Source organism: Mobula hypostoma, chromosome 28, assembly GCF_963921235.1.
Source record: "Mobula hypostoma chromosome 28, sMobHyp1.1, whole genome shotgun sequence".
NCBI classification, from domain to species: Eukaryota; Metazoa; Chordata; class Chondrichthyes; order Myliobatiformes; family Myliobatidae; genus Mobula; species Mobula hypostoma.
Genome location: NC_086124.1, coordinates 1,390,398 through 1,534,576, shown reverse-complemented (window position 1 = coordinate 1,534,576; position 144,179 = coordinate 1,390,398). Strand labels below are relative to the sequence as shown.

Here is a 144,179-nt window from a genome sequence, read left to right as displayed (position 1 = left end):
GGAAGAGGAGAGGTAAGCTTTAGGATCGGTACACTTTTTGAAGGAATTGTCTTGATATATATACTTTTTGTATATAGTTTTTAACAAGTTTACTTTAATATATTGATTTTAACATGTTGCACTTTGTGTGTTTTAATAGTATATTTAATTTTTACTGGATTTTGATTATTTTTAAATGCTTGAAATTCATTTTGAATCGGGTTTATTATCATTGACACATATCATCGAATTTGTGGTGCAAGGTTGTTGTTGTGACACCACTCAACCAGCTGATCTATTTTACTTCCGTATGTCTCATCACCATCTGAAATTCTGCCAACAATAATTGTGTCATCAGCAAATTTATAGATGGCATTTGAGCTGTGTTGAGCCATACAGTCGTGGGTGTAGAGAGAGTAGAGCAGTGGGTTAAGCACACAGCTTTGAGGTGCACCAAGAAGGTGGAGATCTTATTTACGATCCGCATTGACTGCGGTCTTCTGGTGAGGAAATCAAGGATCCAGTTGCAGAGGGAGGAACAGAGACCCAGAAAATTGCATCCACCACGTGTAATGGCAGCTCGTTCCACACTCTCACCTCCCTCTGAATGAAGTTTCCCCTTGTCTTCCCTTCAAGAGTTTCACTTTTCACTGTTAATGTGTGACCTTAAATGGATAAGTACATGGATGGGAGGGGTGTGGAGGTCTATGGTCCAGGTGCATGTCGATGGAACTAGTCAGTTTAAATGGTTTGGCATGGGCTAGATGGGCCGTAGAGCCTCCTTCTGTGCTGTAGCTTTCTCTGACTCTAGTGAAATATAGCTGTTTAAATGTCTTGCTGACCCCTTTGCTTTGCCTTGCTCCTCCAGCGAGAGATGCAGTCACTGGACCAGCAGCTGGCGCGGAGGCTGATGAGTCTGCGGCGGGAGATTCACCGGCTGAAGGTGGAGCAGGTGTGCCACCAGCACAAGGAGATGCTGGACGACGTGACATATGGACTGGAGGAGTGCGAGGAGCAGTCCGACCTGCTCTGTGACATTCCCCTCAAAGCAGCCTTCAGCCTCTCCACACCCCTCAAACACATCGGGGTGACAAAGATGAATATCAACTCTCGAAGGTTCTCACTCTCCTGAGCCAGTTCGTCAGAGAGACTCTCAACCGAAAGACCCAACAAATAGACTGTGGCTGAAGCCCTCTTGGTGAGGGTATCAACTTCTGCCTTGGATCTGAGCTTCTCTACAATGTAGCTTCATGCTCCTGTGGTTCCAACCTCTCTTCGGTGTGCTTGAACAAGGTCACACACGGTGTGGGGCGAGTGTGTGTTCATGGTGGCTGCTGATGTGGGTGGGATGTACCATCAGGGTATTGTTAATGGCGTTTTATGCCTCAGCACTGAGAATCTGAGCAGGAAGGCAGTGATGTGTGGTGGTGGTAGTTAGAGTCATGGGGTGAGGGTATGGCAGCTAATTTTTTTTTAATGAAAGCAGCAGCGGTTAACAAAACACTCCACAGCACTGGCTGTAAGACCCGGGTTCAATTCCCACTGCTGTCTGTAAGGAGTTTGTACGTTCTCCCCGTGACCGCGTGGGTTTCCTCCGGGTGCTCCGGTTTCCTCCCACAGTCCAAAGACGTACCATTCGGTGGGTAATTGGTCATTGTAAATTGTCCCGTAATTGGGCTAGGGTTAAATTAGGGGTTGCTGGGCAGCACAGTTCAAAGGGCAGAAGGGCCTGTTCCACTCTGTATCTCTAAATCAGCAACAAAGGCCCCATCAGTCAGGGTCAAGCACAGATGTTGCACCCCAGCTGTCTAGGCACACAAGCCAGGGCAGTACGATACGGACAGCAAGCTCTCCCTCTCCACACAGCTGACGAACCCAAAGGAACGGCAGAGACTGATTACAGTTTGGCACCAGCAATGTTTCAGGAGTTGCCAGTTAGCATTGAGCTCAGTGTAGGACTGCCCGAGGGACTCCAACTCTGGATTTGTCCCTCGGTGGTGACTCCCAAAGCCTTCCCCATGAGTGGGTGCAGCAGCGGTTCGAGAACAGTTTTCCTTCTCCCAGGTGAGTTGCCAGCCACGGCTGATGAGCCCCATCTGCCCGATGCCACTGGTTCTGAGGCACCAGTAACCCTCCTTTGCCCCTTCTCCTGTCAGTAGAAACGGTTCCACTGGCCTTGGTAGCTAAGCCACAGGAGAAGGCCAGGAGCTAGACTTGGTTGTCAGAGGCTATTTGAGACCCACACCATTGGGAGCATTTATTAGGTAGTGGGAGCTTGTCCCCACTACCCTTGCCCGGCGAGAACAGCCTTAAGGATTCTTTAAATAAATAACAAATGTGGTAACATACGTGGGCTGGCCCGTACGATCCTTGCTGATTTGACTTGATGCAAACAATGCATTTCACTATCTTTTGATGTACCTGTGACAAATAAAGCTAATCTATAAAATCTAGTCTCTCTAACTGCCATTTCACACACAAAAGGCATCCTAACATAAACACAGGAAATTTGGAGAACATCTGGCAGGGCAGTCAGTACCTGTGGGACACAGTCAATGCTTCAGGGCAGTCAACTTAAGTCAGAGTTTCTGAAGCAGCCCACACAAAATGCTTGGAACTTCAGCATCCCTGGGTGGCAGCATCTAGGAAAAAGAGTAAACAGTCGATATTTCAGGCTGACACTCATCTTCAGGATCCAAGACTGAAAGAATACCCCAAGCTGAAACATCGACCCTCTGTCATTGGTGGAGATAGAAGGGCAAATGTCGAACCAGCCTGCAAGCCGGTGGAGCTGGGGAAACTTTTTAAAAACTCAACACCGATCTAATGTAAGAAGTCTGTGTGAATTCATCGTTATGTAACGGCTGGCCAGAATGACAAACAGCACAGTTTGGATTGTTCAACTCCAGTGGTGAAGCAGGACCTTCTGATAAAGTGGACGTGCAGAGGATGTGTCACGTGTTGGGAATGTAAACCGGGGAACATCAGTAAACACAGATCAGTACAGAACACAGTACAGGCCCTTCAGCCCACGATACTGTGCTGACCTTTTAACCAATACAGTACTGTGCAAAGGTCTTAGAGACATATATGTATATAGCTAGAGCGCCTCAGACTTTTCCACAGTACTGTGTTTGTCAATGTGGAGTGGAAGAACGGGTTTGTAAATCTGGCAGGAGCAAAGGATGTTGGGAGTGGCGAGGGTGGAGTGCTGCGGGAGGGGTGTGGGACAGGTGGCAGAGAAGTAGTGCTTGGGGTGGGGGTGAGGGTGGGGGTTAATGTGAGGGCAGACACACCAAGCCCTGAGACACCAGGTAAGATCATTTGATTCCAAACAATTGGTTTATTGATCATTACAGAATGTCTCTCTGGTGCTCCCCCTCCCTTCCCCTTTTCCCAACCATGATTCCCCTCTCCCTGCCCCCTTTCCCACTCTCAGTCCACTATAGAGACCCGTATCAGAATCAGGTTTATCATCACTCACATCTGTCATGAAACTTGTTTTTTGCAGCAGTACAGTGCAATACATAAAATTGTTCCAGTACTGTACAAAAGTCTCAGGCACCCTGGCTATATGTATGTGCCTAAGATTTTTGCACAGTGCTCTATTTCAAGTTGAATCTAACCCTCCCTTCCCACAGAGCCCTCCATTTTTCTATCCTCCATGTACCTATCTGAGAGTTTCTTAAATATCCCTAGTGTATCTGCCTCTACCAGCACCCCTCGCAGGGCGTTCCACACACCCACCACTCTCTGTGTATAAAAAAAGAACTTACTTCTGACAACCCCCTCTGTACTTTCCTGCAATCACCTTAAATGATTCCCCATGGTATCAGCCATCTCCTTTGGGAGAAAGTCTCTGGCTGTCCGTTTGACCCATGCCTTTTAACATCTTGATAGTTTTATCATTTCGAGATGACAAGGAATCAGGATTGGAGTGATGGTATATGTTTCGAAATATCTTGTTTTGAAACAGCAATGCATAATATAAATTACGGTAAAAATATATCTAAAAATTAAATTAAATAGTGTAAAAAGAGCAAAAAATGGGAGAAAATAGTGAGGTAGTGTACATGTCTTCATTGTCTTGTGGGCTGGTGGAGAATCTCTGGGATTCTGCATTCCAGCGAGTGGTGGGGGGGGGGGTGACAGAGTAAGTTCACGGACAGTGGATTTTAAAGAAGGGAGAACACCGGGGACTGGCCAAGGAAGCAGAACTGGTAATCAATCGGTAATTGGATCATTAGTCACATGCACCAAAGGCACAGCAAGAAACGTTTGTTTGCCTGCCTTCAGATAGATCATTCTGTAAATACACCGAGGTGGTAAACAGGAAAAGCAAGAACAGGAAGCAGAACAAGTGTTACATTACAGCAGGTAGACTGTCTAGTGAGAGCCATTTTCTCATTCCCCCCCCCCCCGATATTACTGAATGGTGGGGTAGGGGAGAGGGGTTCTGTGTGTCACACCTCCTCCTGTCTGGTGTCCCAACAGCGCTCGTATTGTGCATCATGTTTTTGATACTCACATTTCAGGTCAGGCTGACCCGGAACTCCGTGACACGTAACCCAGGTAAAAGACAGCTTCAAAGCTCGTTCAGGTGTGCTGGCACCGCCAGTGTTGCTGTGCTACTCCAAGGAATCGAGTCTAATGCCTCTATCTGCACCATCGCCCTCTCTTGTATCTGTCACTTTAGCTTCCTTTTGGCAGCAGTTCCTTTTGACACAGAGGGTAAATTTAAAGACTTAATCTCCCATCCCAGTGAAACTGAAAACCTGGGCTCTATTATGTCAGTGTGTATCTCCTTCCCCAAATCTCCCTGACTCGCCAACGAGTTCTTCTCCAGCAGGCGGACTGCCCAAATAAACCAGTTCAAAGTTCGAAGTAAATCTATTCCCGAAGTATACATTTGTCATCATATACAACTCTGAGATTTATTTTCTGGTGGGTATACTTAGTAAATCAAAGAAACACAATAGGATCAATGAAAGACCGCACGCAACGGGATGGAAAGACCAGTGTTCAAAAGACAGAAAATTGTGCAAATACACAAGAAGGAAAAAATAATAATAATAATAATAAGCCCGTCCCTCAGGTTTTACCAACTTGAGCAGAGAAAAAATAAGTAATAATAAAAAAGCAATAAATACCAAGGTTGTGGGAAGAGTTCAGTGATGGGGCAAGTGAAGTTATCCTCTCTGGTTCAACAGCCTGATGGCTCAGGGGTAACAACCGTTCCTGAACCTGGTGGTGTGGGGCCTGAGGCTCCTGTACCTTCTCCCTGATGACAGCAGTGAGAAGAGAGCATGGCCTGGGTGGTGGGGCTCCTTGACGATAGATGCTGCTTTCCTGTGACAGCATTTTATGTAGATGTGCTCAATGGTGGGGAGGGCTTTACCCGTGATAGACTGGGCCGTATCCACTACTTCAGTGATCCATTGATGATCCGATAATGCACCTTGGATCCTTTCCCAAGTTTTTATTTTAAATTATGAGAACGGTCAGTCCTCTTTTATTGTCATTTAGAAATGCATACATGCATTAAGAAATGATACAATGTTTCTCCGGAGTGATATCACAGAAAACAGGGCAAACCAAAGACTAACACTGACAGAACCACATAATTATAACATATAGTTACAGCAGTGCAAAGCAGTACCATAACTTGATAAAGAACAGACCATGGGCACAGTAAAAAAAAAGTCTCAAAGTCCCGAGTCGATCGACTCCCGAGTCCCCGACAGCAGGCGGCAAAAGGGAGAAACTCCCTGTCATAAACCTCCAGGCACCGTCAACTTGCCGATACCTTGCAAGCAGCCGACCACAGCCAACACTGAGTCCATCTGTCCGAAAACTCCGAGCTTCCGACCAGCCTCTCCGATACAGCCTCCCGAGCGCCATCCTCTGCCGAGCGCCTTCGACCTCACCCCGGCCGCTGAAACAAGCAAGGATTTTGGGGCCTTCAGCTCCGGAGATTCCGATTACCACATAGTGGCAGCGAAGCAGGCATTTCAGAAGTTTTCCAGATGTTCCTCCGCACTCTCACGTCTGTCTCCATCAAATCAGAATTGTGCACGGTCCCCTACTTGACAGATAACAGATATCATCACCGAAGTGGCCGCGCGCGCTGCTGTCACGCCACCATTCTCTCCCCCCTCCCGGGAGTTAATGTTGCTATCTGTATTCCTGAAGGGAGGGCTAAATCATGGGTTATATTCACGGTGAAATGAGGAACTCATGTTTGTTCCAAACTGATTTCAGAGTTGAAATTAGACGGGTAAGTTATCATCACCCAAGGGTTGAGAGAGAGGGGAGTATAGAAAGGACAGTTTAACTAAAAGTTAACATAACTGGTTTACATTTGAGCTGTGGAAAGGCATGAGGTGCTGCTTTCTGATTGCGTTCTGTTTTTGAGTGATTTGAATGAATACAGAATGGTTAGATTATCCTCTGATCCAGATGTTTACCCCTCAGCTGATGTTCTCAAGGCATTTTCCCACTTCAATTCATGGTAATTCACAGAGAGTCAAGTGGGAAAACTCTGGTAGAAATTCACCTGTTAATTATATAACTTTCAGATTGTCACTACTCATGGAGAAGGAGTGAGAAAACTCTGGTAGAAATTTGGTCGTTAACTGTATAACCTTCAGATTGTCACTATTATGTGCTGTTTCATTTCTTGTGATATCGAACACAATTTAAAAAGTTATTCAATTCCAAGCAAACTGCAGTTGCAATTAGCTCACAACTACGGCATGGAAGTTGTCTCAATGAAGCAGGATACATCAAGGAGTTTCCCAGGAGTTCAACAAATAAATGTGGCAGGAGACACACAAGACGCTTTGATGAAGGGTGACAAAAACCTGATCAACAGGGTGGGGTTGAAGGAGCTTCTCAGGAGACGGGGCAAATGTGAACCAGTTTTATTGCCACTGAAGTTAGTTATTTTGCAACAGCAGTACAGTGCAAGATGTAAAAATTACTGTAAGTTACAAAAAGCATAGTGCGAAAGGTGAATAATGTTCATGAGGTCATGGACTGTTCAAAAATCTGATGGTGGAGGAGAAGAAGCTGTTCCTAAATCATTGAGTGTGGGTCTTCAGGCTCCTGTAACTCCTCCTGTACCTGGCAGTAATGAGAAGAGGGCATGTCCTGGAATGGCAGCGCGGACTGAGCACGAAGACAGGATTGGTCTGGTTTGGGGATCTTGTGAGAATTGTGGGGCTAGAGGAGGTAACAGAGACGGAGAACAGTGAACTGTGTGATGCCTTGAAATAAAATAAATTCAGAATTGTTATCAGATTTACAATGAGAGCAACGAGGAAGGCTAGGAGAGATGGGATGCTGAGCACAGGGGCAACAATGGGAATGACGATAGTTTCACGGCCCGTAACCTAAGGCAGAGCCTGGTTTGAGCAAAGTTAAGGAGATAGAAATATGCCCGGCAAGCAGGAGGAAGTCTAACCTCAACCCCTCGCATGGACATCACCAACTCCATCCCGTTTGTCACAAGGAGTCTAACCTCAACCCCTCGCATGGACATTACCAACTCCGTCCCGTTTGTCACAAGGAGTCTAACCTCAACCCCTCGCATGGACATCACCAACTCCGTCCCGTTTGTCACAAGGAGTCTAACCTCAACCCCTCGCATGGACATCACCAACTCCGTCCCGTTTGTCACAAGGAGTCTAACCTCAACCCCTCGCATGGACATCACCAACTCCGTCCCGTTTGTCACAAGGAGTCTAACCTCAACCCCTCGCATGGACATCACCAACTCCGTCCCGTTTGTCACAAGGAGTCTAACCTCAGCCCCTCGCATGGACATCACCAACTCCGTCCCGTTTGTCACAAGGAGTCTAACCTCAGCCCCTCGCATGGACATCACCAACTCCGTCTGGTTTGTCACAGGGGCACAGGATCCATCATCCCATCATGGAAACTGTGGACTCCAGTGACAGCCTCATCACCGGACACCAACCTCACAAACTGAAAGTAAGTGGACAGAATGTAGATAACAAATAATATTAAAATGAAAGTGATTTCAGGCCTGAGAAGACAGCCCTTCAATTCTCTTGGTTCCTTTGGCCATTATGTGATCGAGCCCTGTGAGCATTTCATTGACCATGACGCCGTAACAAATAGGAGCAGAATTAGACCATTTGGCCCATCGAGTCTTCTCCACCATTCCATCATGGCTGATTTATTCTCCCTATCAACCCCTAAATTCCATCTGCTATTGTTCCCTTCACTGGACCACCTGCATTGTCAGGCCACCCTCCCTCACTGTTAACAGAAGGTCATCCGTGAACTTGCAAGTCAGACCTTATGCATTCATGTCTTCACCGTTGACCAGGTAACCGACAGTCAGAGTCCAACACCACTTGTCATGGGTCACCATTGCTCACCGGTCACAGGTGCAGTCCCAACATTACCCTCTGTCTCTAGTCACCAATCCACGGCTCTCCTGATCTGCATATTGACCCGGGGAAAGGACAGATCAGTAATTATGGTTTCACTTGAATCACCCCAGTGTCGTCGAGTCATGGGGTGATACAGCACAGAAACAAGCCATTCAGCCCAGCTGTTCCATACTGAACACAGCATCCTCCTTGGTAGTCTCTGGTGCCTGCACTCAATCCATAACTCTCCATAAGACCATAAAACCATAGGATATAGGAGCAGAATTACACCATCTGGCCTATCGAATCTGCTCCACCATTTCATTATGGCTGATCCAATTTTCCCCTCAGCCCCAATCTCCTGCCTTCTCCCTGTATCCCTTCATGCCCTGACCAATCAAGAATCTATCAACCTCTGCCTTAAATACACCCAATGATTCGGCCTCCTCAGCTGCCTGTGGCAACAAATTCCACAGATTCACCACCCTCATACCCACCTCAGTCACTTCTTCTGGCAGCTCATTCTGGGTCCTCATTCTTCTCTGAGTAAGAAGTTACCTCTCAGGTAATCTTTAAATCTCTCTCTTCTTACCTTGTATCTTGTGCCCTCTGGTCTTGGACTCCTCAGCAACGGGGAAAAGTCAATGACCAGCCACCTCAGCCACGATTGTATGAACTTCTGTCTGTTGTGTACATACATCTAACTGGTGCTTCTGGACGCATCTTCAGTGATGTTCCTGGAATATGAGATCACCTCTCATTCTCCTACGCTCCAGGGAATAAAGCTCCAAAGGCTTCCTACATTTTGGAAGAGCTTTGACATTTTTTGCTGTTGTATAATTATCCCGATTTTGTTTAATGGAAAAATGGGATTTAATGTTTCAGAATGAAAGGGATCTGGGAGGGTGGGCCTTCTAACCTTTGTCATTTGTAATCAAATTCATTTCCTACTTGGAACGAAATCTTTGTGAATCAGCCTTTCATATCCAAATCAGTCTTTGTTGATGTAAGGGAAGTTTATATCTTTAGTCTTTTTTTTTAAGAGTTACAGCATGTTAACAAGCCTCCTGACCAAGGACCCCACACTGCCCAATTAACCTCCCAGCCGGGAGAGAGAAAAATGAATGAGCAGTTCACTGAGTTTTATTTGCTTGCTTCATTCACTGGGGTGTTCCCTTCAGTTACCTGATGATGTGCCCACCCTTCACAGAGTATTTCAATCCCTAACCACTACACTCTCCAGCTGGTGGGTCAGCAGTGGTGGCCAAGTCACTATCCATCTGCTCCTGACTCCCAGCTCAACGCCTTTTGCCTGCTCCATGTCCAGCGAGAGCCTCTTTCTGCTTCCTCCCCCATCCCGCGAGCTGCTTGGATCTTGCTCTTAACATCAAAGCCCAGCACAGACAGCAAACTTCATGCTGATCCTGCCAGGATCCCTCTACAGTTGATCTCCACGGGGAATAGCCACGTCTGCCACCCTTTGACCCTGCACTCCTGGACTAAGGACTGGTATTGCAGGGTCGCCCTCTTGTGAGCCTCCTCACGTCCTTCCTCCCACTGTACTGTGAGCTCCACCAGGATGATTTCCTTGTCTTTGCTGGACCACAGTACGATGTCTGGTTGAAGTGCGGTTTGCACCACTTCCGGGAGCAGTAGCTTCCCCCCACATCGACCCTCACCTCCCATGATTTGGCAGTTTTCAGCAGATTGGATTTAGGCCTCTTTGATGTGACTGGCTTGGCCCTCTCCTTCATGAAAATGACTGCCCTGCTGTGCCTCTGTCAGCGGGTCGCTTTTTACACCTCGTCTGCTTCAGTGGGTCAACAAGGGAGAGCAGAACCTTGTTGTGGCGCCACCTATACCGTCCTTGTGTTAAAGCTGCTTTACGTGCTGACAGTTCACTGAGTTTTAATAAGACCTGTACAGAACAAAGGAACTTAATAAATGTTATGCCACCAGGGCTGCTAACTAGAACTCTCAAACTAAAAACTAACACTGTCACTGTGGCTCGAAAGCACTACCCTGGTACTAACTAGCACACACAAAATGCTAGAGGAACTCAGCAGGTCAGGCAGCACCTATAGAAAAGAGTTAACAGTTGACATTTCGGGCCGAGATCCTTCATCAGGTGTCAGATTACTAAATTAATGTCACTCTGTTAACAGCCTCTGTCTAAATCAATAATCTTCTTTCCCAGACATGGACTAGGTAGCAGGGAGGGTTGTCATCACTATGTTTCAATCAAGACTTGACAACACTGAAATGAAAGGAAGAGTGTTAAATACAATTGCACAGAAATCCCAATTGTCTGGAATGTGCATTCTCGCGAGCATCATTACCATCTTCCTTCAGCTGCCCACCCGCCAGATCACCCAGACTCTGTGGTAGAGTCCTTGGCTGTGTCAATAATAGATTCTCAGTTCTACTTTTGACAATCGTTTGAGTCTTCTTGCAATCAAAGCTTTGAAATGCAATCGCAACACAAGAAACGAGATTTCACAGAATGACAGCGAAGCCATGAGATATCAGTGATGTGGACGCCCTCGGAAAACTGAAGTCATTCTCCTCAAGGTAGAAAAATTCACAAGAAATTTAATAAAAGATGCTGAAAGTGGTAAGAGGCTTTAGTAAATGAGCCAAAATCGTTCCCAGGGACAGATGGCCAGAAAACGCAGAATTAAAGTGATTATCAATAGGAGGAGAGTGGCGATGGGAGAGTATTCTGCAGAGCAAGTTGAACTGAGCTGTGAAATGTAGATTTAGGTCAGGTCATTGGTGTATGCTTGGAAGGAAAATATTTGGAAGATAACGTATCTGTCCTTGAATATGGGTGGGCTAATGCTGGTGATGTGATGGCCAATTTTGACACCCACTGTAGATCCCTCTTAATGAAATCACGAATATTTTTCCAAAATGCTCTTCCAGGTGCAAAATCCTTCCCTAACGTTTTTAACCTTTGCTTTTTCATGAAATACATTTATTGTTTCATCTGTTGTATATATATGTACAGTCAGGTGACAATAAACTTGAACGTGAACTTGAGATGATAGAATGAGAGAGAGAGAGTCAAATTTAAGGGCGATTTCAAAGAGTAACACAAACGCAATGAGCTGAATGTCCTTTTGACTCTAATCAAACTTAGTTAAAGATGATTTCCCCCAGTAAGAAGCAGTGTTCACTGTTCAATGTTAAAGACATGTATTAACTTGCAGAAGAGCAAGGCAAAGCAAGAGGCAACGTCTAATCAGGGAAACAGATAAGAATGCACTGAATGAGACCATTCAAGGAAAGGCACTGTCATACCTTGTGTGGAAAATTTTAGATCATATCTCCTTAGAAAATCATTAGATCTCTGGCTAAAATTTAGTGGCTCCCCTGTTAAGCTGACTTCTTTAAAGGCAGTGCAGAACAATGGAACGAAATAGAAACCTCAGCTGAAAAGGCATTGTCCTGCCTTATTTCCGCTGGGCTGTGGTCTCCTCTGCATCTGATCTCATTTCAGCTCTTGTCTCTTTGCATCAGGCGCTGTCTTTTGTGGGCTAAAGTTCCCAGTTGACTGGTTGGACTCTTTGCTGCACCACACAGTAAGATCAAGTGTATCATATAAATCACAAATCTACCTTCCCAAGTCACTAGTCCTGGCTTAAGAAACATCTCCGCGGCATATACGTGTTAATTTCTCCTGCTCTGGATCTGTCAGCAAATCCTTAAAAGTGAGTTTATTTCAGAACCAAAATCAGAATCAGGTTTAATATCACTGGCATAAATCATGAAATTTGCTGCCTTTGCAGCAAGAATGCTCTGCAACACATAATAATAGAGAAAACAGTAATTTACAGTCAATATACATATATAATAGTTAAATTAAATAAATAGTGTAAAAACTAAAAAAGCAGTGAGGTAGTGTTCATGGGTTCAATGTCCATTTAGAAATCGGATGGCAGAGTGAAGAAGCTGTTCCTGAATTGTTGAGTGTGTGCCTTCAGGCTCCTGTACCTCCTCCCTGATGGTAACAATGAGAACAAGGCATGTCGTGGGTGATGGGAATCCTTAATGATGGATGTCGCCTTTTTGAGGCATCGCTCCTTGAAGATGTCCTGGATACTATGGAGGCTGGTGCCCCTGATGGAGCAGATTGAGTTTACAGCTCTCTGAGGCTTATTTATTTATTTATTATAATGAATCCTATTTATGTTTAGGAATGAAGGGGTTACTGTATGAGGAACGTCTGACAGCTCTTGGGCTGTATTCCCTGGAGTTCAGGAGAATGAGGAGGGATCTCATAGAAACATTCTGAATGTTAAAAGGCCTGAACAGACAAAGTTATTTCCCATGGTAGGGGGTTCTAGGACAAGAGGGCATGACTTCAGGATTGAAGGACGTCCTTTTAGAACTGAGATGCGGAGAAATTACCTCAGTAAGAGGGTGGTAAATCTGTGGAATTTGTTGCCACGAGCAGCTGTGGAGGCCAAGTCATTGGGTGTATTTAAGGCAGAGATAGATAGGTTCTTGATTAGCCAGGGCATCAAAGGGTATGGGGTGAAAGCAGGGGAGTGGGGATGACTGGAAGACTGGAAGAATTGGATCAGCCCATGATTGAATGGCGGAGCAGACTCGATGGGCTGCATGGCCTACTTCTGCTCCTATATCTTATGGTCTTCTGGTCTCATTTATTTATAGTGTGAAATAGGCCCTTCAGTAATCCCGCGATACAACCCTAGACTAATCACGGGACAATTTCCAATGACCAATTAACCTACTAACCAGTCAGTCTTTGGACTGTGGGAGGAAACCGGAGCACCCGGAGGAAACCCACGCGGTCACAGGGAGAACGTACAAACTCCTTACAGGCAGCGGCAGGTCGCAGATGGCCCAGCGTCATGAAACGCTTCACATTGATAAGCCTTTCATTCGCGGAATCACTTTCACGTACCTCCTGCGAACATAGATAAGGGGCCCAGATCTGCTCACAATCCTCCAAGTGAGGTGTCACCAGTGAGTTCAATTCCCGCTGCTCTCTGCAACGAGTTTGTCCGTCGCCACCTCCCCCTCCCATGACTGCGTAGGTTTCCTCCAGGTGCTCTGGTTTGCTCCCATGTTCCACAGTCAAACTGGTTGGTAAGTTAATTGGTCATTGTAAATTGTCCTGTGATTAGACTAGAGTTAAATGGGGGATTTGGATGTAACTGGTGACATAGGCTTGTTGGATCAAAAAGACCTGTTACTGTGCTGAATCTCTAATCATAACTAGCTTCTAACGTTGTCCCAGAAATGATGGGATAAGCAGCTGCCTTCATATCGGAAAGAAATATGGAGATCATACGGAAAATCTGATTGTTACTGTTTTTTCTTTTAAAACCATCGAGACTATATCACCCCGAAGGAAGACAGTGAGTGTATTAATCTTCACAATACTGAATAAAAGAAAGGAGACAGCAGCTAATCAGAGTAGAAGATCAGAACTTGTAGCAAATGAAATATTCACTGTCTAACTTGTGTGGAAAACATTCGATTGTCTGTGCTGATTGGAAGAGTTACCCAACCCACAGTCAATACAAGAGCCTGCAGATCACAGCTACATGATTATAGACAGTAAATATCCAAAACCGCAGATGGATATTAACTGCCAGCACATTGGAGTTCTACCTGCAATGGAATTTCTGCAGATGTAACGTAGAGAGAATTCTAACTGGCTGCGTCACTGTCTGGTATGGGGGTGGGGGTGCTCAAGGGAGAATCCTTACCTGGGCACTGACAACTGCTCAAGGGACAATAGACAATAGACAGTAGGTGCAGGAGTAGGCCATTCGGCCCTTCGAGCCAGCACCACCATTCACTGTGATCATGGCTGATCATCCACAATCAGTATCCAGTTCCTGCCTTATCCCCATAACCTTTGATTCCGCTATCTTTAAGAGCTCTATCCATCTCTTTCTTGAAAGCATCCAAAGACTTGGCCTCCACTGCCTTCTGGGGCAGAGCATTCCATATATCCACCACTCTCTGGGTGAAAAAGTTTTTCCTCAACTCCGTTCTAAATGGCCTACCCCTTATTCTTAAACTGTGGCCTCTGGTTCTGGACTCACCCATCAGCGGGAACATGCTTCCTGCCTCCAGCGTGCCCAATCTCTTAATAATCTTATATGTTTCAATCAGATCCCCTCTCAGCCTTCTAAATTCCAGTGTATACAAGCTCAGTCACCCCAATCTTTCGACATATGACAGTCCCGCCATCCTGGGAATTAACCTCGTGAACCTACGCCTCACTCCCTCAATAGCAAGAATGTCCTTCCTCAAATTTGGAGACCAAAACTGCACACAGTACTCCAGGTGTGGTCTCACCAGGGCCCTGTACAGCTGCAGAAGGACCTCTTTGCTCTTATACTCAATTCCCCTTGTTATGAAGGCCAGCATGCCATTAGCTTTCTTCACTGCCTGCTGTACTTGCATGCTTGCTTTCAGTGACTTTAGCTTTCAGGACTTCAGCACATTTTTCAGTAGCTTTCAGAATTTTCAGGGAGAATCCTTACCTGGGCACTGACCACTGCTCAAGGCAGAATGCTGACTGCGCAATGAAAGAATACTAAATCAAGGCATTTCATGTTAAACCTTTCAGAGATTTTTTTTACAAAAGATTCTGCAGATGCTTGATATCCAGAGCAACACGCCGGAGGAACTCAGCAGATCAGGAGGCATCTACGGAAATGAGTAGACAGTCGATGTTTCAAATGGAGACCCTTCTGATGACCTGATGAAGGGGCTCTGCCCGAGACATAGAAACATAGAAATCTACAGCACATTACAGGCCCTTCGGCCCACAATGTTGTGCTGACCATGTAACCTACTCTAGAGACTGCCTAGAGTTTCCCTACCGCATAGCCCTCTATTTTTCTAAGCGTCATCTGTTTATTCCCCCCACCCCCCATAGATCAGAATCAGAATCAGGTTTAATATTACCGGAATATGTCATGAAATTTGTTGTCTTCATGGCAGCAGTACAATGCAATACATAATAAAAAAGGGAAATGTGAATTGCAGTTGGTATAATTAAATAGTTAAATTAAATAGATAGTGCAAAAATACAAATAAAAATATAGTGAGGTAGTGTTCATGGGTTCAATGTCCATTCAGAAATCGGATGGCAGAGGGGAAGAAGCTGTTCCTGAATCGCTAAGTGTGTGTCTACAGGCTTCTGTACCTCCTCCCTGATGGTAACAGTGAGAACATAGCATGACCTGGGTGATGGGGGTCCTTAATGATGGACACTGTCTTTTTGAGGCATCGCTCCTTGAAGATGTCCTGGATACTATGGAGGCTGGTGCCAATGATGGTGCTGACTGAGTTTACAACTCTCTGCAGCTTATTTCGATCCTGTGCAGTAGCAACCCTGCCCCCGTACCAGACGGTGATGCAGCCAGTTAGAATGCTCTCCACAGTACATCAGTGGAAACTTGCAAGTGTCCTTGGTGACAAACCAAATCTCCTCAAGCTCCTGATGAAATCTAGCTGCTGTCGTGCCTTCTTTGTAGCTGCATCGAGCTGTCGGGTCCAGGATAGATCCTCAGAGACATTGACACCCGGGAAATTGAAATTGTTCGCCCTTTCCACCTGACCTGCTCAGTTCAGCTGCCAGACCCTCTGAGCTTCTCCACCATGTTGTGTGCGTTGGCCAGGGTTCCAGGTACAGTATTTTGGTTTTGATCCAGTGATGATGAAAGGTCATATCCCCGAAACTTGAAGTCTGGATCTGTCTCTCCATGTCCTTAGGCACTCACGATCAGCAGAAGTAAATTCTCTTCCTGACTATGAACCCTACACATCAAAAATCGGAATTGGAATCAGGTTTATTATCACCGGCATCCAGTATTTGTTGTTTTGTGGCAGCAGTACGGTGCAATATATAAACAAAAAAAAAATCACAAAACAGAACAGTGAAGTTGTGTTCGTGTGTTCACGGACTGTTCAGAACTCTGATGGCAGTGGGGAAGAAGCTGTTCCTAGTGTGTGCCCTCAGGCTCCTGTACCTCATTCCTGACAGTGGTAATGACAAGGGGGCATGCCCTGGATGGTTAGGGTCCTCAGTGATGGATGCCACCTTCTTGATACATGACCTTTTGAAGATGGTGGGGAGACTAGTGCCTGTGATGGGTTTACGACCCTCTGCAGCCTCCTGCAATCCTGTCCATTGGAACCTCCATACAAGACAGTGATGGAACCAGTTAGAAAGCCTTCCACGGTACATCTGTAGAAATTTGCTAGAGTCTTTGGTGACATACAAAATCTCTTCAAACTCCTAATGAAATATAGCTGCTGTTGTGCCTTCTTGAAACTGGATTGACATATTGGACCCAGGCTAAATCTTCAGAGATGCTGACACCCAGGAACTTGAAATTGCTTACCCTTGAAAGACCGTGAGTGCTGAGAAACCCACCACCCCCACTCCCAGTCACATGCCGCCGGGACCTGGAAATAAATCCCATTCTTCCATCCCCACTGGGCTTAATTTCTGGAACCCCAACCCAACTGCTCCGTGAGAGCAGGGGAACAACACACTAGCATATTGTCAAGGGCAGCAATAGCTGTGCGATAAACATTGGCCTTGTTCACATCTCAAACAATGAGTAAAATAATGTGAGTATTTCCAGCAATATTGTTTATATTAGTGGTGTTGCAATAATCATTTAAAAATGAGCACGGAGTTAAACAAGCAGAAAGTCTTTGCATACTTTTGGAAAGTGCCACAACCACGGGCTCAGCTGTGGGGGTCTACGCGCCCACGCAAATGGGCTGCAGAACAGGTTTGGCAATTGCACTCGTGACTATGCACGTTCCAGATGATTACTGTTCCGTTGTGGTGGTATTTAGCTCTCTTCTAGTCTTGTCGACACTTGACCAAAAGCACCGAAACATTTACACTCCCTGCACACTTTCGTCCTTGTCCGGGAATGAAGATGGCCTTTTCGACTGACACTGGAAAGCAGCAATATTCATCTAGTACTTAGTTTCCAGCCACAGTGTTGGTGTTTAACTTTCAGTCTGAGAGTTTTAGTTGACAGCCCTGTTGGCCTAGTGTTTATTGTTTCTCTTTTCCTTTCTACAACTGTTCTCATCAAAGTGGGTGAAATGTTGGCCTGCTTCAGTCTCCCTCTCTTTCTCTCTGCACTTGGACCATATCTGAACGTTCTAAGGGTAAGATCTTATTCTTCAGAATGCTCGGTACTTCCTGTCATATTAGCTAAGAATATCTGATGCCATTTTGGACCTGCACTGCACTTTCTCTGTAACTGTAACACTCTGTTCTTCTTCCGTTTTCCTTCTTCCTACCTCAATGTACTTTCCGGTGGAAGAATCTGCCTGGATGGAATGCAGGAAGGGTGACACGGTAGCATAGTGGCTCGTGTAACGTGATACGGTGACAGCGATTGGAGTCCCATTCCTGCCACTGTCCGTGAAGAGTTGGCACGTTCTTCCCGTGCTCCAGTTTCCTCCCACATTCCAATGACGTAAGAGTTAGAGTTCATAAGTTAAAAGCATGCAATGTTGGGGCCGGAAGCGTGGTGACACTTGCAGACTGCCCTCAGCACATCCTCAGATGTTGTTGGTCATCAGCACATTTCACTGTATGTTTTGATGTTTCAATGTTCATGTAACAAATACAGCTTATCTTTCTTCTATTTTTCGTAAGAAATACTTTTCACCATGCTCGGTAAATGTGACAATAATATACCAATAACACTGGACAACAAAGATTTTTCTTCCTGAATACCTTATAGATTGTGGGCTGCTGATCATGAAAATCACCATGAAATTTCCCTATCACACAACATTTTTTAAAATCACCTATATTTGTTATTTCAATTGATAATTCAAGTCAGAATAACTGATGCCATGATTAAGGAAGACACTTTAGTTGGTCTGCAAATCAAACAGGTCATCAGTGACAGGCAAATTCAAAGAACTTCTGGTGGGACCGCATTCAAATGGACGGTATTCAAGGACGTTGTTGAAAATTTTCTTGCCAACTACAGAGCCCCAAACTACGTACAGCTGGTTGACAACATGCTTCAAGCATACAAAAGCATGAAGTGCAACATGTCACTAAAGATTCATTTTCTGCACTCCCATTTAGAGTTCTTCCCTGCAAATCTTGGTGTTCTCAGTGATGAGCATGGTGAAAGGTTTCACCAGGACATTGCGGTCATGGAGAAACGGTATCAGGGCAACTGGAATCCATCAATGCTGGCTGATTATTGTTGGACACTTAAGCAAGAAGCCTCAGACACTGAGTACAAATGAAAATCATCAGCAAAATGTTTTTAGTTTAGTTGAACTATTGCAAAGCATCAGCACTGTTATGCAACTGAACACGTTATATTCTCCAAGTTCCTAATGATACAAGTGGTCTGAATTATATTTGTGTTCAGTTTCAAGCAGTCCATCATAAACAAAAAAATCAGAAGTGTAACTTTTGAAAAAATGCATTGCCCAGTGTAATAAATTCTGTCTTTTGCTGCTCAGCCCATTAGAGTGAGTACCTTTCAGTCTACATGACTATGTGAACTGAAAGCTGATGGTGCAGGGGGTGATTCTTCCTCCAAAGAGAGTTTGATGTGGGAAGTTGGCTCTTTACAATTTTTTAAATTAAAGCAGCTCAGGTTTAGTGGCTAATGAGAGGTGTGGTTTGGCAGCACATAGAGGGACAGGAAGGCACCATGGTGAAGAAAACACAACAAGGTGAAGCCGAACATGGAGATGAAGAAATAAGATGAAGTTCTGAAAGGGTATTTCTGAATCTTCCCGTTTTGGGGTGGGGTGGGGGTGGGGGGGAAGAGTCCTGAAGAAACTAACTGTCTGAACAGTGAAAGATTGACGAGCACCGAGTCACAGGGGGATCTGGGTGACCTTAGATTCCCGATTATTTCATGTCATTTTCTGTACAGAAGTGCAAAGGAGAATGAAATAATTGTTTCTCCAGATGTGATGCAAGTACAGACAAAACCACAATTAGATAAAGAACAAAATAACAATAAAAAACAATAAATATAAAGACTTTATATTCATAGATTGATTGTATGTCTGTAAACTGACTCAAGGCTACGCATAAAGTGACTGACAGGAAATAATAAAGTAGTGGTGGAGTTAGTGGGTGGAGACGTTGATCTGCCTCGCTGATTGGGGATACAACTGCCTTTGTGTTCGGTGGTCCTGGTGTGGATGCTACGGAGCCTCTTCCCTGATGGGAGTGGGACAAACAGTCCGGGAGCAAGGGGTGGGGTGGGATCCTTACGATGTTACTGACCCTTTTCCGGCACCTTTCTGTGTATATGCCCTTGATGTTGGGAGACTGGTGCCAGTGATGCGTTGGGCAGTTGTGACCTCCCATTGTAGGGCCTTCCTAGCCGCCCCAGTGCAGTTTCCGTACTAAGCAGCAACGCAGCCTGTAGGGATGCTCTCTACCACACATCTGTAGAATGACGTGAGTGTGGATGTGCCGAATCCAGCTCTCTTCACCCCCTCAGAAAGTAGAGGTGTTGGTGAGCTTTCCTGACTGTGTAGGATGTGTTTTGGCACCGTGAGAGGTTGAGTGTGACGTGCACTCCCAGGAGTTTGAAACTGCTGGCAGTTTCCACTGCTACACGGTGATGTGAGCTCTCCTGAAGTCGATAACCATCTCTCCTGTCTTGTTGACATTGAGAAAGAGGTTACGTATGCACCCACTGTGAGTAATCAGGAAAGCTGACAGAATATTGTTGCTTATTGCGAAAGGTTGAATAACATCGCTGCCTCCTCTGCAGAAGAGAGTTTGAAGGTTTGCAGCATGTTGAGAGAAAACATTTTCCCTCCTCTCTGTTTTAAGTGGTTTTTAAACAGCTGCTGTCTTATTTTTAAGGAATAAGAATCTATAGCCTGTCTCATGAGGAACCATCCTCATTCCATCCCTCCTCAGGACCTGATGTTCCAGTCATCTGAATTCCAGCAGATACATCCTAGCCTGAAGAGTCGACCCTCACGACAGCCTGCCTGTCCTGGGCAGCACACAAAGAGCGTCGGAGAACCGCAATGGGTCAGGCAGCACCGGCAGAGAGGAGTGGAGGGTCATTACTTTGGTCAAGACTTTTCATTGGGGCCTGAAAGATGGAATGGAGATGGAAGCTATTAACGCGTGAGGGAAAGGCGTGGAGCGAGACTGGGGGGGGGAGGGGCAATCGGTGGATCCATCTGAAGGGGTGGGGAGGAGGGTAGTGTGAGGACAGAGTCAAAAGCTGGGAAATGATTGATGAAAGAGGCAAAGGATTGAAGATGATGGAATCTGATAGAAGAGGAGGTAGGACCATGGGATCGAGGGAGGGGTCTGAGAAAGAGGAGAGAGTGAGGGTGATGGAATGGGGGCTTCAAAATGGTTGAAAAAAGGAGACCTGTTCTGTGCCATGCTGGTTGGTCTTTATATTCAACGTTGATCCCAACAGCAGCTGTAATCTGTGAAAGTACCTGCCCTCCAAAACATTTCAGAACTGCCGAAATGGCAATCTATAAACAGGGAGAAAATATCATCCTCCTCACATCCTGCATGAAGTAAACCTCAAACATGCAAGTGCACAGTTGTCTAACTGCAACAGAACTCAGACAGAAAGCACAAGAATAGAAGTGTGGTGCAGCAGACTCTGTCTAGCTGGAAGGGCAACAATTAGAACAGGCAATGAAGTGGGGGCATATGTTTCAGTGCAGAACAGAATCTCGTGGTGGCATGTAAGGAACGTCTGAACTTCTTGTGTGCAGTTTTTGTCACCTACACACAGGAAAGATGTCATTAACTTTGAAAAGGTACAGAGAAAATTAACAAGGATGTTGCCAGGTCTGGAGGACCTGAGTTATAAGGAAAGATTGAATAGGTTAGGACTTTATTCCTTAGAAAGTAGAACATTGAGGGGAGATTTGATAGATGTATACAAAATTATGAGGGTTATAGATAGGGTAAATGCAAGCAGGCTTTTTCCACTGAGGTTGGGTGGGACTACATCTGGAGGTCATGGGCTAAGGGTGAAAGGTGAAAAGTTTAAGGGGAATATCAGGGGAAACCTTTTCACTCAGAGGGCGGCGAGAGTGTGGAACAAGCTGCCAGCACAAATGGTGCATGCAAGCTCAATTTCAATGTTTAAGAGAGGTTTAGATAAGGACATGGATGGTAGGGGTATGGAGGGCTATGGTCTTGGTGCAGGTTGATGTGAATAGGCAGTTTGCATGGTTCAGTATGGACTAGATGGGCCAAATGGCCTGTTTCTGTGCTGTACCTTTCTATGACTCTATGATGCTAAATGTTTATTCTGAATTCTGTGCAGGTTATTGTCAGGGATCAGTCCGGGCCCTGAACACAGATGTCTTGTAGATAAATAATCCAGATATATGCGACACAAAATAATTAATACTGTACTGAATAATCATAGACTCAAGTAGTACTGCACACCCTGGAAATCTAGAGTGATACATACAGTGTGGCTGCTGGAGCTCAGAAGGCCAGGCAGCATCTGTGGAAAAGAGTAAACAGTCGACATTTCAGGCTGAGACCTTTCACCATGACTGGAGAGGAAGGGGAGGAAGAATTACGAAGGTGGGGGGGAGGGGAGGAGTCAGTACGAAGGTGGGGGAGGGGGAGGAAGAATACGAAGGTGGGGGAGGGGAGGAAGAAATACGAAGGTGGGGGAAGGGGAAAAAGAAGTATAAGGTAGTAGGTGATCGGTGGAATTGGGAGGGGGAGAGGCTCAAGTAAAGAGCTGGGAAGTTGATTGGTGACAGAGATAAAGGGCTGGAGAAGGGGAAATCCGATGGGAGAGGACAGAAAGCCATGGAAGAAAGGAAAGGGGGGGAGCACCAGATGGAGGTGATAAGAAGGTAAGAGAGGGAAACAAGAATGGGTGATGGGGGTGGGGCGGTCGGCAATTACCGAAAGTTTGAAAAATTGATCTTCATGCCATCAGGTTGAGGGCTACCCAGAATATATGGTGTTGCTCTTCCATCCTAGTAGTAGAGGAGACCATGGATTGATATGTTGGAATGGGAATGGGTGGAAGTAGAATTGAAATGGGTGACCAGTGGAAATTCCTCCTTATTCTGGCAGACGGAACGTAGATGCTCGGCAAAACGGTCTCCCAACCTGCATCAGGTCTCACCGATATACAGGAGGCCACACCAGGAGCTCCGGATACATCAGATGACCCCAACAGGCTTACAGGTGAAGTGTCATCTCACCTGGAAGGAGTGCTGGGGGCCCTGAATGGTAGTGAGGGAGGAGGTGTAGGGGCAGGTGTAGCACCTGTTCCGCTTTCAAGGATAAGTGCCAGGAGGGAGATCAGTGGGGAGGGACGAGTGGACAAGGGGGTCGGGTAGGGAGCAATCCCTGCGGAAAGCAGAAAGTGAGGTTAGGGAAAGACGTGCATGATGATGGGATCCCGTTGGAGATTACGCATGTTAGGAAGAATTACGTGTTGGACGTGGAGGCTGGCGGTGTGGTAGGCAAGGACAAGAGGAACCCTATCCCTGGTGTGGCAGTGGGAAGAATGATCAGGAAAAGCTACGTCTCGTCAGCTCCTTAGTTCTTGAAACAACCTGCACAACCCTAATCACTATCTCAGAGTAGCACGTTCCTCACCGCCCTTGGTAGTATCTACAGAAGGCACTGCCTCAGGAGGGCACATCGATCCCCAAACACCCCAACCCTCTGGGCCTGCCTTCTTCTTGACGCTACCACTGGGCAGGAGGTACAGGCGCTCACACACCACCAGCTTCAAGAACGGCTCCCTCTCTTCAACCATTCAGAAACTGATTGTGACGCAATGCAGGAAAGGCTCTTCAGGCCACAGTGCCCAGCAATCACCCAATTTAACCCCTGCCTAATGACGGGACAATTTACAATGACCAATTAACCTGCCCACCTGAATGTGGGAGAAAACCAGAGCACCCAGAGGAAACCACGTGGTCATAGTCTGCTCACAGGCAGTGGTGGGAAATGAACCGGGGTCGCTGGTACTGTAAAGTGTTGTGCAGCTCCTGGACCAACTGGCAGATCCCCAATCACTACTGTTTAGCACGACGATGACCAGCTTAATACTTCTGCATTGAAATGGAGTTTGTTTATTTTCATATTAATTGTGTTCTTTCCTGTTCAAATCATTTTTGATTTATTTTTGTCGTGTGATATTTGATGCTACTGAAAGTAACGATTTCCATTGCACCTGTGCACACAAACACTTGTGCATATAGTAAACTCCTCTTTGACTTTGATTTAATATTTTACAGAGCGACATATCGTCAACTTGCCTATTTTTATCCAAATACTTCTGGATAACGGAGTTAATTTAGGAAAGGAAGTAGGTTTCTGTATCAACGCAAAGCATTTGTTAACCCGTTGAAGACTGGAATCTTTGTTTTCCAAGAACCAAAAGCATATTAGAATTGCTGTTTTTCTGGTAAAACACACGTAGGAGTCATTGTCATTATTCATCTGTAGATGTTCCCACTCTGTACTTTCGGCAACTTTGAAAGACTTGCCTCTCTGTACTTGAGAAAATTATCAGAATCAGGTCTATTATCAATGACGGATGTCATGAAATTTCATCTTGCAGCAGCAAAGGTCAAAATAAATTTAATATCAAAGTACATCTATGTCACCATATCAACCTGAGATTCATTTTCTTGCAGGCATACTCAATGGTTCCATAATAGAATCAATGAAAAAAAACCCAACAGCTTGGGAATTCACCCAGACTATGAAAGACAACAAACTGCGCAAATACAAAAAGAAAGGAATAATAATAATAATAATAAATAAATAAGCAATAAGTATTGAGAGCATGAGATGAAGAGTCCTTGAAAGTGAGTCCATAGGTTGTAGGAACATTTCATCGATGGGATAAGTGAAGTTGAGTGAAGTTCTCCCCTTTGGTTCAAGAGCCTGATGGTTGAGGGGTAGTAACTATTTCTGAAACAGTGAGAAGAAAGCATCTGCTGGTGATGGATGCTGCTTTCCTGCAACTGCATTCCATGTAGATGTGCTCAGCGGTGGGGAGGTCTTTACCGTGATGAACTGGGCTGTATTCACTACTCTTTGCAGGAATTTCCAATCTAGGGCATTGGTGTTTCCACACCAGGACACGATGCAGCCAGTCCATACACTCCACACTACACATCTATAGGAGCTCATATCATGCAAAGTGTCTACTACCACTTTCCTTGGTAAAATTAATCATTCCAGCAGCAATATTAGATGTGAGTTTCTGCAATTTCCTTCACTCACCACACTTAAAATGGAATTGCAAGATGCTGATTTGATTGTATATGTTGATCATTTGAAGCAACTGCACACTGATATGGAATTTCTGTTCAGAGACCTACTGGAGAGGCATATTCCAGATTGGGTGGTGGATCCATTTGGGGTGAACTTGAATGATGTTAACACCACATTGCAAGAATGTCTTATTGAGCTGCAGAGTTGACATAACAGCTCAAGCAAAATTCAAACGCAGCAAGCAACATTTCAGGATAACTAGTGATATTTGCAGTAAGTTTTCACAGCTCTGGGAGAAAGCAAAGTTGTTTCTAATTGGATTTCCCAACTAACTTATCCAGTTGAATGTGGTTTTACTCAAGCTCGTCACCTGTTATCAAAAACTCACAACTGTCTTGAGGCTGTGAAAAGAGGTGACTTTTGATTATCTTTAACCAAGTGGCAACCAGATGTTTCCATCCAGGGGGTCAGTGTGGACATGGTGGAGGATTACAAATACCTGGGGATACGAATTGACAATAAACTGGACTGGTCAAAGAACACTGAGGCTGTCTACAAGAAGGGTCAGAGCCGTCTCCATTTCCTGAGGAGACTGAGGTCCTTTAACATCTGCCGGACGATGCTGAGGATATTCTATGAGTCTGTGGTGGTCAGTGCTATCATGTTTGCTGTTGTGTGCTGGGGCAGCAGGCTGAGGGTAGCAAACACCAACAGAATCAACAAGCACATTCGTAAGGCCAGTGATGTTGTGGGGATGGAACTGGACTCTCTCACGGTGGTGTCTGAAAAGAGGATGCTGTCCAAGTTGCATGCCATCTTGGTCAATGTCTCCCATCCACTACATAATGTACTGGTTGGGCACAGGAGTACATTCAGCCAGAGATTCATTCCATCGAGATACAACACAGAGCGTCATAGGAAGTCATTCCTGCCTGTGGCCATCAAACTTTACAACTCCTCCCTTGGAGGGTCAGACACCCTGAGCCAATAGGCTGGTCCTGGATTTATTTCATAATTTACTGGCATAATTTACATATTACTATTTAACTATTTATGGTTTTATTACTATTTATTATTTATGGTGCAACTGTAATGAAAACCAATTTCCCCCGGGATCAATAAAGTATGACTATGACTATGACTATGACTATTCAAAATCATTTGCTAGTTTGCATCAGTCGCAAGGATTTTACTGAATACCCAAAGTAACAGTACTAAGCACTTTGTTATTGCTGTTTGGATGAATAGCATATGTTTTATAAATAAAGTTCCTTATTCAGAGCATTGAAATCATTTTATATTTCACATACATCTCTAACATTACATTTAAAATATAATAAAGTTCAAAGCTCAAAATGCATTTATTATCAAAGCATGCTTAGGTTATGCAACCTTGAGATTCATCTTCTTACAGGGAGCCACAAAACAAAGAAACACAAAATAATCCATCAAAAAAAGAACATCAAACACCCAATGCACAGAAAAAAGGAACAAATCATGCAATCAGTAAAAGCAAGCAAATAGCGTTCAGAACTGAGGCCCTCGAGAGTGTCCACCAAGAGTGACGTGAGGCCACAGCTCCAGCTCAGTGCAGAGGCGTGTAGACGTCACAGGGCAGCGAGCCTATAGCCTGGTAAAGCGTAGATATTGACTGTATATTAGAATGATTAGTATAGTTGAGCAACTAGCAGAGATAATGGAGAATGGGGGGGCCGCAGAGGTACAGTAAATGAAGGTCACAAGTGGGTCAAGAGCAGAAAAAGATTGAGAAGCATTGTTCTACCAGGAACTCACTGGTGCTCCTGAATGTAAGTGAAGCTTTTTTTTTGGCGCATTGCTACCTTTTGGATGGATCTCCTGTAGTTTTCTGGGGCCCTTTGTTGCGGAGTTGAGAAACACATGCACCTGCAAGAGAGAGAGAGAGAGAGAGAGAGAGAGACCCCAAATATCAGGCTTCACACAGCCTTCTCTAGCTCTCTGGTATTGTTCACTTCAACAGGATGTGGTTGGTCGCCACATGCTACTTGTACAGATCGGTTGAACTGTACCAGAAGACAAAGCATCTGAGGTAAATGCGATGCTCGGTGAGATCGTGGCGTGAGGTGAGGTGGCAGCAACTTGTGGGGAATTCAATGGAGTTCCTGCACTGAGACCGTAGTTGCTTAATTCAGAGCCCTTAAGGGAAAAGACAACCCAGCGTTTCACCACCTTGTGTGAACAATACCATGTAGAGGAGATATCGTTCACAAGAAAATAAAAGGTATGTTGAACGTTCTTGTGGAAACTGGGTTGTATCTTACACTGGGCTTAGTGAACACTGCTGTATGTTACAACCAAAGTCAGCTTATTTAGCTGGTAATCCACACAAAATGCTGGAGGAACTCGGCAGCTCGGGCAACTTCTATGGAAATGAGTAAACAGCCGACACTTTGGGCCAAGACCCTTCTCTTTAACTTCCAGCATCAGCTGATTTTCTCGTTTGTCATTTAGGTAGTGTTCTTTGTGTTTCTGAACGAAGTGCAGTTAATACTATCATTGCAGTTACCTGATTTTTCCTGGGCTTTAGAATAATGATTCTATTCGTATCAATTCATTGAAGGTGTCACAACCATTAGACAATTTTTTAAAAATTGAGTTTTTTGATGTCAGCCAGTATGTGAACTGCATTTTCTCTTTTTCTTGGTGTCACCTCCTGGGTCTGCGTTGTCCTCGAATTAATTACCTTTTCCGTCTAATTGTTTGACTTTGCACCAGCTCTGGTTCTCCATTTAGTTTTGCAAGGATCACAGGGATTCTTAAACTCTTTGTATTTATCACTTTTATTCGATTTGGGATAATTTAATTAGCACGGGATTGTCAATGTCCAGAATTCTTATGCACCCCGGGGTGTATTTCAGGGGGGGAATGCCAACCCCTGTTTGTTGGGTTGTCGTGGTTTCTTCTTGGGTAAAACTCGGACTTAGTTGGTGATTTCAGTCCGTCAAGATCCAGTCTTGTTTGCCTGAGCTCTTGATGATTTCTGTAATAAACCTTCAGTTTTATTTGAATTGCAAAAGTCTCTATGGTTCCTGCTTGAGTTCGTTACTGATCCTCACAGAAGGGATCTACTGTCATTTATCATGGTGTTAACTCCGTGTGTGTCTCAGTGAAACTGGCAAATGTAGCCTCAAGCTGCTCACTGTCAGTGCGTTCAATTTGAACTCCTTTAACTCTGTCCTGTCTCGCCACTGTGTTACCGAAAGCACCCCCATCAATGGCAATGACACCCATATGTATTCTGAAAGCCAAATTGTTGTCTTTTATTTCACTTAATCTCATCCTGTTTTTATCTAACATTACCCTCCTGCTGGAATCCAGAGGTTTAGACTCACTGAATTGGCCTTCACACTAACAGAGATCAGGGCAATTGTTACACATTTTGAAGAAAGTGGTGATCAGGGAGAATGGTAACATATTCACTGATAATGTTATAACCACAGATGAAATTATACTACGATTTTTAATATTTCTTCCTTTAATACAAGTTTGTAAAATGATAAAAACGTTGACATTTGAAAGACTGCCGATAACTTCTAAACATTAAAATCGAAAAGTTATTCGTGTCATTCAAACAATCACCAAACAAAATGGTTCCCCAGAGAGACGGACATGGCGATTAATCTGAAGAGTAAAGGAAATGAAAATGGTATCGACTTTTAATCCACACTGATAATATTGAAGTTGCAATGTGGAGGACCATAAAAATATATAATCAATATTCTAATGCTGGTGTCCAACTCTTACTATAATCAAGCAGTTACATGTAACACAGTCCACAGATGTACTGTAAAATATAATGCATAGTTCTGATCTATGAAAACAAGAGGAAGCTATTCTCGTAGAGCAATAGGTGTTATTGACAAAATTCTTTTTGTTTGCCAAGACTTCAAATCTGATATCTGTTTGAGATTCCACTTTGCACAGCAGATCCAGACGTCTCTTGTCTTTGCTGGTTGAAAGGTGAAATGTTTAAGGGGAATGTGAGGGGAACCTTCTTCATTCAGAGGGTGGTGAGAGTGTGGAACGAGCTGCCAGCACAAGTGGTGCATGCGAGCTCGATTTCAAAGTTTAGGAGAAGTTTGGATGGTACATGGATGGTAGGGGTATGGAGGGCTATGGTCCCAGTGCAGGTTAAGGGGAATTTAAATGGTTCGCTGTGGGCTAGATGGGCTGAAAGGCCTGTTTCTGTGCTGTACCTTTCAATCACTCTAAACTGTCTAGAGGGTTTCTGGTGCAATCTTAAACTGCCTTAGTGACCTTGACCTCTTAGACACTTGTCCATTCCATTTATTCACAGAGTTCATGGAAGACTATACTTTGTATTAAAAATTGACAAATACCTTTCATTATAGATTCTACAAGCGTACTTGATTTTAGAAACTCTATCAGAGTTCCCATCTGGGGTAAAAAACTGAGAGATTTTAAATTCCCAGTCTGGAGAGTTTTTTTAGAAATGGATTTTACCGTGAACTATTTTAACAATATTTCTTTACATAATGGCAGTCATGTTGATTGGTATTTCGTGGCCCTTCACAAAATCAATAAAAGAGTTGATCCAGGACAAATCTAAAAACAGGAGGGAATACAAGAGATTCTGCAAATGCCGGAAATCTAGAGTTACACACACATAACATGCTGGAGAAACTCGGCAGGTCAGGCAGTACTTATTGTGCGTTATGTGCCATGCCGTATGACATGGGCGATCATGGTCTTTCCATGAACATGATTGTTCTTGGCAAATTTTTCTACAGAAGTGGTTTGCCATTGCCTTCTTCTGGGCAGTGTCTTTACAAGACGGGTGACCCCAGCCATTATCAATACTCTTCAGAGATTGTCTGCCTGGTGTCAGTGGTCGCATAACCAGGACTTGTGATGTGCACCGGCTGCTCGTACGACCATCCGCCACCTGCTCCCATGGCTTCATGTGACGCTGATGGGACGGGGGGGGGGTGGCTAAGCAGGTGCTACATCTTGCCCAAGGGTGACATGCAGGCTAGCAGAGGGAAGGAGCACCTTACACCTCCTTTGGTAGAGACATACCTCCACCCCGCCACCCAGCATCTATGGAGAGGAATAAACATAAGACACAGGAGCAGAACCAGGCCACTCGGTCCATCAAGTTGGTGCTGGACACCATCTATTCCAGCAGACTCAGGAGGAAAGCAATCAGCATAACCAGAGACACCACACACCCCGGCCACTCCCTGTTTGACCCGCTGCCGTCCAGCAAAAGGTTCAGGACACTAAAAGCCAGAACAAATAGACTGAGGAACAACTTCTATCCCAGAGCTGTGGCCTCCATCACACCACTCCCACAGAACAATGACTGAAATGGTGACCACACACAAGGACTCAAATACTTGCACTAACGGCACTTTGTGCATTACTGTGATATTCTGGTGCTGCTACAAATTATTGTCTGCTACTTATCTATTTAATACTGTTTTTCTATTACTGTCTTGTTTTTATCTACTGCTTTATTTCATTGCCTGAGAGGACGCCAAACAAAGATTCATTGTAACTATGTATAATGACAATAAAGATCATTCAAATTCGAATCCAAAATTCAAATTCAAAGTTCATCCTGCCATTCAACAACAGCTGATCTATTATCCCTCTCAACCCCATTTTCCTGCCTCCTCACTGCATCCTTTGACACCCTGACTAATCAAAAACCCATCAACCTCTGCTTTAAAAGACCCAATGACTTGGCCTCCACAGCCGCCTGTGGCAGTGAATGCCAAAGATTCACCACCCTCTGGCTAAAGAAATTCCTCCTCATCTTTGTTCTAAAGGGTTGTCCTTCTTTTCAAAGCTGTTCCCTCTGGTCCTAGACTTCCTCACTATAGAAAAATCCTCTCCATGTCCGCAGTATCTAGACCTCTTGAATATTTGGTAGGATTCAATGAGATCCCCCTCCCCTCATCCTTTTAAACTCCAGTGAGTACAGGCCCAGAGCCATCAAATGCTCTTCAGAAGTTAACCCTTCCATTCCTGGATTCGTTTCTCCTCTGGAGCCTCTCCAATGTCAGTGCTTCATTTCTTAGACTCACAAAGTTCTCAGGATTCAGTCTGGATGAAGGGTCTCGGCTAGAAATGCTGACTGCTTAATCCTCTTCATAGATGCTACCTGACCTGCTGAGCTTCTCCAGCACTTTGTGTGTAAAGTAGGAGGAAAATTGACTGAAGGCATTGGTTTGGGGAAGAGAGGAGAAGATGGAGAAATGGACAGAGGGAATTAGAATTAGGTCTAATATCACTGGCATATGCCATGAAATTAGTTAACTTTGCGACAGCAGTACAATGCAATACATAATGATAGAGAAAAAACTGTGAATTAGAGTAAATATATACTGTATATTACAATAGTTAAATTAAATAAGTGCAAAAATAAAAATATAAAAATGTAGTGAGGTAGTGTTCATGGGTTCAATGTCCATTCAGAAATCTGATGGCAGAGTGAAGAAGCTGTTCCTGAATCGTTGAGTGTGTGTCTTCAGGCTCCTGTACCTCCTCCCTGATGGTAGCAATGAGAACAGGGCATGAATGACAGGACTCCTTAATGATGGATGCTGCCTTTTTGAGACATTGCTCCTTGACGATGTCCTGGATACTACGGAGGCCGGTGCCCATGATGGTGCTGACTGAGTTCACAACTCTCTGCAGCTTATTTCGATCCTGTGCAATGCCTTCCCCCAACCCATACCAGACAGTGATGCAGCCAGTCAGAATCCTCTCCATGGTACTTATGTAGAAATTTACAAGTGTGTTTGGTGACATAACAAACTTCCTCAAACTCCAAATGAAATACAGCTACTGTTGTGCCTTCTTTGTAGCTGCATTGATATGTTGGGCCCAGGTTAGATCCTCAGAGATGCTGACACCCAGGAAGTTGAAATTGCTCACTCTCTCCACTTCTGATCCCTCTATGAGGACTGGTGTGTGTTTCCTCGTCTTACCCTTTCTGAAGTCCACAGTCATTTCTTTGTTCTTGCTGACGTTAAGTGCGAGGCTGCTGTTGTGACACCACTCAGCCAGCTGGTATATCTTGCTCCTGTACGCCCTCTTGTCACCATCAGAAATCACCGGGTTTGGAACCCAGCCAACGGACAGTATGCTTACCAAATGTTGGCTGATGGAATAGTGTGAGGAGGAAGTACTCAGACTTGAAAGAAAATGGTGTTACTGGTTAGAAAGGGAATGGACGGTTCCCTAGATGGATTACAACAGGTGAGTGAGATGTTAGTGGACCAGGGCGAAACATAGGTGAGGGAACACAGTGGTGATTTGTGAGAGGGACTCAGTGCTGTGAGAAAGTAGATGGCTATAAACTTAGGAAATTAACACAGTAGTTTGGAATATGACAAGGAAACCCGTGGGACTGTAGGACCTGGAGGTAGTCGAGCCTGGATGAGGATTAAATGTGACTGGTGTAGAGAAAGCAAAGTTCTGATAAGTTGTGTACGGTGAGGTCTGTGAGGAGGGACATGATGAGCAGGTAGACCCAGGTGTGGTGTGTTGGGGAGGGGGGAGGTAGGGGCAGAGGGCGAAAGGTGATGTCAAGACAACACGAGGGCTGTGTTTTATATCTGAATATTTAGAAATCTAGGGTGGGCGGGGTGGAGATACCTACTCCTTCCCTCCACAAGCCTGCAGGTCGCCCTTGGGCAAGGTGTAGCACCTGCTTCGCCCCTCTATCAGTGTCGCATAAAGCCATGGGAGGAGGTGATGGATGGTCGTATGAGCAGTTGGTGCATATCACAAGTCCTGGTTATGCGACCACTGACACCAGGCAGACAATCTCTGAACAGTATTGATAATGGCTGGGGTCACCCATCTTGTAAAGGCACTGCCCAGGAGAAGGCAATGGCAAACCACTTCTGTAGAAAAATTTGCCAAGAACGATCATGGCCAAGGAGACCACGATCGCCCACATCATACGGCACGGCACAAAATGAAGGAATGAGTGACATCTAACAGTAGCACTGAACCCTTGAGTGCATTGCCCAGGTCTTTTTAAATAATCATGACATTTTTTTATTTGTGTAATGTCAAGATTACTTAACCCAAGTTATATAAAATGATGCAATTGAAATGATTGCTCAACTTGACATTTTCAGAAGACAGGAAGATAGTTCCCCACAGTTACGCATATAGTAAAGTGCAATGATAATTTGGTGTAAATATTTGTGGGGCTTTTCTGAGAGCTTGATTTTCAGGGCCAGAGAGGGGACCATGTAACCAGGGGTCACTGTCACAAGGGAAGGGGCCGGGGGCTGCGACAACGCGTGAAGGCATTTCTGTACACGGAGGATAAGTCTCTAGAGTTCCAGGACACAGGAGGGTACATCATAGGTACAGGCCTTTTGGCCTACAGTGTTGTGCTGAACCAATTAAATTAGTAATCAAATGGCCAACTAAACTAATCCAATATTCTTCTGCCTTAGGGGTGGTGGAGGCTCGGTGCTGAGCATGTTTAAGTCAGGAGCTGATTTTTAAACAGTAAGGAGGTTGACGCATGTGCAGGTTCTCTCTGAAGGACAGAACAAGCTCGGTGGGCCAATTGCCTTACACCTACTCCAGACTTTCTAAGCTGTAATTTAAATAGTCAACATTATTTTCACTTATAAAAGCAAAGTTGAACGAGGAATTTACCCATCTGTGCAGTAAATTCAGGCAACTAATTATACTTAAGCTGTGCAACAATAGGCTGCGTTAACCACGTAATTTCAACAACATGCGATTGATGCGATTTTGAGAATACGTACCAGACCATGACTGGCAAGTTATTCACCTTTATTTAAATTCCTTCCTAAGCTACTTTAGAAAGTGTAACCACCAACTATTCTGTGCAATCTCACATATCATGCTGTACTTAAAAAGCATAAGACATCGGAGCGGAATTAGGCCATTCGGCCCTTCGAGCCTGCACCGCCATTTATTATGATCATGGCTGATCATCCAACTCAGAACCCAGCCTTCCCTCCATACCCCCTGACCCCTGTAGCCACAAGGGCCATATCTAACTTCCTAAGCCTGCTTGCATTTACCTTATCTAATTTTGTACACCTTTACCAAGCTCTACCTTAAATACATGGAATGACTAAGCCTCCATCCATCGCAATGATTTACTACCCTCTGGCTAAAGAAATTCCTCCTCATCTCTGTTCTAAAAGGCTTCCCCTCTATCCTCAAACTGTGACCCCTCGTTCTAGACCTCCCCAACATCGGGAACAATCTTCCTGCATCTAGCCTGTCCAATCCCTTTAGGATCTTATACGTTTCAATCAGATCCCCCCTCAATCTTCTAAATTCCAACGAGTACAAGCCCAGTTCATCCAGTCTTTCTTCATATGAAAGACCTGCCATCCCAGAATCGGTCTTGTGAATCTCCTTTGGACCCAAGTGGCCACTGGTGCGGCCATTCATTTGGAGCGTGCTGGTGTCTAGGGTGGCTTTGGCTCACCAGGCTGGGTATGGGTGAAGTACATTGTCTTGTAAGTTACCTTCTCTCTATCTTTATTTGTCCAGTCCTCACCTATTAGTGAAAATGGCTCCAGGGGCAGAGTCTGTACCGTGTGTGGGACGTCCCACCTCCCAGATAAACAACTCTGAACCAGGTGCACCGAGTCGCAGCTCCTGAGAGAACGTATCAAGGAGCTGTAGCTACAGCTCCATGACCTTTGACACATCCGGGAGAATGAGGAGGTGATAGACAGGTGCTGTAGGGAGGTAGTCATCCCTAGGATGCAGGAGACAGGAGGCCAAATACGCAACCTGTGGCTGTTCCCCTCAATAATAAGTATTCAACCTTAGACACTATTGAGGGGGATGACCTACCGGGGGTGAGCCACCGTGACCAGGTCAGAAGAGCAGAGAGGGGAACAGTGTTGATAGAAGATACCTTTGTCAGAGAGACAGAGGTGAAGCTCTGTGGGCCTGTTAGAGACATCCGGATGGTATGTTACCTCCCTGGTGCCAGGATCAGGGATTGGGTCCAAGGCACTCTAAAGAGCAAGGGTGAGCGGTCAGACATCCTGGTGCATGTTGGCACCAATGACATAGGTAGACAGGGTGAGGAGCTTCTGAAGAGAGATTTTAGGGCACTAGGTAGAAAGATGAGAAACAGGACCTCCAGGGAAGTAACCTCTGGGTTGCTGCCTGTGCCTCATGCCAGTGAGGGCAAGGATAGAATGATTTGGCAGGTGAATGAGTGGCTGAGGATCTGATGCAGGGGACAGAGGTTCAGATTTCTGGATCATTGGGATCTCTTCTGGGGAAGGTATGACCTGTACAAAAGGGATGGGTTACACCTGAACCGGAGGGGTCCAATATCCTTGTGGGCAAGTTGGCTAGAATTGTTTGGGTGGGTTTAAACCAATTTGGCAAGGGAGTGGGAACTGGAATGATACTGCAGAAGCTGAGGCAGCTGGTTTACAAACAGAAGCAATGTGCAGTGAGACTCCAAACAAAGAGATTCTGATGACAGAGCAAAATTGCAGTCAACAGGATGAGTTGCAATGTAAGACATAGAGACATAGAAAACCTACAGCACAATACAAACCCTTCAGCCCACAAAGCTGTGCTGAACATATCCTTACCTTAGAAATTACCTAGGGTTACCCATAGCCCTTTATTTTTCTCAGCTCCATGTACCTGTCCAGGAGTCTCTTAAAAGACCCTATCGTATCCACCTCCACCACCGTCGCCGGCAGCCCATTCCACGCACTCACCACTCTCTGCGTAAAAAACTTACCCAGAGAAAAGGCCAACAAGATCAAAAAGGGTGAATACTGGACTGAAAGTATTGTATTTGAATCTGCACAGTATACGGAATAAGGGAGATGAAGTTGTAGCACAGTTACAGATTGGCAGGTATGATGTTGTAGGTATCACAGAGTCGTGGCTGAAAGAAGATTATAGCTGGGAGCTGAATGTCCAAGGATACACATTGTATCGAAAGGACGGACAGGAAGGCAGAGGGGGTGGTGTTGCTCTGTTGGTAAAAAATGAAATTAAATCATTAGAAAGAGGTGACATAGGGTTAGAAGATGTTGAATCATTGTGGATGGAGCTAAGGAACTACAAGGATGGAGAAGACCCTGACTGAAATTATATATAGATCCCCAAACAGTAGTAAGGATGTGGTCTGCAAATTACAACAGGAGATAGAAATTGCATGCCAAAAGAGCAATGTTACAACAGTTGTGAAGGATTTTTACATGCAGATAGATTAGGAAAATCAGGTTAGTGCTGGATTCCAACAGGGGGATTTTTGAGAATACGTACAAGATGGCTTTTTAGACCAGCTCATGGTTAAGCCCTCTAGAGGATCAGCTATTCCGGACTGGGTGTTATGCATGAACCAGAATTGATTAGAGTGCTTAAGGTAAAAGAAGCCTTCAGGGCAACTGATCACAATTGACCGAATTCACCCTGACATTTGAGGAGAAGCTAAATCAGATGTATCAGTATTACAGTAGAGTAAAAGGAATTACAGAGGTAGGACAGAGGAGTTGGCCCGAAATAATTGGAAAAGAACACTGGCAGGGATGACGGCAGAGCAGCAATAGCTGAAATTTCTGGAAGCAATTTGGAAGGCACAGGATTTATACATCCCAAAGAGGAAGACATATTCTAAAGGCAAGATGACACAACCATGGCTAACAAGAGAAGTCAAAGCCAACATAAAAGCCAAAGAGAGGGCATATAATAGAGCAAAAATTAGTGGGAATTTAGAGGATTAGGAAACTTTGAAATATCAACAAAAGACAACTAAAAAAGTCATTAACAAGGTAAAGATGGAATATGAAAGTAAGCTAGCTAATAATATTAAAGAGGATACCAAAAGTTTCTTCAGATGCACAAAGTGTAAAAGAGAGGTGAGAGTGGATATCAGACTGCTAGAAAACAATGCTGAGGAAGTAGTAATGGTGGACAAACTGAATAAGTATTTTGCATCAATCTTCTCTGTGGGAGACACTAGTAGTATGGTGGAAGTTCCAGGTGTCAGGGGGCATGAAGTGTGTGAAGTTACCATAACTAGAGAGAAGGTGCTTGGGAAACTGAAGTTAGATAAATCACGTGGATCAGATAGTCGACACCCCAAGGTTCTAAAAGAGGTGGCTGAAGAGATTGTGGAGGCTTTAGTAATGATCTTTCAAGAATCACTAGATTCTGGAATGGTTCCGGAAGAATGGAAAATTGCGAATGTCACTCTACTCATCAAGAAGGGAGGGAGGCAGAAGAAGGAAAATTATAGGCCAGTTAGTCTGACCTCACTGGTTGGGAAGATGTTGGAGCTGATTGTTAAGGATGTGATTTTGGGGTACTTGGAGGCCCATGATAAAATAGGCCCTAGTCAGCACCGTTCCCTGACAAATCTGTTGGAATTCTTTGAAGAAATAACAAGCAGGAGAATTGGTTGATGTTGTATATTTGGATTTTCAGAAGGCCTTTGACAAGGTGCCACACCTGAGGCTGCTTAACAAGCTATGAGCCCATGGTATTACAGGGAAGATTCTAGCATGGATATAGCAGTGCACGCAACGAGTGGGAATAAAGGGAGGCTTTTCTGTATGGCCGCTGGTGACAAGTGTTCCACAAGGGTCTGTGTTGGGACTGATTCTTTTTATGTTATATATTAATGATTTGGATGATGGTATTGATGGGTTTATTGCAAAGTTTGCAGATGATACAAAGATAGGTGGAGGGGCAGATAGTTTTGAGGAAGTAGAAAGGCTAAGTGGAGAGAAAACACAAAAAAACTGAGGCATAGAGGGACTTGAATCCTTGTGCAGGATTCCCTAAAGGTTAATTTGCAGGTTGAATCTGTGGTGAGGAAGGCAAATACAATGTTTGCATGTTTGCAAATACAATGTGCGTGGAATGAGCTGCCAGTGGCGGTGGTGGAGGTGGGAACGATAGGGTCTTTTAAAAGACTCCTGGATGGCTACATGGAGCTTAGAAAAATAGAGGGCTATGTGTAAAGGCTAGGTAGTTCTGAGGTAGGGACATCTTTGGCACAGCTTTGTGGACCGAAGGGCCTGGATTGTGCTGCAGGTTTTTTTTATGTTTCTATGATGTTAGAAGGCTCCCAACATATCGATGTAGTTATAAAGAAGACAAGGCAGCGGCTATACTTCATTAGGAGTTTGAAGAGATTTGGCATTTCACCAAATAAACTCAAAAACTTCTATAGATGTACTGTGGAGAACATTCTGGCAGGCTGCATCACTGTCTAGTGTTGGGGGTGGGTGGCTACTGCACAGGAACAAAAGAAGTTGCAGAGGGTTGTAAATTCAGTTGGTTCCTTCTTGGGTACTAGCCTTCAAAGTACCCAGGACATCTCTCAGGAAGGCAGTGTCCATTATTAAGGACCTCCAGCACCCAGGGCATGCCCTTTTCTCACTGTTACCATCAGGAAGGAGATACAGAAGCCTGAAGGCACACACTCAGCGATTCAGGAACAGCTTCTTCCCCTCTGCCATCCGATTCCTAATGGACGTTGAACCCTTGGACACTACCTCACATTTTTAATATACAGTATTTCTGTTTTTGCACGATTTTTAATCTATTCAATATATGTGCACTATAATTGATTTATTTATTTATTTATTATTATTATTTTTATTTTATTTTTTTCTTCTATATTATGTATTGCACTGAACTGCTGCTGCTAAGTTGACAAATTTCATGTCACATGCCAGTGATAATAAACCTGATTCTGATTCTGATAGAATATAAAAGCAAGGATCTTTTTACCAGCCACCAGCTGTATATTCATTAAATATTTGTCTCTTTTCAACCATTCTTGAGGTATATACCCAAAAAATATGGTCTTACTCTCTAAGGGTATTTCACATTTAAAGATGTCTCATAGGACATTATGTATCCCACTCCAATAGTCTTTGATAACCGGGCATTCCCAGAAAATATGATAATGGTTTGCATTTTGATTTCCACAATTTCTCCAGCAAACAGTGGGGTTACTATCATAATGGGATTTCTGAGAGGGTGTAATAAAACATCTTATCAAGTTTTTCCACCCAAACTCCCTCCATTTCTGTGACCCTTACCAAGAAATGGTTATCACAGGAGACTTTAAATGTATGGATAGAAATTACAATGGACATTTACAAAATGGAGAAGATAATAGCATCTGTTAATCATAAGTTGGAACGATTTGATTCATACTGGGAGAAAAGGTTTAACTACATAACACCTTATAGGCCTGATTTTATTCTCACAAGTCAATGAATATGTTGTAAAAAAAATCACTCCCTACTTTGTACATAATTTTCTTCTTTCGATTGTTCTTTCTTTCCTCTCCTTTCTATAAGTGTATACCTCAGATAAATATTACGTGGGGATTTGTGACAAATATGATTATATGATATATATGTACAGTATCTGAAATACATTTATGGAAATGTTTGTTTGATGATGAACAATAAAAATAAATTACAAAAAAAAAGGATATAAAAGCAAGGATGTAATGTTAGGACTTTATAAAGCCCTGGTGAGGTCTGACTTGGAATATTGTGAGCAGTTTAGGGCCCCTTTTCATAGAAAGGATGTGCTGACACTGGAGAGGGTTTAAAGGTGGTTCACAAAAATGATTTCAGGTTTGAACAGCTTATCATATGAAGAGCGTTCGAGGATCTGGGCCTTTATTCACTGGAATTCAGAAGAATGAGTGGTGACCTCATAGAGATCTATCGAGTAGTGAAAGGCCTTGACAGGATGGATGTGGAGAGGATGTTTCCTGTGGTGGGAGAGTCTAAGACCAGAGGACACAGCCTCAGAGTAGAGGAGTGTCCTTTTAGAAGGGAAATGAGGAGGAACTTCTTTAGGTAGAGATTTGTTAATCTGTGGAATTTGTTGCCACAGGCAGCTGTGGAAGCCAAGTCTTTATATATATTTAAGGCAGAAGTTGATAGATAGTTGATTGATCAGAGCATGAAGGGATATGGGGAGAAGGCAGGAGATTGGGGGCTGAGAAGAAAAATGGATCAGCCGTGATGAAGTAGCAGAGCAGACACGATGGGCCGAATGGCCTCATTCCGCTCCTATATCTTATGGTGTTATGCATCCTTTCCAATGCCAGCAGGGTTTTAGACCATAACACCAGAAGACATGAGAGCAGAATTAGGCAACAGTCAACGTTCAGGCCAAGACCCCTCAGCAGAAGGAAACCGCTGGGGTTGTGTGTCAGGAGGTAGCCATGCCCGGACACGGCACATAATGAATGAATGAGTGCAAAGAATGTCCAGCTGATAGAAATCAAAGCATTTATAGGCACCAAGATGTGGACACAGATCGTTTTTCAAATCCAAATGGAGCAGGGGTGGAATTCTTCAGTTATGAAAGAGATTGGAATTGTTCTAGTGTCATCTCCTGTATCAAGGCTCCAGGAAAAGTGTGTCTTGAGTACTATTCATACAGATCAGATCCTTATACAGTGTGTTGTGGTAGTACAATGCAGAACACAGAGCATAAATAAATACTTCACACTACAGGCCCTTCAGCCCACACTGCTCTGCCAGCGTTATTTATTTATTGAGATACAGCACAGAATAGGCCCTCCCGGCCCTGCGAGTGCATTGCCTAGCAACCCTCCAATTTAACCCTAGCCTAATCACAGGACTATTTACAATAACCAATTAACTACCATCTTTGGACTGTGGGAGGAAACCGGAGCACCCGGAGGAAAGCCACGTGGTCACGGGGAGAACGTACAAACTCCCTACGGGCAATGTCGGCAATTGAACTCAGGTCACTGGAACTGTAAAGCGTTATGTTAACCACTACGCTACTTTGCTGCCAATATCAATCTAATCCTTCCTTTTCACATAGCCCTCCATTTTTCTTTCATCCATCTGCCTGAGTTTCTTAATGTCCCTAGTGTATCTGCCACTACCACCTCTGGCAGGCTGTTCCACACACCCACCACTCTCTGTGTGAAACACCTGTCTCTGACATGCCCCCTATACTTTCCTCCATGGCCTAATTCTGCTCCCTATGTTTTATGATCTTAAAATTGTGACCTGTCATATTGGCCATTTCTGCTCTACTCTGCTCTGTCTGTCCACTCTGTCTCTGCCTTCATCATCTTGTACACCTCTGTCAAGTCACCTCTCATGCTCCTCCACGCCAAAGAGAAAAGCCCTAGCTCGTTCAACCTATCCTCATAAGACAGTCCCTCCAACCGAGGCAGAATCCTGGTAAATCTCTGCACCCTCTCTAAAGCTTCCACGTCCTTCCTATAATGAAGTGACCAGAACTGGACACAGTACTCCAAGTGTGATCTGACCAGGGTTTCATAGAGCTGCAACATCACTCTGTGGCTCTTGAACTCAATACCCGAACTAATGAAGGCCAACGCACCCTACACTTTAAGGTCAACACACCCTATACCTTAAGAGGAAGTGAAGTTCAGGTCAACAATAAGCTGCAAGGTCATTATTAATCCTTATGTTAATTGGAAAATGTTCCACAACAGTTGAAACATTCTAAAGATAGAATTTTTGCTTAATCACTGAAAACTGTAGACTGCATCTATGGTATCTCAGCTCGTAGTTTTTATTTAGACTGAGCAAGGTTGCCCACATTATGGAAATCAAATTAGACCATAAGATAGGAGCAGTATTAGCCCATTCAAACCATCAAGTCTGCTCCACCATTCCATCATGGCAGATTTATTATCTCTCTCAAACCCTTTCTCCCCATAACCTTTGACACCCTTACTAATCAAGATCCTAGCAACCTCCACGTTAAATATTTGAATAAAACGATAGTGTCGTGGTTAGCACAAGCCTTCACAGTACCAACAACCAGGGTTCAATCCCCAGCGCTGCCTGTAAGGAGTTTGTACGTTCTCCCCTTGACTGCGTGAGTTTCCTCCGGGTGCTCTGGTTTCCTCCCACAGCCCTAAGATGTACCGGTTGGTCATTGTAAATTGTCCCATGATTAGGCGAGTGTTAAATCGGGGGATTGCTGAGTGGCACGGCTCAGACAGCTGTGCTGTATCTAGATAGTTTAGAAAGAAAAGGTTAGTTTGATTTAGAAAGAAGTTGGGCAGTTTTGAAACATATCTTTGCACATTCTATAGATTCCGGACATTTGTTAACCACGCTGAATGCCAGGGGCAATTTTATTGCACGGCAGCGGTGATCGGAATATCAGAAATTGATTTAGCATTGGTTCTAGAATATGTCATGTCCAGTCATTCTGATACTGAAACCAAAGGGTTTCCTCAGTGGATAGTGAGATCAGAAGCTCTCCTGGCTTTGCTTAAAGTGAGTAATGATTTCTCAAAATGTCCTCTGACAAGTTTTAAATGCTCAATCCTTCTCAGCCCACAGTATTTCCAAATGTAGACTTGTTGAATTTATCTCGTTTTGAGTTAAAGATCAAAGCAGAAAGTGGTTTGAGATCATCCATACTTGCTTCTACATTAGACATTATCTTGGAATGTTATACTTTTATTAACATTTGATTTAATCACATTGGCTTCTTTTTGTCAATTTCTTACCAAAGTGCCATATTTAACCAACAGCAAAAATTCAGCTGTCAGCTTTTGTTTTGACTCACTCATTTCAAGTCGGCAGCAAAGAATTTCTTTCATGAGAGCCAGAAGGATCCCAGGTAACACACTCAAAATGCTGGAGGAACTCAGCAGGCCAGGCAGCATCTATGGAAATAAACAGTCAACGTTTCAGGCCAGATCCTCGAATGAAGCCTAACACACACCCAGACAATGTTCAGAAACATAACACATTTAAAGTTCTAATGAATGGACTAAACACAAAATGTCAAGATTCAGGATTCAAGTTTATCTGTCATGTGTACAGAGTTTGCATTCACAAGCACCACATCTGTCGACTGTTTATTCCGCTCTCAGACGCTGCCTCACTTGCTGGCAACCTGGATGTTACACATTTAAAGCCTGTTCCAGTCAACCAGGGTTAGGTACAAGTAACATCGACGCAAATGGTGTCCTTGTGCCTCAGTGCTTCACAAACACAACTATCGTATCTGCATCCACTGCTACCCCGGTGACCTGTTCCAAGCACCACAACCATGTATGAGAAAACTTCTTAGTGAATCTCCTTTAAATGTTCCTCTAGTATTTGACATATCCACGCTAGAAAAAAGACACTGACTATCAGTTTTATCTAGGCCTCTCAATATCTTATAAACCACAAACAGATCTCTGCTCAGTCTCTCACGCTCCAGAGAAAACAATCCAGGCTTCTCCATCCTCTCCTTAAAGCTAATACTCTCTAATCCAGGCAACATCCTGGTAATTCTCTTCTGCACCCTCTCCTAAGCCTCCATGTCCTTCCTGTAATGAAATGACAACAGCTGCACACAATACTCTACGTGTGGCCTAAACAAAGTTTTCACTAACTCTTCTATTCAATGCCCTGATCAACAAAGGCAAGCAATCTGTACATCTTCTTTACCACCATATCCACTCATATCTTCCCTTCCAGAGAACTAATGCATTAGACCCCAAGGTCCTCCTAGCTGCTGGAGCAGATGTGAAGGACCGAGGACACTAGAAACTAGACACTAGACACTAGAATACTACAGCACAGTACAGGTCCTTCAGCCCTCAATGTTGTGCCGACCCATATATTCCTTTAAAAAAAAGTACTAAACCCACACTAACCCGTAACCCTCTATTTTTCATCTGATGCTAGCTTTTATGTCGATATTTTCTCCGTATTGTTGACAAATGGGACTGTACCCATCTCTGCAATTTGAAGAGCCTAGATTGCTCCTCAAAATGCAGCCTGGTATTTTTTAAGATTGAGATATTTTACTGACTGGAGTTGGACCATATTAACATTGGCATTCTCTAGAACTGGTCACATTAGCTTGGTTCAACCTCTTTATGTGAGCTACAGGGGTATCAACAATACAAAACACAAGAGGTTGCTACATGTACAAATGATAGACCTCTCCCCTCCTCACCTCACCCCGTTCCAAAACTGTAATTATAATGATATGACTGAGCCAGTCTAACAAGATGGGCACTGGGCAGAGATTGGTCTCTATCATAGGAGGTGTAAGGCGCACCTTCCCTCCACTAGCCTGCAGGTCACCCTTGGGCAAGGTGTAGCACCTGCTTAGCACCTCCCCCCCCACCAAATCAGGGTCATGTGAAGCCATGGGAGCAGCTGGTGGATGGTCGTACGAGCAGCTGGTGCATGTCACAAGTGCTGGTTATGTGACTCCTGACACCAGGCAGACAATCTCTGAACAGTATTGATAATGGCTGGGGTCACCCATCTTGTAAAGACACTGCCCAGAAGAAGGCAATGGCAAACCACTTCTGCAGAAAAATTTGCCGAGAACAATCATGGTTATGGAAAGACCGCAATCATCGACACCTTTTGATAAAGCACCTAACAAATGAGTCGAATAAGATTTTAAAAACTCGATCACCTTAATCAATGGACACAACATCTTACAAGTTGAAAGAATGAGAGTCGACTTGTTAGAGGTGTAGATGATGATAGGAGTCGATAAAGTGGTCAGCCAGAAACTTTTTTCCAGGGTTGCAATGGACAAAACATGTGGACAACTTTTTAAGGTGATGGGGGAACGTCGGAGTACGTTTTTTACATAGAGAATGGTGGATGCATGCAACGCACTGCTAGGGGTGACAGTTCAGCCAGATGCATTCGGGGCATTTACGAGACTCTTCAATAGACACATGGATGGAGGACAAGTGGAGAGCTATGTTGGAGGGAGGGGTTAGACTGATCCTGGATTTGGTTGTAAGGCCGGTATAACATTGTGGGACAAAGGACCTGTGCTCTGTTGTAATGTTTTACAACATCCTTCATATGTTCTTTCCATCGGATGTACACATAAAAAGTCAGCAATTACCCCAGCTAGAATCAACTACTGATTGAATTTAACATTCTATTGGTTGTAACTGAGTTCTCTTCAAGACAATAGACGTTGTTCCACAAAGTAAAGATTAACACTGAAGTAATTAGCTTCAAAGATGAGCTATAACATGTAATGATTAGCAGATATTAAATGGAAACTTGTTGAAATGTCATACTGGTGGTACCGGCTCAGCCCCCGAATGATACATATAAATCAAAGGGATTCTCATCTACCACTGAATTTAATTTCTATTTCTAGCTCTGTTTTAAGCAATGATATTTACATAGAAACACAGAAAACCTACAGCACATACAGGCCTTTCAGCCCCAAAGCTGTGCTGAATATGTCCTTACCTTAGAAATTACCAGGGTTACCCATAGCCCTCTAATTTTTGAAGGTCCATGTATTATTACTGTAGAACCAGAATCAGGCTTATTGTCACTGATGTATGTCGTGAAATTTGTTTTACGTTAACCGTACAGTGTAATACATTAAAAATGCTGTAAGCAACAATAAAAAACAAGTAATGCAAAAAAAGAGCAAAATATGAGGCAGTGTTCATGGGTTTATGAACTGTTCAGAAATCTGATGGCAGAGGGGAAGACGTTGTTCCTAATACGTTGAGTGTGTGTCTCAGTAATCCAGACTTAAATTCTGTGGTTTTTCATAATAATAGCTGATAGTAAATCTGTAATACAAAGTTGTTAAATCTCTGTAGATTTTACTGAACTGAGGATGATTCAGATCCTAGGCACAAGGAGGATGATGGTACACTACAGAAACAGGCCCTTCAGTCCATCTAGTCTGTGCTGAAGTAAAACATATACACTTTGTGATAAAGTTATCAACTCCTCAGTAGCTCACATTTAATTGAAATTGACAGGGCCTCTGATCTTGAGTGTCCCTCTCACAAGTCCCTCTTCACAAACAGTGTTGAATCTCTCATTCAGTACAGCCACAACAAGTGATCACTGCATACGCACAAGAGGTTCTACAGATGCTGGAAATCCATGGCAACACACACAAAATGCTGGAGGAACACTGCAGGTCAGGCAGCACCTATAGAAGAGAATAAATAGTCGATGTTTCAGTCTGAGATCTTTCATCAGGACTGCAAATGTTTTAACGACATAAGGATACTGTTGGTAAGCTGTAAGATTGGAAATAATTTTATTAAGTGGCAGGGCTTGTGCAAAGGGCTTGTTCCTGCTTCTGTCTCCTGTGTCCTTCGGGTTGGGTAACATCCTGCGTTGAGATGTTTTTGACTTGGGTGACTCATCCACAACTAGAACCATCTTTCTTCATGCAGGCTCTGACTCTAACCACTAAAGTGTTTGATACCCCATGACCCCAGTTTGACCAGATGCCAACTTAGTCAAACGCTGCCTCGATAATCAGGCTATCACTCTCACCTCTCCTCTGGAACAGCTCTTTGGGCAACGATCAGCTCTGGAAGTTAACAGTCCTGGTGAAGCCCAAACTGAGCTTTGGTGAGCAGATTAGATTTGAGTTATTGTCACTCAGCAACAACGTGTGGATATTAACTTCTGATCTGCTCCTTATCCTCATTAACTTTACTCTTAAGAGAATAAATTGTGTTGTTTTGTACCAGTTTATTTGTCGGCTCCCATCACATTTTGTTGAACAGCAGAGCAACGTGTCCTTGTGATTATTTGTGGGGTGGCTCAGTAGGTAAAAAAATAAAATCTGTTTCTGACAAAGAGCTCACATGGGATCAGAAGATGTAGAATCCTTGTGGGCAGAGTTAAGGAACTGCAATAAGACCCTGATGGGAGTTATATACAGGCTTTTGAACAGTAAACAGGATGTGGGCTACAAATTACAATGGGAGAGAGAAAAGGGAATGTTATGATAGTCATGGGGATTTCAATATGCAAGTAGATTGGAAAAATCAGGTTGGTGCTGGATCCCAAGAGGGGGAATTTGTAGAATATTAAATTACTATTTAGAGAAGCTCGTGGTCGAGCCCACTCGGTGAAAGGCAATCATGGATTGGGTGTTATGTGATCATAACACCCATAGGGAGCTTAAGGTCAAGGAATCTTTAGGAGACACAATATGATAGATATCAGCCTGCAGTTTGAGAGGTAGAAGCTAAAGTCAGATTTATCAGTGTTATGGTGGAGTAAAGGGAATTACAGAGGCTTGAGAGGGGAGCTGGTCAATGTTGATTAGAAGGTGGTACTGTCAGGGATAATGACAGAACAGCAATGGCTGAAGTTTCTGGGGGAAATTCAGAAGGCGCAGGATAGGTACATCCCAAAGATGAAGAAGTATTCTAAAGGGAGCAGGAAGCAACCTTGGCTGACAGGGGAAGTCAAAGACTGACTAAAAGGAAACAAGCGGGCATATAATAGGACAGATATTAATGGAAAGTTGGAGGATTGGGGAGGCTTTTAAAGACAATCAAAAGGCAACTAAAAAGCCATCAGGAAAGAAAAGATGAAAAATGGAGGTAAGCTATCCAATAACATCAAAGAGGATACCAGAAGTTTTTTCAGATATATAAAAGGGAAAGAGGAGGCAAAATTGGATATTGAACTGTTGGAAAATGATGTTGAAGAGTTAGTAATGGAGTCAAGTAAATGGCGGACAAAATTAGTAAGCATTTTGAACTAGCAGTATGCCAGAAATTCAAGAGGACTAGGGGCAGAAGTGAGTGTCATTGCTATTACTAAGGAGAAGGTGCTTGGAAAACTGAAAGGTCTGAGGGTAGGTAATCAGCTGGACCAGATGGACTACACACTAGGATTCTCAAAGAGGGAGCTGAAGTGATTGTTGAGGCATTAGTTACGATCTTTCAAGAATCACTAGATTCTGGAATGATTCCAGAGGACTGGAAAATTGCAAATGTCACTCCACTGTATAAGAAGGGAGGGAGGCAGAAGAAAGGAAATTATAGGCCATTTGGCTTGACTTCAATGGTTAGGAAGATGTTGAAGAACATTATTAACAATAATGTTTCAGGATACTTGGAGGCACATGATAAAGTAGGCCAAAATTAGCATGGTTTCCATCAGGGAAAATTTTGCTTGACAATTGGCAGATGGAGTTCAACCCAGATAAGTGTGAGGTGGTTCATTTTGGTAGGTCAAATATGATGACAGAATATAGTATTAATGGTTAGATTCTTGGCAGTGTGGAGGATCAGAGGGATCTTGGCGTCGGAGTCCATAGGACACTCAGAGCTGCTACGCAGGTTGACTCTGTGGTTAAGAAGGCATATGGTGCATTGGCCTTCATCAATCGTGGGATTGAGTTTAGGAGCTGAGAGGTAATGTTGCAGCTATACAGGACCCTGGTCAGACCAACATTGTGCTCAGTTCTCACTACAGGAAGGATGTGGAAACCATAGAAAGGGTGCAGAGGAGATTTACAAGGATGTTGCCTGGATTGGGGAGTGTACCTTATGAGAATAGGTTGAGTGAACTCGGCCTTTTTTCCTTGGAGCGGAGGAGGATGAGAGATGACCTGATAGAGGTGTACAAGATGATGAGAGGCATTGATTTTGTGCATAGTCAGAGGCTTTTTCCCAGGGCTGAAATGGCTAACACAAGAGGGCACAGTTTTAAGGTGCTTGGAAGTAGGTACAGAGATGTCAGGGCTAAGTTTTTCACACAGTGTGGTGAGTGCGTGGAATGGGCTGCCAGCGATGGTGGTGGAGGCTGATACGATAGGGTCTTTTAAGTGACTCCTGGACAGGTACATGGAGCTCAGAATAATAGAGGGCTATGGGTAACTCTAGGTAATTTCTAAGGTAAGGACACGTTTGGCACAGCTTTGTGGGTCGAAGGGCCCGTATTGTGCTGTAGGTTTTCCATATTTCTATGTTTTCTAATTATATTGTAATTCTTTGAAGAAATAACATGCAGGATAGACAAAGGAGAGTCGGTGGATGTTGTTTTCTTGGATTTTCAAAAGGCCTTTGACAAAGTGCCACACATGAGGCTGCTTAACAAGATAAGAGTCCATGGTATTATGGGAAAGATTCTGGCATAGATAGAAGATTGGCTGACTGACAGAAGGCAAAGGCTGGGAACAAATGGGGCCTATTCTGGTCGGCTGCCAGTGACTAGAGTTCTGCAGGGTTCACTTCTGGCACCATCAACAATTCAGATAATGGAATTGATGGCTTTGGGACCAAGTTTGAAGATGATACAAAGGTCGGTGGAGGGGCAGGCAGTGTTGAGGATCCGGAGAGTGTGCAGAAGGGCTTGGACAATTTGGGAGAAGCGGCAGATGGAATATAGTGCAGTGAAGAGTATGGTCTTGCACTTTAGTAGAGGAATAAAGGAGCAGATTATTTTCTAAATGAAGAGGTAATTCAAAAATCAGAGGTAGAAAGGGACTTGGGAGTCCTCATGTAGGATTCCCTAAAGGTTAATTTGCAGGCTGAGTCAGTGGTGAGGAAGGCAAATGCAATGTTAGCATTCATTTCGAAAGGACTAGAATATAAAAGCCAGGGTGTAATGCTGAGGCTTGATAAGGCACTGGTCAGACCGCACGTAGAGTATTGTGAGCGGTTTTGGGCCCCTTGTCTGAAAAAAGATGTGCTGGCATTGGAGAGGGTTTGGAGGACGTTCATGAGAATGATTCTCAGAATGAAAGAGTTAACATATCAGGAGCATTTCTCTAGGGTTGTACTCGCTACAGTTAGAAGAATAGGAGGGGGGAATCTCATTGAAACCTATCGAATATCGAAAGGCTTAGATAGAGTGGATGTGGAGAGGATGTTTCCTATAGTGCTTGAGTCCAGAACCAGAGGGTGCACCCTCAGAATTTGACTGTTGGATTTGCAGAACTGTGGCTCCTGTGGTGAATTCCAGCTTCCCAGGATATTTATTTATTTATAAATACTGTGTAGAGTAGGCCCTTCCGGACCAGCGAGCCACAGCACCCAGTATCCCATCGATCTAACCCTAGCCCAATCAGGGGACAATTTACAATGTCCATTTGACCTACTAACCAGTACGTACATTTTTGGAATGTGGGAGGAAACTGGAGCACCTGGAAAAAACACATGCACACATGAGAAGGGACATAGAAACCTTCTTACAGAAGACACCGGAATTGAAATTGAAACTCAAATGCCCTGAGCTATAATAGCATCGTGCTAACTACTGTGCTACCGAGGCATAAAGCTGTTTTCACGATTCTGCAGTTTTTTAAAAGTTCAAAGCAAATTCATTATCAAAGTATGTATCATTCTTTCGTTATGTGCAGTCTTTCCATGACCATGACTGTTCTTGGCAAATATTTCTACAGAAGTGGTTTGCCATTGCCTTCTTCTGGGCAGTGTCTTTACAAGACGGGTGACCCCAGCCATTATCAATACTCTTCAGAGATTGTCTGCCTGGAGTCAGTGGTCGCATAACCAGGACTTGTGATGTGCACCAGCTGCTCGTACGACCATCCACCACCTGCCCCCATGGCTTCACGTGACCCTGGTCGGAGGGCTAAGCAGGTGCTACACCGTGCCCAAGGGTGACCCACAGGCTAGTGGAGGGAAGGAGTGTCTTACACCTCCTTTGATTGGAGACTTATAAGGCAGGATATCCTTTCAAAATCCCTAGATTCTGGAAAGATCCTGTACACTTGGAAAAGACCTGTAAGATGTAGCTCTCTGAGAACAGAGGGCAGGACAAAGCTGGGAATTAGGGCCCACAGTTCCGACCCTGACCTGCCACTAACAATGACCCTGAACGACCTAAACTAGACTCGTACGACCATCCATCACCTGCCCCCATGGCTTCACGTGACCCTTAAACCAGGGGGAGGGTGGGTCTAAGCAGATGTCACACCTTGCCCAAGGATAAAAGGAGCACCTTACACCTCCTTTGGTAGAGAATCATCTCCACCCTGCCACCTGAAAGTACAAGTATGTTAGCATATACTTCTTTGAGATTTGAAGCCCCGCGTCCCAGGATAGTTGAAGTCAGTGCCTCTGTTATCTCTGTGTGGGAGAGAAACAGTGACAGTCCCTGCTGTAAAGTGCCATGGACAGCCTGTGTTCTGGTCCACCCTGACTCAGATCTGGTCACCTGATCACTGGCGTCTATTAACACACGTACAGAGTTATAGCGGAAAGTTTTGTTTCAGTGCCGTCCAGACACATCATTCCATACCTGAGTGCCAAAAGGTCATGAAGAGGGAAAACAAAGACTGATCATACTGAAAATGGATCAGCCATGATGAAATGATGGAGCAGACTCGATGGGCCAAATGGCCTAATTCTGCTCCTATATCTTATGGTCTTATGGAATTATAGTTACAGTTATAGAGAAAGTGCAGCATCGGTGGATAAATAAAGTGCAAAGGACCATGACAATGTAGATTGGGAATTAATGATTCATCTTTTAGCATGTGAGAATTCATTTCAGAATTTGGACAGAAGCTGTCCCTGAACCTGATGGTTCGTGCACTGAAGCTTTTGCACCTTCCGCCAATGTTCGAAGGTTCAAAGGCTCATTTTAATATCAGAGAATGTGTGCATCGTACAACCTGCAATTCATACTCTTCACAGACATCCACCAAACAAGAACCCCACAGAACGAGTGATAGAAACATCGAAGCCCCAAAGCTCCCCCCCACACATAAGCAGTAGCTAAAGCTTCCACTCCCCTATCTATGCCAGCAGAAGCTGCCCCCCACCATGCAACAGCAGAAGCCCCAAAGCTACCCACCACACTACCACCCCCCCAGTCCCAAAGAGTCCTTGATCCAGACTCCATCAGAACTACAGTCCGCAAACCAGCATGTCAGTATCTCAAATCAGGTTTAATGCCACCGGCATGTCATGAAATATGTTATTATGCACCAGCAGTACAGTGCAATACATACTAATAAAATCTGTGAATTACTTTAAGAAGTATATATCTATACAAATTTAAAAGGTTAAATTAAATAAGCACTGCAAAAAAAAAAGAAGTGAGGTAGGGTTCATGGGTTCAATGTCCATTCAGAAATTGGATGGCAGAGGGGAAGAAGCTGTTCCTGAATCGTTGAGAAGAGGAGCAACTGCCTAGGGCTGGAGGTATCTTCAGTTATTCTGTCTGCTTTACTGAGGTGATGAGAAGAGTAGACAGAGTCCACAGAGCAGAGGTAGGTTCTGCTGAGGTGCAAGACTGTGTTCACAACACTCTTCAATTTCTTAAAAGTTCAAAGTAAATTTGTGATCAAAGTACGTATATGTTGCAACATATTTCCTTGAGATTCATTTTCTTGCATTCACAAAGAAAAACAGAAGTGCAAAAGAATTTGTGCAATTTTATGGGAGGGAGGGTTTGATGTTTGATATTCTCCTTTGAACAGGTTGGCTCAATGGTTCTTCATTGTTTCAGGGCTGTCTGTGAAGAAGATGAATCTCAGGGTTGTATACTGCGTACAGACTTTGATAATAAATATACTTTAAATCTTGAACAGACAGAGGCTCACAAACACCAACGTGCATTCGGAGACAACCTACGCAAGTAGACGATACCGGGAGCAGGAGTTGTCGAGCCCACAGGTTATGGAGTCTGTTCAGTGTCGGGCTGATTGACATTATCCACACTGGTTCAGGAGTCTGATCGAGGGGTAATAACTGTTCTGGAACTTGGTGGTGTGGGACCTAAGGCTCCTGTACCTCCTGCCCGATGGTAGTAACGAAGAGAGGGTATGGTCTGGATGCCGTGGGTCTTGTGGTCCCAGACAGAGCAGTTGTCACACCGAGCCGTGATGCATCCAGATAAATGAAGGAAAGGGGTGTGAAAGGGGTCAGCAGTGGAAAGGCTGAGCAGTTTCAAGTTCCTGGATGTCAGCGTCTCTGAGGATCTATCTGCGATCCAACATACTGATACAATTACAAAGAAAGCACGGCAGAAGCTATATTTCATTAGGGACGTGAGGAGATTTGATGTTTCACCAAAGAGCCTCGCAAATTTCTACAGATGTACCGTGGAGAGCATTGTAACCAGTTGTGTAACTGTCTGGTATGGAAGGGCCACTGCACAGGATCAGAAAAAGCTGCCGTCTCAGCCACCTCCATCGTGGGCATTAGGACATCTTCAAAAGGTGATGCCTCAGAAAGGCAGCATCCACCACGAAGGACACCCATCACCCAGGACATGTCATCTTCTCGTTGCTGCCAACGGGGAGGAGGTACAGGAGGCTGAAGGTCAGGAACAGCTTCTTCCCCTCCACCATCAGACTGGACAATGAACCCATGTACAATACCTCACTATCTTTTTTCTATTTTTGCTCTCCTTTGCTCTACTTATTTAATTTAATTTTTATATACATCTCTTACTGCAATTTGTAGTTTTTTAAATGATGCATTGCAATGTACTGCTGCCGTAACACAATAAATTTCACGACATGCAGTATGCCAGAGATATCAAATGCGATTCTGATTCTGGGAATGCCATATTTCCTTGGGTTTCTCGGCCAGCTCACAAAGACCAGGACGAATTGTTGATGACGTTTATGCCCAGAACCTTGAAGCTGTCAACCAGCTCCAGTTCAGCAGCCCTGGATACAGACAAGGGCATGAATTGCACTCTGTTTCCAGAAGTCCGTGATGAACTCATTTGTTTACTGACATTGAGGAAAAGGTTGCTGTCATGATAACATGCCACTAGGCTCTCCACCTCCTTCCTGCAGGAAGGAGATAGATGCTGTTTGAGTGTTCAATGTAGTCTAAGATCCAACCCATCACGCTGGAGTTATCTGCAAACACGTGGCTGCAGTTTGGCCACACAGGGAGTGAATTGTCCCATCAAGTCCATGATAGCTGTACATACTCTCTGGCCTCTGTCCATTACATTGAAAAACTTTTTTTCTGTTCCAGGCTTAATCCAGCTCCCTTTCTGAATGCCACAACTGATGCTGCCCATTGCTGGAATTAACTCCAGATCCCACCCTCTCATCCTCAGGTCACGTGTGAACCTTTCTGAACCATTTCTTCCAATGGGAACAGGCTCCCTCCTGCTCTGGCGATATCATTCCCCATTTTAAATCCTGTTCTGGACTGCACCTCCTGATCCAGGCGGCAGTTTGCCAGCCACTCCACACAGGCCAAGTTCCTCATCCCGGGAGTCTGCCGAGTAAATCCCTGCTACGCTCCATATCTTTCTGGAAACAAAATGCCCGGAATGGGACTCTTCAAATTACAGCTGTTGCCAAACCAATGCTTTGGGTATCCCCATTATAATTTCCTTGTTCACGGAGTTTCTGCCTCCGTTTATGAATCCTGGGACCCCATGTGGCTTTTTATTGGTCTGTGTGTACCAGGGCAACATTTCTTTTACTATTTGCACAGCTTGTTGTTTTTTGCGCACTGGTTGTTTATCTGAATTGTGTGTGGCTTTTCATTGATTCTGTTCTGTTTCCTTGTGTTTACTGTGAATGTCTGCAGGACATAGAAGATCTGATAGAGGTATTCAAAAGTATGAGGGTATAGGTAGGGTAAGTGCAAACAGGCTTTTTCCACAGAGGCTGGGTAGGACTACAGGTCATGGGTTAAGGGTGAAAGGTGAAAAGTTTAAGGGGAACATGAGGGGAAACTTCTTCACTCAGAGGGTGGTGAGGGTGTGGAACGAACAGCCAGCACGAGTGAGCCTGAAGAGGTTTGTATAGATACATGGATGGTAGGGATATGGAGGTGCAGGTCAGTGGGACGAGGCAGTTTAAATGGTTCATCACAGACTAGATGGGCCAAAGGGCCTGTTTCTGTGCTGTACTTTTCTGTGACTCAATGACTCTAATTTGTTTTCTGTTCTTATAACCACTGTCTTTCAACAATCCACTGTTGCCCAATGATACAAAGCCCAGAGAAGTATTGTCACCTTCACAAAAAAATTTCAGCAAAGAATTCTGATTTTAACTCATTGTCAAGGGTTATTGAGATATAGAGGGCTACAGCACAAAACCCCACCCTTCAGCCCATCGAGTCCTTACTTGCCTACTCTTCTGCTTAGTCCCATCTACCATCACCAGGACTATAGCCTTCTAAGCCTCTCCCGTCCATGCACAGGACTGTGCAAAAGTCTCAGGTACATATATTATATAGCGAGGGTGCCTTAGACGTTTGCACAGTACTGTAGTAATTTTATGTATTACACTGTACTGCTGCCACAAAAAAAAACAAATTTCATGACACATGTGAGTGATGATAAACCTGATTCTGATATGGGTCTGTATCGTGGACTGAGAGTAGGAAGCGGTGTAGGATGAGGGAATCATTGTTGGGAAAGGGGAAGGGAGAGGGGAGGAGCAGGAAGCACCAGAGAGACTTTCTGTAATGATCAATAAACCAATTGTTTGGAATCAAATGACCTTGCCTGGAGTCTCAGGACTGGGTGTGTCTGCACCCACACCACCCCACCCCGCGCACCACTGGCACACCTTCTCTGCCACCTGTCCCACAGCACTTCACCCTCGCCATCGCCAATATCCATCGCTCCTGCCAGATTTTCAAACTCCCTCTCCGCCCCACGGTGACAAATACAGTACTGCGCAAAAGTCTTAGGCACCCTTGCTATACATATGTGCCTAGAATTTTTGCTCAGTGCTTTATCTAACCGACTACTCTTAAATGTTGCAATTGAACTTGCCTCTACCACGCCTGCTGGTAGCTCACTCCACACACACCACCCTCAGATGAAGATGTTCTTCCTCAGATTCCTCTTAAATATTTCTCCCTAACCCTATGGCCTGTAGTTCTAGGCTCACCCGACCCCTGAGGGGACGAAGCCTGTCTGCATTCAATTTATCTATTTTCAGTACCTCTGTGGATCTTGACTCATTCTCCTCTGGTCCAGGGAATAAAATCCTAAACTATACCTCAGGTCCTGAACACCCAGCAACATCCTTGCAAGTTGTGTCCGTACTCTTTCAAGCGAAATGTTCGAATTTTTGAGAGACTGTTTGTGAATTCCAACTGAGAAGAAAAAGAATTTTAGGATGTATATTGTATACATTTCTCTGACGTTAAGTGTATCCTTGAAACCTTTGAACAAACTAGTGTCAGAGCAACACACACAAAACGCTGGAGGAGATCACAGGTCAGGCAGCATCTGTGGAGGGGAACAAACAGTCAAGTTTTCCGGTCGAGACCCTTCAGCAGGACTGGAAAGGAAGGGGGCAGAAGGCAGAATAAGAAAGTGGGGGAGGGGAAGGAGTACAAGCTGGCAGGTGATAGGTGAGACCAGGTGGGGAGGGAAGAGGGTCGATGTGGGAAGGGTAGGTGAAGTAAGAAGCTGGGAAGTGATAGGTTGAAGAGATAAAGGACTGAGGAAAAAGGAATTTGACAGCAGAGGACAGTGAGCCATGGAAAAACATAAAAGCATAGAAAATAGGTGCAGGAGTAGGCCATTCAGCCCTTCGAGCCTGAACCACCATTCAGTATGATCATGGCTGATCATCCAACTCAGAACCCTGTACCTGCCTTCCCTCCATAACCCCTGATCCCTTTAGCCACAAAGGCCATATCTAACTCCCTCTTAAATATAGCCAATGAACTGGCCTCAACTGTTTCCTGTGGCAGAGAATTCCACAGATTCACCACTCTCTATGTGAAGAAGGTTTTCCTCATCTCGGTCCTAAAAGGCTTCCCCTTTATCCTTAAACTGTGACCCTTCATTTTATCCTTAAACTGTGACCCTTGTAGGAAGAAAGGGAAGGAGGAGGGGGAGAAAGAGGAAGGTACAACTTGGGCCCCGAACGTCAGTGGTTGAATCTGTTCCATAGATGCTGCCCGAATGCTGAGTTCCTCCAGCATTTTGTGTGTGTTGAATTTGATTTCCAGCCTCTAGATTTGTGACTACTGCAACGAGAGACCTCTCTGTGGAAGGCAACTGCCAACACCAGCAGTCTCTGTACTGAAACAAACTTTTCTGAGTTCAGGGTGAGTCTGAGATTGGCTCTACCTTCTTACCGTTAAAGTGTTCAGCAGCCTTTGTGTCTCACTGAGCGGTGGACTTCATAAATCTTCACCATAGGCTATGTGTAGTGACACCAGCAACGTTAAACCGATTCTCCCTTTGCTAAGTTTGCACAGCCGTCAACACTGCGGTGAACCATTGCCATGAACAGTTTATGCAACACCTTCTGGGGCTTTTAAAAGATCGGCAAAAGGGCAAGCATGGAAAATATTACAACATGCGCTGACCACACCACCCGGACATAAGCTTCTGATGAAATCAGACTGATTGCATTGCTCTTCGCTGTGGAAGGCACCAGAGGTTCGAGAGTATCAGCGGGCAGAAGCAAGTGAAGTTGCCATTACTAGGGAGAAGGAGCTTGGAAACTGAAAGGTCTGAAGGTAGATAAGTCACCTGGACCAGATGGTCTATAGCCCATGTTTCTGAAGAGATTGTGGAGGCATTAGTATCAATCTTCCAAGAATCAATAGATTCTGGCATGGTTCTGGGGGACTGGAAAATTTCAAATGTTACGTCACTTTTCCAGAAGGGAGGAAGGCAGAAGAAATGAAATTATAGGTCAGTTAGCCTGACTTCAGTGGTTGGGAAGATGTTGGAACTGATTTTTAAGGATGTGGTTCCGACGTACTTGGACGCAAATCATAAAATAGGCCAAAGTCAGCATGGTTCCCTTGAAAGGAAATCTCTTCCGACAAATCTGTTGGACATTTTTTGAGGAAATAGCAAGCAGGATTGATAAAGGAGAATCAGTAGATGTTGTGTACTTGGTTTTTCAGAAGGTTTTTGACAAGGTGCTGCACATGAGGCTGCTGAACAAGTTATGAACCCATTGTAATACAGGACAGATTCTAGCATGGATGGAGCTTTGGCTAATTGGCGGGAGAAAGAGTGGGAATAATGGGAGCCTTTTCTGATTGGCTGCCGGAGACTGATGGCGTTCTGCAGTAGTCAGTGTTGAGACTGCTTCTTTTTACGTTGTATGTCAGTGATTTGAATGGCAGAATTGATGGATTTATGGCCAGTTTTGAGGGAGGTACAAGATAGGCGGAGGTGCAAGTAACACTGAGGAAGCAAAGAGTCTGCAGAAGGACTTGGACAGATTAGGAGAATGGGCAAAGAAGTGACAGATGGAATGCTGTGTTGGAAAGTGTATAATCATGCATTTTGGTAGAGGAAATAAAAGCATATTCTATCTGATAAATGGAGAGAAAATTCATAAATCAGAGGTGCAAAGGGATTTGGGAGTCCTTGTGCAGGATTCTGTAAAGATTAATTTGCAGGTTGAATCGGTGAGGAAGGCAAATGCAATGCTCACATTCATTTCAAGAGGACTATAATATTAAAGCAAGGATGTAATGTTGAGGCGTTATAAAGCATTGGTGAGGCCTTACTTGCAGTATTGTGAGCAGTTTAGGACCCCTTGTATTAATGAAAACAGCAGACAGAGATCCAATTAAGTTGCAGTCAGGAACGGAAGTGAGCATCGACAAAATTGCAATGTCTAAACAGAAAATGTGTTACTGTCGTAACAGGGGCTCGCTTATATCAGACCAATGCAGGTTTAATGAAACTTGCAGAAAATGCAACAAAGTAGGACAGATACAAAGAGCATGTTTGACAGACAAAAATAAATGGACTCACAGGGAAGAGAAAAAGATAAAAAGTCAAGTTGTAGTTTCAAAAAGAGCACTAAACTGCACGCTGTTGATGGAAAATCTAATAATGATGAGGGTGACACAGGACTGAGCAGCCTAAAGATTAACAATGTGAAAACTAACAATAGACAAGCAATTTACACCAGAAGTGAACAGCAAATTAATTAAAATGGAATTCGATATGGGCTTGGCTGTTTCAGTCCTTCCACAAAAAGAGTTTGATTAACATTTCAAAGATACTGAACTGAAGCCTGCTGATAACCAACTATGAACTTATACTGGAGAAAAGATAACTCCTGTGGGAATGACATTCATAACAGTGCAATACAACAACCAACAAACTACATTGGGCGTGTATGTGGTAAAAGTGGGAAGGCCAGAGTTGTGGGGCCAAGATTGTCTGAAACAACTACAACTTGATTGGAGATCCATCCGCCATTTGCATGTCACATCCCCAGCAACAGAGTCAACTGAAAGCAAATTAAGAAAGATACTGGGTGATGCCACAGCAGTTCAAGGATGGCATCAGAAAACTTAAACATATCAAGGGTAAAATATTGTTAAATGAAAATGCCACTCTCAAGTTTTACAAAACCTGTCCATTTCCTTATACCATCCATGATAAAGTAACCAGTGAGCTCAATCACCCGGAGGCTGAAGGAATTCCTTTCAAGGTTGAGTGCAGCCCATGGGTAATGCCAGTGTTTCCAGTAGCCACAAAGAATGGATCTGTCAGGATCTGAGATAATTTTAAGGTCACTGTCAACCCAGTACTGAAAGCAGAGCAGTGATCTCTGCCCAAAAAAGAGGACATCCTTGCAAACCTTTCTGAAGGAAAACATTCCAGCAAAGTGGACTTAGCAGAGGCCTATCTACAGATGGAGATGGAAGAAGAGTCCAAAGTGTTTCTCACCATAAATGCTCATGAAGGGCTTTATCACTATAATAGGCTTATTTTGGAGTAGTATCTGCACCTGCACTGGACCAGATGCTTCAACGCTCCCCAGGTACTCAGTGTTACCTGGATGACTAAGTGTTCTGCAAGACCAGTCCTTGAGAAGGGGCTTTTCAACACCACATCGGTGTGTGTGGCATTAGGAACACTTCAGGACACTTGGTAGATGCATCCACAATTACAAAGAAATTCCTGACGAGAGCAGAGTCAATTGTTGGAGAAGAAAGGTGCCCAGAGGAGTCAGAGCCACTTCCTGCAGTCCCAGAGTCAACTCCTACAATCACCACCAAGGAGGTCCCAGAACCTTCCATCACCATGATAGTTCTTGACAAATTTTTCTACAGAAGTGGCTTTCCATTGCCTTCTTCTGGGCAGTGTCTTTACAAGACATGTGACAGAGAGGAGTGTTTTGTATTTAATATTTCAGTAATATTTGAGTAATCTTGTAAATATATTGTTTGATTAAATATTCATTGTTGTTTACATAATTCATTATGGGTTATATGTAAAAGTACGTGAATGGCATACGTTATTACATCACCACATCATGTGTGAGTGCCTAACTGAAAGAAAAACTAAATACACGAGTATCTCCCACTCCCATGTTTTTCTTTCGATTAGTTTATGGGGTTACAAAATGTAACAACCATTTAATTACCAACGATATCCTGGGGACGTGGAGGAAAACTGGGGATGTAGCCGGAGAAATTTGAGCAATCACAGGAAGACTGTGCAGCAGCAGAAGTCAGTACTGAGCACAGGTCACTGGAGCTCTGAGTCAGTAGTTCCATTTTAGCTTCCAGCGACACTCCTTTCTGAGCATAGCTCAAATCAATCTGTGTTGTAGAACAGTACAGCACAGGAACAGGCCCTTCAGCCCAAAATATTGTGCTGAGCCAATAAATACCAAAGAAAATTGCCAAGGTGATTGTGCAGCCATGACACCCATGACACCCACCCAAACATCACCTGGGCATGGGCATGCTCCACCTGGGTTTACAGTAAACTTGGGGAGTTTCGAGAGTTAATATCACATGGGGAGAGGTACGTCCCTACCAAAGGAGGAGTAACGCGCTCTGTTCGATTTCTGGTCACCCTCGGGCAAGGTGTAGCACCTGCTTAGAGCCTCCCCCCCCCCCCGGGGCATTCAGGGTCATGTGACCATGGGAGCAGGTGGTGAATGGTCGTATGAGCAGCCGGTGCACATCACAAGTCCTGGTTATGCAACCACTGACACCAGGCAGACAATCTCTAAAAAGTATTGATAATGCCTGGGGTTATCCATCTTGTAAAGACACTGCCCAGAAGAAGGCGATGGTAAACCACTTCTATAGGAAAATTTGCCAAGAACAATCACGGTCATGGAACGACCACGATCGACCACATCACACAACATGGCGCATATTGATGATGTCATACGACACGGCACATCATGATGATGATGAACGTCAGACAGCTTAACTGAGCACATTCCAGACACCAGACATCCAAAATGGAGACTGTTCCGAGTTCTGTGGTGGGAGATTTCCAGGCAGACAGTAAAATGGAATCACGAGGTTCTGAAAGCTTCCTTGAAAGGTGGCATCCTCACCAAGTCCTGGGAACCCCTCGGCACAAATGGACCAAGTGAAGAAGGGTCAGGTTGATGCATCAGAAGCACACAGAAGGTCAGTGGTTGTGGTGAGAGGATTTCACAGGACCAGCACGGAGATGCCATGAGAGCCATATCCTGTCCTGTCTGTGGAGGAGGCTCTGTTTCCATAAAAGTCTCAAGAGCCACAGACCCAGAGTGGAAGGAAGTCACCTTTCATCCTGAAGGAATGGCTAATGGGAAGTAAATACCAATGCCATCACATAGCGTTATTGTAGACTGCGCTAAAAGCATTCATCGTAGGGTAGTGGTAAGTGCAATGCTTTACAACTCCTGTGATCCAGGTTCAATTCCCACCACCATCTGCAAGGAGTTTGTACGTTCTCTCTGTGACCACATGGGTTTCCTCCAGGTGCTCCGGTTTCCTCCCACAGTCCAAAGGCATATGAGTGAGGGTTTGTGAGTAATTCCAGTGCTGGAATTGAACTCTGAACTCTGACACCCCGGGCGTTATGCTAACCACTACACTACCCTGGCGCCCCACCACTTCGTGTAGGCTACGACTTTGGAGGTTAAGACAAGGACATTTTTTTTTGTTCTAATTATATTCTTTCTTGTAAAAATTAAGTAAGATCATAACATTGTAGGTACGAGGCCAAGAGACCAGGGAACCATTCAATAGCCTTATATCTGCGGGGTAGACGTTGTCCTTGAGCCTGGTGGGACGTGCTTTCAGGCTTTTGTATCTTCCGGAAGAGAGAATGTCTGGGATGGGTGGGGTGTTTGATTATGCTGTCTACTTATCGAGGCAGTGAGAAGCGTAGACAGAGTCCACAGAGGGGAGAAGAGAGATTGTCTGTGGTGGGTGGGCTCCTTGATTAGGCTGGCAGTGCTGGTGAGTTTTCATGCCTTGACATCTTTGTGGTAGGACCAGGACAGGATACTGACAATGTTGACTCTCAGGAACTCGGGGCTCTCCTCCATCTCACCCTCCACACCAATGATGTAGGCAGGAGCGTGTGACCTCCCTCCTCTCTGAAGTCAATGATCAGCTCTTTAGTTTTGCTGACATTAACGGAAATGCTGCTGCCATGACACCACGTCACCAGGCTCTCTAACCCCTTCCTGTACTCCAACTCATCGCTATGTGAGAGACAGCCCACTACACTTTGTAGACAGAGTTCTCATGGCTCAGAGCATTCGGAGTTTAAGCTGCATCATGAAACCTTGAGCCCTACATCCAGAGAGGAATTTGTACTCAGTGACGAGGGAGTGCTGCACTGTACGAGATACGGCATTTCAGACATTGCACTAAACACCTGCCTACCCTCCTGGGTGACGTACCCAACTGTTACTCCCTGACTGAATGAGACTGAGTACCGGACAAGTGTGTAACGGTGCCAAGTGACCAAGTTGGACTTCTCCTGGTCTCCCCCTTCACTGCTGGAAAGAGAACTTTCCTTTGGTAACTAGGAACACTAGTTGGCTCTCTGACAGAGTGTAACGCCATTTCTTTGTTACAGATATTTGTCAGTGTTTCCAAATCCCGAGGAAAGCAGTAAAGGCATTCCATTCCCAAGTGGATCAGCAGGAAATAGTGGAAACGGTAACTGCTGGCAGTAACTTAGCTCTGAAATAAACGTATTTCTGAGAAGCTGAGGTTAAAAATATTAGAGGAGGATTTTGCACCCAGAAGAGCATTTTGAAAAAAATATTTGGGATTTCATTAGGAGGGCTCGAGAACAGGTCGTCATAACTGGCCGACACTTCGCCAGCATTAGCCTACCTACCACCGTCAGGGACGTAGTTACAGAAAAGGTGCTGGAAAAGGGCCAGTAACATCATGAAGGATCCCACCCACCCTGCTCATGGACTGTCTGTCCCACTCCCATCAGGGAGGGAGGCTATGTAGCATCCACACCAGGACCAGCAGACCCAAAAACAGTTACTCTCCTCAAGCAGTAAGGCTGATCAACACCCCCGGCCACTAATCCTCTGGACCACAGTGCATCCACAAAACGAATATCAAAATAATATACACTGCACATAAAGCAAAATATTACTTACCATCAATATGTTAATAAATTATAATTCAAAGGGCATGTCGTGCACAGCACAGGTAAACAGTAAACAGCTTGCTGTCCTAGTGACGAGGCCTCGGTGGTGGCAGGGTATTCATTAGTCTCACAGTCTGAGGGAAGAAGCTGTTACCCAGTCTGACAGTCCTAGTCCTGATGCTCCTGTACCTCCTTCCTGATTGTAGTGGGTCAAAGAGATTGCAGGATGGGTGGTAGGGATTCTCAGCAATAATTCAGGTCCTTGGTATACAAACCTCCTGGTTAATGTTGCGAGAACAAAATAGCTGGAAAAAACCTCCTGCCTTTGTGTTGTTGAGTTCATCGCACGTCACTAAGTTGGTTTTGTGTTGCGAAAGTTATCTCAGGTTGCCTGTGCACCTTCTGAAAAGCTTCTTTCTCTGCTGAACCTTTTTATGATTCGGTTTTTAAAATGGTGAAATAAAAGGCCGAGATGTGGAGAGGATGTGTCCAACGTTGGGGGAGTCTGGGACCAGAGGTCACAGCCTCAGAGCAGAGCAGGAGTTCTCAGCCGAGGATCCGTGGTTAGTGGTAAGGGTCCATGGCATGAAACAAGGTTGGGAATCCCTCAGATAGAAGGATGTCCACTTAGAACAAAGATAAGGCAGAATTTCGTTAGCCAGAGAGTGGCGAAAAACCACGCTTCCAGGGGGTAGGACAGACAGAATTCTTACAGAGGACGTCAGAATTGAACTCTGAACTCTGACCCCCCCCCCAAATTGTAATAGCGCAGCGCTAACCCATATGCTACCATGGCAACCCTTCTTCCCTCTCAATGCGGCTTGGAACTCCAACTGTCCTTTACTGAGAAGTTTAGTCACAGTTTTAAACTATCGGATCAAAGGAGATCAAAGAACTTAAGTTTAAAACTTTCTGGAAATGCCTGCACCAATGGAAAAGTGTATGCATAACAGTGAGCCTTAATTTTCTCTAAATAATACCAGCCTTACGGATGCTCATCTTGTCTCAATGATGTAACAATATAAATATTTCAATAAAATTCATCAAGTGGCATTGCATACCTGGAAAGATTCTGGGTTGGACTGTGGACAGGATAAATGGCACTGTTGGTATAAACAGGGGAACTGTTCTGACTCATGAAAGGTGATTGTGAATGAAACTTTTATTCTCCAAATTATTGATCCTTTAAAATGTATTAAAATTCATATTGTCCTCCACTCAAATCATGAATTCCCTGACTGGTTAAACAGGAAAGTGAAGGAGAAGTGAGACTGAGAGGAGAAGGGAGTGCAGACGGATCACAACTGAGAAGTTTGGGAATCAGGGGTTGGGGGTGGAAGTTCGACACTGCACCAACATCACAGATCTACACTCTGCAAGTTACGGGCAAGTTGAACCCCATGTCAGTCTCATTATTCTTAAATGTTTCAGCTTTAATTGACCAAAAGTGTAATGTCAAATGAATAAAATAGCTATTTTTTTTATCAACAAAATTGTTTTCACTCTTCTACGTTGAACGTAGAACAGTACAGCACAGGAACAGATCCTTGGGCCCAAAATATTGTGCTAAGTCAGCTAAAAAGTAAATCATACCCCCTCCCAAAGAAACTCAATCCTCCTACCCATACAATATCCATATCCCACCATCTCACCATCTTCCTCACATTCATGTGTCTATCTAAACGTTTCTTACAAGCTTCTAATGCCTTTGCCTCTACCACCAGACCAGGCAGCACAATCCAGACATCCACTACTCCCTGAGTGAAAAACTTACCCCTCACATCCCCTTTGAACCCAACCCCTCTCACTTTCAATGCATGCCCTCTGGTATTAGACATTTCAACCCTGGGAAACAGTCTCTCTCTACTCTATCTCTGCCTCTCATAACCCTGTAAACCTCTATCAGATCTCCCCTCAGCCTCTGGCGCTCCACAGAAAACAACCCAAGTTTATCCAGCCTCTCACGATAGCACATGCCCACTAGACCAGGCAGCATCCTGGTGACCCTCTTCTGCACCCTCTCCAAAGCCTCAACGTCCCTCCTATAATGAGGTGACCAGAACTCTAGGCACTGTATGGCTTGCTTGTCCTGATTGTGAGTTGATGGACGGGCCACACAGTGTGTGTTATTTGCTTATTCAACTATGTCAGCACGCAGGGCGCCCTAGCACGCTCCTGTAACAATCCTTAAAATAAAAAATATTCAGCCTCAGGAGTAAATGGCACCTGTTGTGAATGATGAACCACAGGTAATGACTGGAACCTTGGCGTCTTCAGTTCCAGGTGAGGTGGAACTCCGAGCCTGGGGAAAGGAAGGAAACAAATAACAACCGTGAATGGGTGTTTGGAGCAAGTCCTTTACGGCACCAGTCATCACTGATAGGGTTCAATTCCCACTGTTAGGAGTCTGTACATTATTTTTATTTTGAGGTATAAAAATTCTGAGGGTTACAGATATGTGACAAGAGACCTGGCGAGGGTGGTAAGGACCCAGCTGCTGGAGTGTCCGAGACTAGAATCGAGACACGGTGCAAAGACGGGGTTCTAAACTAGATGCTCGATGAGAATCTGAAGTTGAACTGACGATAGAGCACTGAACCGCGAACCACAGTTCAGGAGCACTTCAAGTATTAAAATCCTGGTGCCGAAACATGGCTGCCAATCAGCAGGGCAGGCCTGAATCTTTGAAAGGGCCGTGCCAGCGAGCCTCGTTCCAGAGAGTCAGAGTGTCTGAACCCCGGAAGCTGGCACAGTTGGGCACGTGCCACAGCGATACAGGGTAAATGCAAGCAGGCTTTGCCCACTGAGGTTGGGTCACGGGTTAAGGGTGAAAGTTGAAGCATTTAAGGGGAACCTGAGGGAGATCTTCTTCACTGAGTGGGTGGTGCAAGTGTGGAACGAGCTGCCAGTGGAGGTGGTGGATTTAGGTTCGATTTCAACATCTAAGATAAATTTGCAGAGGTACGTGGATGGGAGGGGTATGGAGGTCTATAGTTCATCTGCAGGTCAATGGGAGGGGGAGATTAATTGTTTGGCACAGACTAGATGGGCCAAAGGGCCTGTTTCTGTGCTGTAGTGTTCAATTTACTCTCTGTGTTTAGATGCACCGAGAGGTGGATGAAAAGAACACTCGGTGTGCACCTGCAGAGCGAGGCATCTATCTGCATAACCCCAAGGCAAACGTTGGTCTCTGTGGTTTAAGGTGAATGCTCTTTGTTTTCCAGTGACAATGGGCTGTAACTGCAGCACAGACTACGATGACGACAACTGGATCGAGGACATGTGTGAGCAGTGCCGAATGGAATATGAACGAGAGCAGAAACAGTACCTGCAACAAGTGAGTCGCTTTGTCAGTGAACGCAGGTTTAAGTAGAATAAATTATTATTTTCAGTTAAATACGTGGTTGACAAAGTAGTTAAAGTAACTTTCATAGTAATTCTAATTATCAAAGTACAGATATGTCACCATATACAACCCTGAGATTCATTTTCCTGTGGCATACTCAATAAATCTATAGAACAGTAACCATAACAGAATCAATGGAAGATCATCCAACAGGGTGCAGAAGGTAGCAGACTATGCAAACACAAATATCAATAAATAACAAGAACATGAGATGAAGAGCCTGTGAAAATGAGGCCATAGGTTGTGGGAATGGTTCAGTGATGGGGCGAGTGAGGTCGAGTGAAGTTATCCCCTCTGATTCAAGAGTCTGATGGTTGAGGCGTAGTAACTGTTCCTGAACCTGGTGCTGTGGGTCCTGAGGCTCCTGTACCTTCACCCTGAGAAGATGGCATGTTCTGGGTGGTGGGGTGTCCCTGACGATGGACGATGCTTTCCTGCGACAGGGTTTCATGTAGATGCACTCAGTGGTTGGGAGGGCTTTACCTGTAATGGACTGGGCTGTATCCTCTACTTTTTGTAGGAATTTCCGTTCAAAGGTGTTGCTGTTTCCATACATCAGTAACGGGAGGAAAAAACAATGTTCCAATCCAGCATCAAATGACACCTCTCAGTAGCCAGGTCTCCGCCCAAGACTTGCCCTCTTCTCATCACTACCATCAGGGAGGAGGGACAGGAGCCTGAAGACACATGACTCAATGTTTTACAAACAACTTCTTCCCCTTCACCACCTGATTTCTGAATGGACAGTGAACCATGAGCACCCCCTCACTGTTTATGTGATGTTGTAACTCATAGTGATTTTTATGCCTCACGCTGTACTGCTACCATAAAAAACAACAAATTTCACAACATATATCAGTGAACACAAATCTAACTCTCATTCTGAAGTTGGTCTTGGTGAGGGGTCTGAGACTAGTCAATGGTCTATCGTAGCAATACAATCTGAACAGTTACTGACGTTTACATTCCTTTCGTTAATCAATGTACTTTGAGCTATAGACTCACAAGTGAGCTCCACCCTCTCCGCTTCCCGCCCCAGTTCAGTTACATAGCTGGGTTTAGCATCTTGTGCATGTGGAAAGTTAAACAGAATTCGAGAGACACACTTCAGCTTCCTGAAGCAGCCTGGGTGAGTCATTTTCTGGAAATGGATCGATTTGGAACTCTTGTCTTCACAGCTTGCTGAGATGCTCAGAGCTGAGAATGAGGACCTAGTTTCCAGACACAAAACACGTTCTTCTCAGACCCCAGGTGACTGGGTCCTGGAACCCAGGGCATCAGCAGCAGCCCATCGAGGTTCTATGTGCTGCTGAACGCATGGAGCAAGGATCAGAAAGCACTCTACAGCAAAGCGACCCAGTGAGGGCGGAGCGCAATCAAAGGGGAAAGAGATGTCAAAATAAGAAACCGAAAACAAAATGTGTTGGGGAGTCAGTAGGTGGAAGCAGTTTGTCAGAGTCAGAATCAGAATAAGAGTCAGAATCAGAATAAGAGTCAGAATCAGAATCAGAATCAGAATCAGAATCAGATTCAGAGTCAGAATCAGAATCAGAATTAGAGTCAGAGTCAGAATGGGAATCGGAATCGGAATCGAAATCAGAATAAGGTTTATTATCACTGACATATGCTGTGATATTTGTTATTTTGTGGCAGCAGTACAGAGGAAAAGCATACAATTATTATAATTTATAAAATAAATAAATAGTACCGAAAGAAAAGGAACAATGAGTTAGTGTTCAAGGACTGTTCAGAAATCTGATGGCGGAGGGGAAAAAGCTGTTCCTGAAACATTGAGTGTGTGTCTTCGGGCTCCTGTGCCTCCTCCCTGATGGTAGTGATGAGAAGAGGGGTCTTCAGGCTCCTGTACCTCCTCCCTGATGGTAGTGATGAGAAGAGGGGTCTTCAGGCTCCTGTACCTCCTCCCTGATGGTAGTAATGAGAAGAGGGGTCTGCAGGCTCCTGTACCTCCTCCCTGATGGTAGTAATGAGAAGAGGGGTCTGCAGGCTCCTGTACCTCCTCCCTGATGGTAGGAATGAGAAGAGGGCATGTCCCAAATGATGAGGGTTCTTAAAGATAAATGTCAGCTTCTTGAAGCACCACCTCGTGAAGGTACCCTCGATGGTGGGTGAGTTGTACCTCTGATGGATTTGGCTGAGATTACAGCCCTCTGCAGCTTCTTGCAGTCTTATGTTTTGGAGCCTCCACACCAGACGGTGATGCAACCGGTCAGAATGCATCTGTAGAAGTTTGCACAAGTCTTTGGTGACATGCCAAGTCTCCACAAACTCCTAACGAAGTTGATTGAATCAAAGCATTAGGCTTATGACAGATCCTCTGAGATGCTGACATCCAGGAACTTGAAGCTTTCCCTTTGATGAAGACTGATGTGTGTTTTCCTGACTTCCCCTTTTGAAGTCCACAATCAATTCCTTGGTCTTGCCGACTGGAGAAAATGGGCAACAATTGACTCCTGTTTGGGGTGGGGGAGAAGTTACCCACATGAGTCTCCAATTACTGCATTCAGTTCAGTAATAATTGAACAAAATTTCCAGTCTGGGGACGCACGATGTTGTTGCTGCATCTGACAGAGGTGGGCTTTTCCAATTGTTCATGAGCCTCCACAAAGAGTGTAATTCTGAAATAGGAAAATTGATGTCTTAATGTGCATCAAGAAGTCATCAGCTCCTTCTCAATCTAGAAGGCCAAATGCTCCCACTGTTCAAATGGTCCCCATTGTACCAACGAATCTGTGACTAATACCAGTAAATGATTACATTATTGATCAACATCTGCTTTAAATATTCATCAAGACTTGGCCTCCACAGCTGTCTGTGGCAACAAATTCCACAGATTCACCACTCTCTGGTTAAAGAAATTCATCCTCATCTCCGTTCAAAAAGGATGCCCCTCTACCCTGAGGCTGTGTCCTCCGCTCCTAGACTCCCCCACCATCGGGAACATCCTCTCCACATCCACTCTATCAAGGCCTCTCACCATTCGATAGGTTTCAATGAGGTCATCCTTCATTTTTCTGAATTCGAGTGAATACAGGCTCAGAACCTCAAACACTCTTCATATGACAAGCCATTCAATCCCGGAATCATTTCCGTGAACTCCTTTGAACCCTCTCCAGTGTCAGCACATCCCTTCGTAGATAAGGGGCCTAAAACTGCTCACAATTTTCCAAAATACCTGATACTGAGAATGAAAATCTAATATTGCCTTTGATAACATTCAATGGAACTAAATAATAATCCCATATGCGGTGATATGCGATAATCAACTGCATCTGATCTTTATGTCTATTGGACCTGTGCTGTCTTCAGTTAACCTTTAACTTTCTTTTCACCAGAACCAAAAGCACAATACTTACTCAAGCTAAACCTCTGTTTACCAAAGACACACTCTTTACCAGTGTTACTCAAGTGTTTGACTGTGTACGTGGAGAGTGGTGACCTGCAGAGCTGTGTTATTGATGCTCAGAGCTGGGATAAAAATTGGCCTGCCCTCTTGTAGGCAGTAAAAGAGATACTAAGATACATCCCAGGATGCACTGGGACATATCATCAGTGATGTAATCTGGGGTCATCGGGTGTTTCAGATCTTTCAAACATCAGCCACTCTCACCCATGTGGCTGGTGTCCCAGCAGCACTGGTCCATGGGTCACACCTCTTGATCCATAGCCATCTGGAGGATCGCTCAGCAGCCTCTGTAACAGTCCACATGGCTCTTTTCTTTGCAGCCCCTGTAATGCCAAGGAGCGAGTAGGGTCTGCATAGTGAGCAGCCTCTACATCCCACTTCTGTTGGCTCACATTCTGTCTTCTACCCCTGACTTTGGCACTGTTCTACCAGGTCCTGATATTTGGCTTTCTTATGCTCAAACACCTCCACAATCCGGTCTTCCCAAGGCACTGTCAGTTCTACCATGGCCACCTGCTTGGAGGTTTCTGACAAAATGACCATGTCAGGCCTCAGGGATGGAGATGCGATGAAATCAGTACCAGAGACAGCACGCGGTTGAAGATAAGACCCTTAACAGTGTTGATGCACAGAGGGATCTTGGAACCCAACTTCATATCTCATTGAAAGTAACTACATGGGTTGATAGAGTGGTTAAGAAGGCATATGGCTTACTTGGCTTTATTAGTCAAGATATTAAGTTCAAAAGTCAGGAAATTATATTGCAGTGTTATAAAACACCAGTTAGGCCACATCTGGAGTATTGCATACAGTTCTAGTTGCCTCATTATAGGAAGGAGGTTGAGCTTTGGAGAGGGTGCAGAGGAGATTTACCAGGATGCTCCCTGGACTAGAGGGCATGTACTATAATGAGAGGCTGGATAAACTTGGGTTGTTTTCTCTGGAGTGGCAGAAGCTGAGGGAAGATCTGATAGACGTTTATAAGATTATGAGGAACGTTGATAGAGTAGACAGACAATATCATTTTCCCGACATTGAAATGTCTAATACCAGTGGGAATGCATTTAAGGTGAGAGGGGATCATTCCAAAGGAGGTGTGAGGGGCAAGTGTTTTACATATAGAGTGGCGGGTGCCTGGGGTGGTGGTAGAGGTAAGAGACATTACAGACTTTTGAGGGATATTTAGGTAGGAACATGGATGTGAAGAAAATGGAAGGATTGTGTAGGCAGAGGGAAGAGCCTGTTCCTGTGCTGTACTGTTCTATGATACCTGCTCTAGAAGATTATACCTTCATGAAACAGCAGGAATGGCAGATCTGAGGGCGGGGGGGGGTGCTCAGCAGAAGGGCTGGAAAGCGAGGAGATTGAAAAGATGTTTCTTCTCACCGGGAGAAATCGAACCTGGAGGGTGGAACATCACATCTTGTTTATGGTTGAAGACAACTTAACCAGACTGACATTGCCATTGTTTTCCATTCATCCTATAGAATTTCCCAGAAATACGAGATCCTTTGGTGTCCTATATTCCGCAATCTCCACCAACGTCACCCTTTCTGGGTAAGTTCTCACCAATACAAGGCTAGTTATTGTTCTTAGTCATGGGAGATCTGGATGTGAACGATTAACCTTATGTATGATGTCAGAAATTTCCTCCCACTCAAACTCCGAAATATTTAGACCATAAGATGTAGGAGCTGAATTAGGCCATTTGGCCCATCAAGTCTTCTCCACCATTTCATCATGCTGATCCATTTCCCTCTCAGCCCCAATCTCCTTCCTTTTCTCCATAACCCTTCATGCCTTGACCAATCAAGAATCTATCAACCTCTGCCTTACATATCTGCCCATTGCACCTTAGAAATAAAGATTTAACTCCAATTATCCTCAGTTCCAGAAGGTACAGAAACTTCTGTATTTTAATTTACAGAATATGTAGTAGACATGGCCTGACTTCAAATCTGTAAAGACATGTTTCAATATAAGTAAATTAAAACAATAAGACTACAAATTATCTGGGAGAACAAATTTGTCCGTCTTCCTTCGCCTTCCTTGAAAAGACCTAAAGTCTTCACATCACCATAACTGGTCTTTCCTTAAACCTCTCTGTGATTGAGAGGGATCCAGGATCAGCCATGATGGAACAGCAGAGCAGACTCAATGGGCTGAAAGGTCTAATTCTTCTCCTGTGTCTTGTGGTCTTATGGATTTCACCCTCATCTCTCTAGCAAGAAGCTCATCCTAAACTCCTTAGGAAGAAGAATGTTTCGCCACTAAGTTATTTTATTTAAGTTTGATCATCGAAGCACACATTATTCAACATAGTACTCTGGATGAAACCTGTTCTGTACCATCTTGAATATAGTAAGGGGTCTCCCACGCAAATGTCTCTTTTCCCAGTTGAACAGTTCCATACTCTGGTCCTTGATACACGAGCTGAGCCTTACCCATCACTGGCTTCTCAGTGACCAGAGCTGGTTGGTCACTGTACAGCTTACTCACTTCTTCCAGGGCATCCTCCTTGGTGAAGATGTCCAGCATTCTACTGGCTTCACTGGTTGTTGCTGGTGCAAAGATTGAATTTCCCTATACTGAGTTTCCTCACTAATCCCCCCTTTTTATCAACCCCCTTCTGATGCTTCTCAGAGAGCGTGAAATATTTGGTGTTCCTTTCAGAAACTGCCGAGATGCATCAGAGTGTTGAATTGCTGAGTCAGGCCACTCACTATACAACGGGAAGGCATAGGAGCAGAATTAAGTCATTCACCTCATTGAGTCAACTCCATGGCTGACTTATCATCCCTCTCAACCCCATCCTCCTGCCTTCTCCCTATAACCTTTGACACCCTGACTAATCAACCTCCACGTTAAATACACCCAGTGACCTGGCCTCCACCACCGTCTGTGGCAATGAGTTCCACAGATTCACCATCATCTGGGTAAAGAAATTCCTCCTCACCTCTGTTCTAAAGAGTCATCCTTATATTCCTAGTCTGTACCCTCGGGTTCTAGACTCCCCACTGGAGGAGACATCCTCTCCATGTCCACGTTACTCCAGACCAGTCCACCAGGCTCCTAGTAGGACAATTCCATCATCTTCTCCATGTCCACATTACTCCAGGCCAGTCCGCCAGGCTCCTAGTAGGATAATTCTATCAGCCCCATTGCTTCACCGCCTTCCCACCACCTGCAAAATACTCTTCCTAAAGTCCATCTCCAGCTCCCTTTGGAGGCCAGGTTAATCCTGATTAAAGCAACACACATCAACGTTCTGGTTCCATCATCATCAAAGTTGATGTGTGTTGCTTGAATTTCCAGCATCTGCAGAATTCCTCGTGTTTACATTTTTAATCCTGATTGGCTGAGTTTTATGTGTCTCTCGTACCTTGAGAGATCAGAGCATCCAGTGAAGGGTGCTGTGTACGTCAGTGACCAATGCAGTCCGCAAATGTCACCGTGCTTCCAGCACCCACACGGCTTACTAACCCTCAGCTGTACGCCTTTGGAATGCGAGAGGAAATCGGAGCCCCCGGAGGAAACTCGCGCGGTCACGGGGGAGTGTACAAACTCCTTACAGACAGCGGTGGGAATCGAACCTGGGTTGCTGGTGCTGTAAAGTGTCAGACCGACTGTTACGCGATTGTGCTGTCTAGCTACATAGACCGGCAGAGAATGGCGAACATTTGCCTGGATGGTACATTGCAATAAATGAACATCCTTGTTCATCCTCCAAACTGATTGTTAAAATCCAATGGTCTGATTCTTTTCAGGTGATGATATATTTGTCGCCTTGTACAATTATGAGAAAACTCATCACGATGACCTGGAATTCAAGAAAGGAGACCAGATGAAGGTGATTCAACGGTGAGTGGTGGGAGAGACTGGGGAGAGAGCAGCTAGCAGACCAGGTACAAAGGGTGCAGACAGAGTATTTCAATAAAGTAGGAGAAATATAACAGAAAATTGTAAACACTTCTACAGTTTGTGTAAACAGGAAAAGAGGAGTGAAAGTAACAGATCTATGTACACAAACACACACACACACACACACACAAACACACACACACCACACACACACACATACACACACACCACACACACACACACACACACACTCACACACACACATACTCACACACACACACAGGCACACACACATACTCACACACACACACACACACACACACATACACACACACACACACATACTCACACACACAAACACACACACACACTCACATACACACAAACACATACTCACACACACACACTCACACACACACACAAACACACACACACATACTCACACACACACACACAGACTCTCACACACTCACACACTCACACACACACACACACACTCACACACACACTCAGACACACACACTCTCACACACTCACACTCACACACACTCACACACACACACACACACACACACACACACACACACACGGCTAATTCTGTTCCTCTGTCTTATGGTCTGAATCTGCCGCTCCCACTGCCCCGGTAGCACATTCCACATGCTTACCTCTGACATGTGTCTGATCTGAGGCAGAGTAACTAACATCGCTCTCACCATTTTGCAGGGAGGGCGAGTGGTGGAAAGCCCAGTTGCTGGAAACTGGAGAAGAAGGATATATCCCGTACAACTTTGTGGCGCAAGCACACACGCTGGAGATTGAATCGTAAGGCTTCTCTCTCTTTTCCTCTTTATTTAACAAGGTGATCTCTCTCCATATCTATTTCCCTGGTGAGGATTGATTGCTGAGTTCCTCCAACATTTTGTGTGTTTTGCTCAAGATTTCAGATATCTGCAGAATCTCTTGTGTTTATGATAAACTGGATCAGATAGCCATCCACGATATGCTGCCTTGCCCACGGACCTCAGTACCCGCGAGGCATCTGTCTGGAAAACCAATCTGTCTGCCCAGGCCATTGGCTCACTTTCTGGTGCTCTACCATCTGTCTATCACAGGTTCATCTGTCTATCACGAGTTCATCTGTCTATCACAGGTTCATCTGTCTATCAAGGGTTCATCTGTCTATCACAAGTTCATCCCCTTTGTATCAGTTTCAACATAGTGTCACAGAGCCTTCATCTCCCAATGCTTGACTCTCACACCTCTGTCTTCACGACCCGTATCCTTCTCGCCCAACCCACTAGTTAGCTGTTTCTTATTATTTCAAAGTTCAAAAGTCAAAGTAAATTTATTATCAAAGTACTTATATGTCACCATATTCAACTCTGAGATTCATTTTCCTGTGGGCATACTCTGCAAATCCATCAAATCACCTCTCAGGCAGGAGCTGATACGTTTCACTTCCAGCCTCTCGAAACACTTCATCACTGTGCAACTGGGCGATAGTCATTTAGACACATTACCAAGCTCTTCTTGGGCACCAGTATAATTGAAGTAGAAGGGGGTCGCACACTGCGGAGGCAAGAGGTTAAAGATTTCAGTGGTCACTCCGGTCAGTTGGCCAGCACAAGAACCCCGAGGTGGGGATTGAAGCTGTGCCACAGGAGCTGAGGGAATCTGTGGCAGGTTCCACACCAAGGGCAACACAACGTGCTTGGAGTCTCTGGGTCTTTGTTAACTAGTACTCTACTGAAAGTTCCTCAGCATTTTAAACTGCTTGATTGTCCATTTTATCCAACAATGACAGCACAAAAGGACCTGTGCAGACACGAGGAAATCTGCAGGTGCTGGAAGTTCAAGCAACATACATAAAAATTGCTGGTGCCTGCTGCGTTCACCAGCAATTTTTATGTGTGGGACCTGTGTGGGAGAGTTTTTAAAGTGGAAAAACTGTTGCACTGGACAGTTCCACTCTCTTGACCTCAGCAGTTTGTGCCCAGTAATACGAGTGATCGTCACAACTGGGGTCTTCCCCAGTTGCAGTGGACGACCATGATGTCTCTGTGCTTTGACCCGCCCTTCGCTCTCCACAGAGTGTTGCAGAACCGCCTTCCTGGCCGTTGGATCTCACTGTAGATCTCATCCACCCGGTCTGCTGGAGCTGACTTTTAACACTAGGGCAGCCATCGCCCTATCCCACCAGGAAATGAGGCCTGCCAGCTCCCCTCGCCTGGTCCAGCCCGCCTGTCGGAGCGGAGTACCGGGGTGTGGCAACCCTCGCACGCGGAGGCAAGAGCTGAGTGTCCGGTGGGGACCAAAGATGAGTGACCTGCCCGGGAATGGAGATGGCCAGCCCCCTCAGCAGGGGTACTGCCCCTCCCTGGACACCCCATACACTCCATACCGCTTGTGTTTCTGCAGTTTAAAAAATATTGGGCTGTACTTGAAACTACACAAACACGAGATATTCTGCAGCTGCTGGAAAATCAGATCAACACACAAAATGCTGGAGGTTCTCAGCAGGTCAGGCAACATCTGTGGTGAAGAATAAAGAGCTGACGTTTCGAGCCGACACTCTTCATCAGGAGCAAACACTTAAATCCAATGAATGGACATCGCTGCTCAGGGACCTGGGTTTTCAGGATGCAGTCATTTTTATACTGGGGACACAAGGGGAAATAAGAGGGCTTCAAGCCGAAATGTTGACAGCTCCTTCTCCCCCACGGATGCCGCCTGAACCCGCTGAGATTCTCCACTAGATTCCTTGCTCTTACGTTGCACTGCGTGGGCTCCCCCGATGGGTGATGGCATGATTTACAATCAGAACAAAACTGTGTAAAACCTGTGCAAAGCCAGTCGCCTCCCCTGGACAATTCTGACTTCTGGTGGAGTCTAGCTGAGTCCCTATGTTGTAATGTGCTCTCTTGCGGTGTGTGTGTTCCCATGTGCTGAATCAGATTCCCTGCCCGTTCCTTCTGCTTCTACACCCCTTCCCACCAGGAATTCAGTGCATCGGGAATTGGTCCTTCCGCTCCCACACCTCACGTCCCACTCCTGGAAATGTGAGCTGACCACCCTGCTCCCCACGGGGATTCAGTGTATCCGGGCTCGCCCGACCTCACCCACACCTCACCTCTGACCCTCAGCATTCTCCTCTTTCCAGGTGGTTTTTCCAGGGTCTGAGCCGGAAGGAAGCTGAGCGCCAGCTCCTGGCCGCTGGCAACACGCAGGGCTCGTACCTGATCAGAGAGAGCGAGACCACGAAGGGTAGGTCACACGCCGGCTGAGATCTGCGCGACTCCTTCGGCAGCCCGACCAAAGGGTGCGGCCAAGGACCCACTGTAACTAGAGTGACATGAGTGAGCTCGGCTGTGCTACCTCGGTCACAGATTAACGCTGATGTCTCAGTGATTAACCACAGGTTGCCCCAGCAGCGACAGTTGACTAGTAAGTAGGTTTATTTAGAAACACAGCCAGGGAACAGGATCTTTCGACTGAACTAGCCCACATCACTCAATTACACAAATGTGACCAACTAGTCTACTAACCCTTACATCTTTGGAGTGTGGGAGAAAACCAGAGCACCCGGAGGAAACCCACGCGGTCACGCGGAGAATGTACAAACTCCTTACAGACAGCAGCGGGGTTTGAACCCGGGTCGCTGCCACTGCAATAATCTTACGCGAGCCGTGTCACCTCGTCTATTTCAATAGACTGGATAGGTCAACGGAGGGGAAGTGTTTAGATGGTTATGGGACAACGGAGACTAGCTGGATGGGCACTGGGGTTAGCATGGACTAGTTGGGCTGAAGGGCCTGTTTCTGTGCTGTCGTACTCTATGACGATGATAGAGAGACAAGCCTCTTTACCCACCAACCTTGTTGGTCAAAACTCAGTGATCGATTCCAATCCCACTAGATATAACACACCGGTGATGAGGCACAACTGACCAGAAGGAATAACTCCGTCCTCACTTGTTTTAAACACTGATGTGACATACTCTCCACTGACCCTTTACCCTGTGTTGTATCTGATTTACCAGGCAAATGCCTGGATCAGAGAGCATGTCTTATGAGGACTGGTTTTGTCACTTCAAAATATTAAATTAATTCAAAGGAGTCTGAACGGATGTAACTCCATCTTTACTTTAAACGAGGTGCGCAAGTATCATGTAGTAGTGTAATCATGTATGCACTTTGTTTTACCTATAACCTGTATATATAGGTTGATTAAGCATTCTTGTTTGCTTAAATAATTAATTACAGGTTATATGTAAAAATAAGTTAATTGCATACATGATTACACTAGCACCTCACACATATATAAGATCACTCAACTATTATTGAAATATTAAACACACAACACTAGGGCTTTTCTCTTTGGAGCGAAGGAGGGTGAGAGGTGACTGATAGAGGTGTACAAGATGATAAGAGACATAGACAGAGTGAACAGCCAGAGACTTTTCCCCAGGACAGAGATAGTTAATACAAGGAGATATAATTTTAAGATGATTGGGGAAAGTATAGGAGTGGAAGTGAAAGGCAGGTTTTTCAGGTAGAGAGTGGTGTGGAACACTCTGCCAAGGGTGGTGGTAGAGGTGGATACACGAGGGACATTGAAGCAACCTTTAGGTAGGCACATACTGGAGATGATAGAAAAATGGAAGGTTATGCGGGAGGGAAGGGGTAGATTGATCTTAGAGTAGGTTAATAAGTCAACACAACATGGTGGACCAAAGGACCAAAGGGCCTGTACTGTGCTGGACTGTTCTATGTTCTACGTATGTTATCAGATACGTGCCAACATCCATTCTTAAGGAGCCTTGAAGACAATTCAAGCAGAGTCAACATGGAAGGAAAATTATGTTTAAGAAATTTACTGGAGTTCCTTGACTTTGTGACAAACATGAGCAACAAAGGGGAACTGGAGCACCCAAGGGAAACACACAGGCTCACAGGGTGAGCATGCAAACTCCACACAGACATCCCCTGAGGTCAGAACCGAACCTGGCTCACTGGAGCTACAGGAACCAGTGTGGCAGGTTCAACACCGAGGGGAACACAACAGTATTCGGGGTCCGTGGCAGTCTCTGATAACTAGTATTCTGCTGACAATTAAACTACGTTAAGCCAGTGAATAGACATAAACTGGTCAGGCACCTGGGGTTACCCAGATGAAGATGACATTATGAAACATTAGCTCCTCTGATGGGTAGTCACACAACTTACAATGAGAACAACTTTGCACCCATGTCTACCAACTGACTTCTATATCTGGACTTGAAGAAACAGCCAGTATCGTGGCACATAAAGGGTTACAGCAGTTTATTATATGAAGGGAACAAACTGACCGGAAACAGTGCACTGGGTAAATGGATTACCTTGAGATCGGCAGCTAGTGAGAAGAGCCGGTGATCAGTGATGGGGTCCTTGCTGCTAATGACCTGTCTCAGAGCGCTGGGTGAAGGGACTGACTGCACTGCCGGCAACCTTGCTGCTGATACTAGGACAGGAGGACAGGATATGCAAGGGAACATAATTTTAGGGTGATCAGAGGGAAGTATAGGGGGGAATGTCAAAGATAACATTTTTACACAGAGTGGTGGGACCTGGAATGCCCTGCCAGGGGTGATGGTGGACACAGATACAGCAGGGACATTTAAGAAACACTTAGATGGGTACGTGGATGATAGAAAAATGGAGGGTTATGTAGGAGGGGAGGATTGGGTTGACCTTGGAGCAGGTTATAAGTTCAGTATAACATTATGGGTCAAAGGGCCTGTGTGTGCTGCACTATTCTTTGTTCTATGTTCTAAATTAGATTTGTCTTGGCGCAGGCTCTTATTCGTTGTCTGTGAGGGACTTCGACTCACAACAAGGCGACGTGGTGAAACACTATAAGATCCGCTCTTTGGATAAAGGAGGATATTATATTTCCCCACGAATAACCTTTAATACTCTGCATGAGCTGGTCGATCATTACTCCTGTAAGTCTGTGCTCACAATAACAATATACCATTGCTCTTCTAAACACCTCTGAAAGTTTTGCCCTTGATGCGCCAAGTCCTGTTTTTGGTAATGGAGTCACCGATGGTCTCAAATCCATGGGAAAAGTGCTCCCGGGTTATTCCCCACCCCCCTGGAGAGATGGAAAAGTTGATGAGGTTTATCAACCTTGAGAAAGCCCAGGAATAACAAGGTGCTAATCTGGGTCAACACAACATCCATCCCACCCCCTTATTGGCGAGTGGCAGCAATTGTCCAAGGGTGATGTTCAGTATGGTTAATCTTCATCAGCCAGGCACTGGACGGGGCAATGTCGCACCCACACTGGCAACACTGTGTAAAGGCTGTGGGCGTGTACATAGAGAGCGTGAGGGGAACAAGAAGCAAGTTCCGTCTCTCACCGTACAGAGCAGCAGTGAGGATGCTTCTCTGTGGAGCTAAACTGGCGGACGTTGCAGATCGGGTGGCACAAGGGAGCCCAATCTGAATCTAAAATTCACGTCCCAGGCCCCTCTCTGGGAGCGTGACACTGGCAGATCTGGGAGGCTCACGGGAGTCAACCCCCACTGCCCCAGGAAGAACCTCTGCTGATTTTTTGATCTGGAATCCTTGCCAACATGTCCTGAGGTGGCCTCTTGTGACTATTTACTGCTCTTACCCCTCCCCACCCCTCCAACACAGTGCAGCCCAGCCAAACCCTGTTCACTTGGTTTATCCTGATGTCCAGTGCAGGGCTGACTCACTCTCTGCATCAGGACTCAGCTGGAGATGGACGTAAAACTGTAAGACCATAGACATGGAAGCAGAATTAGTCTATTCTATCCATCGAGTCTGCCTCCGCCATTCCATCATGGCTGATTTATTATCCCTCTCAACCCCATTCCCCTGCCTTTCCCCATAACCCTCGATGCTCTGACTAATCAAGAACTTATCAACCTCTGCTTTAAATATCTAAATATGTAAATATAAACATGAGGGACTGAGGTCAGAGGGGATATTAGGGTTGTTCGATGCCACCCCATCGTCCCTGACACCAGACACCGTGCCCAGAAGCAGTGTGAGAGTGGAATGTCGGTGCCTTGCTCTCCACTTACTGAGTTCACTCTGTCTGCAGATAACATCGATGGGTTATGTCAGCTCCTGAAGAAACCCTGTCAGACTCACAAGCCACAGAAGCCGTGGTGGCACGATGAGTGGGAGGTGTCTCGAGAGTCCCTGAAGCTGGTGCAGAAGCTGGGAGCCGGGCAGTTCGGGGAGGTGTGGATGGGTAAGTGAAGACCCCAGAGGATGATTGCTCCCCTTACTGATCGCTCTTGCCCCTCCGGTGGCAATCAAACATACCGGAGTGTGTCGCTAGCATGGAATCAACTCTAGTAACTCAGGTACAGGATGTAGCTGTGCTACTGCAGTCCTGAGTGGAGTTAGGATGTGAACAACTATGCAATGTATGCATTAGTGCTCTCCAGGCAGCAGTTGGTGCCCCCATCACCCACTCACCCACCTTCCCAAAGGCAAACTGTATGGAAATAAATGCCAGCTTTGTCATTGATATACACACCCCTACAGAGGCATTGGAACCATTAGACAAGTTCTGTAGGTGGTGTCCACACCCCTATAGTGGAATTAGAACCATTGGACAAGTTCTGTAGACGGTGTCCACACCCTTTTAGAGGCATTGGAACTATTAGACAAGTTCTGTAGGTAGTGTACACACATCTACAGAGGTATTGGAACCATTGGACAAGTTCTGTAGATGGTGTCCACACCCCTATAGTGGAATTAGAACCATTGGACAAGTTCTGTAGATGGTGTCCACACCCCTATAGTGGAATTAGAACCATTGGACAAGTTCTGTAGGGTGCTGGTGACTACTGAGTGTCGCCTGTGCGAAGGGACTCTTTGTCAGACTGCTTCTGTCTCCGATCAGCTTCTACTGTTGACTAACATTGACTTCTCTAACTTCCGCTAAGGCTCCACCTCCCCCTCGTACCCCATCTGTTACTCATTTTTATGCACACATTCTTTCTCTCACTCTCCTTTTTCTCCGTCTGTCCCTCTGAATATACCTCTTGCCCATCCTCTGGGTCACCCCCCCCCATCTTTCTTCCCGGACCTCCTGTCCCATGATCCTCTCGTATCCCCTTTTGCCTATCACCTGTCCAGCTCTCGGCTCTATCCCTCCCCCTCCTGTCTTCTCCTATCATTTTGCATCTCCCCCTCCCCCTCCAGCTTTCAAATCCCTTACTCACTCTTCCTTCAGTTAGTCCTGACGAAGGGTCTCGGCCTGAAACGTCGACTGCGCCTCTTCCTATAGATGCTGCTTGGCCTGCTGCGTTCACCAGCAACTTTGATGTGTGCAGCTTCTACTGTTCTTTGTTCTGGTGTGAAATTCCTTTAAGTACAGAACAAAGCTGAGATTCCATGAAGTGCAAACACCAGATAACACCCTGTATCACAGGAGTCTGGCTTCTGTTTGAACTGCTGGTCCTAGGGTCATGATGAGTACAGAAACAGGCCCTTCAGCCCATCACATCCATACTATCAAAAGTGTTTACCTGAGCCAGCATTTGGCCATGTCTTTCTAAACGTTTCTTATCCATGTACCTGTCCGAATGTCTTTTAAATGTTGTAACCATAGCTGCCTCTCCAACCTCATCTTGTTCCATATACCCACCACCCTCTGGGTGAAAAAGTAGCCCCTCGGGGAACATTTAATGCCCCTTTAAATCATTCCCTTCTCACCTGAAACCTATGCCCTCCAGTTTTAGACTCCCCTACCCTGGGGGAAAGACTTTGATCATCAACCCTAACTCCACCCCTCATGATTTTATTCACCTCCATAAGCCCAACCCTTGGTCTCCTTCAATCCAGGGAAAGCAATCCCAGCCCGTCCAGTCTCTCCTCATAGCTCAAGCTCTGCTGTCCCTGCAACATCCTTGTGAAACGTTTCTACACCCTCTCTCACCCTGATCACATCCTTCCTGGAGCATAGTGACCAGAACTGCCCACAGTGTTCCAGTATTCTTGTACTCAGTGTCCTGACAAATGACGACGGGCATGTCGGATGTCTTCTTCACCACATGTCTACCTGTGTCTCCACTATCAGGAAACAATGTATTCATACCTGCAGCACTCACCAGAGCCCTGTCATTCACTGAGTTAGCCCTGCCCTGCCCTGCCCTGCCCTGGTTTAACTTCCCGAACTGCATCATTTTGCACTTTTTGAAGTTAAACTCCATCTGCCATTCCTTGGCCTGCTTTTTGAATTGATCTAGATTCTGTTGGAACCTTGGACAACCTTCTTCACTGCCCACTAACATGCACCTAATTCCCTCCCATGTCACTGGTGTAGGTGACAAACACACATGGTAAATTAGGTTACTGTGGTGAAGCATGACGGCCTAGAAGAGAACCACCTGGCTGCAGAGCAGATGTGCGTTTCGTCATGGTAACGGATGCCTGATTGTTATCTCATACATCCTGCTTCACTCTTCACAACCCGAAGGTGGTGAGAAATCAAGGTGATCCTCCTCTCTTCTGCTATTTCCTCTATGGATGTTGGCCAGGATTCACTCACTTCCAGTCTTCTCATGGACACAATCATCAATTGACTCGAACTGGAAGATGCTGTGTGAGGACAACCCTCACGCAAAGTAATCTCAAAGCTCTGCTCTCTTTCTGTGCCTGTCTTCATAAGACCATAAGTCATAGGAGAAGAATTAGGACATTCAGCTCAGCCATTTAATCATGGCTGATTTACTTTCCCTCTCAACCCTCCTCTCCTGCCTTCTTAAACCTTTGATGTCCTTACTAATAATGAATCTATCAACCTCTGATTTGACCCAGTGACTTGGCCTCCACAGCCATCTGTGGCAACAAGTTCCACAGATTTACCACCCTCTGGCTAAAGAAATTCCTCCTCACCTAAACGGATGCCCCTCTATCCTGAGGCTGTGCGCTCTGATCCTAGACTCCCCCATTATAGGAAACTTCCTCTCCACAGCCACTTTCTTGAGACCTTTAAATATTCAATAGGTTTCAATGCAGCCCCTCCTTTCTTCTAAACTCCAGCGAGTGCAGACCCAGAGCCATCAAACACTCCTCAGGCGTCATTCCCAGTATCATTGTCATAATCCTTCTCTGAACCCTCTCCAATGCCTGCACGCCTAAAACTGCTCCAACTGCGGTCTGACCGATGCCTTAGAAAGCCTCAGCATTACATCCTTGCTTTGATATTCTAGTCCTTTTGAAATGAATGCTAACGTTGTATTTGCTTTGCTTATTACTGACTCAATCTCAAGTTAAAATTTAGGATTTCCAATTCCTTTCCACCTCTACTTTCTAAATTCACTCCCCATTTAGAAAGTAGACTATGCCTTAATTCCTTCTGTTAAAGTGCATGACTTCCCTACGTCATATTCCATCTGCCATTTCTTTGCCCTTTCTTCTAACCTGCAGACTCTCTGCTTTCACAGCACTAGTGGCCCCACCACCTTTCTTCGTAACATCCAAAATTTGGCCACAAAGCCATCAATTCCGACATTCAAAATCATTGATATAACCATATAACAATTGCAGCATGAAAACAGGCCATCTCGGCCCTTCTAGTCCGTGCCGAACTCTTACTCTCACCTAGTCCCACCGACCTGCACTCAGCCCATAACCCTCCATTCCGTTCCTGTCCATATAGATGTCCAATTTAACTTTAAACGACACCATCGATCCTGCTCAACCACTTCTGCTGGAAACTCATTCCACACAGCTACTACTCTCTGAGTAAAGAAGTTCTCCCTTATGTTACCCCTAAACTTTTGCCCTTTAACTCTCAACTCATGTCCTCTTGTTTGATATATAAAGTGAACAGAATAGGTCCCAACTCTGACCCCTACAGAATTCCACTGGTCACCGGCAGCCAACCAGAAAAGGCCCCTCTATTCCCACTCACTGCCTCCTGCCAGTCAGCTTGTCTTCTATCCACGTTAGTAGCTTTCCTGTAATTCCAGGGACTCTTATCTTGTTAAATAGCCTCATGTGCAGCACCTTGATGAAGGCCACTTTAAGATCCAAGTAAAACACTGATTCTCCTTCGTCTATCTGCCTGTTACTTCCTCAGAGGCTTTGCAGATGCTCTGTGCTTCTCACCCCAAGAGAAGAAAACATGTTGAAGACAGTTCTCAGGATTAGATATCCCGACATTCATAACAGAAATAAAAGGTGTTTTATTTAAATAAAAGGTAATCCCCCCCGCTGTCCGCAGGGGTCGTTCCCTCTGCGACTCCCTTGTCCATTCACCCCTCCCTACTAATCTCCCTCCTGGCACTTATCCTTGCAAGTGGTCTAAGAGATACACCTCAATTATGAGCCCCAGGCTGTCCCTCCAGGTGAGGCAACACTTCACCTGTGAATCTGCTGGGGTGGCTTATTGTGTCTGGTGCTGCTGATGCAGCCTCATCTACCTTGGTGAGACCCGTCGTAAATTAGGGCACTGCTTCATCAAGCACCTCCACTCCATCTGCCAAAAGCGGAACTTGCCGGCGGCCAAACATTTTAATGTTTAGATGACTTCACTGCAGAATGGCATTGTTGAACTCACTTTCTGTTGCACCTAAGAATAGCTGAGGTGCTAAAGGCCAGATCTGTGGTTGATACCGTAAGGCAGAAAATCGACTGCTGCTATATTTTATTTTCAAGGTGTTAGAAAGATGTGTCTGTCTGGCCTGACGTGGACCAATGAGGTGTGAGGTAGGGAAGTTGGTCAAAACATGGTGGGATTCCAAAGCTGTGCATGGTTGAAATTTAAAACAGACCTGGTAAATTGATAATGGTGTCAATAATTAACTTGTCACTGAGAAATGTTTGCTCGTATGTGCCGGGCCATATGACACGGGCAATCATGGTCTTGACCATGATTATTCTTGGCATTTTTTTCTACAGAAGTGGTTTGCCATTGCCTCCTTCTGGGCAGTGTCTTTACAAGAATCAGAGTCAGAATCAGGTTTATTACCACCGGCATGGGATGTCAAATTTGTTAACTTAGCAGCAACAGTTCAATGCAGTCTATAATATAGAAGAAAAAAACAAAATAAAAAAAAATAATAATAATAATAACAAATAAAGAAATAAGTAAATCAATTACGGTATATATATATATATTGAATAGATTAAAAATCATGCAAAAAACAGAAATAATATATATTAGAAAAGTGAGGTAGTGTCCAAGGGTTCAATGTCTATTTAGGAATCGGATGGCAGAGGGGAAGAAGCTGTTCCTGAATCGCTGAGTGTGTGTTTTCAGGCTTCTGTACCTTCTACCTGACGGTAACATTGAGAAAAGGGCATGTCTTGAGTGCTGGAGGTCCTTAATAATGGACACTGCCTTTCTGAGATGCTGCTCCCTAAAGATGTCCCGGGTACTTTGTAGGCTAGTGCCCAAGATGCAGCTGACTAAATTTACAAACATCTGCAGCTTCTTTCAATCCTGTGCAGTAGCCCCTCCATACCAGACAGTGATGCGGCCTGTCAGAATGCTCTCCACCGTACAGCTATAGAAGTTTTTGAGTGTATTTGTTGACATACCAAATCTCTTCAAACTCCTAATAAAGTATAGCCGCTGTCTTGCCTTCTTCATAACTACATCAATTTGTTGGGACCAGGTTAGATTCTCAGAGATTTTGACACCCAGGGATTTGAAACTGCTCATTCTCTCTACTTCTGATCCCTCTATGAGGATTGGTATGTGTTCCTTCATCTTACCCTTCCTGAAGTCCACAATCAGCTCTTTCGTCTTACTGATATTGAGTGCCAGGTTGTTGCTGTGACACCACTCCACTAGTTAGTATATCTCACTCCTGTACGCCCTCTTGTCACCCCCTGAGATTCTACCAACAATGGTTGTATCGTCAGCAAATTTATAGATGGTATTTGAGTTATGCCTAGCCACACAGTCATGGGTATATAGCAAGTAGAGCAGTGGGCTAAGCACACACCCCTGAGGTGCATCACTGTTGATCGTCAACGAGGAGGAGATGTTATCACCAATCCACACAGACTGTGGTCTTCCGGTTAGGAAGTCAAGGATCCAATGCAGAGGGAGGTACAGAGGCCCAGGTTCTGCAACTTCTTAATCAATTTTGTGGGAATGATGGTATTAATTGCTGAGCTATAGTCAATTAACAGAATTCTGACGTAGGTGTCTGTGTTGTCCAGGTGGTCTAAAGCCGTGTGAAGAGCCATTGAGATTGCATCTGCCATTGATCTATTGTGGTGATAAGCAAATTGCAGTGGGTGACCCCGGCCATTATCAACACCCTGGGTCCCCTGCTCCTTCCCTTTCTCCTATGGTCCACTCTCCTCTCCTATCAGATTCCTTCCTCTCAAGCCCTTGACTTTTCCCACCTACCTGGCTTCACAGATTGCCTTCCAGCAATCCTCTTTTCCCTCCTCCCACCTTTTTATTCTGGCATCTTCACCCTTCCTTCTCGATCCTGAAGAAATGTCTCAGCCCAAAACATCGACTGTTTACTCCTTTCCATAGATGCTGCCTGAGCTCCTCCAGCATTTTGTGGGTTACTTGGATTTCCAGCATCTGCAGATTTGCCCGTGCTTGTGATTATCAATACTCTTCAGACATTCTCTGCCTGACGTCAGTGGTGGCATAACCAGGTCTTGTGATGTACACCAGCTGCTCGTACGACCATCCACCTGCTCCCATGGCTTCATGTGACCCTGATCGGGGGGCCAAGCAGGTGCAACACCTTGCCCAAGGGTGACCTGCAGGCTAGCGTTGGGGAGGAGTGCCTTAAACCTCCTTTGGTAGAGACGTATCTCCACCCCACCACTCAGCTACTGACAATGACGTTGTTTATTTTCATTCCTAATCGCTCCTACAGAGGTAATTAAGAGTGAAACACTTTTCAGACCTGGAGTCACAGACTGGACAAATTTTAAGAGTAGGTTAAAAGGTTGGCACTTCATCATGGACAGAAGGGCCCGTACTGTGCTGTACTGTTCTATGTTCTATGAACCTCATCTGTCCAACACAAGAATGTGAGATCGAGTGAACATTCTGCAAATGGAATATTTATTGCTCCCTATGTCTCTATTTGCAGGTTACTATAATGACTACACCAAAGTCGCAATTAAATGTCTGAAGACTGGCAGCATGTCAGCTGACTCATTCCTTGCTGAAGCCAATTTGATGAAGACTTTACAACATTACAGACTGGTGAAGCTCAACGCCGTGGTCACTGAGGAGCCAATCTACATCATCACAGAGTACATGGCGAATGGTAAAGTGGCCTAACCCTCCTGCTTGATTATTATTGTCCACATATTAAAGAAGGCAAAACTGTGACCGTATTTCATTAAAAGTTTGAAGATGTCACCAAAAACACTCACAAGTTTCTACAGGTGTACCATGGAGAGCATTCTAGCTGTCTGGTACGGGGGTGGGAGGGGTGCCACAGTACAGGATTGTTGTAAACTTAGTCAGCTCCATCATTGCCACTAGCCTCTCCAGCATTCAGGAAAAAAGGTGGCATCCATTATTAAGGATGCCCATCACCCAGGAAATAGGTTGCAATAGGTACATTAAATGTCAGAGAAATGTATACAATACACATCCTGAAATTCTTCTTCTTCGCAAACATCCACAAAAACAGAGGAGTGCCCCAAAGAATGAATGACAGTCAAATGTTAGATCCCCAAAGCCCCCCCCAGCTCCCCCCATAAGCAGCAGTAAAGTGATGACCCCCTCCCCCGACCAGCAAAAAAACATCGGCTCCCCCCACCGAGCACTCAAGCGTGCAGCAAAGCATCAATAAAGACACAGACTTGCAGTACCCCAAAGACTACTCATTCACCTGGTATTCAACATACCACAGGCTCTCTCTCTCTCCCTAATAAGGGAAAAAGAGGTGTCCCCATTTCACAGTGAGAGGGGAGACATAACAAAACAACTCACTGATTTACAATGTTAAAAGTCTGTTGTGTCTCTTCTTCTGAGCTTTGTGCCCAAAGAACTCGGGTCTCTGGGCACACAGCCAGCAGCCAGCTCATTGCTTTCAATTATCCGTCTCCCACAACGCATCAGACGACACCAACACTGGCCTTGAATCTACCCGCCTCCAGAGCCATGAAAATCCGGCACACGGAAGGCGCATTAGTCTTCCAGGCCGCATCGAAAAACGGCCGATCGTGAGGCCCTGAGGGCAGATCCCATCTTCTTCTCACGCCCTCTTCTCATTACTACCATCAGGGAGGAGGTACAGGAGCCTGAAGACACACACTCAATGATTCAGGAACAGCTTCTTCCCCTCTGCCATTCGATTTCTAAATGGACATTGAACCGATGAACACTACTTCATTATTTTTTCTCTCTCTTTTTGCACTAATTATTTAATTTAACATTTTAAATATATACTGTGTAATTCACAGTTTCTATTACTATACATTGCAATGTACTGCTGATGCAGGTGAACAAATTTCACGGCATATGCCGGTGATATTAAACTTGATTCTGATTACATCATGGGATTTCTTTTATGTACACTGTACGGAACCATCTAAGCAGTACCTTGGGTCCATTTTCCTTTGTTTTGTTAATACCTCTGTAATATTTTCTTCCCTCTTCTTTGCCCCTCGTCCCCACCCCCATTTCTCTCCCATGTTCGTGGATTACACTATTATTGCAAAGATTCATGGAGAATCTGCCTCCAGGTCTGGATTAGCTTTGGCAAGATGCCCAAAGGCCTTTGTGCATTTTCTCACCTCCCGTTTAAGACTAGTAAATTATTTTATTAGATTTTTTGAAAGTTTCCAGCTCCCAGCACCACTACCGCCTGCCATTATCCGAGGGGTCCGTGGACCCCTGCTCCATCGTGTCACGGTGAGGTCAGCATATATCCCTGAGAAAATCGGAGAATGGGGCCTTGAGATAAAGACGGGCTGCAGTCCACGGCCTGAAGAAGCAGGTTCACTCTGCAGGCTTGCTGTTAATACTGTGGCCACTGCTGATAACAGCAGCCCCTCTCACGGGTTTCAGCATCAAATGTACTTCATAGCGCTTGCAATTTTGTATGTGCTGTGTGTGCTTTGTGCTGTGTGTGACTGTTGGTACTGCGTTTTGTACCTTGACCCTGTAGTAATGCTGTCACGTTTGGATGTATTCATGTATGGTTAAATGACAATGAAACTCAAACTGAAATGCCTGCATTCCACTGGGTTCCAGTAGAAGAACCTCTGAGGCTGCTTTCAGCAGAATCAAAATCAGAATCAGGTTTACCATGTTTGACGTACTCTATGTTGTGGAATTAGATGCTTTGCAGCAACAGCACAGTTCAATACACAATATATACAAAAAAAGTCTAGAGTATAGAGTCAGAGAAAACCACAGCTCAAAAACAGGCCGTTCCGGCCATCTAGTCTGTGCTGATCCATTTAAACTGCAAAGAAAAGATAGATTCGTAGGTCAAAGGGAGAAGAAAAATAGTGAGGTAGTGTTCACGGGTTCATTTGCAAACACTAGAGAAAATCTGCAGTTGCTGGGAATCTGAGTAATGCACACAAAATGCTGGAGGAACTCAGCAGGCCAGGCAGCGTCGATGGAAAAGAGTAAACAGGTTCTGCTGAAGGATCTTGGCACGAAACATTGACTGTTTGCTCTTTTCCATAGATGCTGCCCAACCTGTTGAGCTCCTCCAGCATTTTTTGTGTGTTCACGGGTTCATTGCCCATTTATAAATCTGACGTCGGTGAGGAAGAAGCTGTTCCTGAACCGCTGGGTATAACACCTGCATTGTTGCAGCTTCATTAACAAGGGTAATGGACCATTTCAACCTTCGATAGGTTTCAATGCAATCCACCCTCATTCTCTTAAACTCCCGCAGAGCCATCAAATACTTCTCATGCATTAACCCTTCCATTGCCCTGATCATCTCATTAACCTCATCAGGGACTTCTCCGACGCCAGTACATCCTTCCCTGGATATGAGGGCCCAAAATGGATTACGATATTCCAAAAGTAGTCTGTCCAATGTCTGAGAAAGCCACGGCGTTGCATCCTTGATTTTAGATCTAACTGCTACTCATACGTTAACCCTTTCATTCCTGGGAGCATTCTTGTGAACCTCCTCAGGAGCCTCTCCAATGCCAGCATGGTCTTTCTTAGATAAGGAGCCCAAAATTGCTCACAATACTCAAAGTGTGGTCTGACCAGTGCCTCATAAAGCCTCAGCATTACATCTTTGCTTTTATATTCTAGTCCTCTCGAAATGAATGCTAATATTGCATTTTCCTTCCTTACCACCAACTCAACCTACAAGATAACATTTAGGGAATCCTGCACAAGTGCTCCCAAGTCCTTTTGGTCTTGGATTTTTTGAATTTTCTCCCTGTCAGGAAAATAGTCTACACCTTTATTCCTTTTACCAAAGTGCAATGACCATACACTTCCCGACACTGTATTCCATTGGCCACTTCTGTGCCCGTTCTCCTAATCTGTCCAAGTCCTTCTGCAGCCTCTCTGATTCCTGCCCCTCTTTTTGGATCACCTGCAAACCAATTTACCAGCGTCTCACTGATCTCATCTGAAGCGTTTGTGATACAGTTTCTGCAGAATGAAAACCAATGAGAAAACAATCCCACGTTGCAGGGAAACAATGACATTATGAGGTGCGAGCAGTTCTGCCTGTGTCTGCAGTAAATTAGGTCATTTTGTTGCTGGAGCTCTCGTTTCCGACTTCACTAGGCGAAGCTGTACTTGAACGCACTAAACCAAGAGCAGCTCTATAATGTCAGAGTCGATAACTCTGCATACAAAGGCTTTGAGTGATTGGGCACTAAGTGTTTGTTCATGTTGCATAATCGCCAGATTAGTTTATGGCTCTGCACGCCGATTTTCTTTGAGAAACATGACTGACATTTCTTTTCCATGGGAAACAGAAATCCCTGGAGAAGTGTGTTTGTGTTCAAACTCGCTTTTGGCAGAAACTATAAATATTGCAGCAATACAATTGCCAAAAGGGAAACATAAATTTTCCTCAGAGTTAATTAATGATTTTATCAACAATCAGGTAGATGACGGCTCTCAGACTGCGGACAAGGTCCTAGTAGCAAAAATTCCATTCTGTAAAAGCAGTCCAGTGAGATTATAGGACCATAAGATACAGGAGCAGAATTAGGCCATTTGGCCCATCACATCTGCTCTGCTCTGCCATTTCATCATGGCTGATCCATTTTCCCTCTCAGTCCCAATCTCCTGCCTTGTCCCTGTATCCCTTCATGCCCTGACTGATCAATAATCGATCAGCCTCTGCCTTATGGATGGCATGGTAGCGTAGTGGTTAGCACAATGCCTTACGGTACGGGCGACCCGGGTTCAATTCTCACCCTCAAAGAGCTGAAAGACCTATTCCACACTGCCCCTACAGCCACCTCTCGCAATGAATTCAACCAGTTCACCACTACAGCTGCCTCTCGCAATGAATTCAACCAGTTCACCACTACAGCCGCCTCTCGCAATGAATTCAACCAGTTCACCACTCCCTGGCTAAAGAAATTTCTCATCATTTCTGTTTTGAAAGGACGTCCCTCTATTCTGAGGCTGTGCCCTCTGGTCCAGACTCTCCCACCTTGGGAAACATCCTTTCCACATCCACTCTGTCAAGGCCTTTCAACCTTCGATAGGTTTCAGTGAGGTCACCCCTCACTGAATTCATACAATGTTACATAGAACATATGATAGTACATACAACATAGAACAGGAAAAGACTCTTTGGCCCATCATGTCTGCACTGACCAGGATGCCCATCTAACTAATCCACTCTGCCTACACATGGTCTACAGTACTGTGTAAAGGTCCTAGGCCCATATCTATAGCCTAGGGTGCCTAAGACTTTTCCACGGTACTGTGTTTGTCAACGTGGAGCGGAGAGCGAGTATGTAAATCTGGCGGGAGCAAAGGATGTTGGAAATGACGAGGGTGGAGCGCCACAGGAGGGGTGTGGGACAAGGAGGTGGCAAAGAAGGAGTGCTGGGGGTGCCAGGGGTGGGGTGGGGGGGTAGAAGGGTGGATGGAGGTTGGCGTGGGTGCAGACACACCCAGCCCTGAGACACCAGGCAAGGGCATTTGATTCCAAACAACTGGTTTATTGATCATTACAGAATGTCTCTTTGGTGCTTCCTGCTCCCTCCCCTCTCCCTTCCCCCTTTCTCTAACCATGATTCCCTTTTACCTGACCCCTTCCCACTCTCAGTCCACAATAGAGACCCATATAAGAATTAGGTTTATCATCACTCTCGTGTCATGAATTTTTTTTTGTGGCCGCAGTACAGTGCAATACATAAAATTACTACAGTACTGAGCAAAAGTCTTATGCACCATAGCTATACATATGTACCTGAGATCTTTGCCCTGTACTGTGTCTCTCTGTAATTCCTGTCTGTGTATGCATCTGTCTAAACGTCTTTTTAGCATTTCTATTGTATTTGTTTATACTACTTCTCTGTTCCAGGCACCTACCAAACGCTGTGTGAAAGAAAACTTGATCTGCAATCTCCCTCAAACATTTTCCCCTCTTGACTGCATTCTCTATTATTTATCATTTCTATCCTGAAAACAAAAACACCGACTATCTGCTCTATCCTTACCTCTCATAATTTTATGAATCTCTCTCAGCTCACCCCTCAGACTCCAAAGTTTCAGAGAAAATCCAATCTTTCCTTATTGCTAATACTGTCTATTCCAGACCACATCTTGATGAACCTTTTTCACAGCCCTGCAAAGCTTCCACGTTGTTCCTGCACACAATATATACCAAATGTGACCTAACCAAAGCTTGATGCATCTGTAACTTGACTTCCTGACTTTTGAACTCAATACTGCAACCAACGACAGCAAGCGTATCAAATGCAGCTCTTTGAGGCCTCAAAGTAGTCTGTGCAGGTTTGCGAAGAGAATACGTGCAACAATACAGTTCTAACTCAGTGTTTCCCTCCCTGGGTCCATGGATTCCTTGCTTCATGGCATAAGGAAGGTTGGGAAACCCATACTCTAATTGATTTGCCTGTCACATGTCAGGAAATGTAGGGAAAGCCTGACCCAAAAACGGAGAAGCGGAGATAATTTAGCAATAAACAATGGGAGGGTGGAGAGGGAAGGGATGGCTTCGGGGCTCTGATGTTCCTATCATTCATTCTATAGGGTTTCTTGTTTTATGGATGTCTGCGAAGAGTAAGAATTTCAGGTTGTATACTGTATACATTCTCTGATATTAAATTGAACAATTTGATTTGAAATGATAACTTTATTAATAGACAGCAGAATTACAAGCCAGGAGGGGCCACAAAACTAGAGAGAACAGAAGCCAAACACAACAGACCACAAGGTCAGCTTCAGGCAGGAAGAGTGAAAGAGGAGCAACTGGTTGAGCCCAACTGGCTCAATGAATGAACAAGGACCGTGGCTGATGACTGGGTTTAAATAGGCTGCAGGTGGTGAGTCTGGAATGAGCAGCAGGTGAATCCCATTAACTGGGTGGAGACTGGGAAGTTCCTGCACGTGTAGGCTGAGAGGTGTTAGTAGGAGCAGGCCTGACAGTCATGTACTTTGGTGAATGTGACTCTCAGAAAGTTTCAAGATACAAGGCTCTAATGAAGGCATTCTGCCTACTGTATGTGGCTTACAGAGAAGATTTACTAAGATGTTGCCAGGTCTTCAGGAGTTGAGTTACAGGGAAAGATTGAGCAGGTTAGGACTTTATTCCTTGGAGCATAGAAGAATGAGGGGGGATTTGATAGAGGTTTACAAAGTTATGAGGGGTATAGACAGAGTAATTGCGAGTAGGCTCTTTCTACTTAGATTAGGAGAGATAAATACGAGAGGACATGGCTTTAGGGTGAAAGGGGAAAGGTTTAAGGGGAATTTCTTCACTCAGAGAGTGGTGGGAGTGTGGAATGAGCTGCCACCTGGCATGGTAAATGTGGGCTCACTCTTAAGTTTTAAGAATAAATTGGATAGCTACATGGATGGGAGAGGTCTGGAGGGTTATGGACTGGGTGCAGGTCAATCGGACTAGCGGAATAAAGTTTCGGCACAGACTAAAAGGGCCGAATGGCCTGTTTTCTGTGCTGTAGTGTTCTATGGTTCTACAGTACATACCCCACCACACTGAGAAAACAATGAACAAATGCTTACAGTGTACATTCAGAACGTTTCTGCTGTTTCTACTGGGATTAATTTATGAGAAACACTCCTTCTGAATTTGCACTTGAAATATTTAGAGGAGCTATTTTCGGACACACCATATATAAATATCTGATTCAGTACCCAGTGCTGCCTTGCGTTAATGAGAACCAGGGGATATTGGTATAACACTACCATTTCCTGTGTAAGGGCTGATGTTGTTAGGCAATTCGCTGGCTGTGTGAGAAGATTTTCATCTCCCTTCTTTGGTCTGAGTGTTGAACTCAGCCCTGGAGTTAAAAGATAGAGTGCAGTAGACTGTGCTGGCGCTGATGGCTTGGGGAAGCAAATACTTAAGATTCAAAATTGCTTAATGCTACTTCCAGTACACAAGCGTAAAGGAGAACAAAATAATTGTTACTCTGGATCCAATGCTACAGAATAAAAACACAATAAGATAAAGAACATAATAATTAAAAAAACAATAAATCTGTGAATATAAGCTAATCTTGTGTATGTTGATAAAATGTTGTTGGGGGTGTGGAGGGGTGGGTTAGCGGGTGGAGGTGTCGATCAGCCTCATTGTTTGGAGAAAGTATCCGTTTTTGAGTCCGGTGGTCCTGGTGTGGATGCTACACCATGATGGGAGTGGGACAAACAGTCCATGAACAGGATGAGTGGGATCCTTCTCGATGTTACTGGCCCTTTTCCGGCACATTTCTGTATCTACGTCCTCGGCAGCGGGTAGCTGGTGCTGGTGATGCGTTGGGCAGTTTTCACTCCCGGTTGTCGAGCCGTCATGTCCGCCCCAGTGTGGTGATACAGCTTGTTGGGATGCTCCATACCACTCGTCTGTAGAATGAGGTGAGAGTGGATGAGCCAAGTCCCGCTCTCTCCAGCCTCCTCAGAAGGTCGAGGTGCTGGCGAGCTTTCCTGACGGTGTAGGATGTGTTCTGGGACCGTGACAGGTTGTGTGAGATGTGCACTCCCAGGAGTTTCAAACTGCTCGCCGTTTCCACTGCTGTGCCAAAGCAAGTGTCAGGAAAAGCTGCCAGGTTTCAGTTCCCATCGATGAATAATAGAACATAGAACAGGCCCTTCGGGCTACGATGCTGTGCCAACATTTTAATCTCCTCTAACATCAACCTAACCCTTCCCGCTAACATAGCCCTTCATTTTTCTATCATCCATGTGTCTAAGAGTTTCGTAAATGTCCCTAATGTATCTGCCTCTACCACCATCTCTGGCAGTACATTCCATGCACCCGCCCCTCTGTGTAAAAAACCTGCCTCTGACGTCCCCCACTATACTTTCCTCCAATCACCTTAAAAGTATGCCCCCTCGTATTAGCCATTTCCACCCTGGGGAAAAGTCTCTGGCTGTCCACTCGATCTATGCCTCTTATCATCTTGTTTACAGCTATCGAGTCACCTCTCATCCTCCTTCATTCCAAAGAGAAAGTTCCAGAATAATTTCAAAGTTCAAAGCGTGTCTGTTATCAGAGTTTGTATACTTTATACAACTTGAGATTCATCTCCTTACAGGCAGCCACAAAACAAAGAACCCCAACAGAGCCCATTAAAAACAAAAGAAGGCCATCAAGCACCCAGTGTGCAGAAAAAAAAATCAAATTGTGCAAAGAGTAAAAACAAGCAAGCAGCATCCTGAAGTGAAGTTGGCAATGCCAGGCGTCACCGCAGCCGATGCAGAAGTCCGCTAGTCGCAGACTACAGCCTCGATCCTATCTCGTTCAGTCCTCATACAACAGAGTTTATTATCATCACCTCTCCACCTTCAATTAATTTTTGGTGTTCTCAAGATGAAAGACTGCCTGGAAATTCAGTTATTGAATTCTATTTATAAAAGAAAGACACAGCCAACCCGACAAAGGAATGAGAAGGGAGCCAAGTTAGCTCAGGAAGCTCCACCCCACAGTCAGTGGTTGTTTTTCAAGCAAGAACCTTTGTCCATATCCAGCATGTGTCACAGATGATCAAATGTATCTTCAGTAACAATTCTTATTTGTTCTAAGGCTGCAAACATTACAATTCATCCCAAAATATTTTTTTAATAGGAGTGTATGAACAATAGCATTATCCAGTGAACTCAGAGCAGAAAAGGTGGTTCGAGGTCCAGACAATAGTCAGATTCACACATTAAAGTTGCTGGTGAACGCAGCAGGCCAGGCAGCATCTAAAGGAAGAGGAACAGTCGACGTTTCGAGCCGAGACCCATCATCTTTCAGTTAGTCCTGACGAAGGGTCTCGGCCCAAAACGTCGACTGTACCTCTTCCTATAGATGCTGCCTGGCCTGCTGTGTTCACCAGCAATTTTTATGTGTGTTGCTTGAAATTACAGCATCAGCAGATTTCCTCGTGGATAGTCAGATACAGATGGATTTTTATAAATCTCTCACTGCTCCTCCTCTGTGATCTCTGCTGCCCTCCGACCCTTCCAGTAAACAAATTCCATCCCCCCCCCCATTCCCCACTTTTATCTCTTCTCACCTCCTATCGCCTCCCCTGGGTCCCCTCCTCCTTCCCTTTCTCCAATGGCTCACTCTCCTCTCCTATCAGATTCCTTCCTCTCCAGCCTTTGACCTTTCCCACCCACCTGGCTTCACCTCTCACCTTCCAGCTAACCTCCTTCTCCCCCCCCCCCACCGCCACCTTTTTATTTTGGCGTCTTTCCACATCCTTCTCAGTCCTGAAGAAGGGTCTCATTTATTCGTTCCCACAGACGCTGCCTGACCAGCCAAGTATCTCCAGCATTCTGTGCGTGTTGCTTTTTATAAATCGTGTTGTTCAGTGTTTGATTTGAGGATTGAATTGAGCCTCATGGTTTCTGGTTTCACTGTGGGGAGACATGACCATGTGATCCAACCCCACCCATTGCAAATCATCTGAACTGAGAACCCTCTGCAAGTCCAAACGTCTCTCAAAACACCTGAGGAATTTGGGTTTACTAAATCTAGAATGAAGAGCTAGTGCAGAGTGGAAGCCTGCTGGGCCCAGAACCCAGAGGCTGCTGGATCGAAACCACCCTCTGCAATATTTAGTACGGTAGTGTGGTGGTTAATATAACACTTTATAGGGCCAGCTGTAAGATCAGGGTATAATTCCTGGCGCTGTGTGTAAGGAGTTTGTACGTTCTCCCGATGACCATGTACTTTCCTCCGGGTATTCTGGTTTCCTCCCACATTGCAAAGACGGACCGGTTAGGGTTAGTAAGTTGAGGGCATTTTACATTGGTACCATAAGCGTGGTGACATTTGTGGGCTACACCGCCCCCCCAGCACAATCCTCTCTGATTTAATTTGACACAAACAATGCATTTCATTGTATGTTTCAATGTACACATGACAGATAAAGCTAAGCTTTTTTTCTTTGAAAAAATCTTTTTTTAGCATCAGTAACAGCGACCATGAAACCACCAGCCTGTCACAGTAACCCATCCAGTTCACTAACACCCCTCAGGAAATGGCACCTGCTGCTGTTACCTGGCCTGGTCTCTTTGTGCTCACAGACCCACCAGGATGTGGCTTCTGTCCACGCAGTGCTTCCTCAGAGGAAATATTCACTTCAGGTACATGTGGCATAGGGAACGAATGCTTCTTTTCAAGCGCACACACCCTGTGAGTGTGTACAATAACCACGCTTCTACCGCAGATCAGTTCATTCCCTGAGCTACTACTGGTCAGTTACAAGTCATTGTACCCCACTTCCTGGTTGTGTAGATCACTGTCTTTTCTCTACATTGACCGAATGACCCTCTGGCTAATTTGTAGGATGAATCTCCACCAAGGGTCAGTTAGAGTCTGTCAGGAGAAAGGCACAGAATAATACCATTCGGCCCATCTAGTCTGCTCCACCTTTCCATTATGGCTGATTTATTTTCCCTCTCAACCCCTGCCTTTGCCCCATAAACTTCGACACCAATCAAGAAACTATCAACCTCCACTTTAACTGTACCCAATGACTTAGCCTCCACAGGCATTTGTGGCGATGAATTCCACAGACTTGTCACTCCCCAGCTGAAGAAATCCCTCCTCATCTCTGATCTAAAGGGACGCTCTTCTATTCTGAGGCTGTGTCCTCTGGTCCTAGACTCCACCTCTATCAATAAACTGATTAGAAAGACTGGCTCTGGTATAGGAGTCAAACTGGACACACTGGGGCTGTGGTAGAACAGAGGACCCTACAGAAAATCCTGGCAATTCTCACCCTCTGCATGCCACCTTGGCTGAACAGAGGAGCATGTTTAGTATAGACTAAGAGAACTGCGCTGCTCCAAAGAGCGCTACATAAGGTCATTCTTACCCTCGGCCTTTAGGCTCTATAGTGAGTCAACCTATAGCCAGGGAAGTGATGACTCCCCCCTCCTGTTAGACTGTTTGAGGTAACTTATTTTTTATTTTTTCTTATTGCTCTTCTATTATTTGTATATCTGTGCACCTGCAATGCTACTGTGACACTGTGATTTCCTTTGGGATCTGTAAAGTATTTGTCTATCTATAGGAAACTGCTTGGTATGAAACTGTAGACAGGAAGGCTCTACAAAGGGTGGTCAAAACTGCCCAGCACAACACTGGCACCAGCCTACCAGCCGTCGAGGACATACATACAGAAAGGTGCCGGGAAAAGGCCGGTAACATCGTAGTCAGGCTTAATATCGCAGGCATATGTCATGATATTATGTACGTTGCAGTAGACAACAATAAAAACTATAAACTACAATAAATATATACAAAGAAAGAAAATTAAATTAAATAAATAGTGCAAAGAGGGAGGAAGATAGTGAGGTAGTGTTTGTGGGTTTATTGCCCATTCAGAAATCTGAAGGTGGAGGGGAAGAAGCTTCCTGAATCGTTGAGTGTGTGCCTTCAGGCTTCTGTACCTCCTCTCTGATGGCCTTGACCCAACAGACGGTGGTCCTTAATGATGGATGTTGCCTTTTTGAGCCATTGCCTTCTGAATGTGTCCGTGAGGCTAGTACCCATGAGGCTAGTGCCCATGGTGGAGCTGGTTGAGATTACAACTTTCTGCAGCTTTTCCTGATCCTGTGCAGTGCCCCTCCACACTGGATGGAATATGACCAGTTGGAATGGTCTCCACAAAACGTCTGTAGAAATTTGCCAGTGTCTTTGGTGACAAACCAAATCTCCTCAAACTCCGAATGAAATATAGCCACTGTCATGCCTTCTTTGTAATTACATCAATATACTGGGCTCAGGGTAGATCTTCAGAGATGTTGACACCCAGGAAGTTGAAACTGCTCACACTTTTCACGTCTGATCCCTCGATGATGACTGGTGAGTGCTCCCTTTGTTTTCCCCTTCCTGAAGTCCACAACCAATTCCTTGGTCTTACTGCTGTTGAACGCAAGGATGTTGCTGTGACACCACTCAACCAGCTGATCTGTACGCCTCTCCATCACCATCTGAAATTCTGCCAACAATAATTGTGGCATCAGCAAATTTATGGATGGCGTTTGAGCTGTGCCCAGTCACACTGTTGTGGGTGTAGAGAGAGTAGAGCAGTGGGCTAAGCACACATCCCTGAGGTGTGCCAGTGTTGATTGTCAGTGAGGAGGAGATGTTATTTCCAACCTGTACAGACAGTGGTCTTCCGGTGAGGATCCAGTTGCAGAGGGAGGTACAGAGGCCCAGGTTTTGGAACTTGTTGATTAGAAATGAGGGTATGATGGTGGTATGAACGCTGAGCTGTAATCAATAAACAGCAGCCTGACTTGGGTATGCTGTTGTCCAGGTGATCGAAGGCCGAGTGGAGAGCCGGTGAGATCGCATCCACTGTAGATCTATTGTGGTGTCAGGCAAATTGCAGCAGGTCCAGGTCCTTGCGTAGGTAGGAATTGATTCTGGCCATGACCAACCTCTCTAAACACTTCATCACAGTAGATGTGAGTGACACTGGACGATACTGAGGCAGCTCACCCTGCTCTTCTTGGGCACTGGTATGATTGTGAAGTAAGTGGGAACCTCCAACTGCAGAAGTGTAAGATTGAAAATATCCTCAAACACTGGTTAGCCAAGGTGTTCAGAGCCCGACCAGGTACCCCACTGGGGCCTGATGCCTTGCGAGGGTTCGCCCTTTTGAAAGATGTAAGAGTGTTCTGTGGGGATTAGGTTGTATTTCTTCTCCTTCTTTATCTTCCTGGGCCCTCAGCTCCCAGCGGAGCACAATCTATCGGTGACCTTCCATCTCCATCATCCTCTGTTCTGAGCCGGTTTCTCGAGGGTGGGCCAGGAGTGCCCCCATCGTCTAATGTCAGTATCGACGTCTCTCCTCCATGTGTTTTTTGGACATCCCTTTTCCCTCTTTCCTTGGGGATTCCATTGCAATGCCTGCCCAGTGATGTTGTTGGTTGGATTTCTCGAGGTGTGGCCAACCCACCTCCATTTCCAATTGTGTATTTGTATCTCTGTGGACTCCTGGTTGGTGTTTTCCCACAGTGTCTGGTCGGTTACTTTGTCAGTCCATTTGATGATTAGAATTCTTCTCAGGCAATGGTTGATGAAAGCCTGCAGCTTTTGTAATGTCTTCTTTGTTGTTCTCCAGGTCTCAGGGTCGTTTAGGAACATAGTCATAGTCATAGTCATAGTCATAGTCATACTTTATTGATCTCGGGGGAAATTGGTTTTCATTACAGTTGCACCATAAATAATTAAATAGCAATATGTAAATTATGCCAGGAAATAAGTCCAGGACCAGCCTATTGGCTCAGGGTGTCTGACCCTCCAAGGGAGGAGTTGTAAAGTTTGATGGCCACAGGCAGGAATGACTTCCTATGACGCTCTGTGTTGTATCTCGGTGGAATGAGTCTCTGGCTGAATGTACTCCTGTGCCCAACCAGTACATTATGTAGTGGATGGGAGGCATTGACCAAGATGGCATGCAACTTGGACAGCATCCTCTTTTCAGACACCACCGTCAGAGAGTCCAGTTCCATCCCCACAACATCACTGGCCTTACGAATGAGTTTGTTGATTCTTTTGGTGTCTGCTACCCTCAGCCTGCTGCCCCAGCACACAACAGCAAACATGATAACACTGGCCACCACAGACTCATAGAACATCCTCAGCATCATCCGGCAGATGTTAAAGGACCTCAGTCTCCTCAGGGAATAGCACTGTTTTGACATTTGAGATGAAGATTCTGATGTTGGTTTTGCTTGATATGACTCTGGTTGTCCACACTTTCTTCAAGATGTTGAAAACAACTTTGGCCTTGTTGATCCTGGCTTTGGCATCCCCCTCCTTTCAACAATATCTCTCTGATGGTGGACTTTCCTGCCTGGTACATGGTTCTCACGTTCAGGTACCCAAGGTAGATAGTGACTTTAGCGACAAAAAACTCGTTGGCTGCACAGGAACCTGATGACTTACCCTGCGCTGTCTCATCCGCTCACTCCATTATGAGCCTCTTCTCACAAAGTCGATGGACTGGTGGGAGTTCATCACTGTTTCTGCAATCCATTATATCCCCTGTACTGCCTCACCAGAGCCCTGTTGACCAGCCGTACCCCCTTCCATCTCTCATGACGGGGACGTAGGGTCAGATTTTAAGAGGTGGGCTGTACAGGGGCTTTGAACTACCAGTTCATCTTTGGAACTTTTCCTCTTTTCCTGAGAAACAAGAGATCAAAGAACTCTCCACTAATTGCTAAAATCCTAACTGGGTCTAAGTTGGCCTGTCTCACCAGTTGCTGCTGCGTTCTGAATACACAGCAAGGAAGTGTCACATTTTGACGTTAATTTGTGTTAATTGGTAAGCTCATGTGAAGAAGCCATATTGCTGATTGAGGTGTTTTTGGAGCAGATTAGGTGCACTCTGATTCTAGCCCACGATGGTGTCTAAAGCCAAGTTTAAACGGTGAAGGATTCGACACTGAGTTTGGGGAGAGGTCGTGATGCAATACGCTCTCTCTGGGTGAGAATCAATCTAAATTGAATGTACTTCAGCTGGATAAATTCAGACCCCTGTGGGCATGTGTTTGAGTGAAGAAAACTGACCTTGAATCTGTTAAACAACTGCATTTTGGCTCTGTCACCGGCTGGGAGTGTTGTGGAGGAAGGCTGCATGGTTAATGAAGGAAGGCTGAATCCGTGGGTTGGAACTGAAAACATTGTCAGTACCGGACTGTGAGCACACTGCCAGAGCACACACTGATGTCGTTAGGTGGAGTTCAGCTTGTAAGGTGAACCATTCCCCACTATATCTCTTAAGCAGCAAAGCAATAATGATAAAAAAAAAGTCACCACTTCTATTTAATTGAACAGGACTGCAGTAAATTTGAAATAATAAATGCCCCGGCTATGCATAGAGTGTGGAGGCCAGCAGGAACAGCTGGCAAACCTTGGGTTCAGGAGCCTGATGTCTGAGGGGTAATCCCACTAAAGTAGTGTACTTGGCCCAGTCTGTCACGGGTAAAGCCCTCCCCTCCATTGAGCACATCTACATGAACTGCTGTCGCAGGAAAGCAGCGTCCAACGTCAGGGACCCCCACCACCCAGGCCATGCGCTCTTCTCGCTGCTGCCTTCAGGAAGGAGGTACAGGAGCCTCAAGGCTGACATCACCAGGTTCAGGAACAGTTATTAACCCTCAACCATCAGACTTTTGAACCAAAAGGGATAACTTCTCTCAACTTCACTTACCCCATCTTAGAAATGTTCCCACATCTATGGTTTCACTTTCAAGGACTCTTCATCTCATGTTTTTGATATTTATTGCTTATTTATTTATTTTTTATTATTATATCTTTCTTTTTATATTTGCGTAGTTTGTCATCTTTTGCGCTCCGGTTCAACTCCCAGATTAGTGTGGTCTTTCATTGATTCAGTTATGGTTATGGTTCTATAGGTTTATTGAGTATGCCCACAAGGAAATGAAGCTCAGGGGTGTATATGGTGACACTTATGTACTTTGATCATATTGAACTTTGAACTTTGAACCTGGGGGTGGGAGTCCTGAGGCTCCTGCACCCTCTCCAAAGCCTCAACGTTCTCTCTGTAATGGGGCGACCAGAACTGAAAGCAATACTGTACTCCAGATGCGACCCAACTAGAGTCTTCTAAAGCTGCAGCATAACTTCCCGGTTCTTGAACTCAAGCCTCAACTAATAAAAGCAAGCAGGCATATGCCTTCTTTTCCATTCTATCAATCTGTGTAGTCATTTTCGGGGAGCTAGAGGTTTAGACCCCAAGATCCCTCAGTACATCAATGCTGTTAAGGGTGTTGCTATTCAGAATGTATTTCCTCTTTACATTGGAATCATGGATCTCAAGATAATGCAGTGAACACGCTCCCCCCCCCCACCCATTTCAACCAATCACAACCTTTGACAAAGTGACCACACTATCCTCCCCTTCAGAGTAACTGACTGGTGTTTCCTTCAGTTGCTTCTGATCTGACCAGAGAGTGAGTGACAGTGAAGTCCCTGGCCCTCCCCATTCCCTTTGGTGACCCAGGGACCTCTCACACCACAAGATTGCTCTCAGCTGAGGGCAGGCTGACCAGACCCATCTCTGACTCAGCACCTCTCCAGATCCACCCTCCCCTAATTGTTTTCTTCGGAGTGTCGGAAGCTTTGGGGAGATCTGATGGAGGTTTACAAGATTATGAGAGGCACAGACAGAGTATCTGTTTAGACAGGGAGTATCAGAGTAGACAGGGAGTATCTGTTTCCCAGGGTTGAAATGTCTAGTACCAGAGGGCTTGCGTTGAAGGTGAGAGGGGTTGGGTTCAAAGGGGATGTGAGGGATAAGTTTTTTACTCAGAGACTGGTGGATGTCTGGAATGTGCTGCCTGGTGTGGTGGTAGAGACAAATACATTAGAGGCTTTTAAGACACATGAATGTGAGGAAGATGAAGTGATATGGGCATTGCGTAGGTAGGGGGGATTAGTTTTGGGGGATTTTTCATTTCCTTTTTAGCTGGACAGCATAACATTGTGGGCCGAAGGGCCCGTTCCTGTGTGGTACTGTTTTATGTTCTATGTTATGGTGTGCAGGACTGGATGGACAAAATGTAACTTCAGAAAAACTTTGGGAACTTTCTTGGATTAGAACAGAAGTGGGTGGGAGTGGGTCACTTCACCCGACAGGCTACCAAACCAGTCGGTAACCTCACAGCAGATCCGACCTTGGTCCCCCTCTCTCCCCCACACCCCTTGACTCTGGTGCAGTTGCGATATCCACATATCCTTACCTTCAATGGCTGCCTCTGTTACTCTCGAGGGCAGAGAGCTCCACCTTCATCATTCCTGTTTACAGTTTCTGTTCTATACACTTGCTGAGCAAACCCACAGAAATGAATCTCAGGGTTGTACGTGGTGACATGTATGTACTCCGATAATAAATCTTACTTTGAACTTTGAACTTCTGAGAGAAGAAGGTCCTCTTCACGCCCCTGTGATTCCTGACTTGGTCACTGGAGCACCACGGTCGTGTAGTGGTTAGCACGACTCTATTACAGCTCAGAGTGTCGGAATCAGTAGGGACAGCATGGTAGTGTAGTGGTTAGTACAACACATTCTCCCAAATCCCCTCATGCCCTGGCTAATCAAAAATCTGTCAACCTCTGCCTTAAGAATATCCAATGACTTGGCCTCCACAGCCGCTTGTGGCAAAGAATTCCACAGATTCACCACTCTCTGACTAAAGAAATTCCTCTTCATCTCTGTTCTAAAAGGATGTCCCTCTATTCTGAGGCTGTGCCCTCTGGTCCTAGACTCTCCAATCATAGGAAATATCCTTTCCACAACCACTCTATCGGGGCCTTTCAACATTCAATACATTTCAATGAGGTTACCCTTCATTCTTCTAAATTCCAGTGAGTAGAGGCCCAGGTACATCAAACGTTCCTCATGTGACAAGCCTTTCAATCCCAGAATCATATTCGTGAACCTCCTTTGAACCTTCTCCAGTGTCAACACATCCTTTCTCAGATAAGGGGCCCAAAACTGCTCACAATACTCCAGGTGAGGCCTCACCGGTGCTTTATAAAGCCTCAGCATCACATCCCTGCTTTTTTATTCTAGTCCTCTCGAAATGAACGCCAACATTGCATTGGCCTTCCTCACTGCGGACTTTATCCTGAGGTCCGGCCCGCAATTGCTCGACTCTCAGTCTGAGGAAGAGCCGCCACCTCTCTGTCCAAACTAATTTTCCCCAGACTTTAAGCAAATGAGAATCACTGTCAACAATTGTGTCCATTGTGTGATAAAAGACACATTGCTGACAACACAGGATATGGTCAAGGCAAAGGGTATTACATCTTCTCACTAAGTATGGATAACACTTAATTTATTACAGTGTACGGAAAATAATTGTGCATTGTTTGAAATGTGATGTAGCTGACTGTCTAATAAATCAGACGCGGTTATGGTATTTACCTTTCTACTTATCTCCCTTTAGGTAATCTGGTTGACTTTCTGAAGTCACCTGTTGGATCAAAGCTCAACATATATAAGCTGATCGATATGGCAGCACAGGTGAGTGTTTGTACCTGGGGCAGAGACAGATCCAGATCAGAAATGCTGGAATTGGATGGCGGTTCAGTAAATAGTTGAACTGTTCTGATGAAACTTTCCACTCATGTCAACTCAGCTGAGTGTTCCTGGCCAAAATAGTCCTCGGCAAGTGTGGATCGATCGGTAATTGAACTGAAACAATAACTGGGGATCTTGGGGTCCATGCCCATTGATCCTACAAATTGACACATAAGCTGCTATGGTGTTTAAGAAGGTGTGTGGTGTGTTGGCTTTCTTTAGTCAAGGGATCGAGGTCAAGAGGCACAGGGTAATGTTGCAGCTCTATAAACCCCTGGTTAGACCACACTTGGAATATTGTGGTCAGTTCTGCTCACCTCATTATAGGATGTGGAAGCTCTAGAGAGGAGTTTTATCATGTCTTTTGAGGAATGTTTGAATGAGCTTGGGCTTTTCTCTCTGGAACGGAGGAGGATGAGAGGTGATTTGTCGAGGCATGTGAGATTATAGCAGAGATTATAGATTGAGTGGACAGTCAGCTCCTTTTTCCCAGGGTGGAAACGGCTAATACAAGGGGGCATAATTGTAAGGTGATTGGAGGAAAGCATAGGGGGGATGTTAGAAGTCGGCTTTAAAGAGTGGCGGGTACATGGAACGCCCTGTCGGGCTGCGGGTAGAGACAGATTCATCAGGGACATTTAAGAGACTCTTAGTTGATAGAAAAATGGAGGGCTCTGTGGAAGGGAAGGGTTAGGTTCATTCTGGAGCAGTTTATCTTGAGGGACAAAGGACCTACTGCGTTCTCTGTTCTATTTCTCTCTGTCCAGGCGCTGCCAGACCTACTGAAGACATTTTGTTTTTGTTTCACCTTTCCAACACCTGCAGCTTTACTGTCCCAGGTGTCGAAGCAGCCGCCGTGTGTTTCTGACACACTATCTTCTGATTCAGACTGGCAATTCCAGCTCATTCTTCTCTCCCCATAAATACGCATTTAGCGTCACAAAAGTTTCTGCTGAATCCGGAAAAAGGGTCTGGGTCTTCAACAACGACTGTTTATTAATTTCCATAGTTGCAGCCTGACCTACTGAGTTCCTCCAGCATTTTGTATGTGTTGTTCACAATTAAACCCTGTTGCACCCTAATGCGAATGCCAGGATTTCATTCGTTGGTGTATTTCTTAAAGGTATTTTGGTAACACTTGGTTCGAAGGGGCTTGGGCCGAGGCATCCAGTATCTGAAATGATGAGGGGTATAGACAGGGTGAAGGCACTTGGACTTTTTCCACAGGGAGGATCTAGAAAATCAAGCGTATAGGTTTAAGGTGACAGGCAAAAGATTTAAAAGGAACCTGAAGGGGCAGCTTCTTCATGCAGAGGGTGGTGTGTATGTGAAATATACTGAAGGTACTGTAGGGTGCAAAAATCTTAGACACATATATATATAGCTAGGGTGCCTCAGATTTTTGCATAGTACTGTAGTAATTTCATGTATTACACTGTACAGCTGCCGCAAAAAACAAATTTCATGGCATATGTGAGTGATGATAAACCTAATTGAAACATATAAGATTATTAAGGGATTGGACATGCTAGAGGCAGGAATCATGTTCCCAATGTTGTGGGGGGGGGGGTGTCCAGAACCAGAGGCCACAGTTTAAGAATAGGGGGTAGACAATTTAGAACAGAGTTGAGGAAAAACTTTTTCACACAGAGGGTTGTGGTTCTGTGGTATGCTCTGCCTCAGAAGGCAGTGGAGGCCAATTCTCTGGATTCTTTCAAGAAAGAGTTAGACAGAGCTCTTAAAGATAGCGGAGTGAAGGGATATGGGGATAAGGCAGGAACTGGATACTGATTGTGGATGATCAGCCATGATCACAGTGAATGGTGGTGCTGGCTCGAAGGGCTGAATGGCCTACTCCTGCACCTATTGTCTATTGTCTATTGTTTCTGATATGGGTCTCTATTGTGGACTGAGAGTGGGAAGGAGGCAGGGAGAGGGGAATCATGGCTGGGAAAAGGGGAAGGGAGAGGGGAGGGAGCGGGAAGCACCAGAGAGACATCCTGTAATGATCAATAAACCAATTGTTTGGAATCAAATGACCTTGCCCGGTGTCTCAGAGCTGGGTGTGTCTGCACCAATGCCAACACTTTCCCCCACCCCAGCACTCCTCTGTCACCCCTCCCACGGCGCTCTACCCACACAATTCCCTACATCCTTTGCTCCCGCCAGATTTACAAACTCGCTCTCCGCTCCACGTTGACAAATACTGCACCGTGCAAAAGTCTTAGTCACTCTAGCTATATGTATGTGCTCAAGACTTTACCACAGTACTGTTGTTGAGGCAAGTATAAAAGCAACATGAAAAGACATTTGGATAGGTCCATGGATAGGAAAGGTCTGGGGGAGGAGTCCCCAACCTTTTTGATGTCAGGGAGCCTTACCATTAACCGAGGCGTCTGTGGACCACAGGCTGGGAAGCTCTGGTTTAGAAGGAAGTGGGCCAATCACAGGGACTACTTGGTAGGCATCATGGTCAGCATGAAAAAGTAGGGCTGAAGGGCCTCTTTCGATGCTGTATTGTTCTATGACTCTTTGGTGTCAATAAAAAGCTGAACAACGGGTGTCATCAAGCACGGCAACCACATCCCGTTGCTACAGAAACCCTGACAAAAGGTGGGCTGGTGATAACAATGCTCTCACCGCACCCCAATGCTGCTCAAGCATTGGAAAATGCTTTTGCAGAGGAGCCTGCAGCGTGCTCGAGGTGAGGCGAGGACTCTTTATGTGGTGTGCTGGGCTTCAAGCACGAACCAAACGTGCAAAAACAAGCAGAAGCATTGAGTAGGTGCAGAGATAACAGCTGAGCTCAACGTTGAACTCGGGCTGGTGGATGCTTTCCTCACAGTGAAGAGCGAGGGCCAACTCTGAAGTCAAGTACACAATCATCACAGCCTGTGACATGACACAGGAAAGGGAAGAGATGATAAAAATACTCTGCAGGAGTAATGGCTCGGTCGATCCATCATATCATTGGAATGCAGAAATATTATTCCATGTCCAACCAGGACGTGTAAGGGTGGGGACTGAGCACACAGTCAGAGGCCAGTGTCCATAATGGGGGAATGTAAAATTTGCAAACTCTTAAGGAAGCTGTGCTTTCTTCGTGACTGTACGTACATGCTGGGCCCTGGTCCCCTGAAATTATAATGCCAAGGAATTTCGAGTTGCTGACCCTCTCCTCCTTTGATCCTCCGATTTGGACTGGCTCACGGACCTCCAGTTTCCTCCTCCTGAAGTCAGTAATCAGCTGACACCGACAAGAGGTTGTTGTTGTGGCACCAGTCAGCCAGATTTTCAATCCCTCTCCTATATGTCGATTCATTGCCACCTTTCCCATCCTGCCTAGAATGTTTTAATTCCTTTAAAACTTTTTTTAAATTATGGGGATAATTTAGAGTTAATTAGTGTGTAATTTTTAGAGATTATAAAGGGATCTGTCTGCATTGTATTCAGTGGATGGTGCCTTGTCTCCTGGGCTATAAATGGGGCTTGCTTCAGCTGGTACTGACTGAAACAAGACAGAGTGACCGTAGAGAATGGGGAGGCACGGAATGAAGTGTGGGGGGGGGTGAGTTACAGGTTCAGGGTCGCAGAATCTCAAGGGGAGAGCAATCAGAATTCTAGGAGCAAGCAAGCTGATTAAACAACTGCGGGCAGTGAAGCTTTTGATGAAGAATCAAAAAAGATCTGGCTGAGGAAATACGACTTTTATTCATCAAATTTCCTTTCAGTATCAGTGACTTGTCAGGTTGTTTGAAACGTGATTGAAACCTTGCAGTGGATTTAAACATTTAAAAACTCGTTACCCCAGACATCCATTTAAAATAAAGAGAATAAATGCAAGAGATTGAGCAGATGCTGGAAATCCAGAGGAAGGTGCACACAAAGTGCCGGAGGAACTCAGCAGATCAGAGAGCATCTGTGGAGGGGAATAAACAGTCGATGTTTCAGGCTGAGACCCTTCTTCAGGACGGGAAAGGAGGGAGAAGAAGCCAGAATAAAATAGTCGGGGAGAGGAAGGAGTAAAATCTGGCAGGCAATAGGTGAGACCAGGTGAGGGGAAGATGGGTGGGAGGATGAATTAAGAAGCTGGGAGGTGATAGGTGGAAAAGGTAAAGGGCTGAAGAAGAAGGAATCTGATTGGAGAGGACCGTGGACCATGGGAGAAAGGGAAGGAGGAAGGGACCAGAGGGAGGTGAGGAGAACCAGAATGGGGAATGGAAAATGAGAGAAGGGGGAGGGATGAGAAAAAAGTTCAAGCTGAGAACAAAATCAATATTGTCAATTTAAGACAGAGCGGCTTAAGGTGACTCACAGCTGAACTATAAGATCATAAGACATAGGAGCAGAATTAGGCCATTCAGCCCATCAAGTCTGTTCTGCCATTCCATCATGGCCGATCCCAGATCCCACTCAACCCCATACACCTGACTCTCATCCACAGATCGCAGAGGGAATGGCTTTCATCGAACGGAAAAACTACATCCATAGGGATCTCCGCGCAGCCAATATCCTGGTCTCGGAGGAGATTTCCTGCAAGATCGCAGACTTTGGACTGGCTCGACTCATTGAGGACAATGAGTACACCGCAAGAGAGGGTAAGGCTCTGGTCTCCTCCTTGGTGTGAGAGACTGAGAAATGCACTGTGGAGAATGTTATCATTCATGGAGAATAGGCACATGGGCAGGATACAGAGGCAGGTTACACCATCTCTTCCCCAGCAATTGTGCCTATTCTGGATATCAGGGCAAAGGGCACAGACTGGGGGCGAGTTATCGTCCCAACTCTTGGTCAGTTCTGCTTCATATTCAGATTCAGATTAATTTATCACACGACTATCAAAAAATACTATAAACTGTGTCATTTGTATTAACAACCAACACATCCGCAGGATGTGCTGGGAGCAGCCCACGAGAGTTGACACACATTCTGGCTCTAAGGTGCCCATGGTGTCATACACAGAAAATCAATCTTCATCCTTCAGCTGATTTATAAATACTGTAGCATATTACGCTAACCACTACATTACCGCTTCCAGGTAACAACCACATATATGTTCCCAAGGTGACACCCACCAAAAACACAGCTGAACATTACAAGCAAGACCGAAATCTATCTCGGACCTGCCTGTGTTTTGTATTTGTGGAACCGAAAGAAATCAAAACCTCTGAAAGTGGATTTTATTTTCTGGCCCAGTAGGGAAATGCTGCTACAGGGTTGTATTGGTGACACATTTGATCAATACTGGAGAAGACTTAGGAGTCATTTGTAACCAAATGTCTCACTTTAGTCGAGATCTGCCTTTACCTTCTCTTTCATGTTGGGGCTCAGGGAGTAGCAGTACACCACCACCCGTGCATTCCCCACCTGCTCCCATGACCACCTTACATGCAGGGGCTGACGATGGCCACTAAGCACACCCAGATAAATTAGGCGTTTAATGTCGTCAGAGAACTGTGCTGTTGACCAGAATATAAAAGCAGGGGTGTAATGCTGAGGCTTTATGAAGCGCTGGCCAGACCGTATTTAGGGTATTGTGAGCAGTTCGATTGATTGATTTGTCTGTCTGTCTATCTATCTGTCCATCTATCTGTCCTTCCATCTATCTATCAATCTATCTATCTGTCTGTCTATCTATCTATCTGTCTATCAGTCTATCTGTCTGTCTATCTATCTGTCTATCAATCTGTTTATCTATCTACTTGTTTGTTTGTTTATTTACTTATTGAGATACAGGGTGGAATTGGCCCTTCCAGCACCTCAGGCTGTGTCGCTCAGCAACCCCCAGTTTAGCCCTAACCTAATCACAGGACAATTTACAATGACCAACTAACCGGCTAACCAGTACGTCTTTAGACTGTGGGAGGAAAGCAGAGCACCCAAAGAAAACTCACGCATTGCACAGGAAGGATGTACAGATTCATTACAGGTGACATCAGAATTGAACTCTGAGCTCTGATGACCATCGTGCTCGCCAAGATGCTACTGTGAACCCCTTGTCTAAGGAAAGATGACCTGGCATTCGTGAGGGTCCAGACAGGCTCAGGAGAATGACCCTAGGAATGGAAGGGTTAATGTACGAGAAGTGTTTGATGGCCTTGCTGCAGTTTAGAATAACGAGGGAGATCTTATTGCAGCAAGGCCCAGATAGAGTTGGCAGGGAGAGGATGTTTCCTGTAGTGGGGGAGTCTCGGACCAAAGGAAAAACCCTCGGAATAGAAGGACGCCCTTTAGAACAGAGATGTAGAGGAATTTCTTTGGGCAGAAGGTGGTGACTCTGTGGAATTCATTGCTACAGATGGCTGTGGAGGCCAAGTCACTGAGTATATTTAAAGTGGAGGTCAATAGGTTCTTGACTAATCAGGGCGTCAAAGACTACAGGGAGAAGGCAGGAGAATGGAGTTGAGAGAGAAAATAAATCAGCCACGTTGGAAAGGCAGAGCAGAGTTGATGGGTCAAAAGGCCTAATTCTGCTCCTATGTCTTATGGCCTTAATGCGGTAGAAATTCCTACCAATATTCTAAAAATAGTCTTTGCAGAATGTCATCTCTGAAGATTATTTGTGTGGGACATTTTGTCTCTTGTCTTCAGCCCCTAGTGATTCAAACGTCACTCACTGTCACAGCGCATTGTTTCTGTGCTGTAGTGAGTGACAGATGTTTCTGTAAGACAATGAACAGGAAATCAGTCACGGTCATGCTGACTCCAGGCCGGAAGCCACAGAACATGGCTTTCAGATCCAAACGTGCTATTCCGGTAAACGTCTGAACTGCAAGTGCCATTCGGGCCAGCAGCTCTGTGCAAGTACAGCGCACAACAAAGACTCGTTGTCTAGTACAGAGCACCATTATTGTGAGCTACAGCTTTCTACAGGAAACTTCGCATCGGAGAAACAACCTCATGGAGTGGAGTCACAGGAAATCAGCGTCCATCACCACCCAGGACATGCTCTCTTCTCACTGCTGCCATCAGGAAGGGGGTACAGGAGCCTCAGGACCCACACCACCAAGCCCACAAACAGCTATTACCCCTCAACTATCAGGCTTTTGAACCAAAGGGGATAACTTCACTTGCCCCATCATTGAAATGCTCCCACAACCTGTAACTCACTTTCAAGGACTCCTCATCTTATGTAAAACCTTCCCCACCGTTGAACACCTCTACACGAAGCACTGTCGCAGGAAAGCAGCCTCCACCATCAGGGATGCCCACCACCTCTCTTCTCGTTGTTCTCACACCACCAGGCTCAAGAACCAGAGGGGATAACTCCACTCACCCCAGCTATGAACAGTTCCCACAACCTACGAACTTCGTCATGGTCAGAGATCCTTCCACCACAGAAACTGGCCCTCTGACCCATATCCCTAGCATTTCCTACCCATGAACCTGTCCGAAAGTCCTTTCAACGTTGTTAATGCCCCTGCCTCAACCACTTCCTCTGTCAGCTGAGTCCATATACAGACCACCCTCTGGGTGAAAAAGTTGCCCCTCAGGCTCCTATTAACCCTTTCCCTTCTCGCCTTAAACCTCCGCCCTCTTGCTCTTGATTCCTTAGTCCTGGGGAAAAATACTGGGTGCATTCACCCTGTCTACAGAATGTCCCTCATGGTATTATACACCTCTATAAGGTCACCCTACAGTCTCCTAAACTGCAAGGAGTGAAGTCCTAGACTTGCCAACTCCTCCCTAGAGCCCAGTCCCTCGAAGTTTGGTACCGTCCTTGTAAACCACCGGAATCAGAATCAGGTTTAATATCACTGACTTATGCCGTGGAATGTGTTGTTTGTGGCAGCGGAACATTGCAATGCACAATAATTTTTTTAAACTTTAAGATTCAAGGTAAATGTTTATGAAGTACGTATGCAGTATACAAGCCTCAGATTTATCTTCTCCACAGACAGCCTCAGTACAAAGAAAAACTTTCAAAGAAAAGGACTAAACCCCCAACATACAAAAAAAAACAGATTGTGCAAATGGCAAAAAAACGATTGAAAAATGCAGAATATAAAACATCAAACCAGAGTCCTGTTGTTCGTTGACTGCAGCCTGCAGAACCAAACCCCCAATCAAAATCGCACAAAATAGCAATAAAAAAATGAGGAACCAGAAAGCAGAAACACATCATAACATCAGTGTCCAATCCACAAAGCACGAAGACCCAGGACTCTGGCCCCATCCTCCGGCAGCATCAAACAAGACCGGTCACACACGAGTGCCTTTCTCCTAAAGCAGCAAGCAAGAACGAGGGAGAGAGACCAGTCACTCGCGGACAGACGGTGCTGAAGACCTACTCGCCTTCCGCTCTCATCCCCGTTGATTTCAATCTTGTTCGACGCTTCAATCGATGAGAAATGGAGTCGATCACCCCTTGCCCTATCTCCAGGCCTCACACTGCACACAAAGCCTCACAGAACTACTTTGGAGACAGCAAAGCGCCCAGTCACTGAGTTAGCCCAAAACTCACCATCAAAATGTAAATCACAGGTTCCAATAGTAACAGAATCGTATTGGAAAGAATAAGCAAAGGAAGTCGTTTTGTGAACTGTTTGGAGGACGTCGTCTTTGGTCGCGTTGTTTGATGGCATCATCTTCTTCTTTCCAATAAGAATTACATTAAGAAATGCATAAATAAAATATTAAATTAAATAAATAGTGCAAAAAGAAAGTAAAAAAAAGTAGAAAACTAATAGTGAGGTAGTGTCCATGGGTTGGTGGCAGGGGAGAAGAAGCTGTTCCTGAAATATTGAGGTGTCCAGGTTGGAGTAGGTGCTGCCCCCAAGTGTTCACTCAGAGGGAGACGGGCTCTATTGGACTCTTTCATTGTGTGATTGTAACACCATCTGCGCTTGCTATCTTGTGTGTCCTTCGTGCTGTGTATGACTGTTGGTACTGTGTTTTGTATCTTGACCCTGGAGTATCGCTGTTTTGTTTGGCTGTATTCATGGGTATTCATGCATGGTTGATGGACAATTAAACTTGAATTGAATTGAGTGAGAGTCTTTAGGCGAGGTTTCTATGTTCTTTCCAGTTTGATCATTTTTCGATAAGTTTGGGAGGTGCCAGGGTGTGTGACTACACAGCATTTTGTGGTACGCTCTGTTGTTGTTGTTCATCCATCGTTGATGTCGATGAAGACCTCGACACCATAGTGACGGTGTCAAGATTAGCGCTTGATCTGGATTGAAGTGAGGGAGAGTTGCGCGGCGTCAGCCTCATTCTCTCTTCCCAATTCCCATCTGGATCCAGTGGCAAGACAGTGTCGAGATGGCTGGAGATGGGACTAGGCGCAGTGGATGACCAGGACATCTTCTGTGTCTTGTCCTGCTCTACACGTTCCACGACGTTTGCAGAGACTACCTTCTTGACCGTTGGACCTTCCATGGGTTTCGTCCGCTCAATCCGCCGGAGTCTGTCTTCACATGCTGGGATGGACAACTCCCTATCTCACCGAGGGTTTGAGACCCATCTGCTACCCTCACCTGGTTTAGCCGGCTTGTCGAAGCCGTCGCCCGGGGTGTGGCCGCTGTCACATGCAAACAGCTACGGGGAGCCACAGGTGAGAGCTGAGTGCCAGGTGGGGACCAAAGGTGGACAAACCGCCCTGAAAAGGACGTGACATGCTCCGCTCTGTACCACTGCATACGGGTGGCAAAGGGAATGGGCCCTCAGTGTGACTGGAGCACTGCCAGTCAAACAGACTCCACTGGCCTGACACTGGCAAGCTGCTTGTGACTTTCTGGAGATGCCCCAATCTGTTCAGGATGAGAGAATTCCATCATGCTCCTGACTTCTACTTTGAGGTCTAAAAGGTAAGACACTCACTGTGAGACCCCCAGCCTTTGACCTGCTCATAGGACCATAAGTCATAGGAGCAGAATTAGGCCATTCAGCCCATCGAGTCTGCTCCACCATTCCATCATGGCTGATTTTTCATCCCTCTCAACCGCATTCTCCTGCCTTCTCCCTGTAACCTTTCATACCCTTACTAATCAACAATCTATCAACCTCCACTTTAAATATACCCTATGACTTGGCCTCCATAGCTGCCTGTGGCAACAAATTCCACAGATTCACCATCCTCTAGCTAAAGAAATTCCTCCTCATCTCCGTTCCAAAGGGACATCTCTCTATTCTGAAGCTGTGTGCCCTCTGGTCCTAGACTCTCCCAACAACAGATGGTGCAATCCGGGGCATATTATGATCGAGGAACGTGTTTGCAGACTGGATATTGAACTTTTTACTGTTGGGCTTCGGCCACATTCCACCGTGATACAACACTTGGCAGCACGGGAGGTCGTTCCTGCCTGTGGCCATCGAACGTGAGCTCCTCCCGTGGAGGGTCAGATACCCTGAGCCAATAGACTGGTCCTGGACTTATTTTCCATCTGGCATAGTTTGCATTTTGTTGTTTGATTGTTGGGGCTTTTTGTATTGCTATATTTATGCTCTATTCTTGGTTGGTTAATAAAGTATATCTATCTATCTATCTATAGAAATTATCCTCTACACATCCACTCTGTCCTGGGCTTTCAATATTCAATACTCAGTAAGATCCCCCACCCCTATATCTTGTAACCATGGTATCTACATGGATGGTCCAGTTAAATGTTACCCACTGGTGACCTCTGGGGAACTGTCATTACTGAAGTTATTGAAAGTCAACCTAAATACATGGCTGATAGAAAAGTGGAAGGCTACGTGGGAGGTATTGCTGAGTCTCCATATGGGACTTGTATGACTGACAGGAGTGAAAACCAAGAGGAAGCTACTGACATGATTAAGGAAGCCCCGAACACCGCCAGGGGTGGAGGATCTTCATTGCCACCCTAAATGCCAGCAGCAGAATGGGCAACAAGAAAGATGTGAGAGGGGAGGGTTACATTGATCTTAGAGTAGGTTAAAAGTTGGCACAACATCATGGGCCAAATGGCCGATCTTGTTCTATGTTCTAAACTTGTAAAGAAAATATTAGCAAAAGACTATGGGTCCCTTCTTACAGAAACAGAAGTTATACTGAGGAATACAGAAAGGGCAGAGATTATTTTACATATTTTACCTGAACAGCAGAAAATATCAAACACCTTTGAGAACTGGAGAAGAGTGAATGAGCAACTGAAAGGGTATCTGGGGAAGTGAATGGCATTGAAAGGTCGTCAATGTCTCGGACAAGGTTAGAAATGTTTGTGGAGGCAGAGGATGTACTGGCTGCCGACTTACAATATTCCACAGGCTGAAGGAAAACAGACAAGAGGACAATGTCAGAGATGGTGGTGGAAAATTCTATTACACATCGAAGAAGTGTCTCGGCCCGAAACGGCAACTGTTTATTCATTTCCATAGATGCTGCCTGACCTGCTGAGTTCCTCCAGCACTGTGTGTGTGTTTTGTTTTACCACCTCGAGTTGAGCATCGTCTATAGAAATATTCTGTAGGGTTGGCTCTTTGAAATCTTCATGTTTGGGTCCCTCAACCATGCTCCAAATACCTAGGTTGAAGGCACATTCTGGAGCTGGTGTAGCTTTGCAGATACTACTCTCGCTCCTCAGGAACATGTACACAGAGCCACACTGTCTTTGGAGGGCTGCAGGTGTGGCAATAGGAGTGATGGGATTGTTCTGCTACGAGCTGAATGGTCTCCTCCAGGGCAGCATGGTAGTGTAGGGGTTAGCACAGCGCGTTACAGTACCAGTGACACAGGTTCAATCCCCACAGCTGCCTGTAAAGAGCTTGTATATTCATCCCGCGTCTGTGTGGGTTTCCTCCGGGTGCTCTGGTTTCCTCCCACAGTCCGGTTGGCAAGTTAATGGGTCTTTGTGAAATGTCCTGCAATTAGGCTAGAGTTAAATTGGGGTAACACACACAAGATGCTGGAGGAACTCAGCAGGCCAGGCAGCATCTATGGAAAAAAGTACAGTCGATGTTTTGGGCCGAAACCCTTCGGCAGTTAAATTGGAGGATTTCTGGGTAGCACAGCTCGATGGGCTAGAAGGGCCAATTCCAACTGCAGCTCAATAAATAAATAAATACATTCATAAATAACCATCCCCTGTGCTTGACCAGAGATGAACGATCTGGTGATTAACGGATGAGCACAGTAATCTGTCAGTCGTGAGATCACACACGTGCGCAGACAGTTCATACCTGTGTACGCACTGCCATCTTGTGGTTTGCTTGAAACACTGCAAGAGGCAGAGACATCTCTTGGTTTCTGAAGGAACTCCATCCAACACTGGAGAATTTTAGTAGCATTCCCAGTGGTTATTTCCATTAAAGGTGAAGAACTTTGCGATAAAACTACAACAAAGGCAATTCTCCCGCTATTAGAAGCAACCTCTCCATGTATGTTCTTTCATGAACATCTTCCGTGAAGCAAATTGTGCTGAACCGTCACTGCAGTGAGGAGCCAGGCGGAGGGGAGGCTGGTTTGGTGAATGGGCCGTGCTGGGGCATCACAAGACGCAATGTGTTCGAGCCGCCAGAGTCACAGACACTGCTGGAGGTGGAGTGAGCGTTTTGGAGAGGAGTCGATGTGGAAGAGTTTCGATGCCCGTACACCTAACCCGGATGCAAGATTGGATCACTCCAAGCTGAGAGTCGATTTGGTGAGATTGAGAAAAGCTCCAGGATTATCAGGGTGTCTGGATCCGGCCCCTAGAACGTGGCATTACTTGGTGCCTTGGACAACTTAACCGCCGGCACAGATAGACTGGAAGACTGAGTATCAGGTACAGAGGCAAGGGTCGGGCTGATTTTGCTCGCTCTCCCACAAATGTTTATCCCTTTCTCCGCAGCACCGAGACTGTGAACTGATCGGGCTACTGTGCATTTCTACCCCACTGGTGTGAAAACGGGGGACTGAGGCTTGCTTGGGCCTACTCCGCCTGCACCAGGAGTGGACCTGGGACTCGCCCGGTTTACGATGCTGCTGGCTTGCTTCTATGGTTTGCACAAAGTGTGTTTTTCCCTCTCATTTTGTGCACTGTGGTTTTCGGTCTTTTTAAAATAGGGTTATTCGAGTTTCTTGCTTTGTGGCTACCTGTAAGCAGACACATTTCAAGGTGTATAATTTATGCATTCTTCGATAATAAATGTGCTTTGAGTCTATCCTGGCTTTTCAAATCCAACAACCTTATCTGTAAAAAATTTCAAACATATTCCTCTACAATGATAATCTTAAAATTACACTATGAGCTGTCGATCGGTGCAAATACTTTAACTTAATGAACCTGAGCTAAAGTTTTGTCATCTAAGTGTAACTTTGAGCATTTCTTTCAGATTTCATCTTAGCCCTCCCGGTTGCAGTGAAAACTATCTTTATGGTAAAGACTCCAAGTAAACCCAGAATGATCAGCCCACATCGGCACTAAATTACCCAAGCATGCATTTGAATACATTGCTTTTGTCACTAAATTCCAAGAAAACTGAGTACTTAAGAACATAAAACCATAAAGCATAGCAGCAAAATTAGGCTGTTCATCCTTTCAGGTCTGCTCTGCTATTCCATCATGGCTGATTTATTATCCCTCTCAGCCCCATTCTCCTGCCTGCTCCCTGTTACCTTTGACACCCTAACTAATCAAGAACCTATGAACCTCTGCTTTAAATATACCCAATGACTTGGCCTCCACAACTAAGAACTTTCGTCAACTCAATAACAATTTTCTGACTTGGTAACTGTTTTGAACTTATAGATCCCTTGATTTTGAAAACACCTTCCAGGTTCTCAAACACCTTCATAACTTTCAGCACAGCCAACAGGTACCCTTTGGCGAAGGGTTTCGGCCGGAAACGTCGACTGTACTTTTTTCCATAGGTACTGCCTGGCCTGCTGAGTTCCTCCAGCATTTTGTGTGTGTTATTCTGTAAAATGAAGATGCTTTCAAAATAATAAAGTGAAAAGTTTCTAAATACCAAAATATTTGCTATAACGAGCAGTAAACAGTAAAAATCTAAATCAAATCAGTCTTTGGTGTGACCACTCTTTGCCTTTAAATCTACAGTAATTCTCTTAAATACACTGTAATGCAGTTTTATAAGAAAATCAGCTGGTCAGTTGTTCCTCAACATCTTGGAGAACTCTCCACAGTTCTTCAGCACACTTTGGTTGTCTTGCTTGCTTCTGTCTCTCCAGGTAATCCCAAACAGCCTCGATGATGTTGAGATCAGAATTCTACCATCTGAAACCAGATAAAAAATCTTGAATGCCTAAGACTTCTGCACAGTATTTTACATAATTTGTTACTCAGTGGAACAGTAGTTTGTCTTTTTTTTATTCCATTTTAACTATTTCCATGAAACTTTGGCTATTTGGGGCAGCCACTTAATTGGGCCAAAATATGCTGTTCCCGATATGTCCCAATCAGCTGGAATTTACTTTATTAATATTAATAACTTTACGAGAAGAGGTTTTGAAGAATTCAATGTTTCACTTGACCAAATGACATTAGGATCATCCAGCAACAATCAATGCTGCTGATTAGACTCCCAATACGATGTTTTACAATACAATCAATCTTTTCCTTGTACCTGCATCATCGCCTTAAAGCAGGGGTTCCCATATTTTTTATGCCATGGACCAATACCATATAAAAGGAGTCTGTGGACCCCAAGTTGGAAAACCTGCCACAAACTGAGCATTTAACATTTCAACTAAATGCTCGACAGGTCAGGCAGCATCCGTGGAGAATAAACAATATAGGGGACTGGCCTGGGAGTTGGAGGACTATGTGGGTGGGAGGAAAGGGGCTTGTTTAGTTGTGTTGATGTTGTAGTTGTTATGCTAAACATTGTAGGTATCCCGTGTTGGAGTTGCAATGTGTGACGATACTTGTTGGTTGTTAACGTAAATGACACATTTCACTGTGTGTGTCGATGTATATGTGATAAATAAATGAATCTGAATCTGATGTTTCGGGCCAAGATCCTCCATCAGTTCACAACAGGTGTTCCCAACCTTTTTTATGCCATGGACCCCTACCGTTAACTGAGGGGTCTGTGGAACCCAGATTGGGAACCCCCGTTTTCCGGCCACCACATTGAAACCGCTTCGGGTCTGTGGCTGTAGTTAGTACTTCACATTTTGTAAAAAATAAATTTAGTTTTGTAACTCAGCCATGGAATGCTCATTGTCTAATGGGATGGGTGGAGATTTTGTGGAATTGGTTGCTATTAAATTTGTCGGATCAATAAATCTAATCATTTACTTTTAGTCAAAATTTCACCTGAAGCTTAAAATGCAGTTATTATTGTTTCATCTAATGTCAAATGCTGAGTTCCTCCAGCATTTTGTGTGTATTACTCTGGATTTCCAGTATCTGCAGAATCTCTTGTGTTTATGTTATATTGTGTGTGATTTCGGCAGTCCCCACAGTTCTGGGCGGATCTCGGTCTGAAATGTCGACTGTGTATTCCTCTCCAGAGATGATGCCTGAACTGCCAAGTTCCTCCAGCGTTTTCTGCATGTTTATCTGGATTTCCAATCTGTGCAGAATATTCTTGCATTTAATTAACACCTATTGCTTTTTTTTGTGTAGGTGCTAAATTCCCCATCAAGTGGACAGCACCGGAAGCCATCAACTACGGCACATTCACCATCAAGTCTGATGTCTGGAGCTTTGGAATTCTCCTTACAGAGATTATAACGTACGGACGGATACCATATCCAGGTAAAAATCCAGCACTAACTGACGTATAAACTCTTCGAATCAGAATGTTCCGAATCAGGTTTATTATCACCGGCACGTGTCATGAAGTTTGTTAACTTAGTAGCAGCAGCATAATGCAATATATAATATAGAAGAAAGAAAATAAAATCATAATAATTAATAAATAAGTAAATCAATTACAGTATGTGTATATTTAATAGATTAAAAATCATGCAAAAACAGAAATAATATATATTTAAAAAGAGAGGTAGTGTTCAAGGGTTCAATGACCATTTTGGAATCGGATGGCAGAGGGGAAGAAGCTGTTCCTGAATCGCTGAGTGTGTGCCTTCAGACTCCTGTACCTCCTCCCTGATGGTAACAGTGAGAAAAGAGCATGCCCTGGGTGCTGGAGGTCCTTAATAATGGACACTGCTTAGCTTGTATTGACAACATATCAAAAAAGTTCAAAGTAAATTTTATTATCAGAGTACATACATGTCACCACATACAACCCTGAGATTCATTTTCCTGCTGGCATACTCAATAAATCTATAGAATAGTAAGTAAAATCGAATCAAAGAAAGATCAACCAGAGGGCAGAAGACAATTCAAAAGAGATATATTTAAAAGAATGTTTGGGGAAAATTTCTGCAGCTCACAGAACGCCACCGATGGTCACTGGCCCCATCTTGCTATAAACAGATATAGTTCGTTTGAAATGAAAGAGAAAACGGATCAATTGAGTGTTGCTTCTGCCGAGTTATCAAAGAACCAACGCGCACAGCAAACGATAAGCAGGGATACGGGCCAGCAGAGAAAACTCAGCTGTCCAGTTGGCTGGGGCCCAGCGGAAACTAGCGGCCAGAGTGAGAGGCAACCAATCAGAACGAGGAGTCGGACCAATAAACGCCAGCGCTCAGCAGAAACGACACTCGTTCGTGCACTGATGGTGTCACCTCGATTGGTGACAAAATGTTTGTGACGGAATCTCCAACAACCCTACGAACAAGTACATAGCTGGTGATATGGTGGGGGTGGCGGGGGCAACATATGTCCACTGACAAATTCCAAGGTTAGTTTATTCATAACTTACAAGAGTGGTATACACTTCTAGTGGGAAGGGCCAGACTGGAAATCTAGAAGAATAGTTTTATTTGCCACATGTCAATCGAAAGATGAAACAGATATCATCGTTTGTGTCAATGACCAACACAGTCTGAGGACGTGCTGGAGGCAGCCTGCAAGTGTTGTCATACTTCTGACGCCAACATAGTGTGCCCACGACTCACCAACCCTCACCCGTACATCTTTGGAATTTGAACCTGAGGGTTACAAGTCTAGGTGTTTCTCAAAGGTTCTCTCTGCCCTCGTTCTGATCACCGGGATCCCGGTGGGGACCATAAACAGGTTGTACTCTGGAAGACCTTTTACAGACAGCTGTGGAGGCCAAGTCATTGGGTATATTTAAGGCAGAGGTTGATTAGCCAGGGGGTCAAGGGTTACACGGAGAAGGCAGGAGACTTGTGTTGAGAGGGATAATGAATACGGTCAGAATAGGCAACAACTTCTTCCCTCCGGCCATTAGGCTTCTGAACTCCCTGTCACATCGCATTCCAAGTGTCACCGGATAATCTGTACTGTACCCGACAATATTTAATTTATGCACTTTACTTTGTTTATCCATGCGTAATTCATTATAGATTTAATTACTTTCCTTAGTTATTGTGTGTTATGTGTACTATTGTGCCTTGCACCTTGGTCCAGAGAAACATTGTCTCATTTGGCGCTATTCATATTCACATTTCAATGACAATAATCTTGACTTGAACTCAACCTTGACAGAATGGTCGAGTAGACTCGATGAGCTGAATAGCCTAATTCTGCTGCTATGTCTATACAAAGCTCCAGAGTAGTTTTACATCTTTCACATCCTTCAGAATAAATTAATTCTCTATTTATTTCATCGTTCAAAGATTTAAAATACAATTATCATCAAAGTTTTATGCAGTAGACAACCCTGAAATTCATCTTCCCCACAAACAGCCACAAAACAAAGAAAACCATGGAACCCATTCAAAGAAAAATATCAAATCACACCCCCACCCCAGCTAAAACAAATCCCACAAATTACAACAAAGAATATGACCTCAAGCACAGAATAGAAAACACAAAATCAAAGGACGTATTTCAGTTCAGCTCAATATTCAAGTGTTTTCTAAGACTTCATTTATTTTTAATATCTTCTGAAATATTTAAATGATGTTTTTTAATTGTATGTTTCTTTGAACAGTGTGGGTATTTTTCAGTATTTTCTATGGCCTTTGGGAGCTTGCCTCCGCTGCGGTTGGAGCATTCCTGTTGTGAGACTGAGCCTGCTGGGAGCCATTGATCCTCCTCTGTCTATCCGGGGACAGCGTGCCTTTGTAATATCCACCCAGGGATGTCCCTGCACCGGCCTCCTGGCTGTAAACTTAAACACAGGGCCCTGGGGATTTCCTTGGCTTGGTTTTCCACAGGACTCTCAGATCCCAGTGAGGTTGGGGGGAGATAGCAGGGAGCTGAGAATGGTCTCCCACTAAAAGCGGGCAGGCAGAGGCAAACCTGACACCCGGTGTTTGATAACACTCACTACTTCACCACAAGTTGACCAAACAACATTGGGATAATAGACAATAGGCAATAGGTGCAGGAGCAGGCCATTCGGCCCTTCGAGCCAGCACCACCATTCACTGTGATCATGGCTGATCATCCACAATCAGTACCCTTTTCCTGCCTTCTCCCCATATCCCTTCACTCCGCTATCCTTAAGAGCTCTATCTAACTCTTTCTTGAAAGAATCCAGAGAATTGGCCTCCACTGCCTTCTGAGGCAGAGCATTCCACAGATCCACAACCCTCTGGGTGAAAAAGCTTTTCCTCAACTCCGTTCTAAATTGTCTACCCCTTATTCTTAAACTGTGGCCTCTGGTTCTGGACTCCCCCAACTTCGGGAGCATGTTTCCTGCTTCTAGTGTGTCCAATCCCTTATCCAGCATTAAACTTCTTTTCTCGGATCAGAAATGACTAATATGAGGGGGCATAATTTTAGACTGATTGGAGGAAAGAAGTTGGTTTTTCACACAGAGAGTGGTGAATGTGTGAAATGACCTGCCAGGAGGGGAGGTAGAGACAGATACATGAGGGACATTTAGGAGATTCTTAGACAGGTATGTGGATGACAGAGAAATGGCAGGCCATGTGGGAGGGAAGTGATAGACTGATCTCAGAGTAAGTTAAAAGGTCGGCTTATCAGAATCAGAATCGGGTTTAATATCACTGGCATGTGTCATGAAATTTGTTGTGCTTGCCGCAGCAGTACAATGTGATGCACAATAACAGAGAAAAAACGTGAATTGCAGCAAGTATAAATATATAATAAATAGCTAAATTAACTAAGTACTGTAGTGCAAAAATAGAAATAAAAAAGTAGTGAGGTAGTGTTCATGGGTTCAATGTCCATTCAGGAATCAGATGGCAGACAGGAAGAGGCTGTTCCTGAATCACTGAGTGTGTGTCTTCAGGCTCCTGTACCTCCTTCCTGATGGTAGCAATGAGAAGAGGGCATGTCCTGGGTGATGGGGGTCCTTAATGATGGAGGCCACTTTTTTGAGGCATCACTCCTCGAAGATGTCTTGGATACTACAGAGGCTGGTGCCCATGATGGAGCTGACTGAGTTTACAACTCTCTGAAGCTTATTTCGATCCTGTGCAGTAATCACATCACCCCTCCATTCCAGACGGTAAAGCAGACAGTTAGAACGCTCTCCGCGGTACATCCATAGAAATTTCTGAGTGTTTTTGGTGACGTACCTAATCTCCTCAAACTCCTAATGAAATATAGCAGAATAAATTCTGGCTGAAGAGTCTGTATTATGCTGTAAAGCTCTAAGTTCTATGTTCCGTGTTCTACGTTTAATTAACCATTGCGGATCAGACTCCCAATACAATGTCCTACCTTGTCCCTGTCCTACCTTGTCCCTGTCCTACCTTGTCCCTGTCCTACCTTGTACCTGTCCTACCTTGTACCTGTCCTACCTTGTCCCTGTCCTATCTTGTACCCTGAACTTAAAGGCAAATGAGACATTAATACTTGCAGCACATCTTCTCCGCTACCCGGCATTGGTTGTCGGACAGCCACAAGCTGTTAATAAACACTTGAACTGGGAGCTCAGTTTGGCTCTGAATTATTGGCCTCATTCATGTGTAATGGGGAGTTGCCACAGAATCTGTTGCCACCGCAGCCCCCACCCCCCCACCACCCCCAAAGTTTGGATTCCATCAGTAGCTGCGGATCGGTGGCTGAGGAGGTTTCCAAGCTGGGCTTCTGTGACGTGAGGACCGCACTCCCATTCCTGGAGCACTTCAGCCATGTTTCATTTTCTGAGCTCTCCCCCATCGTTGGCAGGACCAAGAGTCACAGCCCTAAGCAGCTCTAGATCCAGATGATCCTCCTCCCTTTGGAACCTGAGACAATAAGACTGGCTGACCAATAAAATTATTGAACTGAGATGAGAGTTTTAATTCCCTTTTATATCCGGACTGTTCAATTTCAGTAGGTGGTGTTCTGACTTTAGCTGGAATGCTTGGTTTTTGCTATTGCTTGCTTGGTGGGAGAGAGTCAATGCTCTTGCTGGTGCAAGTGGGTTAATGTTGCTGCTGTTGTTTGTACACGAGAGGGGGGCTTTGGGGTTCTGATATTAATATCGTTCATTCTTTGAGGTTTCTTGTTTCGTGGATGTCTGTGAAGAGTAAGAATTTCAGGTTGTATACTGTATACATTCTCTGATATTAAATTGAACCATTTGATTTAAATCGCTTCTCTGCTTGTCAGATCTTTGGGAGTGGGGTCGAATTCAATTGTTATTTTAATCAAGTCCAATTTTTCCCAAGTCAATGGGCTGTTATATATATTTTAAAGGCGGCTCTCTCTTTACGACAATCACGTGTCTTCTTTCTCTCTAAGTCTTCACCTCTCCTTATCATTGCACACAGGAATGACCAATCCGGAGGTGATTCAGAATTTGGAGCGGGGCTATCGGATGCCAGCACCTGAAAACTGCACGGCGGAACTTTACGAAGTGATGATGCGGTGCTGGAGAGAAAAGCCCGACGATCGGCCGACGTTTGAGTATCTGCAGAGTGTACTGGAGGACTTTTTTACAGCCACTGAGGCTCAGTACCAGCAGCAGCCGTAAGGAGCAACACCCGTCCGCGACTCGACCCTCTGCACGCTTTACCAACATTGTACAACCAAGAAAATACGTTTGAAATTTTGTAAGATAGGAACCATGGCAGCCAATTAGTGTAGAGCAAGGCTCACAAAAAGCAATGCGATAACGACCAGGTAATCTGTTTAGTGAGGTTCCGCAATGTATGAGTGGCTTTCTGGAAAACTCTGCTCTTCAAAATAGTGTCTTGGCAAAGCTGTCTCCCATGTGTCAGCCTAGCAATTCCTGCTCTGGGAATTACATAGAGCGTTACAGCACAGTACAGAGCCTTCGGCCCACAATGTCGTACCGACCCTTTAACCTACCCTATGATCAACCTAACGCTTCCCTCCTACATAGCCCTCCATTTTACTGTCCTCCACGTTCCTATCCAAGAGTTTCTTAAGTGCCCCTGATGTATCTGCCTCTTTCTTCAGCCCTCTCAGCATGTTCCAGGCACCTGCCACTCTGTGTAAAAAATACTTACCCCCTGACAACCCCTTCTAATGTCCTCCAATCACCATAAGAATCTTCCAGATGCTCATTTTCACTCCCTGATCATCCTCCCACCTCCTTTCCATGCACTAGAGGGGATACAACACATGTCTTCTCACCTGGTGACCCACAAGAACTAGAGAGATATTTAAAATCCCAGTTCTGCAGGAGGCAACACACACAAAATGCTGGAGGAACTCAGCAGGTCGGGCAGCATCTATGGAGAAGAATAACGAGCCAATGTTTCAGGACGAGACCCTTTATCAGCACCTGAAAGAAGGGGGCAGAAGCCAGGATAAGAAGGTGGGGGAGGGGAAGGAGGTCAAGCAGACAGGTGAAAGGTGAGACCAGGTGAGGAGGAAGGTGGGTGGGTGGGGGAGAGGGAGAATGAAGTGAGAAGCTGGGAGGTGATAGGTGAGACCAGATGAGGGGGAAGGTGGGTTGGGTGGGGGAGAGGGGGATGAAGTGAGAAGCTGGGAGGTGATAGGTGAGATCAGGTGAGGGGGAAGGTGGGTTGGGGGTGGGGAGAGGGGGAATAAAGTGAGAAACTGGGAGGTGATAGGTGAGATCAGGTGAGGGGGAAGGTGGGTTGGGGGTGGGGAGAGGGGGGATGAAGTGAGAAGCTGGGAGGTGATAGGTGAGATCAGGTGAGGGGGAAGGTGGGTTGGGGGTGGGGAGAGGGGGAATAAAGTGAGAAACTGGGAGGTGATAGGTGAGATCAGGTGAGGGGGAAGGTGGGTTGGGGGTGGGGAGAGGGGGGATGAAGTGAGAAGCTGGGAGGTGATAGGTGAGATCAGGTGAGGGGGAAGGTGGGTTGGGGGTGGGGAGAGGGGGATGAAGTGAGAAGCTGGGAGGTGATAGGTGAGATCAGGGGAGGGGGAAGGTGGGTTGGGTGGGGAGAGGGGGATGAAGTGAGAAGCTGGGAGGTGATAGGTGAGATCAGGTGAGGGGGAAGGTGGGTTGGGTGGGGAGAGGGGGATGAAGTGAGAAACTGGGAGGTGATAGGTGAGATCAGGTGAGGGGGAAGGTGGGTTGGGGGTGGGGAGAGGGGGAATAAATTGAGAAACTGGGAGGTGATAGGTGAGATCAGGTGAGGGGGAAGGTGGGTTGGGGGTGGGGAGAGGGGGAATAAAGTGAGAAACTGGGAGGTGATAGGTGAGATCAGGTGAGGGGGAAGGTGGGTTGGGGGTGGGGAGAGGGGGGATGAAGTGAGAAGCTGGGAGGTGATAGGTGAGATCAGGTGAGGGGGAAGGTGGGTTGGGGGTGGGGAGAGGGGGAATAAAGTGAGAAACTGGGAGGTGATAGGTGAGATCAGGTGAGGGGGAAGGTGGGTTGGGGGTGGGGAGAGGGGGATGAAGTGAGAAGCTGGGAGGTGATAGGTGAGATCAGGTGAGGGGGAAGGTGGGTTGGGGGTGGGGAGAGGGGGAATAAAGTGAGAAACTGGGAGGTGATAGGTGAGATCAGGTGAGGGGGAAGGTGGGTTGGGGGTGGGGAGAGGGGGAATAAAGTGAGAAACTGGGAGGTGATAGGTGAGATCAGGTGAGGGGGAAGGTGGGTTGGGTGGGGGAGAGGGGGATGAAGTGAGAAGCTGGGAGGTGATAGGTGAGATCAGGTGAGGGGGAAGGTGGGTTGGGGGTGGGGAGAGGGGGATGAAGTGAGAAACTGGGAGGTGATAGGTGAGATCAGGTGAGGGGGAAGGTGGGTTGGGGGTGGGGAGAGGGGGGATGAAGTGAGAAACTGGGAGGTGATAGGTGAGATCAGGTGAGGGGGAAGGTGGGTTGGGTGGGGGAGAGGGGGATGAAGTGAGAAGCTGGGAGGTGATAGGTGAGATCAGGTGAGGGGGAAGGTGGGTTGGGGGTGGGGAGAGGGGGATGAAGTGAGAAACTGGGAGGTGATAGGTGAGATCAGGTGAGGGGGAAGGTGGGTTGGGGGTGGGGAGAGGGGGAATAAAGTGAGAAACTGGGAGGTGATAGGTGAGATCAGGTGAGGGGGAAGGTGGGTTGGGGGTGGGGAGAGGGGGAATAAAGTGAGAAACTGGGAGGTGATAGGTGAGATCAGGTGAGGGGGAAGGTGGGTTGGGTGGGGGAGAGGGGGATGAAGTGAGAAGCTGGGAGGTGATAGGTGAGATCAGGTGAGGGGGAAGGTGGGTTGGGGGTGGGGAGAGGGGGATGAAGTGAGAAGCTGGGAGGTGATAGGTGAGATCAGGTGAGGGGGAAGGTGGGTTGGGTGGGGGAGAGGGGGATGAAGTGAGAAGCTGGGAGGTGATAGGTGAGATCAGGTGAGGGGGAAGGTGGGTTGGGGGTGGGGGAGAGGGGGGATGAAGTGAGAAGCTGGGAGGTGATAGGTGAGATCAGGTGAGGGGGAAGGTGGGTTGGGTGGGGGAGAGGGGGATGAAGTGAGAAGCTGGGAGGTGATAGGTGAGATCAGGTGAGGGGGAAGGTGGGTTGGGTGGGGAGAGGGGGATGAAGTGAGAAGCTGGGAGGTGATAGGTGAGATCAGGTGAGGGGGAAGGTGGGTTGGGGGTGGGGGAGAAGGGGGATGAAGTGAGAAGCTGGGAGGTGATAGGTGAGATCAGGTGAGGGGGAAGGTGGGTTGGGGGTGGGGGAGAATGAAATGAGAAGCAGGCAGGTAGAAGAGATGATTTGCAGATTGTGTTCAGGTCTAGCTTGGTGAAACCTAGCACTGAATGGGTGATCAGAGAATATCTGAAGAATATTTTAGATTTGCAATGCTACAGCATGGGGGCTGGTTGCTATTCCTTCCAACTTCCCACACACACTTGGAAAAATGTATAATTCCCTCACAGAGATATGAGTTACTTCAATGGATAACCCCTGGGAGGTTTGATACATTTCTGCCACAATTTTTGCAATATATGCTCTATTGAAAGCACTGGACAGGCTCTCATCAAATCACAACAACTTTCATCTTTTTTTTCCTTTTTAGTTTCCTTAGTGATCCACTGAATATCTTTAACATGACAAAATCCATCCCAAAATTCAAACTGCTTGATAAGTGAGATGAATCTCCTCCCTGGCGTTATGCTTGGTGTAAATGGTTTGCTTCAGGATGTGTGGCGCCAAGTGTTGGACTTTTTGGTCAGCAGAGTCGAATAGTTTCTGGGTCCATGCTCCTTGATTTCCCCTTTCACTGCCACAGTAATTAGAAACAAAACTCTGAGGGTCTTCCCACTTCCTGACTCTCAACCAGGATCCTCATAAATCCATCAAATCTGGGTACTTCTTCAACATAAAAGAGCTTTCTGCATCCACGGCACCTTCAGGTAGTGAGATCCAGATCTCAACATTCAACGGCAGAATATTGTTCCTCTCTAGTTCCCCTCTAATTCTTTTAACTATGGATCATTGAACAGCCTAGATAGAGTTGGCATGCAGAGAATATTTCCTATAGTGGGGGAGTCTGGGACCAGAGGGCACAGCCTCAGAATAGAAAGACGTCCATTTAGAACAGAGAAGAGGAGGAATTTCTTTAGCCAGAGGATGGTGAATCTGTGAAATTCATTGCCACTGATTGCTGTGGAGGCCAAGTCATTGGGTATATTTAAAGTGGAGGTTGATAGTGGTTGATTTGTAAGGATGAGAAAGGTTAGTAAGGAATAGAATGCAGGAGAATGGGGTTGAGGTGGAAAATAAACAGCCATGATCAAACAGTGAGGTAGACTCAATGGAGCTGAATAGCCTAATTCTGCTCCTTTGTCTTATGAAAAGTTAACACACAGATTAGGTGGACAAACATGCAGGCAAATGGCCTTTGCTAAAAGAAGATTTGAGTACAACAGGTGAGTCATCTTGTAGCAACTTTATAGGGCATGGTAGGAAAGCATCTGCACACGTGGAAAGGATCGCTCAAAAGAGACAACCCTATTACTCTACAGCGGTGAAGTTTCACAGTTTGGTTCTTGAGATGGACATTTTGTCATTTAAGAAGAAAAATAAGCAAATTTGAACTATACTGTCTGGAGCTAAGAATGAGAAATGGTCTTACTGGACTGTGTAAAATTCTTAAAGGACCTGATAGAGATTCTCTGGATCAGCTGCTTTTAAAAAGACTCAGTACCTTATACATTCCCAGCTTTACAACCTGACACATTGCTCTGATTCGCTCCCCACAGGTGCTGCCAGATCTGATGAATATTTCCAGCACTTTGCTTTTATACTTTTCAACAGATCTCCACTAGATTATAAAATCTAGTGATTTCTCATCTCTCAGATCTCTCAATATAGATTACAAAGTCATTACTATTAAGGTCTAGAGGTTAGACCAGATTGGAGCATATTCTTTTATCAAAACTATTACTGTTCCACATCTTCATACTAGAATCATAGAGTCATAGAAAAGTACAGCACAAAAACAGACCCTTCAGCCCATCTAGCCCATACCGAGCCATTTAAACCACCTACTCCCATCGTCCTGCACCAGGACCATAGCATGCCATACCACTACCATCCATGTACCTATCTAAACTGGGCTTAAACATTGAAATCGAGCTTGCATGCACCACCTGCACTGGCAGCTCATTCCACACTCTCACAACCTTCTGAGTGAAGACGTTTCCCCTTATGTTCCCCTTAAACTTTTCACCTTTCACCCTTAACCCATGACATCTGGTTGTAATCCCACCCAACATCAGTAGAAAAAGCCTGTCTGCATTTACCCTACCTATCCCCCTCATAATTGTGTATACCTCTATCAAATCTCCTCTAAATCTTCTACGTTCCAAGGAATAAAGTCCTGACCTATTCAATCTTTCCATATAACTCAAGTCCTCCAGACCCAGCAACATCCTTGTAAAGTTTCTCTGTACTCTTTCAACCTTATTTACATCTTTCCTGTAAGTAGATGAGGAAAACTGCACATAATACTCGTAATTAGGCCTCAATAACATCTTATACAAATTCAACAATGCTCAGTACTGGACTTTATGAAGGCTAATGTGCCAAAAGCTTTCTTTACGACCCTATCTACCAGTGATGCCACCTTCAATGAATTATGGACCTGTATTCCCAGATCCCTTTGTTCCACCACACTCCCCAGTGCCCTACCGTTCACTGTGTAAGACCTACCCTGGATGGTCCTATCGAAGTACAATACCTCGCACTTGTCTGCGTTAAATTCTATCTGCTATTTTTCTGCCCATTTTTTCAGCTGGTCCAGATCCTGCTGCTGCAAGCCATGATAGATTTCCTTGCTGTCCAATCATAGCTTTCAGGTAACATTGCTGAATGGGGGAGGGGTTCATTGAAACCTATTGAATATTGAAAGACCTAGATAGAGTGGATGTGGAGAGAGAAATTCTAGGACCAGAGGGAAAAGCCGCGGGGTAAAAGGACTTCCATTTAGAACAGAGATGAAGAGGAATTTCTTTAGCCAGAGGGTGGTGAATATGTGGAATTTGTTGCCACAGGCACCTGTGGAGGTCAAGTTATTGAGTATACTGAAAACAGAGGTTGATTGGTTCTTGATCAAAGATGATGGGGAGAAGGCAGGAGAATGGGGTTGAGAGAGATAATAAATCAGCCATGGTAAAATGATGGAAAAGGCTCAATGGGCTGAATGGCCCAAGTCTGCTCCAGTGTCTTGTGGTCTGAACAGTATATTTCCTTTTGCTCTTTGGTTGACAATGACATCGGTGATCGTTGTGTTTCCATGACCATAATTGTTCTTGGCAAGTTCTCCTACAGAAGTGGTTTTGCCATTGCCTTCTTCTGGGCAGTGTCTTTACAAGATGGGTGACCCCAGCCATTATCAATACTCTTCAGAGATTGTCTGCCTGGAGTCAGTGGTCACGTAACCAGGACTTGTGATGTGCACCAGCTGCTCGTACGACCATCCACCACCTGCTCCCATGGCTTCATGTGACCCTGATCGGGGGGGGGGGGGAGGAGCGGGGGAGGTTAAGCAGGTGCTACACCTTGTCCAAGAGTGAGCTGCAGGCTAGTGGAGGGAAGGAGCACCTTACACCTCCTTTGGTGGAGATGTACCTCCACCCCACAGCCTGATCATCTTGTACATCTTCCTAAAAAATGAATATTTGCAAGTTGTGTTTCAATTCTGCACGAATATCAGTGGGAGGATCCATTTGCTAGCTGGCAGAGAGGTTTCCACGCTTGTGTGATGTGAGCTGAAAGTGAGTGCTCTTTCCACCCCGAAAGCCTTCTGTTACAAGCTGCCACTCCGATTGATATCCATATGTTCAGACACTGTGCTAGGTCATAGATTAGATGTCTTCATTTTTTTTTCTTCTGTTGCATTGATTCCTTTTAAACAGAACAACATATTGGATTTCTCAATCCATCAAATTAATTGAAATTTCTGCTGGAATTTCCTTCTGAATCTCACATTTTGCACAGATATACATGTTAAATGGTAATTAGAGATTTTGTAGATTTTTAACTCCTCCTTAAATCTTTTGTACTTTTGAGTTCTTTTTAAAAAGATGAATAAAAGAGATGAAATAAGAATTCTGTTTTGTACGTGGTTATTCATTCCTTTTGCAATAGGATCAAAAAGAATCCTGCAATCATAGTTCAACGAATATCTGTTATCTGTCAAGTAGGGGACTATGCACAATCCTGATTTGATGGAGACAGACGCGAGAGCACAGCAGAACATCTGGAAAACTTTTGAAATGCCCGCTTCACTGCCGCTGCTACTGTGTGCTAACTGGAATCTCCGGAGCCGAAGGCCCCGAAATCCTCAGCTTTGCATGTTTCAGCGGCTGGAGAGAGGTCGAAGGCGCTTGGCAGAGGATGGTGCTGGGAGGCTGTATCGGGGAGGCTGCTCGGAAGCTCAGAGTTTCGGACGGATGGACTCGGGGTCGGCTGTGGTCGGCTGCTTCCAAGGCATCGGCAAGTTGATGGTGCCTGGAGGTTTATGGCAGGGAGTTTCTCCCTTTTGCCACCTGCTATTGGGGACTCGGGAGAGGATCGACTTGGGGCTTTGAGAACTTTTTTTTACTGTGCCTGTGGTCTGTTCTTTATCAAATTATGGTATTGCTTTGCACTGCTGTAACTATATGTTACAATTATGTGGTTTTGTTAGTGTTAGTCTTTGGTCTGTCTTGTTTCCTGTGATATCACTCCGAAGAAACATTGTATCATTTCTTAATGCATGTATGCATTTCTAAATGACAATAAAAGAGGACTGAGTGTTCTCATAATCTAATCTAAAAAAAAGTTCAAACTAAATTTATTATCAAAGTATGTTCTGTATATGTCAACATATACCCTCCTCGCGGGCATTCAAAGTACGTGTATTGTTGAAGTATGTGTACATTATACAACCTCGAGATCCATCTCTTTACAGGCAACTACAAAACAAAGAAACCCCAAATGACCCATTAAAAAAACATCAAACTCCCAATGCGCAGAGAGAGAAAAAACACGAATCCTGCAAACAATAAAAGTAAGCAAATGGCTTCAGAACCGAAGTTTTATGAAAGACATGAAGCCAGGCATCACTGTGGCTAGAGCAGACCACAGCCTCAGTTCAGCGCAGAGCTGGGTAAAGGTCACTGAGCAGCAAGCAAAACCAGCCCGTCCCTCATCTCCAGTCCTGACGCACTGACCTTCTCAATCTGATTTAAGTCATCCAGACATCCTCACTCTCGGACTGTTCCCACCACCATCACTCAGCCGGTACTCGACTTTTTCAGCTTGGCCCGGTGCTTAAATCGATCAGACATCGGGACTTCCCTCACTCCCGCCTCAGCCTCCGCTTCCCTCCGCCATGCCTTGCCTGCACCTCCACCTCCGCTCGTCTGGCCTGGCCTCCTCCCACCTCCGCTCCCCTAGCCTAGTCTCTGCACGCCTCTCCATTGTTAACAGTGATCGTTATTAATAAGGTGCTATCAACCAGGCATTTAGTTGTTTCCATTGCTTTGCTTGCTGCCGATAAGTAGTCGCTGTCATCACCAGTGCCATCTTAAACCAGAAGCATTCAGGGTAAATACAAAGGAATCAATGAAAAACTACAAAGATTTAAGTAAAAACCAAAATGCAAAAGAAAACGAGCTGCAAATACAAAAAATGGATAACAGTAATAATAAATAAATAATAAATAACATTGAGAAGGTAAGTTGTAGAGTCCTTGAAAGTGAGTCCAGAGGTTGTGGAATCAGAGCAGAGTTGAGGTGAGTGGAGTTCTCCACACTGGTTCAGAAGCCTGATGACTGAGGGTAATAACTGTTCCTGAAGCTGGTGGTGTGGGACCTAAGGCTCCTGAGGGAGAAGACAGCATGGCCTGGATGGTAGAGGTCAACATTCTCCGCACTCTGACTGTCTCAACTCCTCAGATGCCTTGCTGCCCTTCTGGAACTTATTATCCTTGCTTTTGGGAACACCTTCCAAGTTCTCAAACACCTACATAACTTCCAACACACCCAACAGGCACACGGGGACACTGACATGTCACGTCCTCTCTGAGCCACGTGACATCCTGATTGGTTACTGGGTCTGAATTTTGGAATTCTTCCCGACAATATTTTGGGATATTTTCATCAGGCTAACTGCAGTGGCTGAAGACAGCGATTGAAATGGGTTTGCTCAGCACAGAGCAGAACTTGGCAGCTGAAACGTATCAGTGGCTATAAACAGTCTGTGGCTGTGAAGTGTTCTGTTTTCTCGTACGTTTTGCAAGGTATTCTGAAAGAAACTCTTCAATGTCTTGATACAATGTCACTTCCTATATCCCTTGTGACTTATGAAGTGTTTATTAACAGGATAAAATGTATTAATCATCTTTGAATCCATCCAAAGTTACATCTCTGTCAAAAGGCAGAAATTTCCAGTGGCTATCCATTTTAATTCCACCCCCATTCCCATTTTGACATGTCTCTGGCCTCCTCTACTGTCACAATGAGGCCACACTGAGGTTGAAGGAGCAACTTCTCATTTTCTGGCTATGTAGCCTCCAACTTGATGGCACGAACATCAATTTCTCTATAATTTCCAGTAATTTCTTCCCCTTCTTGTCTTTCTTTTTCCATTCCTCATTCTGGCTCCCCTCACCCCTTCCCTTCTCCTCAAATGCCTATCACCTCCTTTGGTTCTTCTCCTTCTCTTCCTCACTTGGTCCACTCTCCTCTCCTGTCAGATTCCTCCTTCCCCAGCTTCTCACTTCAGACCCTCCTCCCAGCCCACCCAACTTCCCCTTCAGCTGGTCTCACCTATCTCCTGCCTCCTTCTTACTCTGGCTTCTGGCCCCTTTCTTTCCAGTCTCGATGAAGGGTCTTGGCTCAAACTCTGTGGGTTTCCCCCCACATTCCAAAGACGTGTGGGCTAGCAGGCTAATTGGTCGCAAGGGTGTAATTGGTGGGCGCAGGCTCATTGGGCCAGAAGGATCTGTTACTGAGCTTTAACTCCAAATAAAACAAAAATCTTCATGATCTAAGTGGTAAGGTTGCTTAATTTTTGAGCTTGGTGCTTAAGCATTTGGAAGGTCTCTCTGCCCTTCATTTGTGACAGTTACCAGGAGTGTTGTACACAAAGGGCCTGAAACATTGTTAAGGATCCCTACCACCCATTCCACGATCTCTTTGACCCACTGCCGTCAGGAAGGAGGTAGAGGAGCATCAGGACCGGCACTAACAGACTGGGTAACAGCTTCTTCCCTCAGACTGTGAGACTGATGAATACCTGTCACCACCGAGGTCTCATCACTAGGACAGTGAGCTGTTTACTTGTGCTGCACACTATATGCATTCCGAATTACAAACGTTTGTATATTTTAAGTTATTTGCAGTGTGTGTGATATATATATTGTTGGTGTAGTCATAGTCATAGTCAAAGTCATACTTTATTGATCCCAGGGGAAATTGGTTTTCATTACAGTTGCACCATAATTAGATAGCAATAAAACCATAAATAATTAAATAGTAATATGTAAATTATGCCAGTAAATTATGAAATAAGTCCAGGACTAGCCTATTGGCTCAGGGTGTCTGACCCTCCAAGGGAGGAGTTGTAAAGTTTGATGGCCACAGGCAGGAATGACTTCCTATGACGCTCTGTGCTGCATCTCGGTGGAATGAGTCTCTGGTTGAATGTACTCCTGTGCCCAACCAGTACATTATGTAGTGGATGGGAGACATTGTCCAAGATGGCATGCAACTTGGACAGCATCCTCTTTTCAGACACCACTGTCAGAGAGTCCAGTTCCATCCCCACAACATCACTGGCCTTACCGTGGGCTGAAGGAATGTTGTTTTGTTTAGTTGTATATATGTACAGTCAGATGAGAGGAGACCTTATAGAAACATGAAAAGATTATGAAAGGGATAGGTAAGCTAGAGGCAGGAAAGCTGTTTCCACTGGTAGGTGAGACTAGGACTAGGGAATATAGCCTAGGGGGAGTAGATTTGGGATGGATATGAGGAGGAACTGCTTTTCCCAGAAAGTGGTGAATCTGTGGAATTCTCTGCCCGGTGAAGCAGTGAAGGCTACCTCAGTAAATATATTTAAGACAAGGTTGAGTAGATTTCTGAATAGTAGTGGAATTAAGGGTTATGGTGAAGAGGCAGGTTGGTCAGATCAGCCATGATCTTACTGAACGGTGGAGCATGCTCAACGGGCCAGATAGCAACTCATCTCCTATTTCTTATGTTCTTCCAACAATAAATTTGATCATGGTCCGGAGGAATGTTGTTTTGTTTGGTTGTACATATGTACAGTCAGATACTTGAACTTGACCTTGAAGTTGAAGTGAAGTTGCCTGTGGAAGAGTAAGGAAAATCTTCTGCAGTATTGAGTGACGTTACCTCACATGAGCTTTGATTATGAACCTTTGCCTGCTCCTTTCTAAGCTAAACATGGTGAACAAGAACATGGAATTGTCTTCGCTAACCAGGCTAAAAATTATTCCTCAACATCCATCTTTGTTTAAAAGGGGCTTGCAGAACAAAAAATGGCCACTACTTTGACTACAGCAGTAAGAATGAAAGGGTTACCGTATGAAGAGCTATCGATGGTCTGGGCCTGTACTCACTGGAGTTTAGAAGAATGAGGGAAATGTCATTGAAGCCTATCGGATATTGAAAGATCTAGATAGAGTGGTTGTGGAGAGGATGTTTCCTATACTGGGGGAGTCTAGGACCAGAGGCACAGTTTCCGATTAGAGGAATGTCCCTTTAGAACAGAGTTGAGGAGTAATTTTTTTAGCCAGAGGGTAGTGAATTTGTGGAATTTATTGCCATGGATGGCTATGCTGTCCGTGTCATTGGGTATATTTAAGACAGGGACTGACAGGCTCTTATTAGTAAGGGTGTCAAAGGTTACTTATACTTTATTGTTGCCAAACAATTGGTACTAGAACGTACAATCATCACAGCGATATTTGATTCTGCGCTTCCCACTCCCTGGATTACAAATATTAAATATTAAAAATACATTTGTATTAAAATAGTAAAAAAATTAGTAAATATTAAAAATTTAAATTATAAATCATAAATAGAAAATAGAAAAATAGAAAGTAAGGTAGTATAAAAAAAAAACCGAGAAGCAGGTCCGGATATTTGGAGGGTACGGCCCAGATCCGGGTCAGGATCCGTTCAGTAGTCTTATCACAGTTGGAAAGAAGCTGTTCCCAAATCTGGCCTTACGAGTCTTCAAGCTCCTGAGCCTTCTCCCAGAGGAGGGAAGAGGGACAAGAAGTGTGTTGGCTGGGTGGGTCGTGTCCTTGATTATCCTGGCAGCACTGCTCCAACAGCGTGCGATGTAAAGTGAGTCCAAGGACGGAAGATTGGTTTGTGTGATGTGCTGAGCCGTGTTCATGATCTTCTGCAGCTTATTTTGGTCTTGGACAGGACAACTTCCATACCAGGTTGTGATGCATCCTAGAAGAATGCTTTCTACGGTGCATCTATAAAAATTAGTGAGGGTTTTAGGGGACAGGCCAAATTTCTTTAGTTTTCTCAGGAAGTAAAGGCGCTGGTGGGCCTTCTTGGCAGTGGACTCTGCTTGGTTGGACCAAGTCAGGTCATTTGTGATATTTGTGATATTGTGATATTGTGATATAAGCCCTGAACATACTCTGCTTTCTTTCAGCACGACCTTCTCACCTTCTAGAAACCCGTTTATTTCCTCCTCTACAGATTCTGTCTACACTTTTCACTGCCTGGGTAAAGCAGCCAGCACAAGGACCCCGCCCAACCCATTCTCTCTTCTCCCAACGGGCAGAAGATACAAAAGCCTGAAAGCACGTCCCACCAGGCTCAAGGTCAGCTTCTCCCCCACTGTTATAAGACTATTGAACAGTCCCCTAATATGGTGTGATACACGCTTGATCTCACAGTCTATCTCATCATGGCCTTGCATCTTATTGTCCAACTGGCAAATTCTCCACAAGACTATATTCATAGTCATAGTCATAGTCATACTTTATTGATCCCAGGGGAAATTGGTTTTCGTTACAGTTGCACCATAAATAATAAATAGTAATAGAACCATAAATAGTTAAATAGTAATATGTAAATTATGCCAGTAAATTATGAAATAAGTCCAGGACCAGCCTATTGGCTCAGGGTGTCTGACCCTCCAAGGGAGGAGTTGTAAAGTTTGATGGCCACAGGCAGGAATGACTTCCTATGACGCTCTGTGTTGCATCTCGGTGGAATGAGTCTCTGGCTGAATGTACTCCTGTGCCCACCCAGTACATTATGTAGTGGATGGGAAACATTGTCCAAGATGGCACGCAACTTGGACAGCATCCTCTTTTCAGACACCACCATGAGAGAGTCCAGTTCCATCCCCACGACATCACTGGCCTTACGAATGAGTTTGTTGATTCTGTTGGTCTCTGCTACCCTCAGCCTGCTGCCCCAGCACACAACAGCAAACATGATAGCACTGGCCACCACAGACTCGTAGAACATCCTCAGCATCGTCCGGCAGGTGTTAAAGGACCTCAGTTTCCTCAGGAAATAGAGACGGCTCTGACCCTTCTTGTAGACAGCCTCAGTGTTCTTTGACCAGTCCAGTTTATTATCAGTTCATATCCCCAGGTATATGTAATCCTCCACCATGTCCACACTGACCCCCGGATGGAAACAGGGGTCTCTGGTACCTTAGCTCTTCTCAGGTCTACCACCAGCTCCTTAGTCTTTTTCACATTAAGCTGCAGATAATTCTGCTCACACGATGTGACAAAGTTTCCTACCGTAGCCCTGTACTCAGCCTCATCTCCCTTGCTGATGCATCCAACTATGGCAGAGTCATCCGAAATCTGCTGAAGATGACAAGACTCTGTGCAGTAGTTGAGGTCCGAGGTGTAAATGGTGAAGAGAAAGGGAGACAAGACAGTCCCCTGTGGAGCCCCAGTGCTGCTGATCACTCTGTCGGACACACAGTGTTGCAAGAATCCATGACACCAGGGGAGCATCCACCTGCATCGCTGTCAGCTTCTCCCCCAGCAGAGCAGGGCGGATGGTGTTGAACGCACTGGAGAAGTCAAAAAACATGACCCTCACAATGCTCGCTGGCTTGTCCAGGTGGGCGTAGACACGGTTCAGCAGGTAGACGATGGCATCCTCAACTCCTAGTCGGGGCTGGTAGGCGAACTGGTGGGGATCTAAGTGTGGCCTGACCATAGGCCGGAGCAGCTCCAGAACAAGTCTCTGCATGTTCTGCATTCTGTTACTTTTTCCTCTTGCTTTCCCTTCATGTAAAACAAGATTGTGGACTTCAGGAAGGGCAAGATGAGGGAACACACACCCTCCGTCATTGAGGGATCAGAAGCGGAAAGAGTGAGCAATTTCAAGTTCCTGGGTGTCAATATCTCTGTGGATCTATCCATGGCCCAAAAGACAAACAAAACAAAAATAAAGAAATAAGCAATAAATATCCAGAACATGAGATGAAGAGTCTTTGGAATTGAGTCCATATGTTGTGGGAACATTTCAATGTCGGGGTCGGTGAAGTTATCCCCTCTGGTTCAAGAGACTGATGGTCAGGGGCGGTAACTGTTCCTCTACCTGGTGCTGTGGGTCCTTGTATCACATTCCTGATGGCAGCGGTGAGAAGAAAGCACGCCTTGGGTGATGGTGGTGGAAAAAGAATGGGATTATTAAGGTGCAGAAGGCATCAGGCTGGGTTCAGTCCTTTGTTGTCTTTTAGCATTGTTAGATTTACGAATTCATTTACAACTTAATGAACTTACTAGGTCTGAACCCACTGTCCCTATATGGGGGAATGAGCCTGGATAAGTGACGGACCTTTTAGAGGGGCAACATTTAGGAAAGAGTGAACAGTTTGTTTTAAGACAGCCATGAACAAAGACGGTACAGCAGAGAAACAGATCCTTCAGCCTACAATGTTGTGCCTCACTCATTAAATTGGTGATCAAATGCCCAACTAATTCTATTAACACAATGTTCATAACTTTCCATTTCTAAGAGCCTGTCAAATTCCTCAGTTGAATCTGCCTCCACCACCACCACCTGAGCAGTGCATTCCAGACACCCTTCACTCGTTATGTAAAAGCATTCAAGGACTCTCCATCTCATGCTCTCGCTATTTATTTATCATTATTATTTCTTTCCTTTTTTATCTGCACAGTTTGTTGTCTTTTGTATACTAGTTGAATGCTCAGGTTGGTGCGGTCTTTCTTTGATTCTGTTATGGTTATTTTTCTATGGATTGATTGAGTATGCCCACAAGAAAATGAATCTCGAGGTTGTATATGGTGACATATCTGTACTCGGTGATAGTAAGTTTACTTTGCACTTACCCCTCCACAACTTAAATGCATACCCTCTGGTAATAGACATTTCAAACCTGGTAAAAAGACACTGGCTATCTACCTGATCTACGTCTCTCATAATCTTATAAAGTTCTATTAGATCTTCCTTCTTCCTGTGCAACTCCAGACAACCCAACTCTGTCCAACCTCTCCTTATAGCACCATGCATCCTGGCAGCATCCTGGTAAACCTCTTCTGCACCCTCTCCAAAGCCTCCAGATCTTTACTATAATGGGGTGACTAGAACTGAATGCAATACTCCAGATGTGGCCTGACCATAGTTTTATAAAGCTAACTATTCAACTTCTGAACACAATGCCTCGACTAATAAAGGCTAGTACGGCATACACCTTCTTACCACTCTATCGACCCATGCAGCTATTTTCAGAGAACTTCCGTGATTCCTACTGCTCATCAGGGTCTTATCATTAACGGCACACTGCTCTTTTTACATTTGATCTCCCAAAGTGCAACGTTACACATAGAAAGTCATTGACCACAGAAATAGGCCCTCCGGCCCATCCAGTCCATGCCGAATTTCACCATGTTAAACTCCATCTGCCATCTGTCTGCCCAGATCTACAACTGATCTATATCCCACTGGATCCTTTGCCTGTCTTCCTCGCTACCCATAATATCAGCAATCTTTGCATCGTCTGCTAACCTACTAATGCACCCGTAAACATTTTAATCCAGGTTATTTGAATAAATCACAAACAAAAGAGGTCTCAGTATGGATCCCTCGGAAAACCACTAGTCAAAGATCTCCCGCGAAAATATATCTCATTGGCCACTACTCTCTGTACTCTATGAGCAAGCCATTCTGAATCGAAGTGGCAATCCACCATCGATCCCATGCATGTTTTGGATGAGTCTCCAATGAGGACCTTTTCAAATGCCTTTCTAAAATCCATGTAGACAACCGCTTTCTTCATTCACCTTAGTCATCCCCTCGAAAAACTAAATTAAGCTCGTAAGACACAATTTGCTCTGCACTAAGCCATGATGATTGTCCCTAATTAGGTTATGGTTTTCCAAATTCTCATAAATCCTATCCATAAAAATCCTCTCCAGAAACTTCCCTAACACGTATGTGAGACTCGTGCATGATTTCCAGGATTATCCATGTTTCCCTTCTTGAACAATATTGGCTACTACTAGTCCTCCAGGATCTCGCCTACAGCTAGAGAGGACATGAATATTGGTCAAGGACCTAGCTATCTCATCTCTTGCCCCTCTCTGTAACATGGGGTATATCCCATCAAAACTGGGGAACCTATCCACCTTAATTTTCTCTGAGACCCAACATTACCACCTTCCTTATTTTGAAATGAATGTCCGGGTAAATTAGCACACTCCACAATGATCTTCCTGTCCTCCACTTCCCTATCATCTCCACATCACACTTCCCCTTTCACCAGGGCTCTTCCCTCCTCAAACACCCCCGACACTAAAACCCTCCTCCTCCTCACCATCCCTCATCATTACCCCACCCCACCACCGGGGTGAGGGTCTCTATCTTCCCATCACGAACTCCCTTTCAATACCCCATGGTCTCTCTCCCTCCAACACCCAATCCTACTGACTCTTTCATCCAGCACCAATCAACCCCACCCATCTCTCACATCCTTCATTCAACGTCCAACACCTCACCACCACCCCCCATCAGGGCCTCAATGGCATCTCCCTCCTCCATCACCAATCAACCTCACCCATTTCTCTCACTCCCAAAACCACATCACTCCCTATCAGGGCCTCAATACTATCTCCCTCCTCCATCACAAT

General features: G+C 45.1%; 2 protein-coding genes across 3 annotated transcripts in view; both read left to right on the top strand.

Annotated features, from left to right (window-relative positions):
* fam167b (family with sequence similarity 167 member B) overlaps window positions 1-2,439 on the top strand; it is a 6,841-nt gene extending 4,402 nt beyond the window's left edge. The window contains exon 2 of the mRNA XM_063035341.1: window positions 848-2,439. Within this exon, the coding sequence (XP_062891411.1) occupies window positions 848-1,111 (264 nt within the window). The 3' untranslated portion in view covers window positions 1,112-2,439. The remainder of the gene's footprint in view (window positions 1-847) is intronic.
* Window positions 2,440-26,358: 23,919 nt separating this feature from the next.
* LOC134339060 (proto-oncogene tyrosine-protein kinase LCK-like) lies at window positions 26,359-127,989 on the top strand. 2 transcript variants are annotated; one of them, XM_063035340.1, is made up of 13 exons: window positions 26,359-26,468; window positions 66,035-66,147; window positions 71,128-71,197; window positions 73,408-73,501; window positions 74,225-74,323; window positions 76,662-76,765; window positions 79,335-79,484; window positions 80,618-80,770; window positions 87,612-87,791; window positions 106,120-106,196; window positions 110,698-110,851; window positions 121,787-121,918; window positions 126,931-127,989. In XM_063035340.1, the coding sequence occupies exons 2-13, from the start codon at window positions 66,040-66,042 to the stop codon at window positions 127,131-127,133; spliced, it is 1,524 nt and encodes a 507-aa protein (XP_062891410.1). In that variant the 5' UTR covers window positions 26,359-26,468; window positions 66,035-66,039; the 3' UTR covers window positions 127,134-127,989. The 2 variants fall into 2 exon arrangements, with proteins under 2 accessions (XP_062891410.1, XP_062891409.1); XM_063035339.1 differs by lacking the exon at window positions 26,359-26,468 and adding an exon at window positions 26,709-26,920.
* The last annotated feature ends 16,190 nt before the right edge of the window (window positions 127,990-144,179 follow it).

What these genes read in the sequence shown, in the direction of transcription:
- LOC134339060 (XM_063035340.1), top strand. Translation starts at nt 66,040, where the DNA reads ATGGGCTGTAACTGCAGCACAGACTACGATGACGACAACTGGATCGAG. An exon ending in CAGATGAAGGTGATTCAACG is followed by an intron (nt 73,502 to 74,224) that starts GTGAGTGGTGGG and finishes ACCATTTTGCAG; the next exon opens with GGAGGGCGAGTGGTGGAAAG. An exon ending in AGAGAGCGAGACCACGAAGG is followed by an intron (nt 76,766 to 79,334) that starts GTAGGTCACACG and finishes GTCTTGGCGCAG; the next exon opens with GCTCTTATTCGTTGTCTGTG.